General features: G+C 45.5%; 1 protein-coding gene and 1 pseudogene across 3 annotated transcripts; both read left to right on the top strand.

The window, feature by feature from the left end:
* The first annotated feature begins 60710 nt into the window (after positions 1-60710).
* Plekha2 (pleckstrin homology domain containing A2) lies at positions 60711-124440 on the top strand. Of its 3 annotated transcripts, XM_048330936.1 has the most exons (13): positions 60712-60935; positions 61168-61263; positions 74835-74997; positions 93699-93755; positions 101241-101289; positions 102940-103037; positions 112609-112749; positions 113536-113682; positions 113890-113958; positions 114529-114599; positions 117633-117696; positions 122522-122599; positions 123482-124440. In XM_048330936.1, exons 3-13 carry the CDS (start codon positions 74857-74859, stop codon positions 123842-123844), a joined length of 1278 nt encoding a protein of 425 aa, XP_048186893.1. In that variant the 5' UTR covers positions 60712-60935; positions 61168-61263; positions 74835-74856; the 3' UTR covers positions 123845-124440. The 3 variants fall into 3 exon arrangements, with proteins under 3 accessions (XP_048186894.1, XP_048186893.1, XP_048186892.1); XM_048330937.1 differs by lacking the exon at positions 61168-61263 and having other exon boundaries at positions 60711-60935; XM_048330935.1 differs by lacking the exon at positions 60712-60935 and having other exon boundaries at positions 61055-61263.
* Positions 107087-107184, top strand: LOC125339758 (annotated as a pseudogene).
* Positions 124441-126685: the final 2245 nt, after the last annotated feature.

Here is a 126685-nt window from a genome sequence, read left to right as displayed (position 1 = left end):
AATGGCCAGAAGTGGCGCTTGGCGCTGTGACTCAAGTGGCAGAGTGTTAGCCTTGAGCAAAAAGAAGCCAGGGACAGTGCTCAGGCCCTGAGTCCAAGGCCCAGGACTGGCCAAAAAAACAAAACAAAACAAAACAAAAAAAACAAGAGGTGCAAGGGCTGGGGAGATAGCTCAGTCGTAGAGCATTTGCGTTGCATGTACAAGGTCTCTGGGTTCCTGAGTTTTACTCAGCACCTGCATGCACGTACACGTGTGCTGTGCGTCCACACACGCGCGCGCACGCATATGCACACACACATCCTCTTACAAAAAAAAGGGAGGTTCAGGAATTTTAGGTGATCTTACCCATCACCTAAATCCACAGCTACTTCTTCAGTGTTTGACCTTGCCAGAGTATCCCTAGCTTTTACCTGCCAGTATTTTGATGCAAGACAGCTTACCATGTGATTGGCAAGGTAGCTGGATGCAGTCAGACTTCTTCACATCTACTTTATTTGGAGAAGATCCTTGGAGCTCATGATTTACCCAACCCTTTTGCTCTACTCATTGGCTCTGGAAATGCTGAGAAGCCCAGAGTTCTCCCATGGTTTCTTGCTTCTTCAAACCCAGGCCCAAGTATGAAGTGCAAAAGCCCATGGTGGTGAAAAGCTCCAAGGCACTGGCTGCTGTCCAAATGGTATGGGATCCACACTCTCCCGTCATTTGGGAGCATAGCTCAAACTGAGACTTCTTCCCAGCCAGTGTTCCTCCATGCCTGTTGCCACATGGCACCGCCGCCACCAGAGTGGCTTAGGTATACACTAGACAGCCCGAGCGAGTTCTGTCTAATAACAGTACAGACTACTCCAAGCCTTCTCGGCTAAGCCGCCAGCTGAAGCCCTCACTTGCAGAGAAGGCAGCAGAGGGCTGGGAGGGTGCAGTCACCCCCGTCCTGAGACCGGCCTGGGAAGTCTCTGTGCCATGCTGGGCATGACCCCGCCCTTTCTCAGTGGAGAAAGCATTCTGAAATCCCTTTCTGTTCCTTTGCTTTTGTTTCCATCATCTGCCATCTCATGGTTCTAGGCCGTTCGGTCTTGTGTGAGTGCCTGTGAATGTGCTCTCGGAGTGGCTCTCACTTCATCTTCTCGGTAGGAGAGACTAGTGGTGAAAAATTAAATGATTCAGGCAAGGGTTTTTAAGTAAAGGCATATAGAGATACATATTTATATATTATAATGAATTTTAAGAAGACAGATTAATATTTGCTTAGTAAGAAACAAATATAGTTTGGGAATCCCAGAATGCCAAGCCAAAGGTCTAAGAAGTCACCTCTTGTCAACGATTCTACTAAGTTATTTTAAGGAGACTTCTGCTCAGAATGCTTTGCCTTGATTCCAGTTATTTTTCAAAAGCTGTTTATTGGGGCTGAGGATATAGCTCACTCAGTAGTACACTTTCCCAGCATGCACCAGCCTCTGTTTGATTCCCAGAACTGTAAAAAGAAAACAAAGCAGCAGCAATTTACTACTTAGTCCTTGAGTCTCTCGTACAGTAAAGGTGAAGGAAGTAAGAGAGCCCATTCTTCTGTCTGGGTCTCCTCTGGAGAAGTCGAGGCCCTCCCTAGTGCCCGAGCTTATGTTCTAGAAACTAAAGATTGCACTTTTCATAGTTGTTGTTTTTTTTTTTTGTCCAAATGCAATCCCATCCCTGTGCCTCTTAGCATGCAGTTAGATTTGGACAAACAGGATTCCTAAGGAATGACTTTATTAACTGTAATATGGTTACAGCTGTTACACAATGATATAGACACTGGTTCTAGTTCTAATTTGGAGATGTCGCGTGCAATGCTGGCCTGTGACAGTCTGTATGATGCTTTCACTGTTCAGAGGAGCCCAGCCCGGGAGCTGGGGCGGCCTAGACCTTCTCTGTGTGGACTTTTCACTTGCGGTCAGGATGCCACTCTCTCCCTTCTGCCTTTAGCGGCATCTGGAATATACACCACCAACACCATTAACTGGTATGCTGTATTTATGAATCATTTTCAAATGGACATGATAAAAATCCAAACTCTGAAACCACATCCAGTCCAGACACAGGGCAGCATGTAGGTCGCACCACCGCCTTGGGCTCCTTCTCAGCCTCGGGCCTTCCCGGCCTCGGGACAGTTCTTTAACTCTCAGAGATAGCAGTAAACTTTTCAGTGTTGCTGTTAGCAAGTGTGTGTTTGCCAATAGATCCCCATTGTACGCCGTGCCAACAAGTAAATGCCTATTGCACACCGGCTCCCACCCCGTCCCCACCCGCGGGGAGGGCGGAAGCTTCCGGACTCCTCATCTACATAGATTTTATATTCATAGTAACTCCCTTTTTATATGTCAAGTAAATATTTGTAAAAGTTATACTCACACAAATGAAATTATAATGATTAATATATTTTTTCCATGTTTCATTGCCTGAATAAAAACTGTTTACCACTGTAAGGTCTGGGTGTGTGTGGTGGTGTTTCTCCTGGTTGGAAATCATTTTCCTCTCTGAAAATTTATGGCAACCTCACTTTTATGAGTTCCATATTTCAATGTAAAAATAGAAAAGATGACATTTTCTCCACATTCATTTTGTGGTTTTATGCGTTTGGTTGGTTGTGTAATTAAAAACAAAACAAACTTGAGAACTCAGACCTTGCCTTATAAACGACCATTACTTTGCATCTGTGAAAACAGTCTAGCTGAGTGCTTGGTGTTGCCTGGAGGCTGGTGGTTCACCCGGCAGTTTTCCAGTGCTCGGAAGCCAAGTTCCCCCTGCTTTCTGACGTGGTAAAGGACACAGGGTAAGCTCAGGCTGCGTAAACAGTGATGGGTAAACATGGAGGGTTTCAGAAAATAGTTGACATTCTATATTTCTTCTAGGTTGCTATCGTGAAAAAACTTCTAATACTGGCCAGGGCAAATTTCCACTGAAAGGGGCAGCCAGGGAATTTTGTGAGTTATGTTAAGGTAAGCAAGGAGATTCCAAGGTTCCATTTTTCAGCTTAGGTGGGGGTCCCCTGGCACTGTCCCCTCTGCACCATTTGCCTGCATGAACATGCTGCAGCCTATAAAGTTCCTAATAGGAAAATGCCTCACCCCAGGGCTCTTGAACAGCAAAGAATCCAGAAAACTCCATGTAGGAGGGGACATGAGAAAGCTGCTGTTTGCTTCTTAGAGTTCTAAAAATAGGAGCTCATGGCCAATCACCCAGGACTCATGCCTGTAGTCCTAGCTGCCCAGAAGGCTAATACTGGAGAATCTCAGTTCAAAGCCAACCAAGGCAAGAAATGTCTGAAGAATCCCCATCTCCAGTTAACCAGCAAAAAGGCAAGCTGGAAGCCTGACCCAAGGCTGGAGCACCAACTTTGAGCAAGCAAGTTGAGTGAATGCAAGGCACCATGAAATCTGTGAGAGTCAATGTTTAAAACAGATGTAGTCTATGCTTAAATGGATTACTAAATTGAAACTCCATTGTGCAACTACTTGAAGATAATAATAGTAAAAAAAAAGGTAAAGGAAAAAAGTTTTACTGCAGAGGATCTAATCCCTAGCTTTATTAACACTAATGATCAGTGTTCTCCCACTGAGCCCCACGCCACTTCCTGGGAACAATAAGTATTTTAAGGAGAGAAAGGAATTATGATACGTGCCAGAAGCTGTTGCAATAGTTATAGGTAAGTACTGGTTCGTAAAATTTGCTTCAGATACAAATTCATGTGCATGAGATCATGACAAAAAGGTTTTTGTCATAGCTAGAAGAAAATGTGAAAAAACTAGATAGACAACTTAAATCTTACCACTGGAATGAAGAGGAAGGTTGTCCGTTAGAAGACAGTGTTAATCAAATGGGTAACATTTAATAGCCACTTAATTTATAAGCCAATTACTAAATGTAACTCTTAGAATCTGAGTCCTCCCCGGTTTAGTTATTATTTGTAGCACTTCCTAAGTAGGCATTTAAGAGTGGTCAGTACCAAAATTCTTTTACTATATTGATTCATTTAATCAAGATGGGCACATTCCCAGTTTAAAGTAAAACATGAAAAATTTGGAGAGGTGAGTTGATCAGAAAAATTTACGCTTTTCTTGGGAAGTGGGGTAGTATTAATGCTTGAACTTGAGACCACCATAAATTTGCTAACTGTGCTCAACCACTTGAGCCACACTGCTAGTCTGGCCTTTTTTTTAAATTAAATTTTATTGACAAGGTGATCTACAGAGGGGGTACAGTTACATAATAAGGCAGTGAGTACATTTCTTGTCTTATTTACATCCTCTCTCATTTTTCTTTCCCTTCCCTAGTTCAGATAAGCATACATATAATATCCAGGGTACCAAAATCATATACAGTAACAACGTGAGGTATGCCAAAGGAAACTCACCTAGTACATTAAACATAATGACAACAATAAAAACAGGAGGATTTTTTCCATCTCTTGGAGTTCATTTTGCTTAGCCTCATCTTATAATCATATGTACATAGCTGTTGAGCTATTGTGATCCTCTGATAGGTTTATCCTAGACCTTTTTATGTTTATTTAGTAATTGTTTGGTTTTAGAGACATACTGTAAAGTCACTGACCAAAACATGGAATTACCATTTGAAAAGAAGTTTGTCATTTTAGAGACATGATCTCTCCTGTCCTTCCCCCCGCCCCCACCCAACAACCACATATCAGGGTGACCATGCGCCTTTGTTCTCTGTGTTCTTGACTTGTCTCACTCAACATTATGTGTTCAAGATCTGACCATTTCCCTGCGAATGCCATTATTTTATCATTTCTAATCGCTATGTAATATTCCATTGTGTACAGGTGCCACATTTTTTTTGAACCATTCATCTGTAGTGGGGCATCTGGGTTGTTTCCATATTTTGGCTGTTGTGAATTGTACAGTGATAAACATGGATGTACAGGTGTTGTCGTGATATCCTGGATCCTATTGTTCAGAATAGATGCCTAGGAGTGGTATGGCTGGGTCATAGGGTATGTCTATGCTGAGTTTTTTGAGGAACCTCCAGATTGCTTTCCAGAGTGGTGTACTAATTTACATTCCCACCAGCAGTGCAGCAGGGTTCCTTTTTCTCTGCATCCCCTCCAGTATTTGTTGTTGCCTGAGTTCAGAGTATAGGCCATTCTGACTGGGGTAAGGTGGTATCTTAGGGTTGTTTTTATTTGCATTGCCTTTACTACCAGAGATGTTGAACATTTTCTCATATGTTTCTTTGCCATTTTTATCTCTTCTCCTGTGAAGTCTCTCTTTAGCTCCTTTGCCTATTTAATAATTGGTTTACTGGGTTTGGAGGGGGTTAGTTTCTTGAGTTCTCTGTAGATGATGGGTATTAGGCCTTTGTCTGTTGCTGTGCTGGTGAAGATCCTTTCCCATATGGTTGGCTGTCTTTCTAGTTTAGTGTCTATGTCTTTAGTTGTGCAGAAACTTTTTATTTTGTAGTAGTCCCATTTGTCCAGTCTCTCCCTTATCTGTTGTGCCCCTGGGACTCTGTTCAGGAAGTTCCTGCCTATGCTTATAAGTTCTAGTATCTCTCCTACCCTGTCCTTTAGTAGTTTCAGGGTTTCAGGTCTGATGTTGAGGTCTTTAATTCATTTTGAGTTGATCTGGGTGCATGATGATAGGCTAGGGTCTACTTTGAGTTTTCTACATGTGGCTGCCCAGTTTTCCCAGCACCAGTAGTTGAAGAGGCTATGTTTATTCCATTGTATGTCTTTAACTCCTTTGTCAAATATCAGCTGACTGTAAGTATGCAGATTTATTTCCAGGTATTCTATTCCATTGGTCTTCAGGTCTGTTTTCATGCCAGTACAAGGCTGTTTTTGTTATGATGGCCCTATAGTAGAGCTTGAAGTCTGGTATTGTATCTGGTATTCCTCCTGCGCTGCTTCTTTTGCCTACAATTGCTTTGGCTATTCTAGGTCTTTTGTTGTTCCATATGAATTTATGGGTTGTTTTCTCTATTTCAGTGAAGAATGTAGCTGGGATCTTGATTGGGATTGCACTGAATTTGTATAACATTTTAGGCAATATGTCCATTTTCACTATATTGATTCTGCCTACCGATGAGCATGGGAGGTCTTTCCATCTCTTGGTGTCCTCTTTGATTTCTCCTTTTAGATTTTATAGTTCTTATTAAATAGGTCATTCACATCTTTGGTTAGGTTAATTCCAAGGTAATTTATTCTTTTTTTTAGCTATTGCAAATGGTATTGTTTCCATAATTTCCTTTTCTGCTTGTACATTGCTGGTGTACAGAAAAGCTGCTGATTTTTGTGGGTTGACTTTGTAACCTGCTATTTTGCAAAAATGGTTGATCAGTTGTAGGAGTTTGGGGGATGAGTTTTTTGGGTCTTTCAGGTATAAGATTATGTCATCTGCGAATAGGGATAGTTTGATTTCTTCTTTTCCAATGTGGATCCCTTTAATGCCCTCTTCTTGCCTTATTGCTATGGCTAGGGATTCCAGAACATTAGAAGCAGGGAGAGTGAGCATCCTTGTCTTGTTCTTGACTTTAGGGGAAATGCTTTTAGTTTTCCCCATTTAATATGATATCAGCATTTGGTCTGTTGTATATAGCTTTTATTGTTTTAAAGAATGTTCTCTCTATTCCTGTTATCTCCAGGGCTTTTAACATGTATGGGTATTGTATTTTGTTGAAGGCTTTTTGGGCATCGACTGAGATGACAATGTGATTCTTGGTCTTAGCTCTGTTAATGTGGTGAATTACATTTATTGACTTGCAAATGTCAAATCAGCCTTGTGTCTGTGGGATGAAGCCTACTTGATTGTGATGTATAATTTTTCGATCAGTTTCTGGATTCTGTTAGCTAATATTTTGTTGAGGAGCTTTGCATCTGTGTTCATTAGTGATATTGGTCTGTAATTCTCTTTTTTTTTTTTTTTTGGTTGGGTCTTTGCCTGGTTTGGGGATGAGTTTGATATTAGCTTCATAGAATGAATTTGGGATTTCTCCCTCTGTTGCTATTTTGCAGAAAAGTTTGAGGAGTATTGGTGTTAGCTCCTCCCTGAAGGTTTTATAGAATTCATCAGTGAATCCATCCGGGCCTGGGATTTTCTTTGTTGGAAGGCTCTTGATTACTTCCTGTATCTCATTGTAGGTTATTGGTTTATTTAATTGGTTTATTTCTTCTTGAATCAGTTTGGGTAGTTTATACTTCCCTAGGAATTGATCCATCTCTAAAATTTTCATTCTTTAGTGAGTAAAGGTTCTGGAAATAGTTCCTTATAGTTGATTGAATACCCTGTCTATTTGTTGTAATTTTTCCAGTGGAATCCCTGATCTTACAGATATGATTCTCTTCCTTTTTTTGTAAGTCTTGCAAGGGGTCTGTCAGTTTTATTTATTTTCTCAAAGAACCAACTTTTCATTTTATTTTTTGTTGGATGATCTTTCTATTCTCAATTTCATTTATCTCTTCTTTGATCTTTGCAATGTCTCTCCTCCTAATCATTTTAGATTCAATTTTTTCCAGTCATTTTAACTTCATGATGAGGTTATTCACCTGATCTGATTCCATTCTTTTAATGTGTGCACTGAGGGCAATGATCTTGCCCCTCAGCACTGCCTTTGCTGTATCCCATAGGTTTCTTTGTGATGTATTTTCATTGTCATTGTGGTTTATGAACTCATTAATTTCATCCTTAATTTGCTCTGTGACCCAAATGTTAGATAGTAGTGAGGAGTTTAGCCTCCAAGTGTTTGTATAATTTCTGCAGTATCCCTTATTATTAAGGGCTAGCTTGATTCCATTGTGATCAGATAGAATACATGGGGTAATGTCAATACTCTTGTATTTGCTGAGGCTCTTTGTATGGACTATGATATGATCTATTTTGGAGTATGTTCTATGGGCTGCTGAGAAGAATGTGTATTGGTTCTCTGTAGGGTGAAATACTCTGTACAGATCTGTCAGATCCATGTGGGATATGGTGTTACTTAGGTCTTAGGCTCCCTTGCTAATCCTCTGTGTGTTGGTTCTGTCTCTTGGAGAGAGTGAAGTATTAAAGTCTTCCACTATTACTGTATTTGGGTCTGTCTTGTTCTGTACTTCCAAATTTGTTTGACATATTTAGGACTTCTTTTGTTTGGTGAGTACATGTTTATCATCGTGATATCTTCTCCCTGGATTTCCCCCTCTATTAATATGTAGTGACCATCTTTGTGTTTTTGAACTGATTTTAATGAGAGGTTTAGGTTGTCTGAAATTAGGATGGCTACCTCTGCTGTTTTGGTAGGTGTGTTTGCTTGGAAGATCTTACTCCACCCTTTCTCTCAGAGCCTGTTTTTGTCCTTTGCTGTGAGATGGGTCTCTTGAAGACAACAGATGGATGGGTCTTGTTTTTGGATCCACTCTGCCGTTCTTTTTCTTTTGATCAGAGACTTGAATCCATTGATGTTTATAGTTACTATGGGTAGGTATGGTTTTTTCCTTTCCATTTCCTATTAACCTGTGTTTTGATTCTTTCTTTTTTGTGTTTATTAAGATGCTTTCTTATTGGCTTCTGACTATTGGGGTTCCTTGATCTTGGCTGTTTTTTGTTGGATGACGTTCTCCTATTAGAATTCTCTGTAGGGATGGCTTTTTGCTCATATATTCCTTTAAGTTTTCTTTGTTGTGGAAGGTAAGTAAACTCATTGAAAGTAAACTCTAATTTTGCTGGCTATCTAAGCCTGGGTTGGCAGTTATTGGCCTTCAGGACTTGAATGGTGTTCTACCAGGTTCTTTGTGCATTGAAAGTTTGTGTGGAGAGATCTTCTGTGATTCTGATCTTTTTTCCATTGTAGTATAGTTCTTCCTTTGTTTTGACTGCATTCAGGATATGTTCCTTGTTAAGATCTGAAGCTTTGACTGTGATGTGTCTGGCGGTGTTTCTTCTAGGTTCTGGTCTGCTAGGTGTTCTATATGCTTCTGTTATTTGAGTAAGGTTTTCCCTTTTGAGATTGGGGAAATTCTCTGTAATAATTCGATTGAATGTTTGTTGCATACCTCTGCTCTGATACTCCTCTCCTATTCCGATTATACACAAATTATATCTCTTTGCCTTGTCTTCTATCTCCTGGATTAGTCTTTCATAAAGATTAACAGTTTCTTGGAGTGTGATAATCTTCTGATCCTTATCAGCTGAGTTGTCTTCCAAAAATGAGATTCTAGATTCCATATGATCAGTCCTTTGAGAAGTAGCTTCCGTAGTTTGCATTGTGGAAAGTGAGCTGTTTATAGTTGCTAGATTAGCTCTCAATGTGGTAATTTCTTCTTTTAATGAGTTGAATTTTGATTCTATTTTTTCATGCATTTCAGTTCTCAGGATGTTAAGATCTTCTTTAAATGAGGAGTGGACTGTATCTATTTTTACTTCCTTTCTTTCCATTTCTTTCTTTACTTCCTGAAGTTCCCTCGAGAATTTCTTTCTGTTTTCCTGAAATTGATTTTGGTATTAAATCATTTCTGCTACCATAGCCTGAAGTTCTTTTTTATTCTCCATCTCCCCTTCAGTCGTGTTGGTTTTTGGAGCTGGCAAGTTGGCTTGACCATTCATGAAATTTGTAATATTTCTCTGTGATTTATGCATTGGTCCTGGAGTCTGCAGGTGTCCCGCAGTGCTGTGGGATCGCTCCAGGAAAGGGTGTGACGGCATCTGGCCTCTGCTATCCGAGTCCATGGTGCCCAGCTCCCTTGCTGTTGTATGGTCCTGACACTTTTAGTCCATTCTGGATTGTGCGCTGCAGTCTGGCTTGGCCCGGTTTGTGCGCCGTCTGGGTCCCATAGAGCTCTCGCTGTCTGGTCGCCGCACTTACGTGGGACTTTGCTGCTGTAGCGTCTACACTCGCTCTCCCGTCTGCTGTGTGACTGCTGCTTTTTTTTTTAAATTTATTAATTGAACACAATTTTTTTTGACAAGGTGTTGTGCAAAAAGGGTACAGTTACATAGTAGGGCAGTGTGTACATTTCTTGTGATAGCTTTCGCCCTGTTTTTCTTTCCCTTCTCTAGGTCAGGTAGACATATATACAATATACAATGTATCGAGAACATATACAGTAGCCATGTGGCCAAGCCCAAGAAAATTCACCTAGGGCTTTAAATGTAATGTCAATATTCGACAATATGTCAACAGTAGTCTTATATGAACGTACATACATAGCTTTTGAGCTATTGTATTCCACTGAGAGGTCAATTTTTTACCTTTATACGTTGAGTAGTTGTTTGGTTTTAGTTACATACTGTTGGGTCGCTGCCCCAATCCTGTGGGAAATACCATTTGACAAGCAGTTTTTGATTTCACAGACCTGGTCTCTACTGTCTCTCTGTCTCCCTTTCTTAACAGTCATATATCAGGGAGATCATGCCCCTTTGTTTTCTGTACTCTAGGCTTGTCTCGCTCAACATTATTTGTTCAAGTTCTGACCATTTCCCTGCGAATAACAATATTTCACCATTCCTAATCGCTATGTAGTATTCCATTGTGTATAGGTACCATATTTTTTGGATCCATTCATCTGTAGAGGGGCATCTGGGTTGTTTCCATATTTTGGCTATTGTGAATTGTGCCGCGATAAACATGGAAGTACAAATGTCTTTTTGATATCTTGGGACTTGCTGTTTAGGATAGATGCCTAGGAGTGGTATGGCTGGGTCATAGGGTAGGTCTATATTGAGCTTTTTGAGAAACCTCCATACTGTTCTCCAAAGAGCATGTACTAATTTGCACTCCCACCAACAATGGAGAAGGGTTCCTCTTTCCCCGCACCCCGCAAGCATTTGTTGTTGCCTGAGTTCAGAGTATAGGCCATTCTAACTGGGGTGAGGTGGTATCTCAGGGTTGTTTTTATTTGCATTTCCTTTACTACCAGGGATGTTGAACATTTCCTCATGTTTCTTTGCCATTTTTATTTCTTCTCTTGTGAAGTCTCTCTTTAGCTCCTTTGCCCATTTCCTAATTGGTTTATTGGGCTTGGAGGGGCTTAGTTTTTTGAGTTCTCTGTAGATGACAGATATTAGGCCTTTGTCTGTTGCTGTGCTGGTAAAGATCCTTTCCCATATGGTTGGCTGTTTTTCTAGTTTAGTGTCTATGTCCTTAGCTGTGCAGAAATTTTTTAATTTGTAGCAGTCCCATTTGTCGAGTCTTTCCCCTATTTGTTGTGCCCCTGGGACTCTATTCAGGAAGTTCCTTCCTGTGCCTATAAGTTCTAGCGTCTTTCCTACTCTGTCCTTCAGTAGTTTCAAGGATTCAGGTCTGATATTGAGGTCCTTGATCCATTTTGAGTTGATCATGGTGCATGGTGATAGGCTTGGGTCTACTTTGAGTTTTCTGCATATGGCTGCCCAGTTCTCCCAGCCCCAGTAGTTGAAGCGGCTATGTTTATTCCATTGTATGTCTTTAGCTCCTTTGTCGAATATCGGCTGACTGTAAGAGTGCGGTTTTATTTCTGGATCTTCAATTCTAATCCATTGGTCTTCCAATCTGTTTTTATACCAATACCAGGCTGTTTTTGTTATGATGGCCCTGTAGTAGAGCTTGAAGTCTGGTATTGTGATACTTCCTGCACTGCTTTTTTTTTTTGCCTAGAATTGCTTTGGCTATTCTAGGTCTTTTGCTGTTCCATATGAATGTATGGATTGCTTTCTCTATATCAGTGAAGAATGTGAATGAGATTTTGATAGGGATTGCATTGAATTTGTATAACAATTTGGGCAATATGTCCATTTTCACTATATTGATTCTTCCTACCCATGAGCATGGGAGGTCTTTCCATCTCTTTGTGTCCTCTTGGATTTCCCTTATTAGATTTTTGTAGTTTTCATTGAATAGGTCCGTCACGTCCTTGGTTAAGTTGATCCCTAGGTACTTTATTCTTTTTTTGGCTACTGTAAATGGAATTGTTTCCATAATTTCCTTTTCTGTTTGTATATTGCTGGTGTACAGAAAAGCTGCTGACTTGCTACTTTGCCAAAATGGTTTATTAGGTGTAGGAGTTTGGGGACTGAGTTTTTTGGGTCCTTCAGATATAAGATCTTGTCATCTGCGAATAGGGATAACTTGATTTTTTCCTTGCCGATGTGGATCCCTTTGATGTCCTCCTCTTGCCTTATTGCTATGGCCAGGGATTCCAGCACTATGTTGAAAATAAGTGTGGAGAGTGGGCATCCTTGTCTTTTTCCTGAGTTTAGGGAGAATGATTTAAGTTTCTCTCCATTTAATATGATGTTAGCAGTTGGTCTGTTGTATATGGCTTTTATTGTTTTGAGGAATGTTCCATTTATTCCTGTTCTCTCCAAAGCTTTTAATAAGTATGGATGTTGTATTTTGTCAAAGGCTTTTTGGGCATCGACTGAGATCACAATGTGATTCTTGATTTTAGTTCTGCTTATGTGGTGAATTACGTTGATTGTTGGGGAAGGGGGCAGGGCCGGTTCGGCCAGGTCCGGCTCCTGGGTGGCCTTGGGGCTGTTCTGCCCATCCCCTGCTAAACTCCTGTGACTTCCCAGTGCCTGATGGGAGCTTCCCGCCTGATTTGGGGGTTCTTTGTTCCCTTGGGTTGGGGAGGGGGAGGGAGGGAGATCTAGCTTCTTTGTAGGGTTTGGGTCTCTGATAGCTGGTCTCCTGTTGGGGGAGGGGGTAATGGGGGACTCACTGGTCCTGGATCGTGTGTGTGTCCCGCACCGCCGTTGGTCCTTTGGGTGTGGCGAAAGGTCATGGTGGCGTCCCTGGCTCTCCCCTTCTGCACCGCTGGCTTCCCCAGCTGCTTACGACCGTTCCCAGTGTGGACCCAAACTTCCCGTCACCGCGTCGCCGTGTGTCTTGGTCCGCGCTCTCCCTGGTGTCCGTGGAGTCCCGCTGTCTGGACTCTGCGCTCCCGGTGTGAGTTTTCGGCAGTTGGTCTGCCAATCGCCGGGTTCCCCTTTCCCAGCCTGGCCCTGTTTGGGCCAGGGTCGGCTGGTGGGGGGGGGGTGCCCTGGAGATTCTCCGGCTCCGTGTAGGTTTTTGGCTCTTCTTTTTTGCTCCTTTTTGTTTTCCTGCATTTCTCCACTGCTTCTGGCTGCTGGTTTTGCTGGGTTCTTGATGGGGTGTTGGGTGCTGGAGTTCCCAGCTCGCTATTCAGTTGGAGCGAGTCGGGGTGCCTCCCTACTGTGGCGGCATCATCTTCCCTTACCTGTGACTGCTGCTTTTAACGCCTGCCTGTGGTATCCGGCAGTGTCAGCAGGACGGGCACCTCCTGCTGGGTGGCTGGGCTTTGTTTATCTGGCTTAAAGCCTCTCGCCCCAGGGAAGTGCCTCCCACCTGGGTGGGGAGACCTCCTGGGCAGAGCTGGCTGTGTGGTTCACCTCGGTTTGCTGGTTGGAGTTGGGCGCCCTCTGTAATGGTGGTGTTGATCAGTCCCGGGAACCGTTGCCTCCCCCGCTATTTGTTCCGAGCCACCAGTAGCTGCTGGCCACTGCTTCCTGTTTGATTTTGGAAATTCCTTTGCCAGCAGGGTGGGGCAGGGCGGGGCACCTCTGGCTGAGTTTACCTGAGTCTGTGAGCCGATGCCCCGGCTCCCCACCTGGGTGGGGAGACCTTCTCCTAGGCAGAGCTGGCTCTCACTGTTCAGTCACTCTTGCCCTTTTCAAAGATGGCCTCTTTGTCCTCACTTTTCCCCTGGCCTGCTTTATTTCCAGTCTTCTCTGGCTCAGTCTATGCCAGAGTCAAAGATGGCGCTTCACTCTGGTTGTGGAGAATGGCTACCTTCCAGAAGCTGCTCTGTGGGCGCGAGTGAGAATGTCTCTCGTGGAGTACTTATGCGTTTGCTGCAGTTTCGGCCCATCTGTGCTCAGCCTGCGATCTGCGTCTGTCTGCCGCCATCTGGAGGGTTTCTTCCTGGTCGCTGCTGTGTGCTGTAGTTGTGTGGAGTGCTAGGGGTTTTGGCAGCGCCGGCGTGGAGGTGGAAGCTGCCCAGAGCTCAGAGCTGAGTTCTCAACCCAGCTGCCTCGGATTTTCCTTTCTGGCCAGAATCTCTATGCGCTTATAACTTACTTGGGCTGTCTTTTTAGGCATAAACGTTTCTCTGGAGTGATAAAACTGGGTTCTCGGAGGGAGCTTAGATGGGGTTCTGCTCCTCCGTCTTCCCAGAACTCCAGCCTGTTTTTTTATTTGTTTGTTTGTTTGTTTGTTTGTTTTGCTGATTAAATTGAGGCATATTCTCCAGGTCTCAGAATCCTAACCAGGTTACCCACCCTTGAGCCACCAGTCTCTGGGCTGGTTTCTGTGTTTGAGCTTTGTTTCAATGTAAGTGATATGCTGGCTAAAACTTCTTGCTGAGCACTGGTGGCTGAGGCCTGTAATCCTAGCTGCTACTCTGGAGGCTGAGATCTAAGGATTGAGGTTTCAGCCCCGGCACCAAAGTCCTGGAGATTTTATCTTTAGCTAGCTGCCAAAAAGCCAGAAGTGGAATTATGGTTCAAATGATAGTGCGCTAGCCATAAGTGAGAAGAAAGTTTAATGATAGCACCCAGGCCGTCAGTTCAAGCCTGGGGATCAGCATAATATAACAAACAACTACAAAAACCTGTATTCTTTCCCAGAAGAAAGCCATTATTTGTCTACATTTCTAAGCTTTGTGGTGAAATGCAGGTTATTTTATGTAAGTAAGGTTTATTTCCTTAGATAATGGGGGTAGAGATAAGTTGCATAACATAAGTCTTAAGTCCTAAGGCAGGACATGATGGCTTAATTAGGGTGTGTGTTCATATGGATGAACAATCCAGGAGAAAGGAAAACTTAACAGAAAGTTCCCACAGGGGAAGCATTACAACAGAGAGGTGTTGAGTAAGTTTCCCATTAGCTTCTCAGTCATTCCACCTTCCTGGCCGCCATTGAGTTTTCAGAAATTCTGGACTGTAATGTTCCTAGGAAAGAAAGTGATGGGGAGGCCTGCTGCAATGTTTCCAGAGTAAATGTGCCCTTAAGACTTGGTTATCATTACCTAAAACCGAAGGTTAAGAACATTTCTAGGCTGGATGTGGTGGGGCATACCTGGAAAAATTCCAGCTAGTCATCAGGCAGAGGTAGGAGAATCAAGCCGGAAGCTGGCCCCGGCCAATCACGAGACTCTATAATAACTAAGCAGGGCTTAGTTGTTTTTCTCACAGATTTTCCTGCCCCAGCTGGCTTGAAACCATGATCATCAGATCTACGCACTCCAGCCTATAGTCCCAGCTACTTAGGAGGTTGCGGCATGGGGGAATTGAGGTGTGAACACATTCTAGGGAGAAAAGCACAAAGAGACTCCATTGCCAATTAACCAGCAAAAATGCTGGGCTGCAGTGGAGCTCAAGTGACGGAGCACCGGCCGTGAGCAGAAAACGCTGAGCCAGAGCGGGGCCCTGGATGTACTGGGTGAGGGGAGGTGGAAGGCTCTGGTGGGGCTCAAGTGACCGAGCACCTACCCTGACCCCCAACACATACAAATGGGGACTCCTCTTTAGAGCCAAATTAATGACTTCATTAGAAAGCTTTGGAAACTTAGAATCACCTAACTTTGTTCTTTTGAGATTGGTAGAAAGTGAAGGAATAGAGAATTAGCTGAAGATAACAGATTCCAAACTTAGGGTGAGTGAGGTATAAAATGAATAGGAACCTCTTTGTGAATAACTGACCAGCCAAGATTGCTGAGGCCTACGCCAGCTATAAAATAGGAAGTTTCTAGAGTGTATGTATTTATGTATGTATGTATGTATGTATATGTATATACATATGTACTCAAAAACATTGAAGATATGTAACTCAGTTAACAAATACTATTTTAGCCAATTTAAATAAAAGTAACATTTGAGTGTCTCGTGCCACTCTTCTTTTACAATATTATGTATAGAACCTTCCTTGTAAGTGTATAATTCAGGAAAATAAGGCAAAAAATACACGTAAAAACAATGATCAGGGAAGCTGAGCTGGTGTTTGATCTCAGATTCTATTCTGGTTAGGACTACCGCTTTGGGGTGTAGTTCGAGCAGCATTGTCCATCAGTATACAGGAAATCGTTATTTTCCGTGTGAACTCGCTCTCCTCATTCCACGTGGGACCATTTCAGTGAGGTGCACAGGGGCAAAAACCTTTGCACAATCCTGTCACCACATTCTGCCGTGTGGGTTCCCAAGGCCTGGTCAGTGATGACCAGTTTTCACATCACAGAGTCACCGTTCTGGAAAAACTCCAACCCCTCTGCAGAGGAGCCCTTGCTGTGTGGACAGCTGGGACGTGGCTCTGGTCAGCTCCAGCGGGCAGGTCCTTAATGCCTTCATCTGGACTACAGAGGCTCCAGGAACTCTTCTGGTGTAACTTTACAAGTTCCACTACAATACTAACTATGAATGAGACAAAAGAGCCCTGGATTTCCCTTTTAAAGTTGCTAAAATACTTGCTTGAAATATATTGACAGTAGTGGACATGCCATAGGCTGATGTTTCCAGAACTTTGTTCATGTTTGCCTTAGCTACAAAACTCTGGAATTTTTTACACATTACACAATAAGGGGAAGGGCCTGGCCTCAAGTCCCCAACCCACACCCAGGACCAGGATTTCAATTGTTGTCTCTAGAGCTCAGCTTTGACCCCCCCTCCCCCCGGAATGAAGATGGCTTCTCCTGAGAGTCATTGCGGCCATCACACCCAACATTGCTATGGCGCAAGCAACACTTCAACCTCTCCCTGCGATGCCCACAGTGCCAGGAGAGCCAACTGGGATGTTCTGCATCACTGAGAATCGGGACAAAATTCCTGTGTGTGTGTGTGTGTGTGTGTGTGTGTGTACTCACACATGCACATGTGCACACCAGTCCTGGGGCTCAAACTCAGGGCCTGGGCACTGTCCCTTAACTTTTTCACTCAAGGCTAGTGGCTGGCACTCAGCCATGATAGCCACAGCTCCACTTTCAGCTTTTTGTTGGTTAATTGGAAATAACAGTTTCAGACTTTCCTGCCCTGGCTGGCTTTGAACCAGAACTTTCAGGTCTCAGCCACCTGAGTAGCTTGAACTACAGATACGAGTCACTGACGCCTGGCTAGACATGTAAACTCATTATGAATATCCCACTATCAAACTTGGGCATTTTGCTCTGGACAAAAATGACATGAGTAATTTTGTGCTTTTAGGCATAGTCAGCTAATTTGGTATATTCCGGTGAAATCACAATATTTTGCTAAAATTAAAGTCCTCTTGTGTTTATGTACAACAATAAATGGGCTTTCCCGTTCATGGAAAGGCTGGCCTTCACAATGATTTGTCTCTTGAGAAGCCTTAGATTTTCCAGGCACTTGTTTTCCTTCCTTCAGTTGATTTCTCCATCACCAATTTTCAACCCCCAAAAGATGTGTAAAATTGTGACTTCCAGCAACAGTTGCCGTGCAAATATGTGAAATGGCCACTAGGAGGCGCCATTCCCAAAGGCTTTAGAGCCCTGTTTTTCAAACCTTGGGTCAAAACCCATTTTGGAGGCTACAATGAGAAGAGAACAGAACAGAAAGGAAAAGTGAATGCTTATTGTCTAAAATAATAAGGTAAGCACTGTTTCGTGGAACTTTGATTACACTTTCGTGTGTGTGGTGTATGTGGTCATTGCAATTTTTTTAAATGTAGGGGCTTGGAAAGTTTAAAAACATTTTTAAAAATTAAAAATCCAGCCAGGTGCTGGTGGCTACTTCTGTAATCCTAGCTACTCAGGAGGAGGCTGAGATCTGGGGATTGCAGTCCAAAGCCAGCCCGGGCAGAAGAGATCCCGTGAGACTTATCTCCAATTAACCACCCCCAAACTAGAAATGGAGTTGTGGCTCAAAGTGGTAGAGTGCTAGCCTTGAGCAAGAGAGCTTTGTGCTGGCACCCAAGCCCAGAATTGAAGTCCAATGACGGACCAAAAATAAAAGTAGTAATATATATTGTTGTTTTAAATGCAGTACTAGGGATTGAACCCAGACCTTCACACATGTTAATCATACACTTTACAACTGAGCTGGTAGTGCCTCCATGTCTACTTTTTTAAAGTGCATTAGAGCACTCTAGAACAGTTGTGATAATGAGGAAACCAAAATTTCAGGGAGTTGAAGCCACATTCAAAAAATGACCTGAAAATTCCTTTCAGTCCTCAAAATGGGAAGAAGAAAAGAGGACGTCAGGAGGGCATATAAAGAATAAAAGCAGGGGCTGGGGATATGGCCTAGTGGCAAGAGAGCTTGCCTGGTATACATGAGGCACTGGGTTCGATTCCCCAGCACCACATATACAGAAAATGGACAGAAGTGGCGCTGTGGCTCTAGTGGCAGAGTGCTAGCCTTGAGCAAAAGGAAGCCAGGGACAGTGCTCAGGCCCTGAGTTCAAGGCCCAGGACTGGCCAAAAAAAAAAAAAAAAGAAAAAAGAATAAAAGCGCCAGGCACCAGTGGTTCATGCCTGTAATCCTAGGTACTCAGGAGGCTGAGATCTGAGGATCGTGGTTCAAAGCCAGCCCAGGCAGAGAAGTCTGTGAGACTTTTTATCTCCAGTTAATCACCAGAGAACTGTAAGTGGCACTGGGACTCAAGTGTTAGACTTAAGTGTTAGACTCAAGTGTTAGGCTCAAGTATTAGACTCAAGTGTGAGGCTCAAGTGTTAGACTCAAGTGTGAGGCTCAAGTGTTAGACTCAAGTGTGAGGCTCAAGTGTTAGACTCAAGTGTGAGGCTCAAGGCACTCATCTGTGCCTTTGAACACTCATCTGCACCTTTGGACATTCCTCTGCTTTTTGTTCCCCCAATTTTGGTAAATTCCTAGTTCTGGTCTATAAAACTGACCAATGCTAGTAATCTAATATGTAGTTTATCTAAAATGCTAGTAATCTATATATCCTAGCTTCCTTGTGTATTCAGTCTGGCCCCATTTTATTATTTATAACTCTGTTTTGTCCTAAAAAAGATTTATGGCAGGTATAAAATCTTCAGCTTCAGGGGCTGGGAATATGGCCTAGTGGTAAAGTGCTTGTCTTGTATACATGAAGCCCTGGGTTCGATTCCTCAGCACCACATATATAGAAAAGGCCAGAAGTGACGCTGTGGCTCAAGTGGCAGAGTGCTAGCCTTGAGCAAAAAAGAAGCCAGGGACAGTGCTCAGGCCCTGAGTTTAAGCCCCAGGACTGGCAAACAAAGCAAAACCAAACAAAATCTTCAGCTTCACTTATGATTTCAGATAGCGACGTGACACAGTGCTCGTATGCGGCCGGGACCAGACATGGCCGCTTCACCACACAGCAGACCCCGTCCAGCCTGTGTGCTCCGTGAACAGAGCTTAGCAAGCCCCTCCCCTGAAATCGCTCCCACCGGCCTTCAGGCATGTGTAGCTTCATTTGAAGGCGTATTATTATCTGAGAAAGTTCCAAGAATGCAGGGTCACATTTGCCCTTGACACGCCTGTTACCTAACTCAAAGACCAGCAAATGTTGGCTCAGGGCCACAGTCCTGTGTCTGTTTTCATTGGCCCTCAAGCAAAGAAGAATTTTTATACTTTTAAATGCTCTCCCTTAATCACAAGTAGATGATTTTATGTCGTGTAAATGTTATGTTAAATTCACATTTAGTGGCCTTGACCAGCTCATTTGTGTGGTAATGTCTGTGTTTGCTTCTTTCATACTGCAGAGCTAGGTTGAGAGTTTAGACCGCATAGCCCACTTTGCCTATGGTATTGTTATTATTTTGCTGGTACTAGAGCTTGAACTCAGAGCCTGGGCACTGTCCCTTAGCTTTTTCTCTCCAGGTTAGTATTCTGCCACTTGCTCCACAATCAGCTTTTTGGTGTTTAATTGGAAGTAAGAGCCTCATGCACTTTCCTGCCCAGGCTGGCTTTGAACCATGATCCTCCGATCTCAGCTTCCTGAGTAACTAGGATTTATAGGCATCAGCCACCAGTACCAGAAGTGTATCCATTTCCAAGATAACCAACAAAAAACTGGGCTGTAGGCATGGCTCAAGTGGTAGAGCTCCAGCAAGCTCAAGGCTCTCTGTTCAAACCCCAGTACTAGGGGGAAAAGAGGAAGGAGGGGATTTCAGAAAGTGGGGTAAATCTCCTAACACAGCTGGAGGACGTGAGGGCTGGGTCAGTGGGAGCTTGCCTAGCATGTCCAAGGCCGTGGGTTCCATCCCAGCATCAGAAAAATTAAACAAAGAAGAAAGGAGGGAGGGAAGAGGAAGGAATGAAAGGGATTAACAAAGACGAAAGTCAGCCTGGATTTGAGATTCTGAGAAAGGGGGAGTTGGGGAGGGAGACTGGGCCAACTTGGGAGTTTGGGTGAAGGAACACGGGAATCAGCTTGACTAGACTTTTAAAAGAAGTCTCTTTAAAATGTGAAAATAATTTTGCTGCGGAATGTTTACACAAAAACTAATCTAAAGAAAAAACAGCTTACACCCAGGAATGGAAATGTCACTTGTTCCCAGAGGGAATGAGCTCACCAGCAAGGCCAGGGATGCTGTCCAGCCAGCGACTGCAGGTCACAGTTCCCGGGGGTGACATTGTTCCAGGAAGCAGGCAGGCCCTACCCTAGGGGAGACCGCCCCCTAAGAGCTCTGTTTAGAATGGGGTACACAGGGAGGAGAGGCCCACAGAATGATTTGAAATACATCTAGCGGTGAGTTCAGCAGGAAATCCAGTCAGATTTTGAGGTCAAACACCAGGGGCTTGGGAAACCCTCCTGAGGGGGCCTTTGTTTTTAAGCTGCCTTCCCACCATGGTCATGGCAGGTTCCCGCCAAGTGACTAAAAGGAATCAGAAAGCAGCTTCCAGCTTCCTAATGTGCTTCAGAAGAAGAAGCAGTGGGGTGGGTGGGGCGTGGTCACGGCACTGGTGGGGGGAGGGGGGAGATCTCAGGTTACAGGAGAAGAACCAGCCGTGCACTTTCAGTGTGAACTTGAGATATAAATTCCATCTAACAAATATAAAAATTGCTTCAGAAATGATGTTAAGCCAGGTTTGGTAGTATATGCCTGGCATCACCAGCGCTGGGATGGCTGAAATTGGAGGATTCAAAACCAGCCAGAGCCAAGTCTGCTAGACTTAGCTCCAGTTGGCCACCCAAAAGCTGGAAGTGGAGCTGTGGCTCAAGTGGTAAAGTGCCAGTCTTGAGTAGGAAAGCTAATGAACAGCACCCGGGACCTGAGTTCAAGCCCTAGGACCAGCAAAACAACAAAAAGTTGAGAGGATTGGGTGTAGCTCAGTAGCAAGTGGGAGGCCTGGAGGTCATGAGATTAGGAGCTGCCAGGTAGCCATGAATTTAAGAATACTACAGCTGAACCAGGTGCCAGTGACTCACTCACACCCGTATCCGAGCTACTCAGGAGGCTAAGATCCGAGGATCACAGTTGGAAGCCAGCCTTGCCAGGGAAAGTCCCTTGAAACTCTTATCTCCAATGAATTGCTCAGAAAAAGTTGGAAGTTGTGCTATGGCTCAAGTGGTAGAGCACTAGCCTTGAGCAAAAGAAGCTCGGGAACAGCAACCAGGCCCAGAGTTTAGGCCCCAGGACCTGCAAAGGAGAGAGATGAGAGAGAGAGACAGAGAGACAGAGAGACAGAGAGACACAGCTGAGGGGACTCTCTCTTATTTCCCTTTCTATCAAAGCACAGGCTGCACAGCCAGCGCTGAGAGCTTCGTTTGTCGGCTACGGGCACACTGTGTTTTAGGAACAGCAGTTGCAGGACAAAGGAGGTAATTTGCTTTCTGGGACTTAAAGGGTACACTGGCCATTCTGCTCACCTCTCCATCCCCTTCCCTGGGCTTTACCTACAACCCCACCCATCCCTCCCTGTTTCCCCCTATCATGATTTTTAAGCAAAAGTCTCCAGGGGCTCAGTGCTTAGCTTGCATGAGGCCATAGATTTAACTCCAAGCTTCCAAATTAAAAAGAAAATCTCTGAGACATTTGCTGACTAAGTGAAGGGTCGGCTAGTGGTTGAACCTTCAGTAGTTTCCACTCCACTAGTCTTCAAGCTCCTTCTGTCTCACTGGGGGCAGGGGGGGGGCAAGCCCGGGACCCCACTGGGGAGTCAGAAGTGTAGGCTCAGCACAGTGTAACTCTGATACTCAATTGAGGCTTCATAGAGGTTCAGAGGCCCAGGATGCCTAGAGTGGGGAGCAGAGATGTACTTTCTGTGGAGATTTGGTGAGGAGGTGCCCCGCGAGGGGACGCGGGTGAGAGGAAATGGAAGATGGCTTTAAAGCCCAGAGAAACACCGGTGCTGGGGAGCGGGGTGAGCAGGTCCTCCCTGGGGGGACGGGAGGGGCCCAGGCCAAGCTGAACAGATGCTTGGCAGCAAGAGTGAGCCACGGAAGGCCCGGCACCAGAAATCCAAGCTGTTTGTTCAGGAGGCTGAGATCTGAGCATACAGTATGGTTCAAAGCCAGCCCAGGCAGGAAAGTCTGTGAATCACGTATCTCCAATGAACTACCAAAAAGCTGGAGGTGGTGCAGTGGCTCAAGTGGTAGAGAGCTAGCCTTGAGCAAAAAGAAGCTCAGGGACAGCGCCCAGGCCTTGATTTCAAGCCCCAGGACCAGCGCAAAACAACAGGGAGCCACGGAGGGGAGGCAGGCTGCAAGTGGATGAGAGGCGGTGGGATTTCTGAGCCTGTGATCTGGAGAGCCTGGAGATCATCTGAATCGGGAAACACAGGTAATGTCTCAGCACGCTCGCGTCCCCATCACAGTCTTTCCCTTCAGCAGCAAGGAGGCCCTGCCCAGCTGAGGACCCACTTCCCAGCACAGGGCCCCATGGGATTCCAGGTCGAGGGATCGGCACCATTTTTCCCCCCTCACCTTCCTTCCTTGGCTCTTTGTTGTTGTTTGGTTCCATTTCCTGGAGTTTATCATTTCACATGGTCAGAGGCACCTAGGCCTTGCTCCTTCCTGTTTCTCTCCTAAGACTGACCTCCCCTGGTCTTCCTGTGTTTTTTAAAAAATTATATTTTCAACAAGTTGGATAAGAAATGTACGTACTGCCTCACGTATGAAACTGTAACCCCTCTGTACACCCCTTTGATAATAAATTAATGAAGCAATTATATTTTCTTTTAAGTAGTTGTACCAAGAGGTTGCAGTTCAACATGTCAGTTTATTAACACAGTTCGTTTTCAGTATTTGCCAAAGTTTTAAATATAATCACATAAAATCAAACATTAGCTGGACAGCAGTGGCTCACGACTGTAATTCTAGTTGCTCAGGAAACTGAGATGGGTGGATCACAGTGGGAAGCCATTCTGGGCAGGAAAGGTCCAGGAGATTCATATCTCCAGATTAATCACCACAAAGTCAAAGTGGAGCTGTGGCTCAAGTGATGAAACACCAGCCTCAAGGGAAAAAAGGGACAGTGACCAGGCCCTGATTTCAAGCCCTAGAAGGGGCACAAAAAATTAAAAGAGCAAAATATTAGAAGCTAATAATTAGTGCTATCAGCTTGGCACTGGTGGCTCATGCCTGTAATCTATCTACTCAGGAGGCTGAGATCTGAGGATAGCAGTTCAAAGCCAATCCCAGGCAGGAAAATCCATGATATTCTTATCTCCAATTAACTACCAGAAAACCAGAAGTGGTGCTGTGGCTCAAAGTGGTAGAGCGCTAGTCTTGAGCAGAAAAGCTCAGGGACAGCACCTGGGACCTGAGTTCAAGCCCCATGACTGACATTAATTTTACCATTAATTTTACATTGATTTTACCATCAACATCATCTTTAAAAAGCATTCTTAAATATTTCTATTGTTATTAATAAGGTGTTGTGAAGAAAGATTACCATTTCAAAAAGCATTTTTCATACTAATGATAATCATGGTATATAATTGTGATAATAAAAATGTCTGACCTCTTGGGCACTAGTGGCTCACACCCAAAATCATGGCTACTGGTCAGAGATCTGAGGAGTGCTGTTTAACTACAAAAAAAAAAAAGCTGCAAGTGGAGTTGTGGCTCAAGTGATGGGGTACCAGCCTCGAACAAAAAAGCTTAGGGATGGGCTGGGGATATAGCCTAGTGGCAAGAGTGCCTGCCTCGGATACACGAGGCCATAGGTTCGATTCCCCAGCACCACATATACAGAAAACGGCCAGAAGCGGCGCTGTGGCTCAAGTGGCGGAGTGCTAGCCTTGAGCGGGAAGAAGCCAGGGACAGTGCTCAGGCCCTGAGTCCAAGGCCCAGGACTGGCCAAAAAAAAAAAGCTTAGGGATAATGCCCAGGCCCTGAGTTCAAGCCCCAGGACCGACACACACATACACACACACACACACACACACACACGGATAAATCCATGTCCCGATATGGTTGATGTAGTGTATCAGTGTGTATGAAAATGCAACAATGAAACCTGTTGAAATTGTTTCAAAAAAGGAGAGCGATAGATGAAGTGGTTTGGCCAAAGTTCATTGCACACATGTATAGAAGTGTCACAATGAAAACTCTCTTTACAAAACTAATGTATGCTAATAAAAAATCCACACTGCATACCTATTTCCAAGTACTATATGTTCATTTAAAAAAAAAGCCAATGACTTACACCAGTAATCCTAACTACTTAGGAGGTTGAGATAGGAAGATGTAAGGCCAGAAAAGTTCACAAGACTCCTTCTCAACCCATGGCTGGGCACAGTGGTTGAGTCCTGGCCTGGGAGGCTAGGATCCTAGTTCTGGGCCAGCTGGAGCAGAAAATTCTATACGATTTTATTTCAGTAGAAGAAGGTAGAAGTGGTGGCCCCTGCCTGTCACCCTGAGTTTGAATGGACACCAAACATGGGCAGATCATGGTCCAAGAAGTGAAATCTTGCCAGCATGGAAAAGGGGCAGGAGCAGGCTCAGGGCTGGAACATCTGTCTAGCTAGTGTGAGGTCCTGCGTTCAAATCCTCACACCACTGAAAAAGAGTGGGCCACAGTCCTAACCATTGGGAACAGAAGTAGGAGAACCACAAATTCCAGCCTAGGCCGCATAACAAGATCTTTTTTCAAATATAAAGCAAAAGAAAAGGAAACATGTACAAAGCCAGAAAGGGTCACCGAGGACTAACTCTGTGCTCTGTGGTTCCTGATGGCAAGTGACTCTCAGAGTCAAAACTTGAACACAAGAAGAATCACTCAAGGCTGCGTAGAATTACAGGATACATCTTGACGGGCATAGGCCAAGTCAGCCTTAGGGTCAAGAATTCCCCTCCGAGGGTCTAGGGGTGGGATTCAGTGGGTGAGTGGAGGTCTCCCAAGCAAGAAGCCTAGGGTTCAGTCTACTGCACCAAATAAATAAATTATCCTTCTCCAGCTTAATCAGAGAGCTTTTGCTTGTTTTTCACTCCTAATCAAAGCCCTGGCTGTTTCACTTCGTTGTTGTTTATTTCTTAATCTAGAAAGTAATGACAACAGAGTGTAAGATATGCAGGGCCAAGCTCTGTTTCATCTCTCTTCCCTCTCTACCTAATAGCAATTGCCCAGCTTGGCTTTTCAGAGACCCCCAAAGGGGTCATCAGGCCTACCAGGCCCCAAATACTACCAAGGGAAGCCCCAGTTTCCCAGGAATGGATTCAAACGCTCCCTATTTTGTTAATAAGTCACATGGCCTCAGGAAGGATTACCTGCTTGGCCCTCTGGGAAAACTGAGACTATCCCAAGATCCTGTGGCCAAGCACTCCTCGGAATTGGAGCCTTGTGGGTTTCTCGCATGCAGGTAGGCAGAGGGGAGCTTTGGTGCCCCATCTCCAGAACTCTGACCTTTAATTCTGGAACCCTGAGTCCTTGTCATATGTCCCAAAAGGCAATGTGACCGTGGCACCTGCCGCATGAACAGATGACTCTGGGAAGGACAGACAACGGCCAGCGCTATAAATAAGCACAGCGAGCCTCCTCCCACCCCAGCCCCCCTGGGACTGTCCCCCAGGCAGTGGAGCCAAGGGATTAGCACAATCATAAGGCTGACAACAGATACTCTCCTGTCCATAAATACTCCTGGAGCCTCTGAGTCACAGGCTCTGCCCCAGGAGGGGGAGAAAGGAGAAGGAGGGGGAGAGAGCGAGCGTCAAACATCTACTGCGGGGCTGTTTTCATTTTATTTTTAAAGCCTGACTCTCCTCCAGAATGGAAAAAAAAAATCTAGGAAGGGAATTAAGAAGGGAGAAAAAAAGGACCATTTCTATTCCCACAGAAATCCCTTTCTTGTTAGAGTGCTCGCCTCCATCCTCAGAACACAGCTCTGGCTTCCAGTTTTTTGTTCAAAGAAACTGAAGAACTGGTACCAAGTGCAATTTCCGAATCTGTCGTCATCCTCAGACTCCTACCTCCCTGCCCCGATCTCAGGTAGCCAGGAGGAGAGCGGGATTAGGGAAGCGTTACTTTCTGATCTGGGATCTGCAGTTTGTCACAGGGCCGTTCAGGAGGTCTCTGAGGCGCCGCTTGGTGAACATGAGCGCGCTGGGTGTTGCAATCAGACCTGCGCACTGCGCCGGTGCTGTGATCCAGACGCGAAGAGCCCCGCGTGGGAGCAAGTTGCCTAACAGCACTGTACCTAAATAAAGAAGGCCACAATGTGCCGGTTAGGGTGCCACACACGGACATTCTGCACTTCTGCCAGGCAAAGGCGAGGACGGGGTGGGTGGGCTTACTGTCACCAGCAGAGCAGCTTGGATGAGTCATCCTGCGCATGTGCACATGCAAACATTTTCAACAGGGATGACGAGGCGGACAGACACTACTGACAAAAGCTGAATGTCAGGTGTGTGTGTTAGACCTGGTATATTATTGATTCTTTTGGCTCCATTAAGGGACGTGCATAAGGAGCAACAACTACAAAACACATTGTAGAAGAAGGCAAAAACTGAAGTTATTTCAGGTGATGTGGCCAATGTCAACAGTGAATCAAAACACAAATGACCTAAGCCAAGTGCTTGTAATCCTAGCTACTTAGGAGGCTGTGATCTGAGGGTTTCAGTTCAAAGCTGGCCAGAGCAGACGAATCTGAGAGAATCTCGCCTCCAATTAAGCAGCCAAAATGCCCGAAGTGCAGGCGGAACTCAAGTTCCAGTGTGCCAGTGTTGACACAAAAGCTAAGCAAGAGCAGAAAGCCCTGAGTTCAAGCCCCAGAACACACACACACACACACACACACACACACACACACACACACACAAAATGTAACCACTTGGACAAGGTCATAATATATATGGTTAGGATAGAGTGTCCTCCATGCTGGCAGAGGGTGGAAACATCAGGAGATAGGACTTGGTAAGTTAGCTCGAGGGCATGCTCTTGAGATATTAAGACCTTGCTGCCTTCCTGCCTCTTGCTTTGTTTCGTAGCGTCCATTAGGTGAACAGATTTCCTCATATGTGGCTCCACCATGATGTCCTACCCTGCCTTAGGCCCAAAACAACAAGCCAGGCAGCCTGGACTGCAGCTCCTGAAACAGTGAGGTATTTTGTCAAAATAGCAGAAAATTTTGCTTTGTATCTTTGTTTTATTTTTTAATTCCTAAATTTAAATTCTTAGTTTGGGGCTGGATTTTTACTTCCTGTTGATGTTTTTTAGCAAAGATTTAGAATCCTGCTTGTTCTTCCCAATTTCACACTCCTCATTTGATACCATTGGGTGAGCAATAGAGTTGCCAAAAAGTGTGCCAATTCTTATGCACAGAAAAACAGCTGAGGGTGACAAGTACATGCTTAGTATGCATGGAGCTGTGGTCAGTCTCCATCAGAGAAAGAGGGAGATGGAGAGTGAAAGAGGAGGAGGAGGAACAAGAGAAGGAGGAAGAAAGGGAAGAAAGAAGAGAGGAAGAAAAGAAAAGAGGGAGGGAGGGAGGGAGGGAAGAAGGAAGGGAGGGAGGGAGGAAGGGAGGAAAAATGATGACCAAACAAAAGGTTCTCCACAGAAAAAAATGCTCATAGAATTCCCAGTTGCCTTTGAAGACACAAGTTTCACTTTTGCAGAAAAGGTGAAAGGTTATGATCAAGCAAATGGGAATGCAAGAAAATCTGTTGTCTTATTCAGAAGTCTCCAGCTCTCTAAGCATAACTGTTAAGAGTTTTCTAGGCAGCCATTGGGCTGTGTGTGGACTCTGTACGTGGGAATATTTAAGCCATATTAAACATCTTGCTACCACTCCATAGTTGGTCCAGATTTTGAGTGATTTTGTTTTATTTTGTTACCAGTCCTGGGGCTTGAACTCAGGGGCCTGAGCACTGTCCCTGGCTTCTTTTTGCTCAAGGCTAGCACTCTGCCACTTGAGCCACAGCACCACTTCTGACCTTTTCTATATATGTGGTGCTGAGGAATCGAACCCAGGCTTCATGTATACGAGGCAAGCACTCTACCACTAGGCAATATTCCCAGCCCTGATCCAGATTTCACACAAGCTTTTTATGTACAATGATCTACACAGACCCCTACTTGCTTTGAAAATGCCATGTCTTTTGTACAAAATTGGACTGGCAAGCCAAGAAACAAATATATGGAAAACTTAAAAAATAAAGCCAACTGAACTTTCTTTTTTCTTTCTTTTTTTTTTTTTTTGGGCCAGTCCTGTGGCTTGGACTCAGGGCCTGAGCACTGACCCTGGCTTCTTTTTGCTCAAGGCTAGCACTCTGCCACTTGAGCCACAGCGCCACTTCTGGCCATTTTCTGTATATGTGGTGCTGGGGAATCGAACTCAGGGCCTCATGTATATGAGGCAGGCACTCTTGCCACTAGGCCATATCCCCAGCCCCCAACTGAACTTTTTGTACCACTAAGTGAAGAGAGTTATGGACTTAAACCACCAAGAAGCCGCTTAAGATCAAGTGCAATCACTGCGGTTAGGATTTATAGAAGAGCTGGCTCCCATCATCTGTAGTTGGCTTCGAACTTTCAAATATTCTTCACAAGCTGGCTCTGATGACGTCTCCCTGAGCTCCAGCCAGCTGCCCTTGGCTACCGATGCCTATTGGCAATGGGACTCTGCCATGATGTCTGGTTGGCAGAGCCCCTGAATAGCTTTTGCAGTGTAGCTCTTTGGAGGGGAAGAGAATGTGATCCACTGGCCACCATTGTAGGGAGCACACTTGCCTCTGATGTCTGCAGGAGTTGGATCCAGAATGTTCCCTGAAGTCCCCTGTGTGAGGAGCTTAACCCTCAATCTGTAGTGCTACTGGGAGGGGTGGAACCTGGAGAAAGTAAGGAAAGAGAGAGAGAGAGAAAGAGAGAGAGAGAGAGAGAGAGAGAGAGTCCCGTTGTCACTTGCTTTTAGTGAAGAGTCATTGGTGATGACAACTCCAGGTCCTTCTCAGCAGAACCCACAAGCCTCTCTGCTCTCGGGTACACGTCCCCTGGCTAGCAGGCTTGCCAGTTTTAAAAACTGTTTTTTGTTCTTCTTTTGGCACTGGGTACTGGGGATCAAACCAGGGCGCTGCTCTTGCTGGGCCCCTTTTGTTGCGATGGTTTCTGAGCTGCTGCAGGGGAGGCGGCAGGTGAGGAAATGTTCTGTGGCACTTTGGGAGCAGGACAGAGATGGCCATGAGCACCAACAGTCACTTTCTAAGTTCACCCTCGTTTCTGGCCTGGCCAACGATGAGCAGCCACGCCCCCAAGATCAAGAGACATTGGAAAGCTTCGGCAGCCTTGGGAGAGTGCAAGGGGAGGGGGACGCTGTCCGGAAAGCAATGTACTTAATACCTGACGTATGTAACTGTGAGCCCTCTGTGCGTCAACTTTATAATAAAAATAACAAATTTAAAAACAAGCTTCTGCAGCCTGTGATGCCTATAACGTGTAAGGTAGTCCTTGGTTACATAGTCCTAGGTGATTTCTAATTTTGAGTTGCATATTAATGAACCTATTGATAACCCTACTACTACACTACATCCCACCATACACACTTCTGAGTCTACTTTGTGCCTTTCTCTAGTTTGTAAAAGCTCTAGCACACACTGGATTTTCGAAGCAATTCCTCAGCAATCCTTAGCACGCTTTGCTTTGTGAAAGTTGCTGCAGTGCTTCTAGCCCCTCATACTTACCTGGTCCTCCGGGAGGCCCCTCCCCTCCCCCTGCGGCCCGTCCCTCCTACACAATCTCTCACAGGCCTTTCACTCATTCTCACCTGAAGGCAAACTTTTTTGTTTGAAAATTATAATCGCAAGTAGGTTTTGAACTATTTGTATTAATATATTTTAAAAACAGCATCCACAAAGCATTTAAGTTTAGACTAAGAATTAGATTGGAATTCACTTTTGCCTGAAGTAATTTTATATGTATGTAAGTAACGATTACTTTTTAAAACTTTGCATGGTTAACAATTTCTCAGAAACATAGCAAGATAGTAGCATACTAAAAATATTAATACTGCCAGGTTGCCAGTGGCTCATGCCTGTAATCTGAGGGTCATGGTTCAAAGCCTTCTGGGGCAGGAAAGTCCATGAGACTCTTACCTCCAATAAACTACTCAGAAAAAGCTGGAAGTGGCACTATGGCTCAAGTGCTAACCTTGAGTGAAAAAAGCTCAGAGACAACACCTAGACCTTGAGTTCAAGCCCCAGGACCAGCAACAACAAAAAGAAAGTCAATGTTGCATTAAAAAAGGTTAATATGTCACCCTCTTTTACATGCATTCATTATACATGAAAAATAACAGCTACTTCTGCAAGTTGTTTGTAAAGGTTTTTTTCTATTTCTTATAGTTTCTTCAAAACATAAAAGTAGGGCTGGGAATACGGCCTTGTGGTAGAGTGCTCTCCTCACATACATGAAGCCCTGGGTTCGATTCCTCAGCACCACATATATAGAAAAGGCAAGAAGTGGTGCTGTGGCTCAAGTGGTAGAGTGCTAGCCTTGAGCAAAAAGAAGTCAGGGACAGTGCTCAGGCCCGAGTTCAAGCCCCAGGACTGGCAAAACAAACAAACAAACAAAAGTATTTTACAAAAAGTTAAATTGCAACTCTGAAGATATATCTCAGCAGCATTTTACTTTCAATGTTATTTTAGATTCTTTTCATACAAATGTATTTAAGATTCAGAAATTTTCCACCGTGTTCTTCTTGAAAAATATAAAAAAATGCATGTTTTATCAAAATGTAAAGCTATAGTCACAGTGAAGTATTCATTTTAGGATAATTTTAAATAAATTCTTAGATAAGTGAAAGGGAAAATTTTGGAAACTCATATTTTAAATTTTCTATGACCTTCAATTCACAAAGTTGATCATCCCTTCCCATCCGGAGCTTGTTCAAACACTGAAACTGACACCCAGAAGAGGCTCCGAGTCATGAATCCAAAACCATTTTTACATTCAGGACAGAGGAATGTGTAGATCCAATGAACCACGATCAAACTTCCTCATATACTTAAAAATATTATTTATTTTATTGTAAAGGTGAAGTACAGAGGGATTATAGTTACATAAGTCAGATAATGAATACATTTTCTTTTGATCAGTGTCACCTTCTCCTTCATTCTTTCCCAGAATTTCCACTTTCAACCCCAACATACTGTCTAGTGAGTATCACAGCTGAATTGGTTTACCCCTTCTCCCACTGTTTCTGTGCTTCCCCTTCTCTCCCCAAATCAGATAAAAGATATAGAAATTTTAAAAAAATAGTGGCAAAAGGGAATAAACAGAAGAAAAACAAACTGCAAACAGTACAATAAAAAAAAATCCTCGTTTCCACTTCTTGGAGTTCATTCTCAGCATCATTTCATATCATCATATGCACATAGCTACTGAGCCCTTGTGATCTTCTCCTAAGAACAGCTTCTTGTTCTCACTGTGTGCATGGTTAGAGCACTGTTTAGTCAATCACGTCCACGTGTAATATTTTGTCTTATAATATCCATTGTATTGTAGATTTATAGGGCCATTCTAATTATTACCAATGCAGCCTGTGTTTCTTTGGATCTGGATTACTTACCTTAATCTATTTTTTCCAAGTCTCTCTGTAGGGAACTCTGAAGCTGAGCTGTGAAACCTGGAAAAGGTTTGAGAGGTTGGAACATTGCCACAACAGCATGCAGAGCTGGACATGGAAGGGTTAAAACAGATAGCTCTGGAGAGGGTTAAGAGACTGGACTGTAACCAACTCACCCCCCGCCCCCCCCCCCCCATAGGCTGACAGCTGGGCTGGAGACCTTGTAGTCTGGATGAAAGACCTTCACAGCATAACCTTGGGCTAGATAAGTGGACATCATGTCTGGACTTTCCCTGGGCAGCAGTCTCCTGTCTCAAAAGAAAAAGGGAACCAGTGTCTCTCCTGAACTGTTTTAGCTCTGATTGTAATATTAATATAGATGCTTTATTTTTTGCATGTATACATGGAAACCTTCTATGTATGAACTCAAATAAATATGCTTGCTATGGGAACTTAGGGCCCAAGTGCCAGCGAGCCTTGGGACCCCTGGTCCCTGCTGATTTTCACCCATTATCTCTCCATATCGTCTCTGCATTTTCTGATTTCCTTGAGCCCTGTATCATCATGCCACTTCAGGTTGCAGTTATAGTCTTTCCATTTCCTTATGAATGGTACCATGTTAGTCTTTCTGATAGATGAGTAGAATTTCATTGTGTAGATAGATGATGTTTTCTTGATCCACTTATCTACGGAGTGGCTTCTGGGCTGATTCCATTTCTTAGCTATGGTAAACAATGCTACAATGAACATGATTGTGCTGGTGGCTTTAGTATGGTCATTTGGGTAAATGCCCAGGAGTGGGATTTGGTAGGTCAAAAGGAAGCTCTACATTTAGGCTTTTGACTAAACCATACTGCTTTCCAGAGTGGTTGAATAAGTTTACATTTCCACCAACAATGTAGTAGCCTTCCTTTTTGGCCACATCCCTACTAGCAACTATTGTTATTAATTTTCTTGATAATGGCCACTCTAGATAGGGTGAGGTGGAATCTCCAAGTTGTTTTGATTTGCATTTCTTTTCTGGCCATAGATGTTGAACATCTCTTCATGTGTCTATTAGCTATTTTTATTTCTTCTTTGGAGAAGTCTCTAAATCATTATCACCCTTATTAATGGGAATGTTGTTTCTTTGGGGATTTGTTTTTGGGAGGTTTAATTTTTTGAGCTGCAAGTATATTGTAGATATGAAGCCCTTGTCTGATGTATAGCTTGTAAAAATCTTCTCCCAATCTGTGAGTTTTCAACTTATCTTGCTAGCTATGTCCTTTGGCATGCAGAAACTCTTCAGTTTGATGCAATTCCATTGATCCAGTCTTTCTTTGATTTGCCATGATTCTGGATCTTAGGAAGTTTCCCCCATGCCAAAGAGCATTGTTGTTTCCCCTATCCCTTCCTTTAATATTTTCAGAGTATCTGGTCTTACACTGAGGTCTTTAATACATTTGGAATTGATTGTAGTGCAGGGTGATACAGAAGGAACTACAGTCTTTTGCACACTTGTTGTCAATTTTGCCAGCACCATTCGTTGAAGAGTCTGTTTTTCGTCCATCCTGTGTTTTTGGAACCCTTATCAAATATTAGGTAACTATAGGTCTGTGGGTCCATTTCTAGGTCTTCGATTAGATTCCATTGTTCCTCAGGCCTATTCTTGTGCCAGTACCAAGCTGTTTTTATTACTACAGCTTTGAAATAAACTTTGAAGTTTGGTATTGATGTTGTTCCAGCACTGTTCTTCCTGCTAAGGATTGTTTTTTGCTATTCAGGGTCATCTATTATTCCATATAAATTTTTGGATTGCTTCCTCTATATCATTGGAGTATGTTGTTGGGATTTTGATGGGTATTGCATTGAATTTGTAAATAGCTTTGGGCAGTATTGCTATTTTCACAATGTTAACCCTTCCAATCCAGGAACATGGGAGTTTTTTTTTTCTGCTTCCTTAATTTTGCTTTAATTTCATTTTTAAGGTTTTTACATTTTTCATCATAGAGCTCCTTCACATATTTGGTCAATTCCTATGTATTTTTTGAGGCTATTATTTTAGTTTTTCACTTGTTTTCCTAATTTCAGCCTTACTCTTCTCATTGTGAAAAGATATTAATTTTTTATGGGTTAATTTTATACTCTTCTACTTTTTTTAAAATATCAGCTCAAGTAATTTGGAAAAGGAATCAATGGGATTCTTTAAAAACGGAATTATGTCATCTGCCAAGAGGGAGAATTTTACTTTTTCTTTCCCAATTTGGATCTCCTTTATATTTAAATCTTGCCTTGTTGCTCTTGCTTGGAATTCCAATATTATATTGAAGAGGAGCAGAGAGAGCAAACATGCAGGTCTTATTAATGATCTTAGAGGAAGCTTTTAATTTTTCACCATTAAGTGTAATGCTGGCTGTAGGTTTGTCATATACAGCCTTTATTATGCTGAGAAATGTTCCATAGATTTCTACTTTCTCCAGAGCTCTCATCATAAAGTGTTGGATCTAGTCAAATGCTTTTTCTGCATCTATTGAGATAATCATGTGATTCTTGTCCTTGCTTCTGTTGAGAAGTTGAATTACATTAAGTGACTTGTATATATTGAACCAACTTTGCATCCTTAGAATGAATCCCGTTTAATCATAGTGTCTGATTTTTTTGGTTAGATGTTGAATTCAGTTGGTCAGAATTTTGTTAAGAAGTTTTGCGTCGATGTTCATCAGAGATGGGTCTAGAGTTCTCTTTCTTTGATGAGTCCCTATGTGGTTTTGGAATGAGGGTAATGCTGGCTTCATAGAATGAGTTCGATAGTGATTTTTCCCTTTCCGTTTTAGTATTGGAGTTCTCCTTTGAAGGTCTTATAGAATTTGGTTGTGAAATCATCTGGTCCTGGGCTGTTCTTGGATGGGAAGTCTTTTATTTCCATTTCTATTTCATTAATTTTTATGGGTTTATTTAGTTGGTTTAAATCTTCTTGGTTTAGTTTGGTTATATCCATATTTGATAGGAATCTTCTGTTTCTTCCAGATTGTCCACTTAGTTAGCATAAAGCTTTGCAAAGCATTCCCTTATAATGTTCTGGATCTTGCTTGTTTCTGTCATAATATTCCTATTTTTTATCTCTAATCTTATTTATTTGGGTATGTTCTCCTCTTTTTTTGGTCAGAGTTGCTAAGGATCTCTCAATTTTCTTATTTTTTTTTTTTTAAAGAACCATTTATTTTGATTCCATGGTTTTTTTTTTTGTCTCTAATTCATGTTTTTCTGATTTAATTTTTTTTCCCCCAGCACCTCTACTTTATTAGGGTTGACCAACATGGTCTAAACATTTAAAGTTTTCAGTGATGTTTAGATTATGAATTATTTTCTATAATTAATATAGGCACATTGGTTTGTATTTTAAAGAAAATAATTATCTTTAGGACACAGATAGGAACAAGTATACAATTTGCAAATGTTATAAAGATGGTTCCAAATCTCAGCTACCTCTTTTTCTAATTTAAACACTATTTGTTTCCATCTACTGGTTTGGGATTAGGCTTGTTCTTCTTTTTCAAGGAGATTAAGGTTGAACACTGAATTATTGATTTGAGATTTCTCTAATTTGCTGATGTAGGCACTCAGATATAAATTTTCCTCTGAATGCTGCCCTGCTGTGTCCCAGAGGAGCTGGAACTTTCTGTGTTCATTTTTGTTAAATTCCATAAATGTTTGAAATCCATTTGGATTTCTTTAATGAACCACTGGTCATTCAACAATGTGTTGTTCAGTCTCCATGAGTTAGAGAATTTTCAGTGATGGGTTTTGTTGCTGAGCTCTCATTTTATTTCATTGTGGTCTGACAATATAGGGAATAATTTCAATATTTCTGAATTTTCACACAATTACTTTGTGGTTTTGGAGAATGTTCCATATGCTCCTGAGAAGAATGTATATTCCAGTGCTGCTAGATGAAATATTCTGTAGGTGTCTGCTAATTCTAGTTGGTCAACGCAATTATTTAGTTCTCTGTTGAGTTTTTGCTGGGTTGATCTATCCAGAGGTGATAGTGCCATGTTAAAGTCACCAACAATGAATGTGTTTGGATCGATGTATGTTTTTAGGGTGAGTAGTGTTTGGTTGATGAAGTTGGGTGTGCCCGTATTTGGTGTGTAGACATTTAGAACTGTTATATCCTCTTGTAGAAGAGATACCTTTATTAGTATGTAATAACCGTCATTGTCTCTTCTCACTGATTTTAATTTGAAGTGTATTTTATCTGGTATTAGCATTGTATTCTGGCCTGTTGGAGGGGTGTATTTGTTTGATAGATTTTATTCCAGCCTTTCACTTTCACAATATGTTTGGTTTTTTGTGGGCAAGATGTGTGATGTGTCTCTTGAAGCCAGGAGATAGATGGATCTTTTTTTTTTTTGCCAGTCCTGGGGCTTTGGACTCAGGGCCTGAGCACTGTCCCTGGCTTCTTTTTGATCAAGGCTAGCACTCTGCCACTTGAGCCACAGCACCACTTCTGGCCATTTTCTGTATATGTTGTGCTGGGGAATTGAACCCAGGGCTTCATGTATAGGAGGCAAGCACTCTTGCCACTAGGCCATATTCCCAACCCATGGATCTTGCTTTTTGATCTAACTAGTCAGTAGGCCATTAATTGGAAAGTTAAGTTCATTGAGAGTTATAGGAATGAGAAGTATTTGTTAGTTCCTGCCATGTAATACACTTTCTTAAGGGCTGGGCCTCATCATTTTTACTGTATTTATCTGGTTCTCTGGTACAGGTTCGTGTTCTTGTTGGTTTTCTATATATAGTATCTGTAAGTATCTTCTGTGATACTGTTTTTTTTTTTTTTTTTTTGGCCAGTCCTGGGCCTTGGACTCAGGGCCTGAGCACTGTCCCTGGCTTCTTCCCGCTCAAGGCTAGCACTCTGCCTCTTGAGCCACAGCGCCGCTTCTGGCCGTTTTTTTCTGTATATGTGGTGCTGGGGAATCGAACCTAGGGCCTCGTGTATCCGAAGCAGGCACTCTTGCCACTAGGCTACATCCCCAGCCCTGTGATACTGGTTTAGTGGAAATAAATTGCTGCAAATTTTCCTTGCTGTGAAAGTTATTTGTCCCTCGGTTATGAAGGAGAGCTTTGCTGTGTACACTATTCTTGGTTGATAGTTGTTTGCCTTAAAAGCATGGCATAACTTATTCCAGGCTCTCCTTGCTTTTATGGTCTTTGCTGAGAAATCTGTAGTTTGTCTGATTGGTTTTCCTTTACAACTAATTAATCTTTTCTCCCTGACAGCTTTAAGGATCATTTCCTTGTTCTCTATTGATCCTGTGCTGATTATATGTGGCAGCAGATGTCCTGTTCTGTTCTGTTTGGGGTTCTAAAGGCTTCTTGTATCTAAATGTGCCTATGGTTTTGCATGTTCAGGAAGCCAGAATTCTGTTAAGTATATTTCCTATCTTTTTAAATTCCTTCTCTTAGTCTTCCTAAATACCCATTCATCTAAAATTAGTTCTTTTGATTGAGTTCTGAAGCTCCTGCAAGTACTTTTCTTGTTTCTAGAGTTTGTTCTGAATAATTGTCTGTTCTTTATAATACTCTGTCTTCAATTCCAGAGACTGACTTCTACATCAGCTAATCTGCTATCAAGAGTTTTTTTTATTGCCCTGAGTTCTAATTGATCATTTGTGTGTGTGTGTGTGTGGCCAGTCCTGGGCCTTGAACTAAGGGCCTGAGCACTGTCCCTGGCTTCTTTTTGCTCAAGGCTAGCACTCTGCCTCTTGAGCCACAGCGTCACTTCTGGCCGTTTTCTATATATGTGGTGCTGAGGAATCGAATCCAGGGCTTCATGTATACGAGGCAAGCGCTCTTGCCACTAGGCCATGTTCCCAGCCCCCTAATTGATCATTTTTGATGGTTTCAATCTCTTTACTAAAGCTTCATTTTGGGTCTTGTGTGGACTTCTTCTATTTGATTTTCTGTCTTCTTTCATATCTTTTAACCAAGTGATTTTTTTTCATTGGGTTCCATTTGTGTGTTGGAATTCATTTAGCATTCTCTTAGTTGATTCCACAAATTCCTTTAATAATCTTTCTCTTGTTTCATCATGCTCACACGTGGCCTTGTAGAGGCTTTCAATCTTTTCGTTAAACATATTCATCAGCAGTGTTTTTAAAGCATTTTGAGGATGACCTTCTAGATCCTTCATTGATATTTTTTATAGGGATTGATATTTTTGATAGCCTGATATTTTTGTAGGGAGTCGAGGTTCCACGGCCTTCCATTTTTCTTGTGTTTCTATGGGTTGTTCTGCTCATTAGGGACTAAAAGCAAATCCAAAATTGCAAAAAAAAACCCAACAACAAACAAACAAAAAACAATTTAAGGGCTGGGAATGTGGCTTAGTGGTAGAGTGCTTGCCTACCATGCATGAAGCCCTGGGTTCGATTCCTCAGTACCACATACACAGAAAAAGCCAGAAGTGGGCGCTGTGGCTCAAGTGGTAGAGTGCTAGCCTTGAGCAAAGCAGCAGCCAGGGACAGTGTTCAGGCCCTGAGCCCAAGCACTAGGACTGGCAAAAACAACAACAACAACAACAACAACAAACAATTTAAGGTCAAGAACCAACCCAGAGCCCTATAATTGCACAGACTTTAAATCAGAGGTTTAAATCATAGATAGGTATTCCCCTATCTTTTGTATGGGGTAGGGGGGTAGGGGAAATATTATGGTACAGGAAAGGAGATTATATATAGTTTTAGCCAGTGAGAAAATTTGTTGTTAGGGGTAAAGCACTCCAAATGGAAAAGATGACAGGATGTGCCAATTAGATTCAAAATGTAAACAAACACAGACTAGCTCACAGACAAATAATTAGGGACCAATGGGATAAGAGAAGGACCAGAGACAAAGGAAAATAAATTAAAGTGAAATTAAAAGACATAGATATAATGAAAAATAAAGGGAGGAGCAAATAACAGTAGGGGAATAAAGGGAACAGAGGAAAGAAAACTAAAACTTAAAACCTAAAAATAGAATTAAAAATGAAAAATAAAATTTAAAATATTTAAATATATAGAAAAATAAAACAGAAAAAAGTAAAGAAAAATAGAGCAACCAAAAATGGGGTCAGAGTTCAGTAATCATACAACTAAGAAAGCGGCCTAGTAAACACCACAGATTGTATATCTAAGACTAATCAGAAGAGCAAAAAGAAAGAAAGAAAGAAAAGATAAAGAAAAAGAAAAAAGAACACCTAAGAAGAACAAAAAGCAATAGATTCTCCGATGTGGTGGACCTTGTGTCTCCCGGCATGTGGTGGGGGTCTCTCAGTGGAGTCTCTGCTTTCCTTGTTACAATCTGCTGTCTGTGTAAGTGGGGATCTGGGCAGCATTGGGCGGTGGAGTGCCTTACTTCACAGGCGGGAGTTGTCTCTGGTGTTTGTAGGTTGGGATCCACGCTGCTTACCTGCATGGGGTTGGGGTGCAGTTGGATTCAGAAGCCGTCTGGATGGGGGAGGCCGGGGAGATGATTCCTCCACTCAGGCCTGACTGACTCTTACAACTCAAATAAATGGATCGATTTTCCCATCAGTTTGTTTGAACAGTCAGAATAAACGTTCTGCCTTCATGATTTGGAATCTTGATGGGCCTCCTCCATGCCTGGCTTGGCGGCAGGGGAAGGGGTGTGGCTTTGTAAGGGAAAGCAGGTAGGTGGCGGCTGCCATTGGCAGACTTTGAGCTTGGGCGGGGCTGTGGCATCTCTGGATTCAGCCTTCCCCTATTTGGGGGCTAGCTCCTGAGATCCTCTTTGCCCCGCCTGAAATCACCCTCAGCTTTCAACACCTGTCCAGTTGCTTCTTTTTTCCCTTTCATTCCAGTGAGATTGTAGAGACTTTCGGTCTCTGCGTTGCGTCAGGAAAGCTGAGCACCAACTTGCTCACTGTTGTAGGGCATCCTCCCCTGGGTGGGGGACTTTCCCTGTGGGTGGGGCTTCTCCCCTGGGAGGGAATGGCCTCCTTGGGCCTGGGGTCCTCTACCTGGGCAGGCTGCCTCCCACGATGCGGGCCTTTTCTTTGTTGCCCGAGGGAGGTGTGCAACAGTATCTGATTCCTTTGCCCTTTTCAGAAATGGTGCAAGTGTTCCTGGCCAGGTGTCCTGCAGTCTCAAAAATGGCCTTCTGCCCAGGGAGGGGCAGGGTTTCCTGGGGGTGGGTGGGTGTCTTTTGTAGAGTACTCACACATTCCCTTGGTGTTTCCAACCTTCCATGATGTGTGAATTGTCTCGGAATCAGTCAGAGGCTCGCTGAGCCGTGGGCTCCCATTCCTGGTCTTTACATTTCTCCTGAAGGTGGTGGAGAACCCAGAGGCTCAGCACCACCGCCCCTGCCTCTCCTCCCCACGCCACTACCGGAGCTGGCTGGGGCTAAACTTGATCTTCTTATGCAGGCAGTTTATACTTTTTTCTTTGGTGTACATCTCTGTAATTGTAGCTCACTTGGTGTGACCTGGACGTGGAAGGCCTGAGGGGACACTGAAACTCTGCTTCTTCTGAGCTTAGTTGTTTCCCTGCTCTCTTTCTGCCATCTTCTCCAGACTGCCCTCCTGGTATATTTTCAAAGTTCTTTCATCTCCTCCAGTTTGTTTAGGAATAACTTTGTGCTTTGGTCTCTGGTTCCGAAGTGTATCATTTTGCTGTCTGTACCCTTGGTCCTGGGCACCTCCTTGTGGATAAACTCAGTTGATTCCACCTGTCTCTAAACACTCTTTTCCTTTGAGGAATTGTCTTCGTGTTATCTCAGAGTTTTCATACTGTTCCATCAGTTTCTCAAGTTCATTCTGTACCTCACCTTCCAGTTTAGACCTCATGCACACTCGAATCGGAGTCTCCGATGCGTGATGCTGTTCCCTCGCTCTCCTACTGTCTGCTTTTACTGGGAGCAGTTTAGTGTCTTTGTTTTCCCAGCAACACCTTTGTCGAATCATTTGGCTGTGTGCCTTGCGCTCAATCCTGATCATGTTTTCCATTGCAGTCTTCAGGCGGGCTCGTGCGGCCCATACTCTCAGGTACAGCCTGTCTTCCCCCAGCTGCCTCGGTGTTTCCTCTCGCTTCACTTGCACCTGGATCTTTCTGGGACCTGGTGTCTGGGGTTGACGGTCCTCCCGTTCTTTGCTGATGGTGGGAGCTGGGCCTTGCGCCTTTGGCTGCCTCCCCCTTTCCTCATCACGATTCTGCTGGTTCTTCTCCTGGGTTGTGTGGTGGATGTATCCCGCAATGGGTTTGCTTGTGCCCTTTACGAACAACATTTCCCGGTCAACGTGGTGCTCCTGGGTTTTCCTCTCCTGCTGGGCTGACTTCCTTAATGCCAGCACAGTCTTTGCCCTGAAACTGGGTTCAGGTTTGGGGGGCGTTGCTGGCTGCACCCGAGGGTGAGATGGTCCTGCACGGCTGCTGGTGGGGGCCCTGGCACACGCGCGTCCATCTGGAAATGGATACAGTTCGCTCAGCGTGAACTCGGCAGAGCGAAGGCCGGGATCGGGGCTGCGCTGGTGAAGGAAGCCGGGCTGCGGAAGGTCGTGCGGCGCCCCTGCTTCTTGCTTGCTGTCCGAGGAATGGAGCCCGGTGACGGTGAGATGGCAGGTGTTCTCCGCCTTGGCCAAGTCCTCCCTGCGTTGTTTTGCCTTCTCTGCTGCCAGCCTGGCCAAGGCAGCGTTTTGTTTAATGCGCCGGCCCTGGACGGTTTGGGCACTCTTGGCGGGTTTCGGGGTGTCGGTGCTGTGCATGGTGGGCTGGTGCAGTTGGGGGTCTGGCCATTTGAAGTTGGCCCCGGAAGTATGGATTGCCGCCCGGGGGCTCCCCACTAGATGGACGATGTAGGAAGGCAGCGGGGTGGGTGTAGGGCTGGGAAGTTGAGCTTCCCAGGTTTGGGGTTTGGTCCGGGAAGCATGACCGCCACCCCGGCCCCCCATCTTCAGGGGGCTGAGTGTGGTGAGCGCACTGCTGGTGACCGTGCGCTCCGCCCTGTCCTGGGGGGCCGGATTGGCCCCGGCAGCCAGGAGCTCAGGGGTGGGGAGATCTCCTCCCGGGTGCGCCTTGAGGAGACGTTGAATGGCGGGGGTCAGCGAGATGGTCCGGTCCTGGCCCCGCTTGACGCCCTCTGCCTTGGGGGTACCCCCAGCAGGAGGTCGGCTGAGGGGCCCTCCCTTTGGGGGGCTCGCACGGACTTGCACAGCTCGGGTGATAACTGGGAAGGCCACGTGCAGGGCTGACCCCTCCTCAGTGGTGGGCCACGGCCCGAAGGAGGGCGGCCTGGCCCCCCGGCCCTGGGCCCTCCGCGGGGGCGCGGCGTGGGCAGGGGCCCTCTCGATGGAGTCGGAGGAGATCCGGCCCGGCTTCCCCTCCTCGCGCGCGGTGGTGGGCGCAGCTCCGCACCGTGGTCTTCGGAGGCCTCCCCACTCCACCACCTCGGAAGAGGAGGGGTGATCCGCACTGCTGGTGGAACTGGAGCCCCGGGGCGGCTTCTCCTCCCCGGCAGTGCAAGGGACCCCGCGAGAGGGAGGCCGGGGGTCCCTGCCCTCCTCACCCCAGGGGCTCTGGGGGTTCACCGAGTTGGGCCTGCGCAGTCGGGGCTCCTGCTGAGTCGTGAAGGGCGCACCAGAAGATGGGGGCCCGGGGGTCCTGCGCTTCCCTTGGGGGCCGCTGGGGAGCTGCTCCGTGCGGGCGGTGCCCGTGGAGGAGGCCGCGCGCAGGGCCCCGTCCTCAGCCCCGGAGGCCGGCCCCGCACCAGGCGGCCTGGCGGCCTGGCCTCCACCCCTGCGGGCACTGGTGGCCCTGGACTGCCGCTCGCCTTGCCCTGTGGGCCCCATGGCCCTGGCTCCCCTCGGGGACCAGGGACCTGCTCTTCCTGAGCCCCGGTGTCCGCGGGGGTGGGCGCTGGCTTTCGGGGTGGAGAAAGGGTCTTTCCCTCCGTACAGTGCTCGCAATCCGCAGCTACGAGATCCTAGGCCGCGAGCGCGGGCTCCGCCTTGGCTCTCGTGCTGGGATCTGGAGCACAGAATTCGGTGAACAATGGGGAGTCTGTGGGGAGGCCCCTCTATCCTCCCAGAGTCTCTATGGCGCGGGGGGCTCGGCGGCAGGAAATGGGGTGGTGGACCTGACTGGGGCCGAGCCCCGTGGCCCTGGCTTGTCTTCCCTTTCCCCGTACTGCGCTGCTGCTCTTGGGAAAGGCCGCAGCTGGGGGATCCCCTGTCCACAGCCCCCTTACCAGGCACAGCGAAGCAGCTTGCGCAGGGGAAGCTGTCTGATGTTGGTAGGATGCCAGAACAACACCCTGTTCCAAAAAAGCCCCCACAAAATTGGAGGGTTGTGTTAGGGGAGTGGTGGGGTGCAGGCTCTTGGCCTCTGGGGGTCTTGTCCTGAGCTCCTGTCCTCTGAAATGCTTATGGTCCGACCTGGGTCAATTGAGGCTCTCCTCTGCATCCTCAATACAGAATGATGCGGATAAAGATGCATTGTACATTTGAAAGGACATGTGAAGTTCAAAGTTCCAGGGACAGGTATTTGGAGATAATAAGTTTTTTACTTAGTTTTGTTTACTTTCAACAATTTTAAGGAGCTCCAGTTGAAACAATAAATTTTGCACAATATGTGTATCATCTGTTGAGTTTGAACCCCTCAGAAATAGCTTGGGATGCTGACAAAACAGGCAGGCTGCTCCCTTTTTACCTGACGCAGCAGGCCCCGCCCCTTTGTCCCCATTGGCTGAGCTCAGGGTCACAATGCACAAAAGTGGTGGCTAAATTACAGGATGTAACTAAAACTCAAGGAGCTTCTAACAGGATGTCTTCATTCAAGTGCAACAGACTGTAAAAAGGATGTAAGTATGTAACTAAATGTAACTAACAAGGGCCCAACTGCCTGGTCAAATCAGGAACTTTTCAGAAAAACAATTCTCACTAGATATAAAGAAAGTCAACAATAACGTTTCCCATCACCATAGTTTGTTCTATTATTATGGAGTAAAAATGCACTTTAAGGTAGTGTTGTAATTTATCTGTTACAATTTGTGATCTTTGGATTATTTCAAGTGAAATTAGAAAAAATGTATACATTTTTTTTTTTTTTTTTTTTTTTTGGCCAGTCCTGGGCCTTGGACTCAGGGCCTGAGCACTGTCCCTGGCTTCTTCCCGCTCAAGGCTAGCACTCTGCCACTTGAGCCACAGCGCCGCTTCTGGCCGTTTTCTGTATATGTGGTGCTGGGGAATCGAACCTAGGGCCTCGAGTATCCGAGGCAGGCACTCTTGCCACTAGGCTATATCCCCAGCCCTGTATACATTTATTGAAGTGTACATATCTTATGTGGAAATATGGTCTTCTTTTCATTTCTACTGATTCTGCCTATTTAAATTCATTATATCACTATCTGAAATGACTGCCGTATCTCTCAAATTGAAAACTATCTTCTTTAGCCAAAATAGAGTGCCTGGTGTCTATAATCCTAGGTACTCAGTTGGCAGAGATCTAGAGGTTGGCAGCTGGAGGCTAATGGGCAGAGTACTGGTTGAATTGAGGGTGAGGACGCTTTTGAAGCCAGATGGCAACTAGGCCATAAGCTTCCAAATCCCATAATACCTTCTTTGAAATTTAATGGAGGGGAGGAGATAAAGTATGTGTTTGTTTTGCCATGTATATTCAATTCTGATTAGGCCTGAACCTAGTTTTCAAAAATTTCCTTAGAAGGTAAAGACTGATATATGGAGTATTTTGAAAAGCTCTTATTTTAATATACATGTGTATATGGTATACTATAATTTGACAAAGGAACAATACCATCAAGACGCATAGCCTAAATTTCCTCTCTATAAACATTTAAAAATTTGATTAGCATGAAAAATATCATATATATGCAAAATTATATATGCCAAGTTTCCATTTCTCCAGAATTACTTTGTGTTTGGAGCCCTGAAGCTCTGGTGTTTCATCAAGCAAATAATAGCCCCCCTACTGCATTGGGTAATACAGTATGCTGAGTTGTTTTGTTGTATTTATTTATGTATTGTCTTTTGGGTTAAACTCGGGCCCTGGGTACTGTCCCTGAGCAATTCTGCTCAAACATATTGCTCTACCACTTTGACCCACAGCACCACTTCCAGTTTTCTGGAATTAGAGATGAGTCCCATGCACTTTCCTGTCCAGGGTTGGCTTTGAACTGCACTCCTCAGATCTCAGCCTCCTGCGTCCTAGTTTCTGGTTTCTGAGTCCTGGTGTCTGGCCAGTATGTTGACTTTTGTGGTTCTTACAGATACACAAAACATCTCTGGAAAGACACAAGAAGCCCAAGGGTAAGCGTGATGACGGGAAACTGGAAGCTAGGGGTTCAAGTAGGGGGTGTCTGGCTCCTACAAAACCCAATTGTACTTTCAAATATGGTGGCCAAAAGATCCAAGAAACCAAAGAACCAAACTCTTAGTTTTGATTCTTCCATGGACCATCCCAACTGTGAACTACTCATTGTTTCAGAGTGAAATATCGCTGAACATAAGTCCTACCATTTCCTCTCATGGTTTCTGGGACTGCCATCTACATTTCCCCAGTGTTCTCTGTTCCAGCTGCAAGGCGCTGTGCCCCTCTTTGACTAGTAGAAGCAGTACTAAAGAGGCCTTGGTCCTGTCCATCTCACTGTGCTCTTCCACTGAGCTCCACCCCAACCCCTTGGGTAGGGTTTTCAGTTTCTCAGATACCAGCTTCAAGAGATTGCAGGAAACCAGCACTTAGAACTCTGGATATTGTTCTCTCCTGCCTGGAGGCTTCCTTAACAAGGAGCAACTTTTCCACCAGCTTCCTCACAATACAAGAGGATGTTGGGCTTTTTTGTCAGTTGGTTTGTGGATGGTGTTGCTTTCATTATCTCTAGCTCTGATTTGAACTATCCCAGGAACATTGATGAGTTAGGGCAGCTTAGGTCACAGATGCCTCCAGTGGCTCAAGAAGCTGAGCGGAGTGGGTGTCTACTCAGCGAACTCAGCCACAATCCACCAGGAGTCACAACTCTGACCTCTACCCTGAGGGAGAAGGAGTTGTGGGGAGGGGAGAGAGGTGTCTGTCAGATAGGCTATGTGCAAAATTATGGGGTAGGCTAAACACTGGAACCAGCTCACTGCAACTGCTGATTGTGTATCTTCTTTCCAGATTTCCTTTCCCCATCTTGTTTCCTTCCAACCACTACACCAAATGCTCATTGCCCCTTCTCCCCATATATACACAGTTACCAGTAATCCTCTTCAAATTAAATGAATCAGATGTGAAAAAAATTTGCAGTACCATTTTCTGGTATTTCTGGACTTCCCACTTGGTGCAAACTCTGAAGGCCCAAGAAGCCTTTTATCAAAGTCACCTGAAGTGTAAATGGGCCACTCCTTTCTTCATGAGTCACGCCACCTGCAGTTTACTTGTACATTACTATTGTTTTTCTCTTCCTTCTCTTTTCACTTTTGGTGCCTGGCTCTGCCTTCTGCTGCCTGCTGCTATTCTTCCTTCTCTAATAATTTACAATGCCACTACAATTCTGCCATTCGGAGTGGCCAGTCCCCTCCTCAGGTAAATAGTCACCACTTTGACTGTACTATTAGCACCAGAAGGGCTTGTACATCAGCTGATCTACAGGTTCAACCCTTTGATTTTTCAGGGGCAATGAGGTAAGACTGAATGATCCTATGACTGGAAAAGTCACCCAACATCTATTGCTAAAGGGTAGAGCATGGATGAAGTCTTGGTGCTTTCTGATTCCTAATTCAGTAACACCCTCAGGACCCAGACAGCATCACCAGTAAGAAATAGAATAAAGTGTGTGCTTAGCAAACTGTAGGCCCTGGGTTCAATCCTCAAATGTAGAGGTGACACAGAAAGCCACAGAAGCAATTCCTCATGTCTTTTTCACCAAAGCCTCCTCCACCCATTTTATTCAGTGTGTGAAATAAACACAGTACTTCCATCCACAGCCCTACAAGCCCTCTTGGTTTCCTCTGCATAGCTACTGAGTCACGTGGAGCTTAGTGGGAAGACAGCAAGCACCTTGGTTATGGTTGTGTCTGGTCCATTTGGGATGCTGCAACAAAGCACCTCAGACCGGATAAGTTTATTGTTCATAGTCTTGGAGGCTGGGAATTCCAAGGTCCCCTGAAGACCTGGTATCTGGTGATGTGTGCTCCTTTTTGCTGCATCAAGTAGACAAAGGGGCAAATATTCTCATCAGTCCTGTGTGTGTGTGTGTGTGTGTGTGTGTGTGTGTGTGTGTGTGTGTGTGTGTGTACCTGGAACTTAGGGCCTGGGGCAGAGATCTGAACTCACCTCATGTTAAGAAAGGAGATGAGATGGCAACTTACACGGGAATTTTGCCAAATTATCAGGACAGCTGACCAGATCTAAATAGGTGCCCACAGGTGCCCGGCCTGCACTCACAGGAAGGCATGGAAAGGACTAGAAAGGTAAATCATTTTTGGTGCCAGGGAGACAGAGAGGAGTGAGGCCACCCTTTGTGGATAGGATCTGAGAAAAACAAGGAAAGCTGATCTAGACCTTTCCTGAGAAACACCTCAGGACAGCACCAAACCCGAGAAGAGATATAGTTGGACTGGAATGATAGTTTTTAAAATTTTTATCTGTGGGCTGGACTGTAAAGATTTACAAACTTTGTATTTAGTCTTTACTCTGAAAGAAACACTTGCTCCCTGCTCTTTTTTTTTTTTTTTTTTGCCATTACTGAGGCTTGAACTCATGGCTGGATGCTACCCTTGAGCTTTCTTACTCAAGAGGGGCCCACAGCTCTAACTAGGCTTTTTTTCTTTTTGGTGATTAGTTTGAGATAAAAATCACAGGACTTTCCTGCCTGCGCTGGCTTCAAATCTTTTTTTTTGGCCAGTCCTGGGCCTTGGACTCAGGGCCTGAGCACTGTCCCTGGCTTCTTTTTGCTCAAGGCTAGCACTCTGCCACTTGAGCCACAGCGCCACTTCTGGCCATTTTCTATATATGTGGTGCTGGGGAATCGAACCCAGGGCCTCATGTATATGAGGCAGGCACTCTTGCCACTAGGCCGTATCCCCAGCCCTGGCTTCAAATCTTGATCACCTGATCGTCAGATCTCAACCTTAGCTAAATAGTTAGGATTACAGGCGTGAGCCACTGGTGCGGGTTTTGGCCAAGTTCTTGATTCTTTTTTTGGTCTCAGTTTTTCTCTTCTTTAAAAAGAATGAGATTGGTGAAATGTTGTTGCCATATAGCTACGGGACACCCAGTTAATTGTAATGCAGACCAGTAGCAAATGAATGCAAACCCAACACTCTAGTTCTATGCATCTGAGGCAGATGGTTTGAGTCAAGGTCTCAATAGGTAAAGAAGGCTGGCTTTGAATTTGAGATTTCCCCTGTCTGGTCCTTTCAAGTGCTGGGATTGCCGGCGTGCACCATTATGCCCTGTGAAACAGTTCTTAAGCCATTTACCACAAACAGTTTCTCAATGGCCATACCCAAAGGACATTCTGACATTCAGGACATTCATGTCTAGATCTGCCTGAGACAGAGTGTTTGTTTCCACTAAGTCTCTACCTTCCCATTTCTCTCTTCTGAAAAAGGAAATACAAGCTTCACTCTGGGTTGTAAAATTTTCAAGGTCAAGGTAATAAAAGCATTTATAACTGCGTGTCATGGTAATAAAAGGACTTATAACTAAGATACAAATCATTTCACTGCCTATTATGTTCCAAAAATCTTGGAGAAAAACTCAATGAAGCTGGGTATTGATGGTTTGGTCTATAAATTTAGCTTATCAGGAGGCTGAGATCTGAGGATTGAACTTCAATACCATCCCAGCCTGGGTAGAAAAATTTATGAGATGCTTATCTCTAGTTAATTTTCAAAAAGCTGGAAGTGGATTTATAGTTCCAGTGGTAGAGCACCCTCCTTGAGCAAATAGGTTAAGAGAAAATATCCAGGCCTGGGCATCTGCCCAGAACCTAACAAGCTACTTGCACATTCGTGTTCATTGCTGCACTCTTCACAATAGCCAAGTTGTGGAAATAGCCAGGGTGCCCTACAATAGATGAATGGATCAAAAAATGTGGTACCTATACACAATGGAATTTTACACAGCTATTAGAAAGAATAACATTGTCATTTGCAGGGAAATGGAGGGACCTAGAACAAATTGTGTTAAGTGAGGTAAGCCAAGCTCAGAGACAAATGGCACATGTTTTCTCTTATATACAGAAGCTAGATCTAAACTACTGGGGCCTAACAAATTATAGAGGACTCTAGGCAACCACACACAGTGAGACCAAAGAAGGACACTGTTAGAGAGGAGCAGAAAGGCACAATGCTTGTGTGTATCTAAACATACAAAATATTTATCAAAATGAACCCCAGGAAATGAAAACAAGAGGTTTTATCTTTCTTTTCTTCTTCTTTTTTTATATGTCTTTGGGAATGTAAGGGGAGGTACTGAAATGGAGGGACAAAGGGTGAACAAATGCAACAATGGTACTCACTGGCCCCTATGTTGAAAATGAACTCTACACCTTGTGGGTGGGGGTGGGAGGGAAAAATTGGGAGAGAGTGAGGGAAGGGGTGACATTGCACAAAAAGACATGTACTCTTAGCCAGGCGCTGGTGACTCATGCCTGTAATCCTAGCTACTCAGGAGTCTGAGATCTGAAGATCATGGTCCAAAGCCAGACTGGGCAGAAAAGTCCATGAGCCTCTCACCTCCAATTAACCACCAGAAAACTGGAAGTGGAGTTGTGGCCCAAAGAGATAGAGCCTTGAGTAAAAGGGCTCAGGGACAGCACCCAGGCACTGAATTCAAGCTCCATGACCTACCAAAAAAAAAAAAAAAAGAAATGTACTCTTTACCTGACTGATGTAACGGTAGCCCCTCTGTACATCATCTTTATAATAATACTAATACTAATACTACTACTAATAATAATAAAAAAATAGCTAAAAGCAAGACGGGGGAAGTACACAGTCTCTAAGTACCAGCACACATACACAAAAGAAAAACTAAATTCAATTGTTTGCTGATCAATCGTAACAATAATTTTTGTTTAAAGCATACTTTAGTTTTTAGAACAGTTTTGGGTTTATAGGACAATTGATTAGGAAGATCTCGTCAATATCCTCCACCCCAATACATATGCACAGCCGCCTTTACCCCGTCGCGCATGCGCAGTGAGTGCGCAATGGAAGGGGATAGTATTATTTACTTTTTCTTTTTTGGTGGGTCCTGGGCCGGAACTCAGGGCCTGGGAGTTTTCCTCGAGCTTTTTTAAAATCCCTCTTTCTCACCATTACTGCTGTACTACTTGAGCCACAGCTATATGTCCAGCTTTTCTGGTGGTTAGTTGGGGATAAGAATCTCATGGACTCACTTACCTGCCTGGGCTGGCTCCAAACATGGCTCAGAGCTCAGCCTCCTCATAGGTGGCTAGGATTACAGGCATGAGCCACATCCGCCCTGGTAAATAGGGATTATTGGGGCCTAATTTTGATTGTTCTTTTTCTTTTAGATAGGTTTTCACTATGGATCCCAGACTGACCTCAAATGAGATTCTCTGCCTCAGCTTCCCTAATGAGGGGATTAGAGATATAAAACACCATACTTGCCTCAACTCTGCTTATTCTTGCAATGAGTAAAACTAATTGATGGATATTTAAACTTATTACATATATGTGCATATACATAAGTATTTAAAATATATTTAATGTGTTTAATTTGGCATATATTATTTAACATGTATCCTTATCCATCTTTTTTGTTTCATTGGTCCTGGGGCTTGAACTCAGGATCTAGATGCTGTCTTTGAGCTTTTTTGCTCAAGATTTGAGCTCTACCCCTTTGAGCCACAGCTCCACTTCCGGGTTTTGGGTGGTTTATTAGAGATGAGAGTCTCACAAAGTTTGCTGCACAGGCTGATTTTGATCCATAGTCCTTAGATCTGTCTCTTATGTGGCTCAATTTGCAGGCATGAGCCATGGGCTCACAGTCTTATCCATCTGTTTAAGAAAACAATTTCTATCTGGGCACCAGTGGCTCACACCTGTCAATCTAGCTACTCAGGAGGCTGAACTCTGAGGATCACACTTCGAAATCAGCCCGTGTGAAGGACTTGCCTCTCCCCCTTGGTCCAATCATTTTATGCATCCAAAGATGGAATATGAAGGCTTCACCCCACCCTGTTTTCCTAGGTGCATTCAGAGGTCAGGCAAACCATCAAAGATATGTGCCGACTGCCTGAAGCAGGCAGGGCAATCTACCTAAGCCTGGCTGTGAACATTCCATCGTGGGTCCAACTGAAAAGCCCCCACATCTCTTGACCTAGAGGCTTTTTCATTAACCTCTGCCTCCTTGCCAGACTCCATAAAACCCAACTCCTGACCTGCCTCTTTGTACAGTCTCCAAGCCTGCAGGCTGTGCCCCTCGCTGCTCTAGCTCAATAAACAGTCCTCGCCTGTGGAAGGTCAAGTCCAGTCTGTTTTCTTCCTTTCTCCTCCATTTTCCTAACACTGTGAGCAGCTTACCACCAATTATTTATCCAAAGGGCTGGAAATGAGGAGGGCTATGGCGGCTCAGGCCTGCAATCCTAGCTACTCAGGAGGCTGAGATCTGAAGATCATTTTTCAAAGCCAGCGCAGGCAGGAAACCCTGAGTTCAAGCCCACAACTAACAAAAGAAAAGTTGGAAGTGGAGGTGTGGTTCAAGTGGTAGAACAACTAACCTTGAGCAAGAAAGCTCAGGGACAGCACCCAGGACCTTAGTTCAAGCCCCAGGACAAAAGAAAGGAAGGGAGGAAGGAAGAAAGGAACGAATTTTCAGGACATTTTTTAAAAATTACTGTTGCAGGTTTAATGATCAAATAAACCATATATTAGATTGGGGGTGTAGTTTAGTGGAAGAGTTTAACTAGTGTGTGTGAAGCTCTAGGTTTTATCCCTTACACTGTGATAAATAAATAAGTAGTGAGAGAGACATAGACAAATTCATCCTGTTATTCATAATTGCAATGCGTGCTTAGTTTAAAAAATGTTTTAATAGCCTGTGGACCAAAGATATTTCCTTAGATTGTAAAATCAATTTACATAGGCATTTTTGTTTTAGAAAATATGATTGGACAATCAATAAAAGATGTTGAAGCATAAAAATAGCTGACATTTGGATCCTGGTCTTAGTAGATGTGGAATAAAGTGAGTTCAAGGAGAAAAGGGAAAGGTTTAACATTTCACTCTATCAAAGGGTTGCTTGATCATTTGAAAAATGAATGATGATGTCAGGTTACTCTAGTACTTAGATTCTAATGGATACATTTAACAGTGAGGTATCAGTTTTATTTTTAAACTAACCCATGCAAACAATCTGTAGAGTGCACTTAAACCTACCATCAAAAATACAGATTTTGGCTGAGAATGTGGCTTAGCTGTAGAGTGCTTGCCTAGCATGCATGAAGCCCTGGGTTCGATTCCTCAGCACCACATAAACAGAAAAAGTTGGAAGTGGTGCTGTGGCTCAAGAGGTAGAGTGCTAGCCTTGGGCAAAAGGAAGCCAGGGACAGTGCTCCGGCCCTGAGTTCAAGCCCTAGGACTGGCAAAAAAAAAATTCCAATTTCAACTTAAAATTATGTGAGGAGACTGTTGTCAGCATTTTTTTGTGTGCCAGTGGGAATTGAACTGAGTCCCTTAGCTTTTTTGCTCATGGCTGACATTCTATTACTTGAGCCACAGCTCCAGTTCTGATTTTTTGATGATTAATTGGAGATAAGAGTTTCGTGGACTTACTTGCCCCAGATGGCTTTGAACTGTGATCCTCAGATCTCAGTCTCCCAAGTAGCTAGAATTAAAGGAGTGAGCCACTAGCACCTAGCTTAGTTTTCAGCATTTTAAAGGGAATGTCAGAAAAGAAAAGTTTGAATTCAGTGCTCTCAGTTAATCTCTTACTGACATCATCCTGCCGTGACACCGCCTTCTTACATTTTGTTTTCAGTATCCTGAACACCAGCCATGATGGGGTGCTATGTCTGCAGTTCGGGGTGGGGGGCCTAACCTGAGATTTTTGGGACCTCACCATGCCACACATCTACTTTAGCTGGGGAGGGAGGAGTAGTTACAGGGTCATAGTACCAGGGCTTAAATTGGAGGAACCAAAAATAAAGCAGCCCTGAGACATCACGGCTCAACTATTTCAAGAATACGCAGCTCCCTTTTGGTGGGTATGACTTGACTCATAGCCCGTACAGGGTAGCACGTAATTACCAGCTTCATTCCACCAGACTCCTACCAAGTGTGTGCCACTGGCGTTCTGAACATGCGGGAGCAGCAGCGAGTTTCCTGGCAACTAACTGAAATGATGGAACCCCCCTTGCACATTTTGTATTGGAGCGGGTTTCTAGAACACCAAAGTTCAGCTATATCCTCTCCAAAGACTAAAGCTTTCTTTACAGAGAAGGTGGGAAATGGCCAGAAGCAGCCATTTCCCCGAATGGTTGTGGAAACACTTGTGGGGGCAGCTTTGTGGTGAGTGTAGCAGTTGGCTTGGGACGAGGAACGAGGATCCACTCTCCATGTCAACACTAAGGAAAACCTGAGGCCACTCTGATTAGTAGAGTTGCTTCTTAGTGTCATGGGGGACTGGCTCAGGGCCCTTGAGGACCCAAATCTATGCATGCTCAGTCCCTTATTACATAGCAGGTGGTTCACACCTGTAATCCTAGCTACTCAGGAGGCTGACTGAGATCTGAGGATTGTAGTTTGAAGCCAGTCCAGGTAGAAAAGTCCATGAGACTCTTCTCTCCAATTCACCAGTAAAAGCCAGAAGTGGAGGTGTGGCTCAAGTGGTAGAGAGCTAGCCTTGAGCGGAAAAAGGCAAGTGAGAACATGAAGCCCTAAGTTCAAGCCCCAGGACAGGCATGCTCTTGTTCTGTCTCTCTGCTTCTCTCTCACACACACAGATAATTATGTAGCACTTGTACCTAACGTATGTACATCTTCGGGTACACTGTGAATCACTTCTGTATTACTGAGAGTACTTAATATGATGTAAACATTGTGGAAATATTCCGTATTACTTAAGGAACAATTATAAGAAAAAGTATATACACGTTTAATACAGACAAGTCATTTTAGACAATATTTTCAGAGGACTTTGAGCATGATTCTTAACATCTGCCTATCCAGCATGAGGTCCTGAGTTCAACCCCAACATCCATTAAAAAAAAAAGAGAGTATTTCATATGTAGTTGGTTGAACTTACAGATGTCGAAGCCGTGGATACGGAGGGCTGAGTGTACTGCTAGCCACACTGTGTGAAACTGTGCTTAGTCTGCAAAGTTTACAAGCAACAGTGCTTGAGTTGGCTTGGACAAGAGTGACCTCAGTGTAAGGGATTTTTTAAAATAGGTAACACCCATCTGCACACAGAACTCTCATAGTATTTCTTTTGGCTTGAAATTTCTTTAATTACATTTTCTATTTGGACACAATTGTAGTGTTGCATGCAGTTGTAAAAACAATTCATGGCTAGGTAGGTAGAGGGCTTGCTTAGCATACACATACACGGGCCTTGGGTTCAATCCCAGCACTATACAACACACAGACACGAGAAAAAGAAAGAAAGGAAGGAAGAGAGCAAAGAAGTAAGGCAGAGGAAAGAAAGAAGGAATTAAGAAAGAAAGCAGACAGAGAAGAAGGGAGGAAATGAGGGAAGAAGGAAGGAAGGGAAGAAGGAAGGAGGGAGGGAAGGAAAGAGAAGAAAGAAAAGGTAGAGAGATGTTGTTCACCCATTATCCTCTATCCAGTTTCCCCTCCGGATCAGCTGCTGCTCATTACAGCCAGACATCAAACCCAGTGAAGCCCTGGAATGTTCACCGCAGCACAAAGCTCTCCTATGCTTTCATAACCACACCTACTTCCTCCATCGCGCAACTCCCGAGCCTTGGGAACCGCTGTCTGTTCTAGTTCTCCATTTCTATAGTTTATCAGTTCAAATGTTACATAAGTGAAACGCTTCAGTATGTGAACTTGGGCTCTTTCAGCCCTTTGCGCAATTCTCTGAAGATTCATTCTGTCCTTGTGCATATCAACAGTTGTCCCTTGCCAGATGCTGGTGGCTCATGCTTGTAATCCACTCTGGAGGTTGAGATCCAGGACCATGGTTCAAAGCCAAGCTTAGTGGAAAAATCCACGAGACTTATCTCCCATTAGCCAGTAAGAAGTGGAAGTGGAACTACGGCTTAAGTGATAGAATGCCAGCTTTGAGTAAAAGGCTAAGAGACAGTGCCTGGGCCCTGAGTTCAAGCCCCAGTACCAGCATTAAAAAAAAAAAAAGTTTGTTCTTCATATTGCAGAGTGCTAGTGGAAGTACCTCCGAAGTGTTCTGAGTTCGAGGTTACTAGGAATAAAGCTACTGTATAGATTTCTGTGTGGCCACAGCTTTCATTTCTCTGGGGTAATGCCTAGGACTATAATTGTTGGGTCATATGATAGTTGCAGGTCTGTTTTTTTTTTTTTTAAACAAAATCTCATATAGTCCAGGCTGGCCCTGAACTTGAGATCCTCTCGCCTCAGCCTCCTGAGTGCTGGGATTGTAGGCATGCACGGCCACACTCAGCGTGCCTCCTTAAGTTTTAAAGAAAGGGCTGGACTGTGCGCTAGAGGGCTGGGCCATTTCATATTAATTACCATCACCCACGACCCCGCGTCTGCACCCTTGTCAGTCTTCTGTTGTCACTGTTATTCTAGCCATGTGATAAATGAGATATCTCATTGTAACAATATTTTAAATTTATATAATTTTCCTTTCATAGACTTTTACTCATTATGTCTTTTCTGTGGATATTAGTGAAATGATTTTATTAAGCCAAAAGCATGTAACATTAAAACAACAAACAGAAGAGACTCTGAGTGAATCTTTACAAAGTCTGCTTTTGTCACTGAATGGGTGACCTCCCCTCCCCAGAGACTGCCATTCTCACCCCCAAAAGTGCGGTTCAATCCCTTGCTCCTATTTCAAGGGCGTTTGTGGGGGGGGGGGGTGTGAGGAAGGTCATTCTGAGCACGTGGATGCTCTGGGCTTGCCAGTTCATCTTTCTTCCTCCTGCTTTGCTGGGTCAGCCTTTCCATTTACGGATGTAGGATTGAACTGCATACAGGCCCTTTCCACGTGCTTTCCATCTCCAATGGCTCTCCATCCACCTGCCATTTCTAATTTGCTGAAGGCTGGGAAACTATATAACTGGCCTTTTGAAACTATATATTCAATCAGAACCAAGAAGCACTTTGGCTAGCTACTCAGAGGCCCTGCTCATCTTCTGGGCTCAGACTTGTAGAGACTGAAGTTGACAGGTAGTTTTTCTCAAATTCAGGTATGTGACAACTTCAGAGGGTGAAAGTGCACGTGGAAATCTATGGCCATTTATCTAATTAGAGCCCTCATGGCATCATTAAAGACTGATTAGGTGTCAGAACCAGGTGGTAGTGTGCTAGCCTTGAGCAAAAGAAGCTCAGTGCCAGCACCTAGGCCTGAGTTCAAGCTCCAAGACACACAAAAGAATTGGGTATAAGGACAGATTTAGTTTACTATTGCTTATTTGCTAAATGAAGGAAGTAAGCTAGATGAATCTTAACTCTCCTGCCTAATGATAATATATAATTTTGTGTGCAAGTGCTGGTACTGTGGCTTGAACTCAGGGCCTCATGTTCTTCCTTGGCTTTTTCCTCTCAAGACTGGCTCTCTACCACCTGAGCTACAACTCTACTTCAGGCTTTTTGGTGGTTAAATGAAGATGAGAGTCTCAAGGACTTTTTCTGCCTGAGTTGACTTTGAACTGTGATCCTCATTACTCAGCCTTCTGAATAGCTAGGATTACAGATGTGAACCACTGATGTTCAGTTTCCATTTATCTTTTTTTTTTTTTTATACCTGTCCTGGGGTTTGAACTCAGGGCCTGAGATTAGAGACTAGGCTGAAATGGAACAGAAACTCTGTAGTATGGTGGTCTGTCCCAGTGGGTAGAAAGACACCAAGGTCTGTGTTTATCGCTTGCTAGGAAAAGTAGACTCTAATTTTGTGTGTGTGTGCCAATCCTGGGGCATGAACTCAGAGTCTGGGCGCTGTCCCTGAGCTTTTGTGTTCAAGGCTAGTGTTCTATCACTTGAGCCACAGCTCCACTTCCAGATATTTGGTAGTTAATGGGAGATGAGAGTCTTGAGGACTTTCTTGCCCTGGACTGGGTTTGAACTGTGATCCTCAGTTTGCCTCCTAAGCAGCTAGAATTATAGGTATGAGGCACTTGTGCCCAGTGGCCTTCCACTTACTTTTTTTTTTAAGTTTATCAATCTCTTAGCTGTTTAATCTGATGATTTTTTTACATGTAGTTAGAGCACCATATTATTGAATAATTAGGATTTCAATCTAAATTATTTGAATTATATATGTTCTATTTTATTACTTGCTTTATTTTTTAATCCTCAAGGAATTATGTGAAGTATTTTTTTCTCTTATTTATTGTCAAAGTGATGTACAGAGAGGTTACAATTTCATATGTTAGGTCTTGGGTACATTTCCACTTACTTTTTAATATAATTTGATAGGCATATGTAGCTAACAAACAAAGGATGGTGACATATGAGAGAAGATTCCTGAGCACTTTTTTTTTGAGTTTGGAGAGTTTTCCCAGGACTCAGTGTTCCGGCTGTGAATGAGGTCTCTCCCAGGAGCGATTCCTTCTCACTGAGAACCTGAGGCAACAGAGGCCTCGTTCCTCCCGCAGTCAGCAGGATTCTGGTTGTGAGTGGTGCATCACTGCACTTATCTAACCCGACAGAGAGACAATGCCATCAGCACAGGTCAATAGGAGCCATGCATTTGGCCAACACACTGTTATTTCTGGGGACAGGATGTGCACTCGACTTGGTGGTTTATGTTAATGTCAGATTTGGCAGTATAGCAATGTTTCCCAAGCTTTGTTATTAGGAAGTAATTTTGACATTATGTACATACTCATTGTACATGTATGTATACATATCTCCTGTTTATATTTTGCATCTGATTTTATATACAAACTTCCAGGTGTTTACTAAATCTTATCTATCTTGATCATACTTTATTTCTGTCTCCTACTGGTGTTTCCTTATTCTATAAACAGAAATTTCTGAAGTTTCTTCCACTTCCCATTTTTCCTTAATTCTGAGAAGTTGAGCTAAGAGACAGCCCCTGAGCCTAGTTCACTGAACTGTAACTCAGAGCTCATGGATTCAGATTATGACTAGATATGTGATTCTGAGATTTTTTTCTCTCTCTCTGAAACCTAAAATCTTCCATCTATAAAGTATGATTAATACTCTATTGTTATATTACTAATCTGTGTAAGGGTATGATGAGAAAAGTTAGCTCTTTGTAATAAAAGTTTCAGAGCAAAATACAAAGACATTAATTAAAGGTATGATAGTGATTTGGTAGAGGGGGTCCATTTCAATCAATCACTGGGGGTATGGTAAGGAACACCTGTCATGCCCAGAGATAGGGGAAGCACAAATAGAAAGATCATGATGGGGGCATAAAGTGAGATCCTACCTTAAAGCTAACCAATGCAGGGCCAGGAGTTTGGCCTAGTGGTAGAGTGCTTGCCTAGCATGTATGACGCTCTAGGTTCGATTCCTCGGTACCAGAAGTGGTGTTGTAGTTCAAGTGGTAGAATGCTAAACTGGAGCAAAAAGAAGCTAGGTACAGTGTTCAAGCCCTGAGTCCAAGCCCCCAAAACTGGCAAACAAACAAACAAAATGAAACTAACCAATGCAAACAGGCCCAAAGGCCTAGCTCAGTGGTACAGTGTCTGCCTTGCAAGGGCAGGCTCCGAGTTCAGTCCAGCATCATGGGAGGCGGTGGTGGGATGCACTCTTGGGAAGCACTGTGAAATCCAGGATATAGAAACTGTCACCCAGTTGGGTCCAGGTCCTGACCAGGGACAAATGTGGCCATTAACAGGAGCTCTCAATGAAATATGGGCACCAAAATACACCGAAAGTCTCAGCTTATGACGCTCTACAGGAGTCCAACTGTGTCCCCCAACTGAACGTGTTCAAAGCCAGCTCATTCTTGAGAAGCTAGCTCCTTCATAGAGGCACATTGTGTTCAACCTCCTCATCTTTCTCCTCCTCCTCCTCTTCTCCTTCTTGTCCCAGTACTGGGGCTTGAACTCAAGACCTCGCCACTCTTGCTTGGCTTTTTCACTCAAAACTGGAGCTCTACCATGTGAGCCATCTTTCTACTTCTGATGTTTTGCTGGTTGGCTGGAGAGAAGGGTGCCATGGACTTTTCTGCCCAGGCTGATTTTGGGCAGTGATCCTCAGATCTCAGCCTCCTGAATGTCAAGGATTACAGATGCGAGCTGCTGGTGCCCAGCCTGACCCAGAGCCTCGGGCTCCTCTGCTTCCCAGGCATCAGAAAGTATTTGTGGCTCAGTGACTGGTGACCCTGGCAGCCCCCTGGGAGGAGTAAGGGTTTTAATAGGAACCATACCGCAAAATCTCAGGCTTTCACCTCCTTGCTCAGACGGGACCATCAGTTCCAGGGGGATGTTCTGGGATTGCTCATGCAGCAAATCCCACCGGAACTGGTTTCCAGCATGGACTCCCAAAGGAATTGTGTTCCATTAAGTTTAATTTTGAAATTAAAACTGTTTATAGCAGCTTTATGAGGGAAGATAAGGTTCCCCAGTATTGACTGAGCTTTTGAGCGAAGTGGATGTAGAAAACTGAGGCCCGGATTGTCTAGCTGAGAGCTGGGTAACCCCAAGGCTACCATTCAAAGTCAGGATATTTGGCTCTAGTGAAGATACTCACTCAAACCCTAGTGAATCCCACGCACGCACACGCACACACACTGATGTGGGCATTTCAAAGGGGCTCTCTTTTCTTTCTCTCCTGTGTCTTTTCCCTCCTGATCCAGAGCAAAGTGTTCTGAAGCAAACAGTCATTTTCACACCTGAGCGAGTGGTGTGGCTCATTTGTGCTTCGGGAGTGAGTCGAAAGGAAAGAGGAAACCCGCGGCGTCCCCACCTCTGCGTTCAGGGCGGACGCCTTCCTGCGCCCGGCCGGCTCTGCCGCCTCGCTCCCCGGCCGCGGGCTCACGAGAGCCCAGGAGCCGCCTGCCGCTCGGGCCAGCTCCCAGGCGAAGCCACTATATTTAGGTTTCGGATGTTGTTAGCCCGGCTTGATTGCATTTAAATTGCATCCATCTCCCCGCGTGGGAGGACGCCGTCGCAACCGGATGGACCTGCCCTGTACGCACTGGGGACCCAGGGCAGAGCACCCCACGCGGGGAGTCTCGGTTTCCTCATCGGGAGCGGGATGGATACTCACAGGATGGATCCAGGGCGACAATCCAGGGCCACCCCCGAACACAGGGGTCCTCTTACGTCCCCCAGACCCCACCCCCACCCCTGCTCGGGATGCGCTTGGCTGCTTCCCAGTTTGCGTCCCATCTGAAAAAGACCCTGCGGCCCCCGGCTAGCGCAGCGCGGCCCCGGGGCTCCCTGGACCCGGCCCAGGCGATCCGGGCGACGGCGCTGGGTTCTGAGTCCCAATCCGAACCCGAAGCCCCGGGCCCGAGGGAGAAGAGCGGGCCCGGCCCGCCGCCCTCCCGCTGCGCTGTCCCCAGCGCGGACACCTGCTGCGGGCGCTCGGGGCGGAGGGGGCGGGGAGCCGGGAGGGCGGGCGGGCGGGCGGGGAGGGGCGGCGGCCCGGCCCTCCGCGCGGCCCGCGGCGCCCCGGCACCCCTCTCCTCCCCCGGCGGGCTCCGCCGAGCATTGTACTCACATCCGGGGCTGGGTTTTGCTTTAATGCGAAACGTAATTAACCCGGAAAAAAGAACCGAGAGTCGGGAGAGCCGGGGTGGGGAAGGGGAGACGAACGCGCGGAGCGCGGGGCACCCGGAGCCGGGCAGCGCCCTCGAGAACGCCCCGCGGCCCGGAGACGCGCCCCCGCCCCGCTGTGACCCGGCCCCGGCCCTGCACGGCGGGGTGAGTCGGGCGCGCGCGAGGCCGCCCGGGCGGAGGGTGGGACGCCCCCGCCCCGCCGCGGCACCCGCGACCCCCTCCCGGCCCGGGGCGCGGCTCCTCCTCCGATCCCCGACCCCCGATCCCCGGAGCGCCCCGGTGGCCGAGGTCGCCGCCGCCGGGCGTCGGGCTGCGGGGGCCGGGCCGGCCGGCCGGGGCGGGGGCTCGGCCGAGCCTCATTTTCTCACGTTTGCAGCGGGGAGAAGTTGGCTGCGGGTCCTGGCGCCGGGGCCGCCGCCCCGCAACGACCGCCCGGGCTGCGGGTAGGGGAGGAGAGCCGAGCGCGTCCCAGGCAAGTCCTCGCGCGCGGAGTGGGCCTGGGGGCCCCGCTCCCCCACCCCACCACCTCGTCACTCGGCGGGTCTAGATTTTGCCCCAGGGGAGCGGGGGCACCCCTCCTTCTCTTCTGGGTCCAGCCTGCAGTTTCTAGAATTCTTGGCAATGGGGATGGCCGGGTCGGGAAAGCGCCCTAAAGTGCAGGCGGGGTGCCAGGTTAGGTAATTCCCTCGCGGGGAGCAATCTCTCTCTCTCTCTCTCTTTTTCCCATCAACTTCTTCACCTTACACGCTTCCTTTTTGGGCTTCAGCTCGAGATTATTTCGTCAAAATTAGAAGAGAGGGGAGGAGAGAGATGGAGAGAGAAAAGGAGAGGCGGAGAGGCCCGGGGTAGGTCAAGCTGAGGAAGGAGGAGAGCTCTGCAGGGCGGGCTGCTGCGCCCCCTCCAGACCTCCTGCTCCTGGGGCCCGCACCCCCCTCCCCAGACCTCCTGCTCCCGGGGCCCCACACCACCTTCCCCAGATCTCCTGCTCCTGGGGCCCCCCCATTTCTCCAGCCTTTTGTCCGAAAGGCTTTCTTCCTTTACATTAGTAGTTCAAGATTAATCTAACACATCTAGCTTTAATTTGCACTCTTTCTTTAGGACTAAGGGGGAATGGAAATTCGGGGTGGGGGGCTCAATCAATCAGACTAAATTTCCCCTTTCCTATTTTTTTAAATTTGGTGAGAAAGCTTTCGGCCACTGCAAGGCTCTAGTAAACAATATGTGTGTGTGTGTATATATATATATATATATATATATATATATAATATATATACTATAACTAAGGTATATATATATTCATATATATAATACCTTAATTGCATGATTTGACAGGGCTGGGATTATAAAGATGTGCCAGACAGGCATGAAGGGCTCTGCACAGCCCTGTCTATAGGGAGCTCTCTGTCTGGTGGAGGATGCCCTTGTACAGTAGTACCAGGACCACCACTGGGGAGAGGAGGCTTTTTTAGGTAGAGCATCATCACCGTGGCACACGTTAGCCTTCTTCCTTGTGTGCCACTCGAAGGCAGATATTAGTGTCATAAATATCTAGCTTGTAGTCCAGACTCTGGGGCCAAGTCAGTGTAGGCTATGTAGGTGCCAAGCAAATGTTTGCTGAATGAATGAATGAATGGTTTGCATCTGTTGAAATGGAGAGAAAACAACAGTGTGGCAGTAGGTCAAGCTGTAGAAATTTAGTCCATTAAGCTGGTTCACGGACTTCTTGCTCTGGTGGTGGCTTTTAGATATAAGCATTCCTCGGCTTTGTTTGTAAACTTTTTTTTTCTTTTGGCTGCTAGTACTGGGGCTTCAACTCAGGGCCTGAGTATTGATCCTTAGACTTTTCACTTGAGCCACAGCTCCACTTCTAGCTTTTTTTCTTTTTTGGTGCTTACCAGAAGACTCTCATGGACTTTCCTGCTCATGCTAGGCTTGAAACAAGATTCTCTTCTCAGTTCTCAGCTTCCTGAGTAGCTAGGATTATAGGTTTGAGCTAGCAGTCCCCAGCTTTGTAAACTACTGTTGTTGTTGTTATTTTAGACAAATCATCTGTGACTGTCCTAGCTGGTGATGGGAGCCTTGTTTATGTCATAGATGGCTAATTCCTGGATATGGATTTGGAAACTGCCTGTGCTTTGATGAAGGGCCTTGGAAATGTTCCTCCCCTAGCCATTGCATATGCTTCCTCGCCCCTCCGTGTAAGCACACAAGCCCTGCAGATCCCATCGTGTCACCAGGGCCAGCTGGACTCTTGGGAAGGTGTTCCTTGGTGGCTGCCTATGCAGAGATTCTGCACAAGTGGGCCACGAGCCTCCCAAGGAAGCCCTGGCTTCCCTCTGCAGCAGAGACGGTGCGACACAGGCATCGGCCCTGAGTCCAGCCTCAGAGCAGCACTCGTGCTGGCTTGGCAGATGTTTTCTGAAAGTACTAGAATAAGGAAGAGCCAGGCAATGGTTGCATGGTCTTTGTAGCGAGCATCCAGCGGCTACTTCCTGGGTTTTCTCTTTTTCATAGGGCAGGTACTTGGTGGACGATGCCGTTACGAGGCTTTGTGACTCAGGTTAGATCTTGCTGCAGACCACAGTACAGTGAGTGCCTCTTCTGATTCACTGCTGGACTGTGACTCTCCTGGCTCCGTGTGACACAGACGTGGGGCTGGGGAGGAGGCTCTGGCTGGGATCCTGGGTGGCACTGCGCCTCTCTCCCCACGAGCAGTTACTTTCGGTTTCTCATCTGTCGTAGTGAGCTGGACAAGGACTCCAGCAACTGACTCTCTTAGGCTTTGGGAAAGGAAGGAAACAGAGTAAATATTAAAGCATGGTAGCCTGTGGGAAGAGAAAAACCCTAGCCCTGCCTAGAGAAACTCATGGTTGGGGCTGGGAATGGGATGGGCTGGAGAGATAGGGCCACTGAGTTCCCACGGGGCCCGTGGACCATTGTTTCAAATCTTGGGCTGTTCAGCTCTCCCTCCCTCCTGCTTAGTCCTGAGCCGCCCACACACCTCTTTTTGGAGACAGGGGTCTTCTATAAAACCCATCTGGCCTGGAACTGGCCATCCTTCTACCTCAAGGTCCTGAGTGCTCGATCTTAGTTGTGCACTATGGTTCTGGGCTCCCTTCCAACCTTTTTAAGGCTTTATGCATGATCTGAAAGTCCTTCCTTTATCGGTTGGTTAAGTGACTTGCTTCCCATTAAAGGGTGAATTTGGCTCCCGAATCCTCCCAGGTGGTTTGTAAAAGGCTTTTGCTGTGACACTGTGGTATGCCTTTGTGTTCATAAAGGATGCCCGCTTAGGTGGAAGATGGGAAACAGGGCCTCTTGTCTTAGGCTCTGAAGAAACACTGGAGTTAAGGCAGTGGCAGCCAATGCAGCTGCACACAGCTGCTATCTGCCGCAGAGACCCCCAAGGGTGGGGCCCCGAGAAGCTCCAGGGGCCCTCTCCTGGAATCTGGGGGTCCTGTCTAGGTTCTGCTACTTTTCAAAGTTGTCTGTGCTAGATGGAACCTGGCTCTCATATATATATATATATATATATATATATTCACACACACACACGTTAACCTCTTGGTGAATTTTTAATATAATTTTTTTTGAGTACTGGGGAGATTAGGAGGAGCTGATGCCTTTTCTTATGAGAGGGAACCAAATGGCACAGCCTTCCCATAGATACTAATTGGTGGAGATGGTCTCTGCAGATGTCTGTCCTTGCTGGGTTAAGCAACTTTGTAGTAGTAATGGTGACTGTGTGACATGCCTACTACTTGTTAGGCAAGCCTTATACAAATACTTGCACACACATGTATCCCCCTCCTCCCCCAGGGCTTGAGTCCAGGGCCTGGAGCTTGTCCTGCCACTGAGCACACACATTTTAACAGTATTTACCCAGTGCTGACTTAGTAGTTCTCATGTTAAGTACTTTCCACACATTATTTCGTGTAATCCTCCAAGCCACCTCAGAAATAGGTAAACTGAGGAAACAGGCCCAGTGGTGCTTGAGTAGCTAATGCACAGTCGAGTCTAGCTAGGCTCACCAGCCTGTGAAACTTAGGCTGCCCTTTCCCCTTGAGTCAGCACACCCCACACCCTCTGCAATGGGAAGTTTCTCACCAAACTTCAACGGTCTATCTGCTGATCAGTCACCTGCATGTCCCCTCGCCACGCCCAGCCCTTCTTCCTTCCCTAAACCTAGAGACCAGCCTCAGAGAGACACACCTAGACCACATGCACTTCCCTTCTGCTCCTTGCAGGGGGGGGGCACTAATGCTTCCTTTTTTGTGTGTATGTGCCCGTACTGGGGCTTGAATTCAGGGCATGAGCACTGTCCCTCAGCTTTTGCGCTCAAGGCTAGCACTCCACCACTTGAGCCACAGCTCCGTTTTTGGCTTTTTGGTGGCTAATTGGAGATAAGGGTCTCATGGACTTTTCTGCTCAGGCTGCCTTCAAGCGGAATTCTAACATTTTTTGCCTCCTGAATATGCTGCTGCTTTCTTTTATTTTTCTCCCCCCTGGCTGGCACCACATAGCTCAAGCTTTCTGTGCAGCCTTTTCTGCACCACCCCCCCCCCCCCCACCAGCTCTCCTCTCCCATCCAAGACTGGATCTCACACTAGCACCGAATGCGCTGATGCTCTGAATCAGATGAATGGTGGTCTACCAGCTTCATCTCCAGAGCCATCCCACGTGCCTCTTGCCAGGAGTCCACAGTGAGACTGGACTTCGTGTCCTCTCAGTGGGGCACTGAGGATTCCCAGCAGTCTCTGCTTCTGCAGGCCACGGTGGTCGCCCCTGCTCTGGCCAGCATTCTGGTGCCACAGCTCCACCAACTGCAGGTTCCCTGAACAGAGCTGGTGTGCTGTTAGGAGAGAGAAGCCACAAAGACTTTAAACACTTCATTTCAGTGGTGCCAATTTTCAGCCACTCTCATCTATTTGCCAGTACTTCCCCCTCCCCCCTCCCCTTTAGTTCTTTCTTGTGTGAGCCCTGTCCTCCTCCTCCCAAGCCTGGGGTCCCATGAGGTTTTGGCCATCCCCCCGCCCCCCCATTCCTGAAGATGTTTGCATTCCTCACCCCACACTTCCGCTGGGAACGCGTTCTCAGTACATTCTCTTTTCTCTCACATTACTCTCCCGCCTTAGACTTTTGGAATTTGCTCTTATGACCATCGTTGCAAGTGTGGTGACATGAGAGCAGAAGGAAACGGATGCTTCCAGACTCTGATCGGTGACTAGTTCTCAGGTTTGCATTCAAGTTGCTATAGTTGTGTATGCTGCTTTTCCTGGGCTCTTGGCACTGTTGAGGGTCCATGGCTCCCCAAGTCACCCCTAAGTATCATGCACACTGAACAGTTCCCTGCTGCTGGGTCCCCACCTATCCTAGCAGCTGCTGAGTGATTGCCTGGGTCTGCCTTCCCACCTGGGCTCCTCCCTGCTGTGTCCCATCCTCTCTGAGTCCTGTGATGGCATTTCCAAATGCACTGTCTTCTCTGACTGTTCTTGCGGGAGTCCCTCAGCTTCTGCCCAGAGAAGCAAGCAGGCAGGAGACCCGAGCCCTGGCTGGCCTCATGTGACAAGAGGCAGCCTTCCAGACGTTTGCAGCACAAGACTGCAAGAGTCCCTCTCTTGCCAACACAGACTAATAGGAAAGAAAAAAATCTCTAAATTCAAAAGGGAACCCATTCTCACCACCACCACCACCCCCCCCCCCGCCCCATTTGTGAACTGGGCTTGCACTAGATTATTTGGTAATAGAGACAGTTATGGGAGGCTTTCATTTTTGTCACTTCCTCTCTACTTTATTGACCTCAAACAGATCAGAACAATTCAGCAGGTGAATCTGCTGTACACTTTCCTTTGTCTGCCAACTCTATTAGCTAGCTTAAGAATCAAGAGGGTTGATACAGCAAATCCTGGCTTGCTTTTTGATACTTTTTTGTGGCCTTGAGGATTGAACCTAAGGACATGAATGCTGCTAGCTAAATACTCTAGCACTGAGCTACCCTTTAGTCCTATGCCACAGCTTTATTCATTTCATAGCGCTAGAGCTTTTTGTTTATTTTCTTTCTTCCTTCCTCCATTCTTTCTTTGTTTCTTCTTTCTGTAGTGTTAGTGCTGGGGTTTGAACTCAGGGTCTCCCACTGTGTTTAGATTGTTATTCAAGGCTGGCATTTTACCACTTGAGCCATAGCTCCACTTCTGGCTTTTTGCTAGTTAACTGGAGACAAGACTTACAGACTTTTCTGCCCAGACTGGCTTTGAACTGGGATCTTCAGGTCTCAGCCTCATGCACGAGTTACCAGTGCTTGGCAGTTCTAGCACTTTTGGTTTAAAATTTGAATTATCTGTTTCTTTGTTTATCCACCCAACTATTCACTTTATTTTACTTTAAATTTTATTATGGATGTCTCTAGGCTGGCCCCAAATTCCCGAGTTCAGTCACTTCTCCTGCCTCAGTCTCCCGAGTAGCTGGAACTTGCAGGGGTACTCTACCTTGCCCAGTTAGCCATTATTTTAAAATGTCAACTGCATCTCTCAAGTGTGTGTGTGGTGTGTGTGTGTGTGTGTGTGTGTGTGTGTGTGTGTGTGTACTGCAGCTTGAACTCAGGGCCTAGGCACTGTTTCTTAGCTTTTTCACTTAAGACTGGTGCTCTACCACTTGAACTACTGCTCCATTTCCAGATTTTTGCTGGTTCATTGGAGATAGAGTCTTATGGACTTTCCTGCCTGGGCTGGCTTTGAACTGTCATCCTCGGATCTCAGCTTCCTGAGGAGTTAGGATTACAGGCCTGAGCCTCCAGCAGTGAGCATTCCATCTCTCATGTCTTAAGAAGGAAGCCTTTTGGGGCTTCTTGTCAAAGAGTCCATTTCCTTTTTCAGAGCACTAGTCTTAATATAGATCTGCTTTTGTAGCACAGACTTGTGCTTGAATATCTAGCTGGCTCCAAGGACATTGGCTCTTCTTATGAAGACCTGAGAGTAGAAACCCAGCCATCAGGGGGAAGAAAGGATGAGACTGTAGGCAAGGAGTAAAGAATAGGAAGTAAGAGCCTCAGGTAGGGCGTGAGGCCTTGTGGCAAGTGTTTGACTCGTGTAATTATGAGGGATGAGATAGGAACTTACTAGATTTAGGTCTTTGATACATCAGAGTTACAAGAGAGCTATAATTTAGGCAAGATTTTATTTGTTCATGAACTTGAGATGATTGAGATATTTATGTTCAGCTTCAAAACTTAGGTGCCTACACTGGGAGTGTTTGTGATATTAAGTGGCTTTCTTTTCTGCTAAATACAGATTTCCTGTAGAAAAATTGTAAAATTTGGAAAAATGTAGAAAATTAGATCATGTTCAACTTTAAGTCATAGATAATAACTGTTATTTTTTGTGTAACTATATACCTAATTTTTAAAAATCCACATATAGGAATAAAAATGCTACTTAGATCATTGAGTGTATTTTATGTCATTTTGTATCTTTGAAAATTTTTATGATATGAGTCTGTAAGGTTTATTGGATATTACTTAAAACCAAAGTTTTTAGACAATTGTATGATATTTCCTTATGAGGGTTTCTCAGACTTTAATTATTCTCCAAGCACTGAGACACTCGAGATATTTCCAACTTTGTTGTTATTATCAATTCTATTACAGTTGCCAACTTCTTACTTTAATCTTTATTTGCATCATTGTTTATTTCCTTGGATGAAATCCTAAAAGTGGAATTATTGGGTCAGAGGACACAGACTTTTTTTAGCTCTCTTGTTATAGATTGCTACATTGCTTTCCAGAAAGAGTCATCCTCTTGTCCCTGGTGTATAAGGATTTTTTTTTCTTTTTTCATGTGTACCACATCTGTTTTAAGCCGCAGTCATCTCCTTGTATCTTAGTCCTGACTCTTCTCTGTCTCTTTCTTCCCTGAGTACATTTGATTTTCGTAGAGTCCTTGCTCCAGCTGTTTCTTTGTTCCAGTTCTGAGGGTCTCAATTTCTGGACAGTTTTACTCTTGATTTAAATTTCTGGTGGTGAAACCTAAGGCTTTGAAGTGGGCTGTGGAAGAGAGAGACTTGGGGCAGGGAAACCTCGAAGGCCCCTCATTTCATGCTTCTCATTAATCGTCTACTGCTGCTGCTGGAGGAGTCCATGCACATGCACTTTCTCCAAGTTGCACTTTTGTCTTCTTTTTTTCCTTTATTTTATTACTTTTTTGGTGCCAGTGCTAGAGCTTGAACTTAGGTTTGGACACTGTCCCTGAGCTTTGTTCACTCTACAGCTGGACTTCTGGCTTTCTTGTAGTTAATTGGGACCGACTTCCTGTTCCAGGTGGCATTGAACCTTGATCCTCAGATCTCAACCTCCTGAGGAGCTAGAATTTCAGCCACTCACTGGTGATGACTTTTATTTTAATATAATGTGTAGCTTATTTCTGACTGCAGCACATAGGAATGTATACATTCTGCTGAAGAAATCTGGATCCTATAAACGAAAATCTCCTCTTTTTGTTTACAGTTTTTAAAAAAGTTAATATCTTAAAGTGCCAGCTAGGGCTGGGAATATGGCCTAATGGTAGAGTGCTTGCCTTGTATACGCGGAGCCCTGGGTTTGATTCCTCAGCACCACATAGATAGAAAAGGCCAGAAGTGGGGGCTGGAAATATGGCCTAGTGGCAAGAGTATTTGCCTCTTATACATGAAGCCCTGGGTTCGATTCCTCAGCATCATATATATAGAAAATGGCCAGAAGTGGTGCTGTGGCTCAAGTGGTAGAGTGCTAGCCTTGAGCAAAAAGAAGGCAGGAACAGTGCTCAGGCCCTGAGTTCAAGCCCCAGGACTGGCCAAAAAAAAAGCTTACAGTGCCAGCTAATTTTAATTTACACTTTCAACTTTGACGGTAAAAAAGAAATTTTTTGCAAACCCTTTCTATTCTGTTTATTCTACCTTTTAGTACAGATCCATTCTTTAGTTATTTGAATTTACTTGGAGTCATGTTTTGGTTTAGTCTGATTTTTGTGAGTTTGTATATGCGTGTGTGAGGATATGTCAGAGAGACAGAGACAGACAGTCAGACAGACAAGAGATTATATGCACATCAATTCTTGATTTGCTTTTACCAAAGTCCAGGAAGATAGATGAAGAAAAAAACAAACATGAAGAAAATTTTACCCTCATCAATCATTATGTATTTCAGACTAGCAACAGTTTAAAATGAGAACATTCCATGAATTTAAAAGAGATAGTGATGGTAACAGTATATTATTGGTTACGACATAAATAGATAAAATATTTTTAGAAAATACTTCTGTTATAGGTCTAAAAATTATTAAAGATCATAGTGTATGATCTGGTCTTATTGTTACTTGGAATTTAGGCTCTTTTCATGTCAAAGAAGAGACAAAACATGAAAATATGAAGTCAGCATTATAGTAGTGAAATACTGAATTAACCTAACAACCCAATCCTAGAGAAGCAGGTAGGGAAATTACAGTAAAACCAGTGCATACGTGTTATAGAGTCATTAAAAACTACGATTATAAACACTATTGACTTGGAATATGTCTGTGATATCATTTAAAATCTTTGATAGGTCATTTACATATAAAAGGACCTAGAAGCATGAAAAAAAGAAAGGCAAACCTAGCCTGAATGATGTTTAGGAACATTCCAGGCCCGCATGGAGGAAAATGCCTGTCATCCCAGGAGTCAGGTAGGAGGCAGCCTGAGCTACGTGGTGAGATCCTATCTCAAGATCACCCACACAGAAACACAAACCTCAAGCAAAACATAAATTCCAGGATTGTTATATTACTTTCTGTATAAAAACCAGAAACCACTAGGGATGTTGGTCGTGCTTTGGAGAGGTAGGGTACTTGGTGAGTTGGCAGAACCTCTTAAAAACATTCTGTGTTCTTGGCCTTGTGTAGTAAAGACCAGAGACTGCTTGCTAGATGGTCTCCCTAGGATATTAGATCAAAAGCAAAAGAACTCACTAGAGGGCGGGGCGTCTGGTGTGCAAACCCAGAGAGAAGAGTTCCCTGGTACTGGAGATGGAGTGGGGCGGGTCACTGACCACGAGTGGGGCTCTGAACTTCCTGGGGGGGGGGAACTTCTGGGAGAAACAACCATATGCCACCTGTACTTCAGATTTTATCAGCAGGAAACTTGTTAAAATGCAGTCCCCTTAAGTGCTAAGGGGGCAGAACCCTTGCTCAGCACATGCGAGGCCCTAGGTTCCAGCCCCTGCACCACCAGACAAAGGAAGAAATGAAGGCAAGGAGGAAAGGGAAGGCGAAGCAAAGGGCAGGACAGGGAGGGAAGGGAAAGGGCAGGAGGAATGAGTAAACGAATGAATGAATGGATTGAGATCATTTGATTTTTGAGAGTCAGTGAACTGGTTGAAGCGATGTAACTAGAGGAAGATAGTGGGAGATGGAAGGACATTTGGAAGCTTTGCCTTGGTGATTGGAGGGAACTCCTTCGCATCCACAGGGGACTGGTTCTAGGATGCTCAAAGACACCAGTGTACACAGAGGCTCCAGTTTTACGTATTTGCATAGAACCTATGCACACTCTCCTGTACTTTTTAAACCATCTCTAGATGACTTACAACACCTAACACAATGCAAATGCTGTGTGAATAGTTATTCCATAAATACTGTCATGTTTATGGGATGATGACAAATCTGATATACAAAGATTCAGGGGTTTTTTCGGGGGGGGGGGGGGCGACAGCAGCCTAAGTGTGGTCCCTAAGCTTTTGTGCTCAAGGCTAGCACTCTACCACTTGGAGCCACAGCTTCATTTCCAGTTTCCTGGTGGTTAATTGGAGGTAAGAGTTTCATGAACTTTCCTGCCTAGGATGGCTTTGAACTGGGATCCTCAGATCTCAGCCTCCCAAGTCACTAGGATTACAGGCCTGAGCCAGCAGGACCAGGCAAGACCCATTAGAGTTTAATTTTTTTTTAGTGGTGGTGTTGGAGGTTGAATGCAGAGCCTCATGCATGCTAGGCAAGTCCTCTACTCTTGAGCTATATACCTTCAACCCCAGATAAAATTAATTTTTTAAAATCTGTGCTTGGTTGAATCTACTAATGCTGTAGGCTGATTGTAAATGTGTGAGCATCAGGGCACCGGCCCTTTGTCCCCTGTTGCTAGCACCCCCTTGCTTCTTGGGCTACCCAATTGCTACAGAATTGGCTGCAGATAGGGTTGCCGAGGCAATGTCCAGAGGCCTCTGAACAAGGGGGAAAGCCAGAGACTCCTAGATGATAATAGCGCAAGAGGCTAAGAGAGGGGATCTGGGTTTGCAGACTCTGGACCAAATCTTACTGCTTGCTGTTTGACAAAGGATGTGCAAAGGAGGCAAGAAGGAGCAGACCAGGACTGGGACGTGGGGTCTCCCATGTGTGCCGTGGGCATGGTTGGCTGTTGATCATCGGTCTGCGTGGGGTGGCTAGATGATAAGCACATTTCTGTGCGATGCTGGCTCCCCATCAGCCACAGTCTGACAAGCTCGGTGACTCAGATGCTTCCCAGGATAACTGAGCTCCTCCCAGCACCAGCTCCACAGTCAAGAGACAGTAGAGACAGAGCTTTCCTCCTGGTCTTTCCATTTGGTCCATGAGGGTCTTCCTTCATGTGCACATCCATCAAGATTACAGGGTGAAGCCTCTGGAGAGAAATAGAAAGCGCCTCTACACCAGCCTCTGTCTGGAGGGAAGAGCAGGCACTGGTTACTCCTGCAGGCTGAAAGGGGGCTGTTCGTGTTCAGTTGGACACTGCTTTCTGGCTGGCAGAGGTGCTCTGCTTTGTTCTCCCCTTGCAGTTACACATGTTCTCTTAGAGATTTTGCCAAGTGCCAAGGGCCTTTTGGACCCTAGAAATTCTTCAGTCTGGGCCTGGGTTGGCATCAGGGGTTCCCCATTTGCTCCTGCTTCTTTCTGTCTGTCTCTCTCTCTGTGTGTGCACATATGTGGTGCTTGTTTTTCCCCTGAGGCAGCCTCTCAGTGTTGCAGGGCCCCTTGCAGAGGTAGGACGATCAGACTGGGACTTAGGACTTGCCCTGGGCCTGAAAGACTACGGCTGCCGTTTTCCTGTGCCTTGTTGACCCCGTGTCCTATGGAATGGCCTTAGGTTGCTACTGACAACTTTGGCTTGGCCTTGGGCCTCAGCAGACTTGGACTGTTAAGAATCCGGCTCGTGGGAGTCAGTTGGGGTACATGGGTGATCCTCTGCTCCTGGTTTGTGTCCCATTACCAGAGATCCTGTTCTGGAGTATGGGTACCGAGGGCTGGGGACTTCCTCCTGCAACTTTGTACTCTAGCCATGCTAAGGAGTGTCTGGGCAGGGGAATGCATCTTCTCGGGCTAGGTAACAAAGCACACATCCTGAGAGACTACAAGAAGAGAAATTATTTTTCCCCTAGTTCCGAAGACTGCTAGTCTAAGGTCAGGGGCCAGGGGTTGTTCTTGCCTGAGTGTGATGAAGAGGCCTGTAAGCCCCAGGCTGCTCTCTTTGGCTGGGAGGTGGCCACCTTCTCCACGTGTCCGTGTGGTCTTGGCTCTTGCAGGCGTGGGGAACCTTTCTTCTGCCAGGAACCATTTGGTTTTTTATGACATCACTCTTGAGCCCCACAGAATGATCAGTACAGACAGACAGGAGCTGTAGGCAGCTGGTGAGAAACATATGTGTCTCTTCTGTCATGGACCAGATGATATTGAGGGCTGTATACAGCCCACGGGTCAGATTTTCCCTTCCCTTGTTAGCCTTCTGGATGCAGATTTCTTCTTAAAGTGGGCTAGGGCCCACCCTAATTAACTTACCTCTTTAAAGGCCCTCTCTTCAAATACAGGCACAGTCTGAGGTCAGTGCTGCCAGTCCAGGTCTATAAAATGAATTATGCAAGCCCTAGACACTTAACTAGCTCTGGGGTCTTGGACAAGCTGGTACAAATCCTGCCTGGGCTTTTGTCCCTTGAGCTGTAAAATAGAACTAAATATTAGCAAGCATCCCAGCTATTCCAGGAGGCAGAGGTTGGAGGCTAGCCAGGCAAAAGTGAGATACTTTGTCCATAACAAACTAAAAGCAAAAAGGGTTAGAGGCCTAACTCAAGTGGCATAGCACCTACCTGAAAGCACAAGGACCTGAGTTCAATTCTGAGTACTGGGAGAAAAAAGTGCTATCTTGGTAATTTGCTGTGCAACTTCAAGCAAAGACTATGTCTGTAAGATGAAATCTAGCACACTCTTGTTACATTATATTTTTGAATATAATTAGATCAAAATAAGCTACATCTCACCTCATGGAGAGTAATGATAACTGTTACTACTGTTCCTCACAGACAGCAATGATAATTGTTACTGCTGTTTCTCACTTTGCAGAGAGTAATGGTAATTGTTACTACTGTTTCTCACTTCATGGAGAGTAGTGATAATTGTTACTACCGTTCCTCGCTTCACAGAGAGTAATGGTAACTTTCTACTGTTCCTCGCTTCACAGAAAGTAATGGTAATTGTTACTACTTCTCCTCACTTCACAGAGAGTAATGATAATTGTTACTACTGTTTCTCAGGTGCACAAGGTTCACAGGCAAAGCTTAGGAAGAGTTGTTCCAAAAGTCATTGCACTTTACAGTGATTATCAGTAGTAGAGGTGCAGAAAGATGAGATAATTTGTGATTCACAGTGCATAAGTATCCAGACCCATAATTGAAGCCGTTCCTAAGCTGGCTGGATGCAGTTCTGTTCCATGGTGGAACACTTGCCTCGTAATGCTTGAAGACCTGGGCTCCATCTTCAGCCTTGCTAAAAACAATAAAATAAAATAAAGAAGAAGAAGGGCCTGACCCTCCACAGTGGCATCACAGAAGAGCTAGCTGAGCTTTGAGGACTGCTCACAGAGTTTGGGAAGAGGCTTCTAGAGTCTGGTGGGATGGGCACTTGGTGCTGTGGGAGTAGAAGCTGGTGGGAGGGAGTCAGCCAGGGGCAGGTGAGGTCCCTCCAGGTCTGAGACAGAGTCTGCTCCTCCTCCTCCTCACCCGAGCCTCCTTCCGCCCTGCAGGTGATGTGAGCAGAGCCCAGGAATGCCTTATGTTGACCGGCAGAACCGTATCTGTGGGTTTCTGGACATCGAGGAGAATGAGAACAGTGGCAAGTTCCTGCGGAGGTACTTTATTCTGGACACCCAGGCCAATTGCCTTCTCTGGTACATGGACAACCCCCAGGTGAGAGGCTGGGAGGGAAGGGCGGGGCTGCCTCCCGTCCTGAGGAAGGATGCCTGGGGCCTGCATCCGTCATGAGGACCCCTGGAACTTGCTGGTCATTACGAAAAAACACTTTGGTATCACACACACACACACACACACACTTTTTAAGGGCTAGGGAATTCTTAGCAGATGGGACACCCTGGTTTAATCTCCAAAAAAAGAAAAAAAAGAAAACAAAGAAAAGAAGGAAGGAGGAAAAGAACAAGAAAAGTGCTGGGTGGCCCTAAGTCTGGGTCCTTTCTCACGAGGACAGGAATTCAACACTTGCAAAAGCCAGGCCGAGGCCGTCCAGGCTGTCCGGACTGCCAGGCCTGGCCTGTTCCCTCCCGCCTCTGGCTCACTGGCTCTGTCGTTAGGGCTGTGGCCTAACTGGGCTGCTCCTGCTCCGCCAGTCTGGGGCCCCTCCCTGGCAGAGAATGTGGCCTGGTTCCTGAGCTGGACAAATGTGAGACATCCTTGGTCTCTTGAACCAGGAAGTCCTGGAGTCCTGGGTTTGCAGGTGTCCTTGGAGGTCACCTCTACTCTTGTCCTTGAGCTGCAGATGAGAAAACTGAACCTCAGACATTGCAGTTGACCTTGGCAAGGACATGGCCAGTGAGCTGCATAGTATTTGGCGGGGTCCAAGCACAAGGTTAGGGGCTGCCTAAGTGTCATTGCTGTGTCTGGGCTGGGGTCATCACTGAACCGGAAACAAAATGCTCCTTGGGAACTCAGGACTTTTGTTTTTCTTTTCTGCACTGAGTGTTGCTAGCTCATTCCTTTGAGCTACCTCAGAGCAGGTTGGTGGATGGAGGCTATGAGGCCCAGCGTGGCTGTGAGTAGCAAGACTCTAGGGCACAGTCGGGCAGCGGTGGAAGCAGGCACAGGTCTGGAAGGTTCAGGATGAGGAAGGTCTCAGTGTTGAGGGATGGCTTGGGCTCTAAGAGGTGAGGTAGGGAAGAGAGTCGTGTGGAGTTCTTGGCTGTGATCCAGGGTCCAGTCCTCTCGAAGCCTTTGCCATTTGTCTTGTGGCTATAATGACTGAGGGAACACTTACTTGATACAGAAAACGTATGCTGTAAATTGCTTTCTCCAGGAAGGACCTGTCCCTCAGCACGACTGTCCCCACGTGCACTCCACGTCTCTGATGAGCCTCTGGAGGGCCAGGCATTGTCTTGATCCTGCATGTCCACTCTGGCATGCAGTTTACACCTCCCTCAGGACACCTGCTTTCACACCTGCTCTACCCACCTGCCCTGTCTCAGCTCCACACAGCACCTACATAGAGCTCTGCAGATCCACTGTGAAAGGAAGTAGCACTCAGAGTTCTTCGTCTGGCTAGGTGCCAGCGTCTCATGCCTTTAATCCTAGTTACTCAGGAGGCAGAGATTTGAGGACCGCACTTAGAAGCCAGCCTAGGCAGACAAATCCAAGAGACTCATCTCCAGCAAAAAACTGGAAGTGGGGGTGTGGTTCAATTGGTAGAGCACCAGACACACACACACACACACACACACACACACACACACACACACACGCACACACACACTATTTCTCTCCCCTACTGGGCAAAGGGCTAAGAGTTAAGTCTTTGTTGCAAGGAGCCTTGGCTTCTGGCCCTCCCAGAGGGACTCTAGGCTTCTGGGGTGCACTTCCTTTTCTTTCCCTCACCCTTGATGAGCCTTCACTCACTCGTCTGTCTGGTTAGCACAAGTGGTTCAAATGGATTTTTGTCCTGATTTTCCTGCTTTGTGCAGTGCTGCCTTTTTGAGCTCTTCGACGTTCAGATTCTCTAGCTCGGGAAGTCCTGTCCCCTGCTGACCACTGCTTGTCCTGCCAGCTGGACCTTTCTTCATCCTCTAGGCCACAGAGTCTGGCTGTCAGTGATAGGCCACCCAGCACTGTGGTGTCACCATTTTGGATCATTTTTTTTTTAGGTATTAGGATTTGAACTCAAGGCCTTACAGTAGGTAGATAGGAGCTCTTCTGCTTGAGCCACCGTGGCAGCCTTTTCTTTTTACTTTTTTTCAATTATATTACATTCTTACAAACCTCTTGCTGGGCTAGCCTCAAACAGATCCTCGCCAGCTCTGCCTCCAGAGCCGACCTCCTTGATTTCGAATGTTATGGTTAGAACTTCCCTTCAACTGACTAAGCACTCAGATTGAAAGTTGTTTGGGCCCAGAATCGTGCCAGCCTTGGGTTCTGTGCGTGGCTGCCTTGCTGGCTCTCTGGGGTCAGCCTCTGTGCCCGCATCTGCTATGCCTGGGCGGCCTCCTCCCCTTCCCTCAGCAGCAGCTGAGCTTTCGGATGCTCTTTGTGGGACAACCTCTGTGGGTCTGAATTTCCAAGGTGAGCTTGTGGCTCATTGCTAGAGAATCTTTTCATTTTCCCAGGAAGCTGTATTCTAGCTGGATTGGCCATATATACCTAAACCAAGAAAGCCTTACTGCATGTAAGCTGGTGATAGTTCAGAGCATTCGGTTTCTTCATTTGTTAGGTTTGTTCTTCATTGTATTCATGGCCAAGCAGCCTCTCTAGATTTGAGGAGTGCTTTGACAGATGTACGATGGTATTCATGAGCATTTGTCACTAAGCTAAGCTGAGCACCGGCATTTTCTTCCTTTTTTCTTCTAATACCGGGGCTTGAACTCAGTGCTGCAGACTCTCACTTGGCTTTTTACTTAAAGCTAGTGTTCTACTTGAGGCACACCTCACTTCTGGTATTTTGGTGGTTAATTGGAGACAAGAATCTCACAAACTTTTCTGCCTGGGCTAGTTTTAACTGTGATCTTCAGATCTCGGCCTCCTGAGTAGCTAGGATTATGGGTGAGAGACACCAGCACCCCATTCCGTGGGGTTTTCCTTTCACTCTGGCAGCAAGTATAATTGGTGGGTGTCACTGTCTTCACTGTCAAAGGTGAGGGAGGCGAGGCAGGGGAAGGCATCTGCCCATGGTTACATAAGAAGAAAGAGGCAGAGCCAGGACTCTGAGCCTGGCAATCTGGCCCGGTACCCTTGTCCTCATTGCTGCTAATGAGCCAGTCATGTTAGGGTGGCTGACTTGGGAAGATGGAAAGTCTGCGAAGGTAGTCTCTGGTTAAGAAAGAGAAGCCCGCAGACTCTCAGGACTGGAAGGGTCTAGAGGGCAGTACACTGGACAAGTTTTTGATTCAGAATGTCCAGTCATGTTCAACATTTGATAAATGGCTGCTGAACCCAGGAAGGGCTGATTAAACTAGAGAGATGGAAGAATTGATGGTCAGAAGGCAGATTGGTCCTTAGGAACTGTAGAATGTTTAATATTAGATTCCTCTACTGAAATGGAACACAAACTATAGTATGATGGTCTTCCCTAGTAAAGAGAAAGACATCAAGGACTGCTAGGAAAAGAAGACTCTAATTTTTGTGTGTGTGCTAGTCCTGAGGCTTGAACTCAGAGCCTGGGCATTGTCCCTGAGCTTTTGTCCTCAAGGCTACTGCTCTACCACTTGAGCCACAGCTCCTTTTCTGGCTTTCTTGGAATTTAACTGGAGATAAGAGTCTCACAGACTTTCCTGCCTGGGCTAGCTTAGAATGGAGATCCTTAGATGTCATCCTTCTGAGTAGTTAGGCTTACAGGCATGAACCACCATCACACAACTAGGAAAAAGACTCTTGATATGATATCATAGTTATTTAACTGGCATTGATGAATGGGATTTTCTGAACCTATTTCTCTGATCTTTGATCATTTAAGCCTTCTTGGTAGTTGGCATTCCCTAAGCCTGTCTCTGTGGCCATGTCTTTTGCTGTTGTTTCAACTAATTGTAGCATGTACTTGCTGCACACTTCCCATCTACAAGCTATTATGTGAGGCATTTTGCATAGACTGGGCTGGGGGCTGCTATCCTCTTTGTTTCTCTTCTCACAGGTGGTGCAGTGCTGGGGTTGGGACTGGTCTGCCAGTCTCTCCCCACCTCTGTGGCTTCTTCCTCTTTCTGCTATTTTCCTTCAGCTCCAATGAGGTGGAATGAGAATTCAATGAGATCTTTGCTACCAGGGAGCTTCAGGACTAATCATCTCAGTCTGTTCTTATAATAAGCTAGCCTATCATTCGTTGTCAATGCCAGTGTGTAGATGCCAATGATTTGGTCGTAGGAGAAGGGTTGTAGTTTTCCTTTGTTGGGGCCCATGAGAGGAAGATGGAGGACTGGATTGGACTCTCCCATGAAAAGTTCTCAGGCTTGGGTGACAAGAGATCAAGGTTACAATCTAGACTCTTCCATTCCATTGATTTGTGTCTTAGGCAAGTGGTTTTTGGAGCTGAGTGGCGTTACCTCACATGATTTGCTAATCTCATCCAATATGTCACAATGGAGCCTAGCTGCTAAGTCACCACAGGGAGCAAGACAGAAGCTTCCTGGAGTCTCTGCTGCAGGTTGGGAGCTAGATGATTAAGTACAAACTGGGGAGAATGAGTTATGAGGTTCCCCTTCATGGACAGGTGGCCTCAGAGACCAGTGAAGGAGATTACAGTGATTAAAATTTTTTTTATTGATAGTAAAAAGGTGATGTACAAAGGGGTTACAGTTCTGTAAGTCAGGTAAAGATCACATTTCTTTTTGTACTATGTCTCCCCTTCCCTCTCTCCCCCCATCTTCCCCTTCCATCCCCACCCACAAGTTGTATGGCTTATTTTCAACATAGTGCCATGGGTCCCACTGCTGCATTGATTAGAGGTGTGTGTGTGTGTGTGTGTGTGTGTGTGTGTGTGTGTGTGTGTGTGTGTGTGTGTGTGTGTGTGTGTGTCAGTTGTAGGGCTTGAACTCTGGGCCTGGGCGTTGTCCCTGAGCCTTTTTGTGCTCAAGGCTAGTGTTCTACCACTTGAGCCATAGCACCACTTTGGGTTTTTGCATGATTAACTGGAGATAAGAGTCTCATGGAGACTTTTCTGCCCAGGCTGGCTTTGAACTGTTATCCTTAGATCTCACCCTCCTGAATAGCTAGAATTACAGGTGTGAGCCACCAGCACCTGGCTCGTGTGATTATTATCACCTATTGTAGATCATTGTGCAGAGTTTTGAAATGTTTCCACGTATATATAAGCTTTCATGTGATGGTTGTACCTACTCTGTCCTGAGCAGAGTTGATGAGGAAGGCGGGGGGCCTTGTGCCTGGGGTCCCAAAAGACCCTGTGGTAAAGAGTTAAGCAGGCACTGAGACAAGGATTTGTGGGCAAGGTTTTCATGGAGGAAGTGCTAAGGAAGGCCTGGGAGGCGAGTTGGGGAGGTGACAGGGGAAGGGAGAAAGCCAGCCAAGGGCGTGAACATCAGCGGAAGTGGCAAGGGTAGGTTTCGGCCTTAGCTTGTGGGAGCTCTGGGGTGAGTCAGACCTAAGAGTTGTCCTGAGAGAGAGAGCTGGACTTTCATGTGCCTCTGCTGGATGGTCACGGACTGGGGCTCTGCTAAGGTGGAAAAGATGGCTTTCAGAAGCCAGCAGGCAGTGCCCTGGAGCCCAGTGTGGGAGGCAGCCCAGCCGTATCTGCCAGCCGTATCTGCCAGCTGGGCATGGCGGGTGGGGGGGGAGGGGAATAAGCAGGGAGCAGAACTCAGCATAGGCTATAATTAACCTTGAATCATTGTGGTATACTAAGGATCCAGGGTTTTCCATTCCAGGCATTAGTGACACAAATCTAAGGACAAAATCCATTAGCTAAAAATGACCCCTCTAAATGGTAGGCTTCGATAATATTGATGATGCCAGTGATTTGGCTGACATGTTTAAAAGTTGCAATGCTGACAACATCAGGAAAACTATTATTATTGCAGTAAGAATATTCACCAGGAGCCGGGCACCGGTGACTCATGCCTATATCCCAGCTACTGAGGAGGCTGAGATGTGGGGGGTCATGGTTCGAAGGCAGCTCAGGCAGGAAAGTCTGTGGGAGGCTTATTTTCAGTTAATTACAAAAAAATCCAGAAGTGGAGGTGTACGTTAACCTTGAACAAAAAGCTCAGGGACAGCACCCACGCCCCTGAATTCAAGCCCCAGGACCAGTACCAAAAAATAAATAAATTATTCAGGTGCATTTATTTTGCATTATGATACATCACATTGGAGCATCATAATATCCGAAGGAAGACTGCGGCTCTCCTGCTGAATCTGGGGCCCCAATCAAAACCTGTTTGCTCTTAAAAAAAAGAAAAGCTGGAAACAGGTTTTTCCATCAACAGGGACAAAGAGCTTTAGCAGTGCTCACTATGAGATGGCTGTTTGTCTGCATTTTTGTGGAAAGAAAGAGTGTGGGGGAAGATTCTATTAATATGTAATTTATCATGGACAATGATGTTGTCTTCAAGGCTAGCTGGAAATGGATGTTTTGAACATAATTATGCTTCTTTGTATGAGAAGTCTTCTTAAAGTGTAGCTGAAATCCACCAATATTTAAAAGGTTTTTGCATTATCCACTCCAATCTGTCTAAATGCCAAGAGCCAGGAAATTGCTGGCTTTTTAAAAATGAGCAGTGCAAGATTCCGTGTAGTAAAGTAGAGACAATGACAGGCTCTTTCCTTCTCCCTTCCGCATGTCCCGCCACATCAGCCCCTGGGCAGGGCAGCCAGCAAAGGAGGTTTTTTGGTTTTGTTTTGCTTTGTTTTTTGCTTATGTGAATATCATCACAACACTCAGTTCAGCTATGGTTTGAGCTGAGTATGTTGAGTTTTCTGTTTAGTTTGCTTGTTGTGTTTTTTCTTGAGCAATTTTCGTTTTGTGACTTATTCATTACCTTCAGGGTTTTTGAACTTGTGAGCTCCATGTAACTGGTGCATTAGCCAGCCTTGCTGGTGTGGTATGCTGAGGCTAAGGAGGAATGGCTGGCGTGCTGTTGTCTGTGTTTCACTGAACTCTGCATACAACATCCTACGAGGAACAAAATGGCTCCAAATAACAAAGCACAAATTCTGCTAATGGCAATGTTATTACTAAGCTGAAGATCTGGGAATTTAAACTGGACAGGCTTTTTGAAAGTTAGCATAAAGCATTGCAAATTGAATTTTATTTATTTTATATGCTAATACTGTTTTTTTTAAAAAACAACAACAACAACAACAATTCTTATTTCTAGAACAATGGCTTGTCTCAATGTTAGACGTGAAGGGCTAGGGAGGCAGCTCGGTGCTAGAGCATGTACTCCATGTGTTTGAGGTCCCCTCAAAAACAAAGCAAAACAAAATGGAAAAACCAAAAGCTTGCTTTGCTTGTTTTTTTTTTAAAAACTGTATTTTTTTGTTTTGTACTGGGGATCGAACCCAGGACATTGCACTTGCTAGGCAAGCGCTTTGCCACTGAGCTACATCCCAGCCCCCAAAGCTTGCTTTGGGGCAATCCTGTTGCTAGCCCTAGTTGGTACTGAAACCCACGGGACTAAGTCAGGCCACTGGTGACTCACACCCAGAATTCTAACCACTCAGAAGGCTAAGATCGGAGGATAAAGGTTTGAATCCAGCTTGGGCAGGAAAGTCCATGAGGTAAGCTTTGGCTTACATGGTGGAACACCAGCCCTGCGTGAAAAAGCTAAGGGACATTAGGGTCCTGAGTGCAAGTCCTAGTACCAGCACACACCAACAAACAAAATGCAAGCAACTAAGGAGATAGAAACTGGAGTTTAGCAGAAATATTACTATTGTACTACTGTGAGACCATGGTTAATTGTTTTAAGTTTTCTTAGAATTTGGCTTTGATTGCACTGTTATATTTTTTATACACCTTACTCTTCAAATTTAGTTTAACATATATATGCTATACATCCCTATGCATCATACATCTTTTTTTTAATGTTTATCAGTCATGGGACTTCAACTCAGGGCCTGGGTGCTATCCCAGAGCTTTTTCACTCAAGACTAGCACTCTAGCACTTTGAGGCACTGTGCCACTGCTGGTTTTGTCATAGTTATTGGAGACTAGAGTCTCATGGACTCTCCTTCCTGGACTTGCTTCAAACTGCAGTCCTCAGATCTCAGCCTCCAGAGTAGCTAAGATTATAGGTGTGAGCCACAGGCTTGGCTCATATATCTACTTATACACAGAAACCATCATTTGCCCTCATTTAATGAAACTTGCCTTTGCTTAGCATTAGTGGCTCACACCTATAATCCTAGCCTCAGGAGGCTGAGATCTGAGGATTGCAGTTTGAAGCCGGTCCAGGAAGGAAAGTCCACAGTGTGTGTGTGTGTGTGTGTGTGTGTGTGTGTGTGTGTGTAATTGTACAAAGGAGTTGCCATTTAACAAAGCAGTTTATGAATACAATAGATCTTGACCAGTGTCTCCCTGGTGAGACTCTCATCTCCAACAAACTACTAAAGAAAGACAGAAGTGGAGCTGTAGTCTAAGTGGTAGAGCATGAACCTTGAGCAACAAAGCTCCCAGGCCTTGAGTTCAAGCCCTAGGACTGGCACACATATAGAGAATTGTGCCATTAAGGTAAAGCAGGCTATTGGGTTTTTGAGGAAGGGGCTGCCAGTGAGATTTTGCTTTGGAGCCCATTTTTATTGGCTAGTAATTAATTAAGAAAACATTTTTTTCCCCCAGGGAGGTGGTTTGAATCAAGGGCCCATGCTTGTGGAGTAGGCTTTGTACTGCTTGAACCACGTCCCCAGCCTTGGGAGCCTCCTATCTGCACTTCCTGGCTATAATAGAAGCAGCAGTGGTGTTCATGGTTTCTGTGTGCCTCAGGGCTGGGGATTTGCACTGGGGCATATGAATGCACTTTGATTAGCACTCAGGTGTGGTGGAGGTGGGGATCATGAAGGAAGTGTGTTCTGGCAGGGACATCAGGGGGTCCAGAGAGCAGGTAGTGACAGCGAGAATGTTGTCCAGAGCTCCCTGCTGTGTCTGGCTTGGTGAGGTACCTACAATGAGAGGAGGGACAGGGTTACACACCTGTGAAGGAGAAATGGAGTAGGTGTGGGAACAGACTGAAGGGGCCTAGTGAGATCTCTCTGTTTCACAACTGCTTCCTGTAGAGCTGGCCAGCATCAGACAGTAACAAGTGGTGGTGTCTAGTGTCCTGTATTTTATTAAGTTATTTAATAACCCAATGTTGTAATGGGATGCATTTTTTTTCTCAAATTTTTATTATCAAACTGACGTACAGAGAGGTTACAGTATCATACGTTGGGCATTGGATACATTTCTTGTACTGTTGTAATGGGATGCATTTTAAATGTACACATTACATACCATAAGCTTGTATCTGTTTCTTGGTAGACATGGAATTTTTTTGTAATTTATTTATTAATTGAACACAAATTTTTTGACAAGGTGTTGTGCAAAAAGGGTACAGTTACATAGCAGGGCAGTGTGTACATTTCTTGTGATATCTTATACCCTGTTTTTCTTTCCCTTCCCTAGGTCAGGTAGACATATATACAATACACAATGTACCAAGAACATATACAGTAGCCACGTGGCCTATACCCAAGAAAATTCGCCTAGGGCTTTAAATGTAATGTCGATATTAGACAGTATGTCGACAATAGTCTTATATGAACGTACATACATAGCTTTTGAGCTATTGTATTCCACTGAGAGGTCAATTTTTGACCTTTATATGTTGAGTAGTTGTTTGGTTTTAGTTACATACTGTTGGGTCGCTGCCCCAATCCTGTGGGAAATACTATTTGACAAGCAGTTTTTGGTTTCACAGACCTGGTCTCTACTGTCTCTCCGTCACCCCTTCTTAACAGTCATATATCAGGGAGATCATGCCCCTTTGTTTTCTGTGTTCTAGGCTTGTCTCGCTCAACATTATTTGTTCAAGTTCTGACCATTTCCCTGCGAATAACAATATTTCACCATTCCTAATTGCTATGTAGTATTCCATTGTGTATAGGTACCATATTTTTTGGATCCATTCATCTGTGGAGGGGTATCTGGGTTGTTTCCATATTTTGGCTCTTGTGAATTGTGCAGCGATAAACATGGAAGTATAAATGTCTTTTTGATATCTTGGTACCTGCTGTTCAGGATAGATGCCTAGGAGTGGTATGGCTGGGTCATAGGGTAGGTCTATATTGAGCTTTTTGAGAAACCTCCATACTGTTCTCCAAAGTGGTTGTACTAATTTGCACTCCCACCAACAATGGAGAAGGGTTCCTCTTTCCCTGCACCCCCTCCAGCATTTGTTGTTGTCTGAGTTCAGAGTATAGGCCATTCTAACTGGAGTGAGGTGGTATCTCAAGGTTGTTTTTATTTGTATTTCCTTTACTACCAGGGATGTTGAACATTTCCTCATATGTTTCTTTGCCATTTTTATTTCTTCTCTTGTGAAGTCTCTCTTTAGCTCCTTTGCCCATTTCCTAATTGGTTTATTAGGCTTGGAGGGGCTTAGTTTTTTGAGTTCTCTGTAGATGACAGATATTAGGCCTTTGTTGCTGTGCTGGTAAAGATCCTTCCCCATATGCTTGGCTGTCTTTCTGTTTTGGTGGCTATGTCCTTAGCTGTGCAGAAACTTTTTAATTTGTAGTAGTCCCATTTGTCGAGTCTCTCCCCTATTTGTTGTGCCCCTGGGACTCTATTCAGGAAGTTCCTTCCTGTGCCTATAAGTTCTAGCGTCTTTCCTACTCTGTCCTTCAGTAGTTTCAAGGATTCAGGTCTGATATTGAGGTCCTTGGTCCATTTTGAGTTGATCTTGATGCATGGTGATAAGCTTGGGTCTACTTTGAGTTTTCTGCATATGACTGCCCAGTTCTCCCAGCACCAGTAGTTGAAGAGGCTGTGTTTATTCCATTGTATGTCTTTGGCTCCTTTGTCAAATATCAGTTGACTGTAAGAGTGTGGTTTTATTTCTGGATCTTCAATTCTAATCCATTGGTCTTCCAATCTGTTTTTATACCAATACCAGGCTGTTTTTGTTATGATGGCCCTATAGTAGAGCTTGAAGGTAGACATGGATTTTAAAATGTGGCTGATGTCATTAATTTCAAAATAATAGATTAATACTTAATATTGCACATTTTGCACTTAGAAACATAACATACAACTACAATTTGTAAGCAAGAAACTATAGATAAATGGTAATGGTGACTGAGGGTGACAGATCATCTTCTTAGGAAGGAGGAAGGATGGAGGTTAAAATGAGTGTTGTTTGTATCTGCATAAATGTAAGACAAGGGAATGTAAAAGCAAAGTCTGTAGGATGGCAACAACACAAATGTAGAAAGCACATGACGTAGCTGAGTACAGCAGTGCACACCTGTAATCCTAGCTACTTAGAAGGCTGAGATCTGAGGATCCCAGTTCTAACTCAGCCTGGGCAAAGACGTCTGTGAGATTCTTATGTACCGTTACCCAGTTAAAGGCTGGAAGTGGAGGTATAGCTCAAGTGGTAGAGTAGAAAGCCAAGGGAGACCATGAAGCCACGAGTGTTTTCGTACCAGTATAAAAATAAAAGTATACGATGTGTTCACTGAGATTGGTGGCCAGTGTCAGTAACCTCTTACAGCCTGCGGTTGGAGCAAGTTTGTCACCTGTTAATTAAATAATACTATTATCTGTCTCACAGGATGGTCTAGAGAATTCTATTTGATAACAAGCTTGGCTTTGGATCTGAACAGCAAATAATACATTGTTTTCTAAGTGTGATGTAATTACTTTGAGCCTTATTTTACTTCAGACTAATCATGCTAATTAGTATGATACAACACAACAGTCTTAGCTACTGTCAAAAGATCTGAGGTGCTTTTATTAGGTGACCATAGGATGGGGGTACTTAAAATGAAATATTCCAGTGTTCTTCAGTTTTGCTAATGTGCCATTTAAAATAAATAATGCAGTTGAAATAGCTTTCCCACAACAAAGTCATAGTGTATTGCTTCAACTCGATTTTTAATTCACAGTGTACATCATAGTTAATTTTTTGCTTATTTAAAATAACAGATTCTTTTGAGAAATAGCTATATTTCTTTAAGTTTAATCAGATGTAAGTATTTAAGATTTTTTTCTTGTTAATAATTATGAACATTTATTAGGCACCAGGAGTATAATGCAATGGTTGCTATATAAAAATATGTAATTATTGATACAGTTCCCTACCATAAGCTTACAATCTAAAATAAAATGCAAGAATGCTGTAAGTCTGTCACAAAAATTTTCTTAACTTAGAAATGGCTATATTGACAAGTGGATGAGGCAAAATAGCCTATTATTTCAGATACAGTGTTAATAATAAGGCTTTGCACATGATTTACTTTTCCTGATTATATTAGGCTTGCTAGGAAGAAAGAGCACTTAGGAATTTGGTAAAAAAGAAGGAATTATTTTAGATGGCCCTGTAGAACTTTAAACAAAATGTTTATTGGGCTTGAGTTTCTCAGTAGCTAGAGAAATCCCATGAAAAATATTCTGAACTAGACTATTTTGTCATTTATTATTTAAACTTGGTTAATTTCTTCCTCCTACCTTACATGAAAGGGCTCCAGTGATACCATATCAAGAAAATAAATACTGCATCTAGATTAACATACTCTAGTATGTTAAAGGCCTAGTGAGCTGACCTTCTAGGAAGTATTATTTTATATTTTAAAAGAAGAATGAGCAAAGATAGCAGTGGGACCTCTGGCTATAGGAGATAATTAGTTAACTATGTATGATACGTAAACAAAGGCAGTCAAATCCAGACCCTGACTCTCTTAAATGATTAGCATTACACAACATGGCTTGCTTTTCTGCTCCCTATTTCTAATATGGGGGTATGTAGAATTTAGCACCAAGACTCTAAACTACAAACACTGTCTTATTTTGACTACATGCATAGTATAAAGTTTAAGTATTTAAGATTGTTAACAAGTTAAATACTACCAGGGGCTAGTGACTAATGCCTGTAATCCTAACCATTCCGGAGGCTGAGGCCCAAAGGCTTGGCTCAAAGCCGGCTCTGGCAGAAAACTCTGTGGGACTGTTTTCTCCAATTAACCAGCAAAAAGCCAGAAGTAGAGGTGTGGTTCAAGTTGCAGAGCCCCAGTCTTGCGCCTGAGACAAGCCAAGCAAGAGTGTGAGGCTGTGAGTTCAAGTCTTAGTACCCGCACAAAAACAAAATTGAGTGCCTGGCATATGTCAATGAAAAGCAGGCCTCCAGGGAACAGAATGGGAGCATTAAACCAACACAACAACTAATGACATAGAATTGGCTTCTCATGAAAGATTAAAATATTCTTATTGAGGAGGAGAATGGAGATAGGTATGGGCATTTCATGTGCCCTCCAGTTCATACCAGGAAGTGGGCCCGCAGATGGCTTTGGCACCACAGCAACAGGTAAAGCCACTGCCCGTGGCACCTGGTGCCAGGAATAACTTGGTTCTCTTCCTTTTGGTTTTTCTCTCAGGTCACAGGGTGGGCTGTGGAACTTCAGGCTGGAGCAGACCCCACCTCCCCTTCTGTCTTGTCCCACATTGCTCCCTGGGCAACATCTCTCTTTTCCATCTGGTGGGTTGAACTGTGCCTTGAGGGCAGTCATTTGCTCATGCCCTAGCTTTGGGATTGCCATTGTGACTGCTCTTATTTCCAGCCAGCAAGCTGCTTTTGTTTGCCTAGTAGTTCCCTTGTAACTAGCCGGTCATCCCAGGGGTACAGAGTAAGGTAAGGGGGCATCAGCCTTTCTCCTTCCTTTCTCCTTCACACTAGTTCCATCCCTGATCTCTGGGAATGTGGCATACAAGAGCCAGTTGGGCTAGTTCCTGTGCTGCCCAGCTTGAGCAACTTTCCAGGGCTTTGTTTGGTGGATCTCTGTTGGTCCTGCTTTTGTATCCACTTTTAATTGGTAATCAACTCTTCGATATTGTCTTGTGGGAGGTGGCATGACATAAAGTGCTACAGAGGATTTGGAAATCCAGAAGGATGTGTCTGAATACTGGCTTGACTGCTTGCCATCGGTGTGGTGCTGGGACACTGGCCTCACCTGCTGGATCCTTAGCTGCTACTTCTAGGAAATGGGATTGCTGGGATCGCACCACCACATGTGGAAGGATCTAGCAGCCTGGGATGTGCCCAGTAGTGTCTAGATACATCTCAGTTTCCTTCTGTCCTTCCCAGGCTGTGCTCTGACCAAGCTAGGCACTCTCAACTTTGCCTTCTCTGGGCTTCTTCTGGGAGTTCCTTCCCTCGGTTGAGCCATGGACTCAGGTGGTAGGTCAAGAAGTGTCCACAGAACCTATTAGGACTTATGTTCTGGGAGCTCATGAATCTGTAGTTGGGATTTCTGCCACTTTGTGTGTGTGTGTGTGTGTGTGTGTGTGTGTGTGTGTGTGTGTGTGCGCGCGCGCGCGTATGTGCCCATCCTGGGGCTTGAACTCAGGGCCTGGGTGCTGTCCCTGAACTTTTTTGCTCAAGACTAGCACTCTACCACTTGAGCCAGAGCTCCCTCCTGGCTTTTGGGGGGTAGTTTTTATTGGAGATTGGAGTCACAGGCCTTCCTGCCTAGGCTGGCTTCTAACCACGTTCCTCAGAGCAGCGAGGATGACAGCCTCTGCTCTTTTTCTTCTTGCTGTCGGGGAGTTCAGGTCACATAAGGAAACTTCTCTATTGGACAGGAAATACTGCTGTTTATAGGAAAGGCTGGCCGTGCAGGGGGCACGGCAGAGTACCCGCATGGACACCCCGGCCCCTTCCTTGGTGATGAAAGAGAATAAACCACATACTTGCCGCTCTTTTGAGGTCCTTAGGCAAAGACCTCAGCTAACAGGAACCTTCCCCGTACCCTACATTGTTCTAGAATGTTTAGAAGTCTGAGAAATGCACAGGCCACATTGGCCTCTGCCAGCTGTGCACACAGCCTGGAGCCCCTGTCCCTTCCCCCATCTTATCTCCACCCCACTCTTCCCTTCTTTCTCTCCGAGTCCTGCTGGCTGCAGTCTGGGCAGGCTTTTTAATCTCACCATCTGCCCTGTCTCCCCAGCCCATGTCAGCGGCCGGGGGCCCCAGCCTGGTGGCATTGTGCGTTCTTGGAAAACTCTTTAAGAGTGCACTGATGACTAATTCCTACTGCAGATCAGTAACAGCTCTGGGGATGAAACCCGGGTATTTGTTGGTTATAAATCTCTCTATGCCGAGTGCTGGTGTCTTATGCCTCCCAGACTTTCCTGCTTAGGCTGGCTTCAAACCATGTTCCTCAGATCTCAGCCTCCTGAGATCTCAGCTGGTGCTGTTTATTCTCACCAGAAGGCAGTCAAGTTCACATGGATGAAATTTTCTACTTGAACAAGAAATACTAGCTAATACTAGCTATTCAGGAGGCCGAGGCCTGGTGGACTGAGGGGCAAAATCAACTCAGGTTGAAATATTCTTGAGTCTCCATCTCCAATTAACTAGCAAAAAGCTGGGCTGGAGATGTGGCCTCAAGTGATAGGGTGCTAGCCGTGTATAAGAATGCTGAGCAAGAGTTTGAGGCCCTGAGTTCAAGGTCCAGTACTAGCAAAAAAAAAAAAAGGCTGGGTTATATTTCAGTGGTCACATACATGGTTAACATTTGTGAGGACCTGGGTTCAATCCTCTGCACCAAAATAAAATAATAAGAATGAATGCAAGAATGAATGACTAGGCTTCCTACCTACCTTTTTCTCTACTCTGTGTATGCTCAAATGGCTTCTTCTTGAGGTCCAGGTTCTGCTTTTAATGCGTTTACAATCCAGTAAGTTCATAGTGCAGGGCTAAATTTTATCCTGTCAATAAGCTGTTCCTATCCTTTGGCCTGTACTGGAGAGAGAATCCGTTCTTATGCTTAGGCTCAAACAGAGATCAGTAAGGAGCTATTTTTCTTTCTTCTTTTCTTTTCTGTTTTTCTTCTGATGATCCCTGGGTTTGAATTCAGGGCCTTGCACATGCTGATCAGGCGCTGGAGTGGTCCAAGCATGTCCTCGGTCCTTTCTGCTTTATTTATTTATTACTTACTTGTTATTATTATTATTGTTATTGGTAGTATTGGGGTTTCAACTCAGAGTCTTGCCACTTACTAGGCTGGCACTCTACACTTGAGCCATGCCACTAGCCCTCTTTTTACTGGTTATTTTGGAAATAGAACATAGTGATATTTCTGCCCAGCCTGGCCCCAAACTGATCATTCTGATCTCAGCCTCAGGTAGGAGCTACTGGCATCCAGATACTTTAGTTGTTGTGAGTATGGTCTGGACCACAGTCCTCCTATTTAAGCTTGTAGGATGACAAGCACACACCACTGTGCCCAGCTTTTTGCTGATTGAGATGGGGATGTTGTGAACTTTGTGCCATGCTGGTCTCAAACCAAGATCCTCTCAGTCTCTGTTTCTCAAGTAGCTATGATTACAGGCATGAACCACTACGCCAGGCACTAGGGAGTATGTGAAAAACATACTGTAGTTCTTCTGATCATATTCCACTTGATTCTAGTGGAGCATTTGGTGGGAGGACCCTGAGTTGTCCTTTGCCTGAAGGAAGCAGAGCTGTGGCCATGAGTGACACCCTCTCCAGCTGCAACATCCTGTGTGTTTTCAGGTGCTGGGCCCCGGTGTTCCTGCCATGATGGCTGGCTGTCCGGCCCTCAGCTCAGGCATGTTGGTGCATCCGTCCTTAGTCAGGAAGTGACTCTCTAGGGCAGCCCATGTGCCACCCTGGCAGCGAATCTTCATCATTAATCTTTTAGGTCCAGTAATTGGAGTGGACATGGTCACTCTGGATCAAGCCTCAGGAATCCCGGATGGAGAGGAAGGGGGTGGGGAAATGGCATTTTCAGACATGAATCATTTTTCACTGGCTTCTCTTGATGAGAGCCTAGGATTAGAACATAGATGGAGTGTGGATGAGAGGGTGGGGACCCCCGTCATCTCCCCTGGGATAGCTGGGCTTGGAGAGCCGGCAAGGGGGGCAGGGGAGGAGGGGAGGAGGAATGGGAATGACATCATTGAAATCTGATCAGCTGCTGTCATTACCGGGTGGGTTAGGGTCCTGTCACACACACACACACACACACACACACACACACACACACTCACACTCCCAGTTTATTACTCATAATTGAGGAGAGGGATCTGGAGGCCTTGGGCTGTGGTTTGGGGTGAGGACAGTTGTGCAGGAGAAGCCCTCAGAGCTTTGGCACTGGACTCTGGTAATTAGCCTGGTGGGGGAGACAGAAGTCACTGTGTGCTGGGTTCTCCTGGTATGGTGTTACATAGCGTCTTCACCCACCGACTACACATGGCTTATTACCTCTATAGGAAAAGAAACGTAGCCTGCTCACAGAGCATTGCCGTTGCTGCTAGAATTCCAGAAGTCGAGGCTTTTAAAAATCACACCACACTGCTTCTAGAGTATTGGTGTGAAAATCAGGAAACCTAAGCTTCACTTCAGGTGTGGCCACCAAGATTCTGACCTTGGATAAGTCCTCCCACTCACAAGTCACTTCCAGAGACTGCGATACAGGGTGGGGCAGAGCCCTGTGGGCGGCTCCATAGATCCCAAGGGCTCTGGGACACAGTGAGGCCTTGCAGACATGGGCCTGCTCCTGGCACAGGATTCGTAGAAGTGTTTTTGCTGGAGTGGTCTTATCAGTCACTCTTGGCATTTGGGGATCCATGGCTCCATTTTGGACTCTGATTTGGGAATGACAAGGCCTGTCTCTCTTAACCCAAAGTTCCTTTAAAAGATAAAGAAGAGAATCACTACAAAGTTGGAAATAAGTGTAAAACATCTCATTCTACAGTTGTCTTATGATGAAGTTAGAAAATAGAGCATCCCTAATCTGAATACTTGAAATCACAAATGCTCCAAAATTTGAAACTTCTTTTTTTTTTTTTCTGGCTGTACTGGAGTTTAAACTTAGGTTCTTGTGCTTGTTTGGTTGGTACTGTCAACACTGAACCATACCTCCACCCTCGGTTTTTGCTGGTTATTTCTAGATCGTTCTTCCTGAGTAGCTAGGATAATAGGCACATGCCACCATCCTTGGCTCTTCATTGAGACAGGTTCTTGAAAACTTTCCAACTAGGCTGGATTTTGAACTTTGGTCCTCCTAATCTTAGCTTCCAAAGTAGCCAGGAATGTGAGCCACCAACACCTGTCGAAATACAAAACTTTTTCAGTCGTAGCATGATGTGACAAGTGGGAAATTTCACACCTATGCTCATGTGACAGGATTGCCATCAAAATGCAGTGCACTAAAAATACTGTATAAAATTTCTTCCACACTACGTGTATAATGTGTGTATGATACATGTTGCATGATTCTCATCTCTAGGAATTCTCAATCAATGCAGCATTTTAAAATCTGAAATCCAAAACACATCTGGTCACTAGGGTTTCAGATGAGAAGTACTCAACTGTATTATAGTCCCAGTTTTTACAGAAAGGAAAACTGACATCAAGTAGTTAAGGGACTTCACAGACAATTGGTGGAGCACACACCTGTAACCTCAGCCCTAGAGGCCCTATAATAGGAAAGAGTCAGGGGGTAATGTGAATGTTGCAGGTTTCCATCAAGAAATCTGAAGCTCTGAAGTGCCATTGGAGTTGTTGTGGCATGATAGATAAGAATTAGTACCACTGTTTTGCAGATGCGAAACGTAAGCTACAGAAAGAATGGTTTTACGTGACTGCATGTAGACTGAACTTGGCCTTTTGTCTTAGTGTTTGTCCTGACTCATGCAGTGCTTATAACAAGCAATATCTGTCTTTCAGAACCTGGCTGTTGGAGCAGGAGCTGTTGGATCTTTGCAGCTGACCTATATCTCGAAGGTAATGCCAGTTTGGAGCTCTGGGAAATTCATATTCTCTAAGTAGATTTAGTACCTAAGGAAGAGGAAATGGTACAGTCTTGAGTGGCTAGAATTTGGGGACATTTATCACATTAAAATGCTCCTTTTCAGGCTGGGGATATGGCCTAGTGGCAAGAGTGCTTGCCTTGTATACATGAGGCCCTGGGTTCGATTCCCCAGCACCACATATATAGAAAATGGCCAGAAATGGTGCTGTGGCTCAAGTGGCAGAGTGCTAGCCTTGAGCAAAAAGAAGCCAGGGACAGTGCTCAGGCCCTGACTCCAAGCCCCAGGACTGGCCAAAAAAATTTTTCTTTAAATGCTCCTTTTGTGTGTGTGTGCCAGTACTAGGGCTTGAACGCGGGGCCTGAGTGCTGCCTCTCAGCCTTTTTCCTCAAGGCTGGTGCTCTACCAGTTGAGCCACACATTTGGCTTTTTACTGATTGATTAATTGGTGATAAGACTTTAATGGACTGCCCTGTGTGGGCTGGTTTTGAACTTTGATCCTCAGATTCCAGCCTCCTGAGTTGCTAGGATTGTAGGCATGAGCCACCCATGCCAGGCCTAAAATGCCCCCTTTCTCAACACATTGCTTATGGCAGGTTTGCTGCTGACCAAGGGAGAGTGGTGGTTCCGGTTCCTGAAGAGAGGGCCTCTTCTTGAACAGGCAGGCCAGTTCATCAGCTTTCCATCCCTATAATAAAAATACCTAGTATAACCAACTATAAAGAGACAAGGTTTATTTTGGCTCACAGTTTTGGAACTTTTTGTTATGATTAATTGGACATTAGCTTTGGGGCCCGAGGCGGGCAGTACATCACGATGCACTATCCAGGAACACAGGAGAGCACAATTTCTTACCTTATCTTAGAGAGAAAAACAAGAGATTGGTGTTCCACAGACCTCTCTGATGGTAACTGTCTAGCACCTAGGCTCCAACACCTAAAGATTCCTCCATCCTCCCAGGAGCTCCACGCCAAGGCCAAACCTTTAAACACAGAGGCCTTTGGAAAAGATCCAACACCAAAGTAGTCCACAGAACTTCTGCCTCCCAGCAAGGTGGTGTGGGTGGTAACTGAGCTGCAGTTAGGAGTGGGATATGACCTTTTGGGTAACTAGGACAGAAAGGAACATAAAGACCAGGCACAGGGGCTGGGGATATGGCCTAGTGGTAAGAGTGCCTGCCTCATATACATGAGGCCCTGGGTTCGATTCCCCAGCACCACATATACAGAAAATGGCCAGAAGTGGCGCTGTGGCTCAAGTGGCAGAGTGCTAGCCTTGAGCACAAAAGAAGCCAGGGACAGTGCTCAGGCCCTGAGTCCAAGCCCCAGGACTGGCCAAAAAAACAAACAAACAAACAACTCTGTCTCAATTTTCTATCTCCCCCTTGCCCTCCAATAGGCAGATAAACAAGACAAACAAACAATATAAACAAGCAAGTTGAACAAACAAGACAAAAGAAAAAGAAAACAGAACAAAAAGACCAGACACAGGTGGCTTACACCAGGAATCCCAGCAACTTAGGAGGTTGAGATCTGAGGACTGAGGTTCCAAGAAACCAGCCCTGGCAGGAAGGTTGATGAGACTCTTTTTTTTTTTTTTTTTAAATTTTTATTGTCAAACTGATGTACAGAGAGGTTACAGTTTCATACGTTAGGCAATGCATACATTTCTTGTACTGTTTGTTACCTCCTCCCTCATTCCCCCCTCCCCCCATGATGAGACTCTTATCTCCAGTTAACAAGCAAAAAAACAGAAGTAGAGGTGTGGTTCAAATGGTAGAGCACTAGCCTTGAAAGGCTAGCAGCCAGCACCAGAGCCCGGAGTTTAAGTGCTTGTACACACACACACACACACACACACTCACTCACACACACACAGAACACAAAGCAAGGTGACAAGGAAGCATATAGTTTAAACAACACCAGATCTGAAAGAGCTGGGCTTAGCTGGAATTGTTTCCATCCCCTGAACAAGAGGCCTACATAAGGCAGGCTCAGAATGCCTAAAAGGTGCTCAGCTGAGCCAGGACCACATTCTGCATCCAGAGGGGTGGGGCAAGAGTTGGCTGAAGCTTCCCACAGTGAGAAGCTAGGAGGATGATCTTAGCCGAGGATCACAGTGGCTCCGTAGCTGTGTGCATATGACCACATAAAATGATGCTTATTGAAATGAACGCCAGGAAATAGAAGCAAAGGTTGTTGTTTTTTTTTAACTGTTAGCAGTTCTTTCTTTTTCCTCCTTTGGTTTATTCCCTGTTGTCATTGTTTTTTTTATTGCTGTACCCTTTGTCTTGTATATAAGTCTATCTGATATGGGGAAGGGAGGGGGAATCACAGAAATGGTAGGACAAAGGGTGCAGCAGTGCAGCAGCGATACTCACTGGACACTGTGCTGGAAATGAACTTGACAACTTGCGGGGAGGAGAGCGGGAGAAAATGAGGGGGTAACACTGGTCAAAAAGAAATGGACTTATTCCCTTACTAAGGAAATGAACCCCTCTGTACATCCCCTATACAATAAAATTTAAATTAAGGGAAAGGAGTTGGCTGACCATGCCCTAGAGTGTTTTCATGGCTGAGGAGCAGCCCCTGCCCCTCTGAGACCCGGGTGGGGCTGGTTCATGAGGCCAGTGCAGTTGCTGAGCTCAGCTGCTTTGAGCAGCCCTTCCCTGGGGCCAGCGCTGCTGCTGACCCATGATACAGCACTGATTTTTTTTTTTTTAAAGAAAAAGGCACAGGAGGGGGGGGGGGGCTCAGAGCCTCCCAGACTGAGGAACTCTCTGTACAGTGAGGAGAGCCAAGTGGCACCCAGCCAGCTCTGAGGCTCTGTAAATCCCTCCAGAGAGCTGCTGCTTCCTTAGCCAGTTCCTTTGCCCTCTAGGCCTTGGGACCTGGGCAGGGGGCTTCTGAGCTGAGTTCCAGCTGTTACCAGTCCCATCTGGTAGCAAGCCCGAGGATTCCTTTGCTCAGCCTCCATGGCTGCTCAGGAGTGAGTCCTGGAGGGTCAGGCCTGTGAGGAAGGGCCATCTTTAGCTTGGGGGTGGGGGGCGGCTGACCCTGTGCCTTGGGCTGCAGGCAGAGCCTGGCAGATAGAGCCAGTGCCCAGGCCAAAGATGCCAGGCAGCCTTGGAGCAGATTAAAGGCAGGAGATAATGGCCTCAGGGGAAGGGGTAGGGCCTTTTCCAGGGAAGCTTGGCTAGCACAGCTGCAGGCAATTTGTGTCAGCCTTGTGGGGAGAAATGTGGCTGGCCTGGGCCTGCCCTCCCTCCTCTCCTCTCCTCATCTCAGTGACCTCATTAGATCATGTCTCCAGGAAGAACTGGGAAGAAGGGGAGCAGAAAGCCTTGTAAAGAAAAAAACCCAAGAAAACCCGGTTTGATGGTGTAGAAAGATATGTGTGTATGAGGGGGAGGGAAAGAGAGGGAAAGAGGGGGGGCTGAGAGGAGAGAGAAGAGAGGGACAGAGATGAGAGGGGAGAGGGGGAAAGAGAAGAGAGAGGGAGGGAAGAGAGAAGGAGAGGGAGAGAGAGAGAGGGAGAGAAGGGGGAGAGAGCAAAGGGGAGAGAGAGAGAGAGAGAGAGAGAGAGAGAGAGAGAGAGAGATCCCTAGCCCAGAGGAGGGTTTTGGCTGTGTCTTTTAGAAAAGACAGCCTGCCTTTCCGCACTGCCTGAGAGACGGGCCTGAGCTCTTCCGAAGCCCACCCCTGCCCGGTGGTTACAGAGAGGTGACAGACGTCAAGTCTGCCCCATGCAATGCTAGCTAGGGAGCAGGATTTCCCCCCAAATCATTTCGCCATTGCCCCTGTCGGGCTTGCCGTCCCAGGTTGATGCTGGTTAACCTGTGGGCCTCCCACAGCTGGCCCTGGGCGCTGCCTGCCTTCTGCCTGCCCGTGGCCCTCGTCCTCTTTGCCTGCCATGTTTGGGTAGCAGAGGCCGCAGGCCCACCTCAGTCTGGTTCCATCGATGATGCCTTGGTGGTGGTTGCCATTATGAGGCCTCCACAATACACTGGCTCTTAACTTTTTTTTGCTGGGGGGTGGGGGTTGCGAATTGGGGGAAGGGAGGTGTTGTGGCTCCTTCTGAGCTCAGCAGAAAGAGTGGGCGTACTTTCCAGGTCAGTGGATATGTGTGCATGAACCTGAGGCCGATCCACAGGCTTCAGCTTGGAGCCCTGGCCGGCACTCTGCGTGGCAACTGCTTCCCACCACCCCCCCTTGCTCCCCCTGCCCCCCGGAGGGGCAAGGCCCAGGCTTGGTGTGGTTGCTGCTGCTTTTGCCCGAGGAGCCCCAGCTGTGATTCGGTGCAGGGCAGACAGGGTGGGGCTGCCCCCCCACCCCCGCGGTGCCCTGCTGACGCGTGTGTGCCGTCTGTGGTCGGTGTCTGATCTGATAAGAGCCAGTTCCCGAGACGGTTATGCGTGGACAGCCTCGCCCGCACCGCTTGAGGTGACGAGTGCAGAGTCCCCTCTCCACTTCCTCGTCTTCTCTGGCTGTCAGTGCATTCACTGGCCTCGCCGCTGCAGTGACTCACCTGGGGCCAGCTCGAGGCGGGCGGGCATTTGCCCTCACTTCCATCCGGTGTCCTTGTCCCCTGCAGCCACACAGCTTCCTGCGGTCTCTCTTCTTCCTTTCGTCTGGACGGCAGCCGCCTGGCATGGTCACCAGCAGCCAGTGGAAGGGGTTGAGGACCATACATCATGGGGGGAAGGTGTCAAGAAAGGCCAAAGCCAGAGCTCCCTACTAGGTGCGATTCCCCCCTCTTCTCTCTGGCGTCGTACTCCACAAGTGGGAGACAGAATTTCATTTTCTCCCTTGCTCTCCTGTGACGTGTCACGAAGGAGACATATCTGCCCTCTGGCTTTCCTCAGAGAAGGTGCAGGCCTCCTCCTTCCCGACACAGACAGTGCACACAGCGCTAGGCTGCATCTCAGCTCGGCAGTGAGCGGCCCTGTCTATGTGATCACACGGACCTCCTGACTAAAACACGGGAAACCGAAAACAAACCAAAAGCAGTTCCGGCTGCCATGGTCAGCACCTGGGCAGAGTTCTCATGCCGTAGGCTGGCTAGTGGGCAGTGCCAGAGCTGACCCTCGGTAATGCAAGCGGGGGGACAGTCAGCCTGCCGGTGCTAAGTGAGCTTCTTGGAGATGGGGTGATTCTCAAAGCCGGAGACGGCTCCCAGTGCCCAGCTTTCCAGTGCCATTTAAGTCTTGATATGAAGGAAGCTGAGAGGTGTGGCTGAGGCCCAGGATGGCCAGGGAAGCTCTGTGTGCTCAGGACAGGCCGGACATGATGAACAAGAGGATGTTGAAGGTCAGAGCCAGGAGGCGAGTCCGAGCAGATCAGCCTGTCAGACGCCACAGGGTAAAGACAGCCACTATGGTTGAGAATGAAGCCCAGGAAAGCCGGATGGCAGGGGGCCAGGACTGAGACGGGATGGTTGTCAGCATTCTGTGTGTTGCGTGGGATTTGTGTAGATCTGGCTAGATTTCTGAACTTAGGCTATGCAGGCTTCTCTGCGTAAATGTTCCTGTTTTCCAGAAGGCCCTCCGGCCTCCACTTCATACCGTAGTGAACAGTAAGAGGTACCCACCTCCCTGGTTAAGCAGGAGGGATTGTACCCTTCCTGTCTGCCCACTGATTCTCTGTGCCACCTTGGATTCTGCTATTAAGATGGCCATCAGCAGATGTGATCTCTCAATGTGTACCTACCTACAGAACCATGAATCAGATACACACACACACACACACACACACACACACACACACACCAGTTTAGTTCTAGAATACTTGAAAGCATGCATTTTAATTGGGAAATTTGGCAGTAACATCTCATTTTTGATTGGCTCCAGTCTCTAGGCAATCATCTTGTCACATGCATAAGGATCCTGGTGAACTAAGATAACTCCAGCTACAAATTATTTTCAAATGTTAGGAAAATGTTTTGAATCCCTAATTGAAAAATGAGTGGCCTTGACTTAATGTTATGACATCTTTAGTATTTAGTTCAATATTTGTTCACAGGATCTCATAGGACATTATGCAGACATTTCATTACATGTTTTCCAGTATTGGGTCTACCATCTTTGCTTTGTATCATCGGAGCTAGGTACTTGTTTCAGGCTCACTATCTTTTTGCTTATGGGTTCTCAGCAGGTTGCCTGTATTCTGGGTGTGGTATTGCTGTAGTATTCATGTGTGCAATGCATTTTTAAAGGAAATGAGATGTCAAGAGCTATAAATAGTCCCTTCTTGAATAAGCAGGCTCTGTGTTTAATCCTCATGTGAACCCCAAGAGAACATGAAATTATCGTCCTTTAGTTCACAGAACACTGAATAGAGGCCACAAAGATAGAACAAGACTTTCTGTCTCAAAAGCTCAGGCTGTCCTACCTGCCCTTTTGTTCTTTTGTGGGGGGGAGGGGGCTTGAGCTCAGGACTTCATGCTTTTGCTTGGTTTATTTGTTCAAAGCTATTGTTCCACCACTTGAGCCACACCTCCACATCCAGGTTTTTGTTGGCTAATTGGAGATCAGAGTGTCCTGGATTTGTCTGGCCAGGCAGGCTGTGAATCATGATCCTCAGATCTCGGCCTCCCGAGTGGCTAGTATTACCAGTATCAGTCACCAGTGTAAGTGCTGGTACTGGGATTGGAGCCTTTTGATTTGTGTGTGTGTGTGTGTGTGTGTGTGTGTGTGTGTGTGTGTGTGTGTGTGTGTAAGCTGCCTTAGTTCCTGTTTGAGTATTCAGGGCAATATTAATTCTGACTAAGTTGGTGTCTGGCTTATTTCACTTAATATAGTTTTTTCCAAGCCTTTCCACTTCCTTACAAAAGGGACAGTATCATTCTTTATGAAATGATGTTTACTGAAATGAACTCCAAGAAATGGAAACAAGAGGTTTTTTTGTTATGTTTACTTTTTTGGTTCTTTTTCCCCTTTGCCACAGTTTTCCATTTCTGTACCTTTTGTCTTGTGTGTATGTTTATCTGTTTGGGGGAGGGAATGTAGATAGACATGGTACGACTAAGGTGAACAAATGCAGCAGTGCTATTCACTAGACACTATGTTGGAAATGGGAGAGGGGGTGGGGAGGGAAAAGACTAGGACAAAATGAGGGAAGGGGTGACATTGTTCAAAAAGAAATGTGCTCACCATCTGACTTATGTGACTGTAACCTCTCTGTACATCACCTTTACAATAAAATTTTTTAAATGTAGAAAAAGAAAAAAGATAGTATCTCCAAAAGGTGGGGGCCTAGTCAGGGAGGCACTACAGAAAGCCTCCAAGAAATAGGACTAGTAGTGCTTATTTCTTAATCTTGTGGTGAGTGCCAGGGTTCTTTGTTATTCCTCAAAAGGTCCATGTGTTTGATAGGCTTTTGTCTTATGTATGAAAAATTGAACAATAAAATATTTTCCAAAGTGTTAACCCCCCTCCCTCTGTGTTTTAAATTTGGCATAGGTGAGCATAGCAACCCCAAAGCAGAAACCAAAAACTCCATTTTGCTTTGGTAAGTACTGAGCGGGGATGGCCTTTCTATCCTGTAGCAACTTCCTCTTTTCTGCGTGGAGACTGTCGTGTGGTCCCCTGTGCGTATGAGTGGTTTACGCCACAGCAGGTTCCTGGGTGCCTAGTCATCCCCCTCTCATGGGGATCGCTGCAGAGATTGGCGAGGGCTTTGACCAGCCATACTGACACAAGCAACATTTCTGTTTCCTTGGTGCCACAGGGCACCATTGCTCCAGAATGGACCTGGGGTTGGGGCTTGGCTCAAGTAGTAGAGCACCAGCGTAGCATGTGCGAGGCCCTGAGTTCAAGTTACCACCAAAAAAAAATAAGATGAAAGTACCTGGGAATCCCCACTTTAGTGCTGAGTGATGATGTGCCCAGGAAAGGTGGATGCCAGGGAGAAGGAAGAGGCAGGGCCAGGAAGTAGATAACAGAAAAGAAGGAGTATTCTCTTAGGGTCCTTGGGTCATCAAATAAGCAAAAGTGCTGGGGTGGTGTTTGAAGCAAAGCCGTCAAGGGACTGCTTCAAGCCATTGAACTGTTGGTGAATCCAGTCACTGAACTGTAATTTGTCCTTCTACGTTTCTCCAGAGCTGTGCTCCCTCCTGGTAGGTGTGGATCCAAATGTAAGCATGAGGAAAGCGGAGACATTCTCTGCTCTGTCACTTGTCCTCAGCACTGGGGCATAGTGGGGACTCAGTGAAATGCTTGCTGAATGAATGAGTGAATAATGAATCCTATATCTTTTCCTGTAGTTCAGGTCCCCAGAGTTGTCCTTGCTCCTAACTTGGAGTTTATTCATTTTCTGTTGCTCTCAAATATTGCTAAGATAAAAAAAAATGACCCTTCGATTTTGTCATTAGCAGATCTGAAAGAAAACAATTACTAATAAGAAACCCAGAACTAAGCTGTTGACTAATGGAATGCTCAGAGGAAAGGATGGGTTGAGAGTGAGCTCAGAGGCATATCTGTTTATTTGTTTTGTTTTTGTTGCCAGTCCTGGGGCTTGAACTCAGGGCCTGAGCACTGTCCCTGGCTTCTTTTTGCTCAAGGCTAGAACTCTACCTCTTGAGACACAGTGCCACTTCTGGCTGTTTTCTATATATGTGGTGCTGAGGAATTGAACCCAGGGCTTCATGTATACGAGGCGAGCACTTTACCACTAGGCCATATTCCCAGCCCCCAGAGGCATATCTAATCTCAGGCATTGTGAACATCTCTCAGAGATAGACAAGGCTTCTCATCCCGCTGTGCCCGTGGAAACAGAGCACTGGTTCCCCAATGATATCCATTCCATCGTGACTGTAAATTTATGAGCACCCTGACCATGCAGTTCCTGATGTGTCATTTTGATGGCAGCCAGCGGCCTCCCTTTCACAGAGCAGCAAGCTAGGCTGCTGTTTATATCCTGCCATTCTTGTAGTCTCTGTAAAAGATCCCTACTTTTAGAGATGCCGTAAAGAGGGAGCGGTGGGGACCTGCAGCTTCCTAAAGATGAAGGAGATTTGCCAGCATGGGGAATCCCTTCTTGGTCTGCCTTGAGTAGTTTGTTAGTTCTTCCCCTCCAACACTTAGCTTTGTGGTCTTATAATATTGTGCTGCCTGTGTTCTGACCTTGAAATATCTCCTGCCTCCCCTTTGTCTTTTACAGTTATCAATGCCCTGTCTCAGAGATACTTCCTTCAAGCCAATGACCAGAAAGATCTGAAGGATTGGGTTGAAGCTCTGAACCAAGCCAGCAAGATCACAGTACGTATGGTATCTTCTCCTTTTTTTTTTTTCTTTTTGTGCCAGCACTGGGCCTTGAACTCAGGGCCTTGTACACTCATTTGGCTTTTTTGCTCAAGGCTGGCACTCTACCACTTGAGCCTTAACTTAACTTCTCTTCTCCTTTTTGGTGGCAAAACTGTCCCTTCCCCATGGACCCTGAATGGGCCTGGGGATAGTCAGATGGTAGGAAGGATTTTTCCAGAAGCCTCGACCATGCCCAGCTCCTCCCAACCTTCTGTGGTCCTTTAGTTAACTACAGTTCACCCAAGAGTTCAAAAGGAAGTTTGAGGAGTGTCTCCTCTCTGTTTCCTGGGTGGACTCCTGGCCAGTCACAGTCCGGGCGGTTCTGGAATGCTGACTGAGAATGGAAAATGGATTGCTGACTAGGAGAAGTAGCAGAAGGGGAAAAGCAGATGAGAAAGGAAGTGAGAACTTTTTTCCTGCTTGTGGATCTAGCCCTCTTAATCTGTACTAGAAAAGCCTTCCATTTAAAAGCTTCAGTACCTATTAAATTAGTTCCTGGGCTGTTTTGACTCATCTCATTTTCCTTAGCTTGGCTAATGAACAATTATTTTCTTCTTCCTTTAGAAATATAGAAAGAGCTGATGGCTCAAGCCAGTAACCCTAGCTATTCAGGAATCTGAGATCTAAGGATCATGGTTTGCAGCAGTGAGAGCCTGAAGTGCTAGAGTGCTAGCCTTGAGCACAAAAGCTTAGGGACAGCACCCAGGCCCAGAGTTCAAGCCCCGGGACTGGCAAAAAGAAAGAAAAGTGGAAGAAACACAGAAAGAGAAAGGGAGAAGAGCATGAGAAAGGGTGAGGAGAAAATTGTGTTTCCATTACTGTAACAAAATGCTGAACATAACGTATAAGGAGAAAAGGATAGTTTTGACTCCTGGCTAATGAGCTTGCTATCTACAGCAGTTTGTCCCTGTTGCTGAGCAGGGTATACTGGAGTAGAGCATGCAGAGGAGGAGGCCTGTTTGCCTTATGGCAGAAAGATAGGAAGGGGCAGGGCTATAACATCCCCTCAAAGGTGTGCTTCCAGTGAGCTAACTTCCTCCTACTAGATCCCACCTTCTAAAGGCTCTACTACCTCCAGGTAACACCACCTGGAGTAACTAAGTCTTGACCACCTAGGCCTTTGAAGAATACTTATCCAACCATAGCAAAAACTATGATCTGGAAAGAAAATGAAACCTTTAACCAGCAAGACAGGCTGACTCTTGACTTATTGGCTCTGGTTTGTTTGCTGAAAAGTTTGAATTTTTGTATTATACAGTCAGAAACATTTGCATTGGAATGGCTTCCTGTAAATAATGTCTATATGCTAATATAGACATACCTCAGTGTTCCAGTGAATTAATGAACAGATCTACTATGAATATCTATCCAACACTGGGTTACCACATGCAATCAGTATATGTTTTAGTTGTCCAAGCCATTTATATGGTTAGTTTTTTGGGGTTTTTTTTTGGCCAGTCTTGGAGCTTGAACTCGGAGCCTGAGCACTGTCCCTGGCTTCTTTTTGCTCAAGGCTAGCACTCTGCCACTTGAGCCACAGCGCCACTTCCGGCCATTTTCTATATATATGGTGCTGGGGAATTGAACCCAGGGCTTCATGTATATGAGGCAAGCACTCTTGCCATTAGGTCATATTCCCAGCCCCATATGGTTAGTTTTTTATTCTGATAAATGTTGATGAACCAGAGTGAAGAGTGTAAGGCTAGGCAAGAGAAAGGGAGGTTGTTACTGCCCCACACTTGGGCTGCTAATCTATATGCCTGTCTGCATGGCTTTGAATGCAGAGCTTAGTAACATTTTCTTCCTGGTGGGGTCTTTATGCTTTTGCATCTTTGAGAACTGAACTCTGGTTCAGTTTCCTGGGTTTCTGTTTGCCTCCCTTCCTCCCTTCCTTTTTCAGAAACAAGGTCTCAGTATGTAGCCCAGGCTGGCCTTCAACTTACAGTTCTCTTGCTTCCGCTTCCAAGTCCTGGGATTACACCTGTGTGTCACAATGCCTGACTCAGCTTCTGTTTTTGCTAGTTAACTTGGGAAGCTAGTCTGTAAGGTGGTAGGAAGCTCTCTGCTCCCTTCCTCCCTCCCTCCTTTCTTTCTTCCCACTTCCCTTGCTCCCTCCCTTCTTTCTTTCCTCCTTTCATATTTCCTACAGGAATTCCTCTTTTCCTCCCTTCCCTTTATCCATTCTTTCCTCCCTCCTTTCCTTCCTTGCACTTAACCTAGGACCTCTTGCATATTAGGCAAGCACTGTACCACTGAGTTACGCCCCAGCCCTATTTACCTAGCTACCCACTTGCCCTCCCATCCATCCACCCACCCACCTACCTACCCACCTACCTATACCTGCCTCAGGACCTCATGCATCACAGCAAGCAGGTCTATCACTGCACCATAATCACAGCTATTTGCCTTTGTTTGATGTTTGGAGTGTGAATTGCTCTAAGCACCTAGTTTCCCTGGCCTCTTCTCTGCTCCCACAGAGCAGAAATTATGGAGTGCAAGAATGGAAAGAAGCCTGGACTCCAGAATCTGGAAAGCCTGTTGAAATGTCGTAGCCTCCTTCAGCCTCCACTGTCCTGGAACCTTATTTGCCTTTGCTCAGTTGTATAGTCTCCTGTGTCTGCAGATTCTGCACCTGGATTTAGTCAGTTGTAGACTGAAAATATTTGAAAAAAATAGTATCTGTATTGACCAGGTACAGACATTTTTCCCTTGTCAATATTCAGTGTTCACATTGCATTAGGGGTTATAAATCATCTAGAGATGGCTTAAAGTACACATGAAGGTGTGCATAAATTCTATGCAAATATGACACCCTTTGATGCAAAGGACTCTAACCTCTGCAGATTTTGGTATCCTAATGAGGTTCTCTGTGGATAGCAGGGAATGGCTGTGCATCTGTGTACTTCTCTCCTCGGAGGCCGGGTAGGACAGAAGGGAGACGGATGCCCTATTTCCTCCCCATCTTTTTGCATCCTAGAAGGGTGTATTTCCTCCTCTAGAATTTCTAAAGTGTTTTTCTTTTCTTTTTTTAAAATATACTGTTCTGGGGTTTAAACATGGGACCTTGGTGCTGTCTCTTAGCTTTTTTGCTCAAAACTGGCACTCTACCACTTGAGCCGCAGCTCTACTTCTACTATCCTAATTGTGTGCCCTTCCGTATGAAGTTGGGTAGATGTAGGGCTGCAATACCACATGATAAACTGTGCATATTTAATTTTATTCTTAGTTGTACAAAGGAGCTTCATTATTTCATTATATGCATATTTCATTATATGCATGTATTTCTGTAGGTGCATAATGATGTAACGTTCTTGCAGCAAATTCACTATTACTCATTCTTATCTCCTTTCTCTTCCCTTTCAAAACCATTTCAGTGTGTTTCACTATTCTTCTTTCATACACATATATGAAGTACTTTGATGACATTTTCTCCCTTAACCCTTTCACCCATGCCCTCCCCTCATTTACACCCGTCATTCTTTTTTTTCCATGTCTAGATTCCACACGAGAGAAAATATTTTTCTTAGTCTTAGATTATTTTATTTATGATGATTTCCAGTTCTTCACCAATTTTCCTTCAGCTAAAAAATATAATTATATTCTCCTTTATGGTCAAATAATACGCCTGTCTGTGTGTGTGTGTGTGTGTGTGTGTCACATTTTCAACCACTCATTGGTTGATTGGTGGGAAGAGTGTGGAGATAGTGGATACAGTTGCATATTTATTTAAGACTATACTTGCAACTTAAGGCATCTGGCATTTTGGGGTACATGGAGGTGAAAGGGGGAACAGATAATACAGTGAGCAAATCTCCCACGGCCGCCTGTGCCGGGGGCCCCGGAACAGCACCCCTGTGAGGCTGGTTGTCTTACTGCCATTCTCAGCTGAGGAATGTGGCAAGAGCACAGTAACTGGCAAGCGTTGGATTCTAATCAAGTTCCCCGGCCGTCAAGATTCAAGAAATTGTATGTGGTGAAAATACTAAAAAAATAAGCCAGAGGTGCTTGCTTTGGCAACACATATTAAAATTGGAATGATGCAGATTAGCATGGTCCCTTGCTCAAGGATGACACACAAAGTCATGAAGTGTTAAAAAAAATATAAAATAAGGGCTGGGGATATGGCCTAGTGGCAAGAGTGCTTGCCTCATATACATGAGGCCCTGGGTTCAATTCCCCAGCACCACATATACAGAAAACAGCCAGAAGTGGCGCTGTGGCTCAAGTGGCAGAGTGCTAGCCTTGAGCAAAAAGAAGCCAGCGACAGTGCTCAGGCCCTGAGTCTCCAAGCCCCAGGACTGGCAAAAAAAAAAAAAAAAAAAAAAAATATATATATATATATATATATATGTGTGTGTGTGTGTGTGTGTGTGTGTATTTATTTATATATATATACACACACACATATATATATAAATATAAATAAGGGCTGGGGATATGGCCTAGAGGCAAGAGTGCTTGCCTCATATACATGAAGCCCTGGGTTCAATTCCCCAGCACCACATATACAGAAAATGGCCAGAAGTGGCGCTGTGGCTCAAGTGGCGGAGTGCTAGCCTTGATCAAAAAGAAGCCAGGGACAGTGCTCAGGCCCTGAGTCCAAGCCCCAGGACTGGCAAAAAAAAAAAAAAAATTAACTTCTGGGGCTGGGAATATGGCCTAGTGGCAAGAGTGCTTGCCTCATATACATGAGGCCATGAGGCCCTGGGTTCAATTCCTCAGCACCACATATACAGAAAATGGCCAGAAGTGGCGCTGTGGCTCAAGTGGCAGAGTGTTAGCTTTGAGCAAAAAAGAAGCCAGGGACAATGCTCAGGCCCTGAGTTCACGGCCTAGGACTGGCAAAAAAAAAAAAAATAATAATAGTAATAATAATTATATATATAATAAAAAACGACTGTAAAATACATTTAATTGCCCAATATTTTACATGTATAGCTTTAGTTGAACCTCCTAAAAATCATATATAAAAAGGGCAAGTGTTATTACTTCCATTTGCAAGTGAGAAAATGGAAATATTTGGAGTTAAAGTATTTTCCCATGGTTATGGAGCCAGGTGGGGGCAAGTTTTGGTCCACAAATTGCTGTTCATTTCATGCTGCCACTGAGTCCCTGTGACTGAGCATTATTCATTGTGGTACTTAGAGCTGAGTCCTCTCAGAATGTCAGTATTTCTTTGTTCTTTCTTTTTGTGTGTGCCAGCACTGGGGCTCGAACTCAAGGCCTACATGCTGTCCCTTAGCTTCTTCACTCAAGGCCAGAACTGTACCACTAGAGCTACAGCTCTGGCTTTTTGGTGCTTAACTGGAGATAAAAATCTCATGGGCTTTCCTGTGTGGGGTAGTTTTGAACCTTGATCATCAGATCCTAGCCTCCTGAAGAGCTAGGATTATAGGCATGAGCCACTTGCACCTGGCTCAATTGTCAGTATTTCTTTGTGAATTTTCTCACCTCTCTGAAGGCTTGTCTGATGTCAGGGTTCTGCGTGGCTTTATTTCCTCCCAAGGACCCTCTCAGAGAGGGTTTCTTCCTTACCTCCAGGCTCCTCCGCTTGTAGAAATAATCACTCCATGCCTGCCTCTTTCTGCATCTACAGTTCTGTCCTGTGTGACTGTATTTTGTCATTCTTATATTCTTAGAAGGACAGGGGTCATTGGATGTAGGGTTTATCCTAAAACAATCTGAGCTCATCTTAATTTAATTACAAACAAGACCACACTTTGAGTTTAGGGGTGGACAGTTTTATTTCACTCACTATATTTTTCTGAAATGTTGAAAACTGGCTTAGGCAAAGCACAGCTTTCTTCTGAACTTTGGTCATCTTCATGGCAGTGCAGCCATGCGCAAACGTAAGCGAGGTGAGTGATTGAAGTCTATAGACCTCCCTCACCTGCTGCACTGCAGAGGTGGCTGGAACAGGGCTTGCCTGTTTTTTGGTGTGTGTGCAGTTACTGGGGTTTGAACTCAGGGTCTGAGTGCTGTCCCTGAACTTTTTCACCTAAGGCTGGCACTGTACTACTTAAGCCACCATCCTCTTCCAGTTTTCTTGCTGGTTAATTGAAGATATGAGTCTCACAGGTTTTCCTGTTCAAGTTGGCTTCGAACGAAGATTTTTCAGATCTCAACCTCCTGAGTTGCTAGGATTACAGGCAGGAGCCATTGTTTCTGGCAAGGGTTAAGCTTTTAATTAGATCTCAGGATAGGAGATCTATACCCTTTCAAGCTATGTAGTCCATTTGTGGCTGAGGCTGTTTTGTACAGCCTGACTTCCTGGCTAAGGAAATAGAACAGTGCTGAAAGCTCTGCATAGATGGACAGAAGCAAAGCAACAATCAGGGACATACAGCCTCTGTGTGTGCTGACAGGATTCAGAGAGGAAGCCAAGCGAGGCTCCTGTGAGTTCTTTTCTGGTGACTGGAAACTCCTAAAGATTAGTTCCTTCTTCCTTGCTGGGTTCTAGGAATTCATGTGGGTAATTTTGGGGGAAATTTTTGCTGTTCTGTTGTGATGGTGTCACTGCCCACCCCAGCAAAAAATCAGCATTCCCCCAAATTGGGTCAGTCCTAGAAAACCAAAAAGGATGCCTGGGTAGGTTAGTAATAAATAGCAAGGGAAGAATCAGACAGCCTATGGCAAATTCTCAACTTAATGGCTTGAGTTTACCTCATGTGTAAGATGGAGAACATCATGCCTACTTAATCAAGTGGCTTGAGGGTTAGAGGTAATGAGGTGCCTGGCACCGAATAGGGGCCCAAAGAATGCTAAGGGCTGCAACCCTCGGACTGTCAGGAGGAAAAGAGAGGGTGGACTTCTGGTTTGGTTTTTAGAAGTGGTGGCAGAGGTCATCTTCCCCACATACACCACACACACCACACCACACACACACACACACACACACACACACACACACACACACACACACACACAGAAACATACATATGTTGACTACATAGGTCCTAAGGAGGAAGAGCCGTGTTTCCTTTCTGGGCCTAAGGTCATCATAGGATCGATCCTTCATACTGTACACACAGGGGACACTAAATGGTGTAGGCTTTTTTCCTTGCTGATGGCAGAGTTCTTTTATATGTGGGGTGGATTGGAGGGAGGAGGAAGAATGTAGAGAGAGAAGGTCCTGCTCTGTTTAGGCTGGCGTGAAACCATTGTCCCTCCCACCTTAGCCTCTTGATGTAAATAGCTCTCAGCTCTTGAAAGGGCTGGAATCCTGGGACTTCAGCTTTTCGGATGTGATCTCTGGTTCATTTCTTGGGACATAGGAAAAAGGTGTTTTCTTTTGAACTAGTTGGGAGTCAGTCTAATCTGCTCAGTTATTAATCATAGCTGTAGGCAAATGACTGGCTGTTGGGTCTCTTTTTTCTCTGAAGAAAAAAAACCCCACAAGATTTCACCTGTTTCAGGCTTTAAGATAGATTAAGGAGCAAGGGTAAAGAAATTTGACAACAATGATGGGGACAAACTGAAGGCTGCATTTCTCATGCCAGGAGGGGATATGGCTTAGCTGGAACACTTAAATGTAACTTGCAGAGCACGTTGCATAGGACAAGTAAAACCTAGGGTTTTCTTGTCTGTGGGCTGCCAGTTGGAGGCCTCTGGCCTGTGGTTTTTGGCTGACTGTAACAATTCTCCATTGCTCAGCTATAGTGCAGCCAACACGGGATACAGCTCATGCTTCAAACAGGGCTTCTCTGGAAACTTGTCTGTCTTCTCTTTCCCTTGAGCCTCTGTGAGCTGGACAGCTTCCTCGGCCATTCTCACCACAGACCTGAAGCAACAGACTCCAGTGACTCTATTATGAAACTTCTGAAACCCTCGGCCTAGATAAATATTTCTTATTTATTAAGTGAATTATCTCAGGCGTCTTGTTACAGTCACGGAAAGCTGACAAACACAGATGGCTTAGGCTTATCCAGGTGCAATGATTTGCCAAGATCACTCCGTTGGTAAAAAGTCAAGACCTTATGCCCCACATTCCAATGCTCTTGCATCTCTCATTCTACTCCTTGTACAGGCTGAGTATCCCCTGTCCAAAATTCTGGGGATTAGAAGGGTTCCAGGTTTCAAGTTTTGTTTATTTTGTTTTTGGATTTTGGAAAATTTACATATTCATAATGAGAAGTCTCAGAGATGGGCCCCAAATCTAAACATAGAACGTGTTAATCTTTCATATATTCTTTTTTTTTTTTTGGCCATTCCTGGGTCTTGGACTCAGGGCCTGAGCACTGTCCCTGGCTTCTTTTTGCTCAAGGCTAGCACTCTACCACTTGAGCCACAGCGCCACTTCTGGCCATTTTCTGTATATGTGGTGCTGGGGAATCGAACCCAGGGCCTCATGTATATGAGACAGGCACACTTGCCACTAGGCCATATCCCCAGCCCTCTTTCATATATTCTTATAGACATCGTGGGAGGTAATTTTTGTATGTATATGCACTCTTGGGGCTTGAACTTAGGGCCTGGGCACTGGCCCTTAGCTTTTTTGCTGAAGGGTAGTGCTCTACCACAGTGGAGCAATAGCTCCACTTCTGACTTTTTGAAAGTTTGCTGGAGATAAAGAGTCTCATGGACTTTCCTGCCTGGGCTGGCTTCATGCCCTCAGTCTCAGATTTCAGCCTCCTGAGTAGCTAGGATTACAGGCATGAGCCACCAGTGCCTAGCATAATTTTGTACCAAATTTTTATCGTACCTGAATATAGACCTCATGAAGAGAAAAAAAACATACCACATGAGGTCAAGTGTGGGATTTTCAGAGTAGGCACGCTTTACCTGTACCATATGACATTTGTTTATTTGTGGTGCTGGAGATGTAATCCAGGGTCTCCCACCTGCTGGGCAAGTATTCTACAACTGAGCTGCAACCCCAGCCCTCCAGTAGGCATTTTGGCCTGTTCTGCCTGCCACACAGGCTCTCCCCAGCATTCCATTTCCCGTTTCTTTTCTCAGTCAGTTTCCAGGAGTTCTGTGGACCTCTGTCTTAGTTCCTACCTGCTCTCTTGTGGCACTCGCCGCCATCTTTACTATTCTGATTGCTTTCTTAGGCATTTGTTATGAGTCTAATCTATTAGTATGTTAGCACTGTGAGAAAAGAGTCATGTCTATTTTGTTTGATACTTATTTATTTTGATTTTTTTATTCTTTATTTTCAAAGTGATGTACAGAGGGGTTACATTTTTTTTTATATGTAAGGCAAGTACATTTCTTATCCAACTTGTTACCTCCTCCTTCATTTTCCCCCCGTTTGTTTGATATTTAATCTTTGGTTTCCAGCCAATGAGATGCTGGCTTATAGTCGGTAGAGAGTAGACCTATTGTGTGTGTGTGTGTTGTTGTTGTTGGCCCAGGTGGTTGTTGACTGAGTTCCTTTAGACATAGATTGATGGAAGAGCTTGGGGAAGAGAAGAGTCTTCCTGTAATTTGATACATTAGCTTTCCTTGCTACTTCTATCCTGCTTGTGGCTCCACTTTTCCAGAACCTTCCATTTCCTACTGACCATGCTGTCATTCTTCCTAGGTACCCAAAGCCGGGACCCTACCTTTGGCTACAGAAGTTGTCAAAAGTATAGCAGCTCCTCCCACCCTAGAGAAGAAGCCACAAGTGGCCTACAAGACAGAGATCATCGGAGGGGTGGTGGTCCACACGCCCATCAGCCAGGTGCGGGGCCTCGTGGGGCTGCTTGAGGCGGGGAAATGGTGAGGGTGTGACGTGACTGTGGTTTGCCAGTGACAGCACAGCAGGGGATACAGTGTGGAGCTCAGTGCAGCAGAGATCAGGAAAGTTCATTGTGGGGGAGGGATGGCAGTGCGGAAATTTAGGCCGCTGCATCTTTAGGCTCTGTAGTCCCTGTATTTCTTTCTTCCTAGGAGTCGGGGAGCAGGGATGAGCACTTGTAAAACCTATGCGATGCTGGGCACTGGCATCTCACCCCTCTAATCTTAGCTACCGAGGAGGCTAACATTGGAGGATCAAAGTTCAAAGCCAGCCTGGGCAGGAAAGTGTACAAGACACTCATCTCCACTTAACCGGCAAAAAACTAAAGGTAGAGCTGTGGCTTGAGTGATAGAGCACCAGCCTTGAGTACAAAAAGCTAAGGGATAGTGCCCAGGCTGTGAGTTCAAGCCTTAGTACCAGCACAAAAAACACAAGACAAAATAAAACAACAACAAAAATCTATGGGAAATGGACGGATGTAGAAAGTGTGGCTAGGAACTAGCCTCCTGCCTTCCCCTAGACCATCTTCTTGTCTGTATTCTCTTTCCTGGATTCAGCCAACCCCCAGAACCTCATGCTATGAATAAAAATACCAGCTAGAGTACCTGACCCAGGACAAAGTCAGTGCTCTTTCTTGTTTGACTGACACAGTATGAGATTCCAGTGCCACGAAGCCGTGGCTGCACACAGGGCCGAAGGAGGCACTGACTCCATGCGGTTCCCTTGTAGAATGGTGGAGACGGGCAGGAGGGATGTGAGCCAGGGTCCCATGCCATCCTTCGAAGGTCTCAGAGTTACATCCCCACGTCAGGCTGCCGGGCTTCCGCCGGACCTCCCCTCATTAAGAGTGGCTACTGTGTGAAGCAAGGGAATGTGGTAAGTGCCCTGTGGGCAGAGGGAGGAGCCGCAGTCCTGTGTGTTCACAGAGATTGGGTCCCCACCAGTCCACGGTATTAATCCTGACGAGTTGCCTCTGCTGATCCTAGGAGCTCGGCAGCCATGGGGCCACGTCCTGGGGTTCAGCCTCAGCCAGCTTCTGGGATGCTGGGCACCCGATGACTTGCTCTTCCCTTTTCATTTCAGCGAAAGAGCTGGAAACGCCGCTTTTTTGCACTGGATGACTTCACCATCTGCTACTTCAAGTGTGAGCAGGTAGGTGAGGCTCCCAGGCCCTTCTGCGAGGTCGCAGAGGCAAAGAGGGGCTGGGACCCATCCGCAGGATGGTACAGTGAATAGATGGCATATGTTAGTATTCCCTTCCTCGCAGTGCAGTTCTTTATGAGAACAGTAAGGAGACTTTAGTCATGACCTCTGGGCCGTGGTCAGCTCTATGGTCAGAGCCACAGAAACATCTTCCAGTGATTTTTCTTTTCTTTCTTTTTTTTTTTTTTTTTTGGCCAGTCCTAGGCCGTGAACTCAGGGCCTGAGCACTGTCCCCGGCTTCTTTTTTGCTCAAGGCTAGCACTCTGCCACTTGATCCACAGCGCCACTTCTGGCCATTTTCTGTATATGTGGTTCTGAGGAATTGAACCCAGGGCCTCATGTATACAAGGCAAGCACTCTTGCCACTAGGCCATATTCCCAGCCCCCAGTGATTTTTCTTAATGATTATTTTGAGCCCAGGTTGTTTGGCAACCTGGGTTCAGCAGTACAGTCAGCTGCTCAGGTCACTGGACAGTATGACACACTCACTCTTCTTTCTGTTGTGTTGTTTCTCACCAGGACCGAGAACCTCTCCGCACTATACTTCTCAAGGATGTTCTCAAGACCCACGAGTGTCTGGTTAAGTCTGGGTAATTGTCTCTGTGTGGTCTTTTCCGATCGAGCCTCTGTTTGTCTGAAAGCTTCTAGTAACTGCCCTCCTGAGGTGGGTCAGGCGCTTTCTAGAGCAGGTGATGGGAGCCTGGCATCTAGGGCAGCCTTGTCAGCATCCGTGGACTAAGAGCACAGTGAAACCCTTCCTGGCTCTCGAGGACATGAGCCTCGTAAATCATTTCTTGAGGGGAAAAGGAAGAATGTAGTATGGAAGACTGGAGCTCGGATGTTTCTTAGCACTAGCATCGTTGGACAGAAAGAATAAGTATTTTAGATGTGTTCCTTTATCCACCAGGAAACCGTTTCCCTCCAGCACCATGGTATGTAGGATAAGCTTGGGACTTGGCAGGCTCAAAGACAGATGCTCTTAGAACTGAACCTTAGACCCCAGGGGCAGCTGGGCATGTGGAGGTCCTCTTTCAGCTGTCAGTCTGAAGGATTTTTTTCCCTTTCCTTTTTGCTTTTTTCTTTCCCTTCCTTTCCCTTTGGCTTATATATTTTTTATTTTTGGACAGAACCTCATGTGTAGTCCAGACTGGCCTCAAACTTATGCAGCCCTCTGTGTATTGGGATTGTGGACGTGTACCACCACACCCAGTCTGTGATCTTCAGAGACTGTGTGTCTGTGTCTCTTCATCCTGAAGAAGCTCACATGTATCACTAGGGAAGCTGATAGCAGTAGGCATCTGTTCTCTCATGAAGGCACAGGACAGTCTTACCTGAAAACAATGTGTTGTGTGGACCAAGGAAGCCGGAGCTGACAAACTACTGGGACTTGTACATGACAGTTGCAGAGTATGGAAGACTAGGGAGGGTGCCAGTGACAATATGGAATTCATGAGAGTAGCTGTGAATAGACTTTGCCTAAGTGGTGCTTCAGAAGGACTGAATAGATGGAGAAATGGGCACAACTAGAGCCTTGATGGTTGTGACCCTGGGGGCCCAGAGCAGATAGAAAGTCACCTAAGCATATTGGGGAAAACTGGAGAACCAAGGTAGGATTCAGTTCCATAAGAGCCTCAAACTTCCCCGAACTCTTGCTTTGCTCTGAGTCAGAACTCTTAAGTGAAAGGGTTCAGGGAGGTGGGGTGAGCAGGGAAGGAAATCCCAGGTTCTACGGCCTCTAAGCCTGAGAGACTGCGGCCGGTCTAGAGCCCAGTCAGGAGAGTCAGGACTCTTGGGTAATGAATGAACATTTGAATTGAACTGAAGTGAATTGGAAAGTGACATATAGTGTGGGTACTAATAGGAGAGGGAGGGGGATGTCCTGCCATTTTGTCCCACCTGCTCAGTAGTTTATATGATTATAGATTTAGATTATAGATATAGATTATAGATTATATGATTATAGATTATAGTAGATTATATGATAACACTACATAAACATGAATAGTAAGTAGTAGGTTAAGCTGAAAAGAGCCATCTATGTTCAGAAGTTCTTGCTACTCAGGATGCTGAGATATGAGGATTGCAGTTCAAAGCCAGACCAGGCAGAGAAGTCCCTGAGAATCTTACCTGCAATTAACCAGCAAAATCCAGAAGTAGAGGCATGGCTCACGTGGTAGAGTGTCAGCTTTGAGTGAAAAGGCCAAGGGACAGTGCACTGGTCTTGATTTCAAGCCTCAGTACCGGCACATACACACAGAAAAATCGTGAAATGGAATTTAAATGACCCACATTATTCTACATGCCTTTTGTGCCTTCTTCGGAACAGTTCAAAGGATATGTTTTCATTTTCATGGTTTCACTTGGGGTTGCAAAAGCTGACAGAGCTTGTGAAACATATCCCAAATGCCTTCTTTCTTAGTAGAGTTGGAATTTGCCCTAGTTCTTCTCCCCTGCTCCCTTCCTTTTTACTTTGAACCATGATCCTCAGATCTTAACCTCCTGAGTAGCTAAGATTACAGGCATGAACTTCCAGCAATTGGGGTCAATTAAGTCTTTTACTCCTTACAGAGTCCTGCAGTGATTGGATACACGTGGCAGGCATGTAACTCTGTCCACAGTTGGGCCTGGTTTGAGTTTGTTTCTCGGCATCAGCTAACTTCTTGCCCCCTGCCTTGCAGAAGTCAGAACTTCTTTTCCAAAACTCCCACCGTATTTGAAGCTGTTTTATTTTTTCATGGTGCTGAGGACACAACCCAGGGCCTTGTGCAGCTGGACTGCCACTATGCTCCCCTCTGAGCTACATCCCCTGTCCCTGAAGTCAAACTTAAAGGAATCTCCTCCCACCTGCCTTTTCTCCTCTCCAGCTCCTGGTCTCCCTGGTTAGTAGAGAGAGGCCAAGAGCAGGAATACGGCAAAGTGGGTGGGACTGCTGCTTGGACGAAGGAAGGTTTTGAAAATGGAGAATTGGCTTCTATAGCAGAGGGGAATGATAGTGAACTCAGGAAAGGCAAACTAGAGTCAAAAGTGGGCTTTAATCTCTGGTACTTTGAACATGTATGTCATTTCAACTGTTGGGGTCTGAATTTCCTTATCAGTAAAAGAGCAGAAGTCTGAGGGAGAGAGGGAAGGAGAGAGAGAGAGAGAGGAAAAAGAGAGAAGAAGAAGGAAGCAAGAAAGAAAGGAGAGGAGAAAGGGAGGGAGGAGGGAAGAAGAGAGAAGGAGGAGGGAGAAGGAGAGAGAAGGGCAAAGAGAGAAAGAGGGAGAGAAGAGGAAGAAGGAAGGGGAGAAGGGAAGGAGGGAAACAGGGAGAGAGGGATGGGGGATATTAGGCAGGAGATTTGGGGAGGGCATGTAAGTTCATCTGTTAGACCTGGTGGAGATGGTAGAGTTGGTGGGTATGGTGGGGTCTCAAGGTGGCGTACACTTCCTGAGCCCTCTAGAACGGGCATCTGGAGGAATACCTGAGAGTGGTTTTTGAGGTAGAGGCTGAAGGGGGAATAGCCCAGACACCCCCACCCTCCTTTATATGGGAGAGGGGCACTGGGCCCGGGACCTAGGAGCAAGCAAGTGCTTAGGGTGCTATACCAGCATGCAGGGTAACTACTATTCTCTTTTCTGTCTAGTGATCTCTTAATGAGGGACAACCTGTTTGAAATCATAACCAGCTCCAGGACATTCTACGTTCAGGTAAACACACCATCTTGAGAGGACTTAGTTTCCATTTGTGAACAGCTTCCTCAGAGCCCTTTGCCTTTCCCTTGCTTTCTCTTTTCTTTCGCTTGACGTCTCTTGGCAATAAATTTAGCCTCTGAAAGTCTAAGTCCCACTTCATTCTAAACAGGATGTTCGCCAAAAGCTCCCCAACCATAAAATAATATGAGCAGGTCAGCCACGGTACTGGAGACGACCCGTGTGTAGCAGCTGCTTCAGCTCCACGGCCTCAGCCAAGCAGAGGAAAGGAGAAGTGGTGGCTGATTTCACTTCTGCTCCAGAGGATATTTATAAGTCTTGCTTGGTTTTGGACACTGCTGTGTGCGGAAGCACAGACTCACCGAGGGCCCTGTTCAGGAGCAGGTGCACAGCCAGCTGCACAGAAAGCCATTGTCTGGGCTTGCAGCCATTCACCTCTCAGGAGTTCCCCCATCTCCCAGCTTCAGAGTTCTCCCAGGCCCTTCTAGCCAGGCAGATTTCCCAGCAGGGCCTAGGTGTTCAGGACCAGGACCCAGCCCAGGCTGCCCAGCTAGCCAAAGAACGTTGAAGTCCCTAGCATTCTGTCGATGTGAGATTTCTAGCCCTTCTTGCCACCAGCAGAGAGGCCCAGAGTGCATCTTACGTTCTTCCACGTGAGTCCAGCAGACACACTAGCACTGAGTCCTCTCTACGCCACACTCCCGCAGATATGTACTTCCATGCTATCTGGAAGGGCTGTGGCATTGGAGCTAGTTATTTAGCATTGCCATTCCATTTCAAGTTCAAACTGTAGATGTAACAGAAGAGTTTCTAGTTCTTGTGTTCAGCAGACATTATAGCATGTCCTTAGCTTGCTGGACATTTTATCTCAGGTTTGGATACCATGTTAAGCAGAACAGATCCTGAACCTAAGGGAATGTTCTGGATAAGCACACAGGAAATTAGACCTTGAAATAGTAGGTTAGGAAGGAGTGTGTAGATGAACTCGAGGTGAGTGTGCAGGGTGTGGGTACTGTAACAATGGATGTACTTCATTGCACACAGTAAATATATATTCATTTTTTGGTGCTGGTTCTGGAGCTTGAATTCAGGGCCTGGGCGTTCTGTTCCTTAGTTCTTAGTGTTTTGGTTTTTGGGGTTTTTTTTGCACAAGGCTAACACTCTACCACTTGAGTCAACTCCACTTCTGGCTTTTTGCTTGTTAATTGGTGGGAGATAAGAGTCTCACAGACTTTCCCGACTGGGCTGGCTTTGAACCTTAGTCCTAAGATCTTAGCCTCTGAGCAGCTAGGACTACAGATATGGGCAAATGGAAACAAAATTTTCAGTCAGATGATCTCAGCATGAAAGGTGGGATGTAACAAATAAATCCAAATGGACTATAAGCAAGAAACAAGCTCACCCCAGCACCAGTGGCTCACACCTATATTCCTAGCTACTCAGGAGGCTGAGATCTGAGGATCACCATTCGAAGCCTGGGCAGGAAGTCTGTGAGCCGTGTATCTCCACTAAACTACTCAGAAAAAGCTGGCAATGATACTATGCTTCAATTGCTAGAGTGCCAGCCTTGAGCAAAAAAGAACACAGGGATAGAGCCCAAGCCCAGAGTTCAAGCCCCAGGACCAGCAGGAAAAAAAGAAAAGGAAACAAACATGCTCCCTTAGGGGATGAAGGACAATGGATCAAAAAAGAAAAAGAAGCTGGGCCCAGCTCACACCTGTAATACTTGAGAGGATGAGCATAAGATGATGACTTGAGGCAGAAAGAAGTTCAAGAGACCCCTGGCCAAGAATCTAGAATTTATCAAGAGGAGAATTAGTTGTCAAAATGAGAGCTGTAGCCAGATACAGGTAGCTCTCACACCTGTGATCCTAGCTACTGGAGGTTGAGATATAAGGATTGTGATTCACAGTTCAAAGCTAGCTTAGGCAGGAAAGTTTGTGAGATTCTTCTCTCCAATTAACTATCAAGAAAGCCAAAGGTGGAGCTGTGGCTCAAGTGGTAGAACACTAGCAGTGAGTTAAAAAGCTCTGGGACAGCCCTCAGACCCTGAGTTCAAGCTCCAGGACTGCCAAAAAGAAAAAAAAAAAAAAACAATAGTGAAAACTGGCTTTGCTGACTTGATGCAGAACTAGTATGTTAGGTCAGGACAACAGTGACCAAGAGAGAATTAACAAGTGAATTTCAGTGCCTGTCTAGAGCTCTATGGATATTTACTGCTTAGTTCCGACTACAAGGTAAATGGCATCACCTAAAACTATGTGCACAATCCCTACAGTCTATATGGAAGGGCTGTGGTAAAGATTTGATTGGTCCTTGGGAAGAGGGTAGAGGAAGAAAGAAGGAAGGAAATGGGAACTACCTAACAATTTGGGAGCTAGAGCCAATAACAGGAAGGAGATACTGAACCGCCACTATAATTCATTGATTCAAGCCACTGCATTTATTATAAAACTGAGCTTGTAGTGAATCCACAGTGAAGGACTGCAGTAATGCCACAGGTTGAAATGATTTAGTTTAATACCTTGTTTTGCTCATATCAAAAACTGCTGTTAGGCTGGGCGCCAGTGGCTCACACCTGAAACATTAGCTACTCAGGAGGCTGAAGTCTGAGGATTGGGGTTCAAAGGCAGCCAGAGCAGACAAATCTGTGAGACTCTTAGATCCAATCAACCAGCAAAAAGCTGGAACTAGAGATGTGGTTCAAGTGGTACAGCACTAGCCTTGAGCAAGAGTATCAGGCTTTAAGTTCAAGTCATAATAATGACACAGAAAACCAACCTTCAAACCAAAAAACTACTGTCAAAAGATAGAAATCTTACTTTTGTTTGGAACCAAGCACTAAAACACGCACAGGAAAGCCCATCAGAAAGAGAGGAAGGCATGAGTTGGGCATTACCCTTCTGTTCTAGTCAGATTCAACACTTTTTGTTTTAATTGGATTTTTGCTGCCCTCAAACTGGATCCCACTTCTGAAAAATAGAAACTGATACTGTGATTCCTGTAAAATGATAGTTTCTTTCCATGTCCCTATGGGAAGGAATTACCCAACTAGAATATTTGCTTTTTGAATTATATATGAGAGTGTATGTATCCATGTACACACATATATGAATATGTATACATAGATTTGAATTTAAATTTTGGTGTTTGACATCAAACCCAGGGCCTCACACATTCTAAGCAGGTGCTATGCACTGTTCAAATACCATCTAATTGAGCTCATTTAATTCTCCCAATGGTTTGCCTAATCCTGGTTGTGTTTTAGAAAGAGAGATGACTTTCCTTGGGGAACTACCAGATTGCCAAATAACTGGTGAGAGGCAAGGGGGAAGAAAATGTAAATCAGGTAACAGGCACAGGTGTAGGTTGCCGACCCTTCTTCTTGAGGGTCCTCTAACCAAGGGGGCTTATTTGGGGATGGCAGGAAGACCTAGGGGTTACAGGTTTGGAGATCAAAACAAGCCAAAATGGCTCATGTTTTTTCTTGATAGAAAGCAAAGAGGAGTCACTTTGAGCATGGCTTAGTGAGAGCCGAGGTGGAGAACTCTGCGGCTGGTGTGTGATGATTGCTCACTGTCCACACTGCTCTGCAGTCTCATGCTGGGTGCTTGTGTGGAACTAGTAGGGTAATTGAGGCGACCAAGATAGGTGAACTAAGAGAAACCTGCGAAGGTCAGAGGCTCATTCTCGTACCCACCTGTACAGTTGCCGCCTGCTGCAGTGTGGGCCACTCAGTAAGGCCCTCAGAAAATGTTTGAGCTCCCCAGAACTGAACTCACAGGGCTAAGCGTCCAGAGACAGGCCTACCACACCCACTCTCTCGCTTTCCCTCCTTTGCTTTTCAGAGCTGCTGCTGCCCTCTGCTGGAGTTGGGAGTTGCTTTCTGGGTGGAAATATTTTGATTCCACATTTTTTTGTCCAGAACATTCCCAAGCTTAGCTCTTGAGGCCTGGGTGAATTCTCAGGACAGATCTAGGTAATGCTTTGAGAAAGAGCCTTTTCTGAGTGGAGACATACATACATAACTTGGGAGGGGAGCAGAGGGATTTGGCCTTCATGGAATAAAAGATGTGGTATAATAATAATTATTATTGTTTAGTTGTACAGAGATTACAATTCCATAATGTTCTTTTAAAATTATTTATTTATATTAGTAGTAGTAGTTCAAAGAGATTTCTGTTTGACATAACAACTTATAAATATAATGCCTCTTGATCAGTGCCACCGTCCTCCCTCATCTCTTCCCATCCCTTCAACTTACCTGGCTCCGTTTTCACATGTGCACACTGAATATTATGGCTGCAGCTTTCCTCTCTCCATCTGTCTGTCCCCCTCCCTAATCTCCTCTGTTCCACCACATGTGTTCCAGCTTCATTTTGTTGCACTGTTGCTTGTTGAAAGGAGTTCAAAAGTGGAGTTCTTGTGTTCAAATAGGTCTAGTAGAACTCGAATCTGGATGAGCCATGAACCTTGAGCCTTGGCCTTCCAGACTACCTGTTCTTTTCTGAAAAGGAAGAGGCTGGCCTGGTCAGCTCTCTTCTGGAGGAGAGAGAAGTTCTACCAGAGCGGGGAGCAAGGCCCCCGGCCATGCTTAGAGTAGCTCTGCTTTGGGCTGTTTTACTCATAGGCTGTCAAAGAAGATATTTCAGGGGAAAAAATTTAAAAACAACAATGTCCTCAAAAGTCCTCAAGCCTCTGATTCCTGAGGTCCTTCCAGCCTAATGGTGTGATTTCATGAATTGGAACTTGAGCCAGCGGCTTGAAAGTTGACATTCGAGTGCCAAAACCCGCCTGTGTAAGTGCTGGGGATGTTTTGCAGGCAGACAGCCCTGAAGACATGCACAGCTGGATCAAGGAGATCGGCGCAGCTGTGCAGGCCCTCAAGTGCCACCCCCGAGTAAGTCACTTCCGTTCTGCCGCACAGTTGTCAGCTCAAGAGAGAAGTTTTCCTTAAGCGAGTGTTTTATTTGGTGATATAGGCAGGCGGCCCAGGGCTTACATGCAGCTGGAGCTACAGGCTAGCTAGCTTGTTTTTCCTCTCTCTCTCTCTCTCTCTCTCTCTTCTAGTTTGGGTATACTTTTTTTTTTTCCTTTTGGGGGGCGTTGTTAGAGGAGGTGAGGTCAGGCTGGGCAGAGACATGGAGTTTCTTATGCATCCTACAAGTCTCACTGCTAGGCACATGCTGACACATGGAGTGAATTCTGATTTAACTTTTTATGTATATACTTGTTTGTTTTGCACTGGCCCTCTGAAAACGGAGCCAGGTAAGTTGTCCCTGAGCTCTGTTTTGCTCAAGGCTGGTGTTCTACCACTTTCAATCATAGTTCCATTTCAGTTTTCTGGTGGTAAATTGGAGGTAAGAATCTCATGGACTTGCTTCTCGGGCTGGCTTTGAACCGCAGTCCTCAGACTCAGCCTCCTTAGTAGCACTCAGCAACCTTTTAATTCACTTATTTCATTTAAAATTTTAGAATGGTTATTATAAAGCTGATATGCAGAGGGTTCCTTTAAGATGGGATCTGGCTGTGTCGCGGAGCTGGCCTGCACTTCTGGGATGGAGTGACCCCCTGTCTCTGATCCCCAGGGGAGGCACAGTGGGGGCTCCAGGCATACACTGCAGTTCTGGCTTTGTTGCACACCACCACATTTTGCAGACAAATGTCTCCAGACTAGGAAATCGTGGTCCTGGGTGGGCATTCCTCCTGCGACTCGGGAATAAACATTGTTAGGAAACCCCCTTCCTTGCTGTTATGTGTGTCTTCTCTTCTGTGTGTCTAGGAAATGTCCTTTTCCAGATCCATTTCTTTGACTCGGCCTGGAGGCTCCAGCCTCCCAGCTGGGCCTAACTCTGCCTTGTGGAGAGGGCGGCTGCCTGTGGAAGAGAAGAAAGCCCTCAGCAAGGCTCCTTCCGTGGCCTCCTCCTGGCAGCCCTGGACACCGGTCCCGCAGGCCAGGGAGAAGCTGCCCGCAGCCCAGGAGGCTCCGGAGGACTCGCGGTTCCTGACTCGACGCGGGGAGAGCCCCGGTGCTGGGGTGTCACCAAGTTCCCGGATGAGGCACAGATCAGAGCCCCAGCACCCCAAGGAGAAGCCATTCGTGTTCAACCTTGATGATGAAAATATACGGACCTCTGACGTGTGATGGAGCACAGTGCCGTAGGAGGGGCACGGGAGGCCTGACTCAGTGGCCTGACTCAGTTTCTCTGCCCTGCTGGCTGAAGGACAGTCGGGGACCTTGAGGGCCTCATATTCCTGAAGATGCTCTGTGGGAATGGCCCAGCCAGCTGGCTTTTTAAAATTTTTTATTTTGTATTATCAATGCAGTATATTTAATTTAGGAAAATCACTAGGTTAGACTCAAAGGCATATTCAGTGAAGAGAGCATTCCTTGTTGCCCTTGAACTCTTCCAAGGTCATCATTTTTAGTGCTTTCTCATTAGAGGAGGTTAGGAGTTGTTTCACCCCTCACCAAGTTGTATTTCCTTGCCCTAGTTTTAGGTTCTTTTCTTCTTTGGTTTTCAGTTCATTCACAGTCGTCTGGTTTTTCCCCATTCCTTTTTATTGGCTAATGTTTGGGGAGCAGTAAGCCACCTTACTCAGGCCAAAGGTAGGGGAGACCCAGGCTCCAGCTTGAGTGAGCTCCATCTTGAGGGGTGGAATCTGGAGATGGAGGTAGCCAGGGCAGACCCCCAGGAGGCCTCCTGGGGGAAGAGGTGGGCATCTCTTCTGAGGCATGAAGATACTTCAATTCCAGCGAGTTTTGTGGATTACTGTTTTCCTCTTGTTGCTCGGTGACTCCCACAGCTGTAGACGTGGGAAACAGTCTAATTCTGTGTCAGGCCCCAAGCATGGTTTATTAGTGTGAAATGTTATGACATGGAGAACACAGATGTTGGTTCTCAAACTGTTATTTGATAAGTGTGTGGTCAGTCACATGGGGTACAGGTTGGTCTCTAGCTCAGAGGTTTAGACTCGCTTGAAAGTAGATGCTGAGGAGAGATGGATGTTAGTTCATCCTGCTAGGTTTTGGCTTTTGGTTCACTAGTACTAGGACTTGAATTCAGAGCCTTTTGTGGCTTTTTCTGTTCAAAGCTAGTCACAAACTCTATTTCTAGGTTGTAGCTGGTTAATTGGAGATGAGAGTCTCACGGACTTTCCTGCCTAGGCTGGCTCCAAACCATGATCATCAGATCTTGGCATATTTAGTAGCTAGGATTTATAGGCATGAGCCACCAGCACCTGGCTCTCCTAAGTGTTTTTGATCCACATTTTTCCAGAAAGGAGAAAGTTTTGTTTTGGTGGAGGCAGACTGTCTTGACTCCTTGCCTTGACAATCCTCTATTGAACTGGACAGCATTTGTCTAATAGTGTTGTATATTGGGTGCCTGTTGATTGCTTTTTTTCTCTCTTCCTGTTACCCATGCACTTGCATGGTCAAACCTGTAATCTAATGCTGTACTTACCACTGGGCAGATAAAAGCTACTCTTGGGATAATAATTCTTTTAAGGACTACAAAATGGCATAAAGACATTGAATGAGAGACTTTAAGTTGCTGGCTCAAAATTGCCTGGGTCTGTGAAAGGCTGAGAAGATTGGCTTTCCTAGCCCAGCTTTAGGGTGTGCTCTTCCATTGGATGAGGTATTATTTCCAGTGTCCTTGGGAGATTTATCTCTGCAACTTCTGGAGGGAATTGCTACCAGAGACTTCTGAAGGTTTCCTGATGAGAGAGAATGGAACTCATTTCAACTTGAAACTTTCATCAGCTAGGTCAATGAATTATATTTTAATTAGAAATTATTGGAAAAGAATAAGGGAAGCATTTTTTTTTCTTTTTTCCAGTGCCAGTCCTGAGGCTTGAACTCATGGTCAGGGTGCTGTCCCTGAGCTTTTCTAACTCAAGGTTAGTGCTCTGCCACTTGAGCCACAGCGCCACTTCTGGCTTTTCTGGTGGTTGGTTAGAGATGAGAGTCTCATGGACTTTCCTGCCCAGGCTGGCTTTAGATGGAGATCCTCAGATCTCAGCCTCCTGAGTAGCTAGGATTATAGGTGTGAGCTACTGGTGCCTGGAAAGGGAATTGGTTTTAAATAAGCAAATCCCTGTTCCTTCTGTGTTGCTCCCTGAGGCAGATGAGAAAGCATACGGAGATGTCAGTGCCTTGCAGGTGGGAAGGAGGGTTACCCTGCCTTCTGGGACACAGCTGTCCTGTACTTGTTTGTTCCCATGCTCCTGGATTTCCCTCTCTTTAAAAATAAACTCTGAGTACTTTTTTTTTTTTCTCTTCAGAAATTCTTGGTTTGGGAGTTATGTATGTATGAGTCTGCTTTAAGTAGCCTGATTTAAAAAAGCTGTTACAAATTCCTAAAGCCTCTTATCTCTGGTTTTATCTTCAGATTTTCCTTCAGAACATTATTTACTTAGTCCATGGAACTGCACAATGTGAGACGTGAAATCAATGCAAATAAATTAAGAACTTTTGAAATGTCTTTAAACATTCCCTGACTCATGGAAATGATGTCATCTTTTGGTGTTTTTAAGTTGTCACAATCTGCCATTTCTCTTTTTAACATAAATTCCCTGCTCGTAATCTTCTAGTAGTAATTACTATTGCTAAATTAATTGGTCATTTTCGTAAGCTGATTGATTTCATATTCAGCAAAGTCTATTGAAAAATGTGCTAGATAATACACAATTCACCTTTTATTTTCATAATGAGAAAACAAGAACTTTCAAGGATTCATTAGTATGAATACTTAGGAATTCCAAGTGAGGTCATTGTTCATGTAATTCCAATATCCAAAAAATAGAATTGTCTTCTATGCAGCTTAAAAATCATTTACATTCTCAAATCTTTCAGAGTTTCTTTTCTTTTTTCTTTCTTTCTTTTTTTGGCCAGTCCTGGGCCTTGGACTCAGGGCCTCAGCACTGTCCCTGGCTTCTTTTTGCTCAAGGCTAGCACTCTGCCACTTGAGCCATAGCGCCA

Source organism: Perognathus longimembris, chromosome 21 (genome assembly GCF_023159225.1).
Source record: "Perognathus longimembris pacificus isolate PPM17 chromosome 21, ASM2315922v1, whole genome shotgun sequence".
In the NCBI taxonomy this organism is placed as follows: Eukaryota; Metazoa; Chordata; class Mammalia; order Rodentia; family Heteromyidae; genus Perognathus; species Perognathus longimembris.
Note: the sequence above shows the minus strand (reverse complement) of the source record. Positions and strands in the feature narration are given on the sequence as shown.

What these genes read in the sequence shown, in the direction of transcription:
- Plekha2 (XM_048330937.1), top strand. Translation starts at nt 74,857, where the DNA reads ATGCCTTATGTTGACCGGCAGAACCGTATCTGTGGGTTTCTGGACATC. An exon ending in CCAGGACATTCTACGTTCAG is followed by an intron (nt 117,697 to 122,521) that starts GTAAACACACCA and finishes GATGTTTTGCAG; the next exon opens with GCAGACAGCCCTGAAGACAT. An exon ending in CCCTCAAGTGCCACCCCCGA is followed by an intron (nt 122,600 to 123,481) that starts GTAAGTCACTTC and finishes CTGTGTGTCTAG; the next exon opens with GAAATGTCCTTTTCCAGATC.